The sequence below is a fragment of the Acipenser ruthenus genome, chromosome 27, assembly GCF_902713425.1.
Source record: "Acipenser ruthenus chromosome 27, fAciRut3.2 maternal haplotype, whole genome shotgun sequence".
NCBI lineage: Eukaryota > Metazoa > Chordata > Actinopteri > Acipenseriformes > Acipenseridae > Acipenser > Acipenser ruthenus.
In genome coordinates this window covers 7,893,709-8,037,887 of record NC_081215.1, presented here as the reverse complement: position 1 = coordinate 8,037,887, position 144,179 = coordinate 7,893,709, and the positions used below count along the sequence as shown (strand labels likewise).

Genomic DNA, 144,179 nt, shown 5'->3' with positions numbered 1-144,179 from the left:
TTTAAGCACGAGGATTGCACATCACTTCACGTGCATTTAAAGTAATTAATATGCGAGCACGAGGTTGCACATAATTAATTCGCTTGCTGGGATTCAAGTGAATAATTAATTAGTAATTGAATCCCGGCACAACAGTATATATAGATGCACGTTTTACTCACTCGGGGTTGTGTGTTCGGTGAGTGGAGAACGGGTGTGGAGAGGAGGTAAAATAGACGAGAATAAAAAGAATAATAATAATAATAATAACTGTTTGGACTCACCGTGTTTGTTTGTCTGTCCATCCAATGTTTGTTTAGTGTTAATCCGTTTTGTTTGTCTATTTACTTTGGCCAACGCGCCGTTTTGTTTGTTCAGTCAGTGTTCTCTGTTTTATTCAACCTTTTTATTTGAAATAAACCGGCGCAAGCAAGCGCCTTCATCATTTCACCGTCCTGTGTGTGTTTCCTTTCCTGGGTCTGACGTAATCACTCAGCCAGCCGTGTGACAGTGCTATACAGGATATTTTACAGTAGTCTAGTTAGACGTCTTCAGCCATAACTATTAAACACTCAACAGTGCTAAAATTACAAATACTAAAAGCAAATTAATAAGTTCAATGACAAGCGTTTTGACTAGAAGACATACAACAAAATGTGGTAACCCTTTATTTTAGGGATCAGTTATTATAAACAACATATAAACATGTTATTAATTATGCTATTAACAATTATGGAATATGATTAGAGATAATAAGACTATTATATGCTTTTGCCAGTTTTTATTTCTTTGTTTATAATCGCTTATAACGGATATAGTCTGTCTGTCTGTATTTTTAGGTCTGTTTGTCTATATATGCCTGTCTGCCTGTCTGTTTGTATATGTCTCTCACTTGTTTATAGATTATTTATAATTCTTATAAGAGAGCTCTAAACTAAAGTGTTACCAAAAATGTTGTATTTGTAAAGGTAACATCTCTTAACAAAGCATAGCCAAACATATATGGGGAAATCACGCACGGGTGTATCATGGGATGGTAAAATAAGTAAAAGGAATCATTGCAAAAGCCTGGTAATGCATTGAAAAGCTGACAACTGAAAATGTAGTGCGGTTCGCTGCGTAGAATCCATATGGTAAGAAGATATCTAAGCTAATGCACTGAAATGCAACATCCCGTTTACAGAGCACCTGTATACAGACAACAGACCACAGTTTTATTGATCTGTATTGGGATGTACCTACTGTCCCTTATCTTAGTACAGCAAAGTGTAATAAAGCATAGTGAAAGCATGATAGCATAAGTAACTATTGGAAAGCCCAGTGTATGGTTAAGCATATTACATTTATGGTAAGTGCATAACTATTGAAAAACATGGGAAAACTGCATAATTCCTGCTCAAAATTCCTGTGGTTAACTTTTATAAGGGTTTCACCAGGGTTAACACCCCTTCTGCTATCTCCTAGAGTGGACAAGGTCTCTGTGTCACGTCTCTTCGAAAGACACTAAATGAAATACTGTATGCAGCAGTACAATATAGTACTGAAAGAAACACATAACACTGTTGCTATGGAGACTATTACTGTATTACTACAACAATCAATCAATTATTTCCTGGCAATAAAATGAAGAGGGAGAGAAATCTGGATTACTTTTAGAGGGTCCACATCCAAATGCCCACTGACAACATGTTCGGGCAATGGCTGAGCCCTCACCACCACCCAGCATCACCCTCCAAGTACCGACCAGGGAGCTTCTGAGAGGTCCACCACCACCCAGCATCACCCTCCAAGCACCAACCAGGCAGCTTCTGAGAGGGGATGAGATGAAAGTGAAAGTGCAGTGAAAATGTCATGAATAATTGCAGGTGTCCAGGTAATCTACACTGTGTGAAAATGTAATGAATAATTGCAGGTGTACAGTTAATCTACCCTACATGTCAGTAACAGAAGGCTACCTACCAATAGTTACCTGAAATGTCAAGCCAAGCTCACATCCACTTTAATAAAAAGGGTTCTTTAGAAATGCAGGCTTCTCCTTTTCACCCCCTCAGCCTGGCTTCTGTCCCTTGGAGTAGGATCAGAAGGCGTCAGGGCTTTAGAGAATGCGCATTGAGCATTCCCAGGCAAAGCGCAGAGCTGGACAGGGAGAGGAGCTCCCGGGGTTAGCTTCCTTGCTTCAACAAGGATTTCAATTCATTGTAGCTAGCAAAATAATTCCATAACTATGACCCGTTTTGCACTTTCATTAGCTACACAGCAGATCATCCAAGTGACCCGCAAATTGAGACCTGCAGACCCACGATACTCATTGTACAACCCACAAAATGTAAGATCACTGTTTGGGGGGGCTCCCGAGTGGCACATCTGGTAAAGGCGCTCTGCATGGAGTGCAGGATGCGCCCTATAGCCTGGAGGTCGCCGGTTCAAGTCCAGGCTATTCCACTGCCGACCATGGACGGGAGCTCCCAGGGGGCGGCGCACAATTGGCCAAGCGCCGCCCGGGGGGGTTTAGGTCGGCCAGGGTGTCCTCGGCTCATCGTGCACCAGCGACCTCTGGAGACTGGCCAGGTGCCTGCAGGCTTGCCTGTAAGTTGCCCAGAGCTGCGTTGTCCTCCGACACTATAGCTCTGGGTGGCTGCATGGTGAGTCTGCAGAGTGAAAAGAAGCGGTCGGCTGTTTGGGAGGACAGCGTGTGTTCATCTTCTTTAATTTTAAATGAACCAATGTTGTTGTTTTCTTTTTCTTTTATTGAATTGAAATGTTAATGATTAATCATTATCCAAAATGTTCACAAGGATGAGGCTTGCAAACAGAGCTTTCTTTAACCAGTACCAGTACCGGTTATCAGTACCAGATATTTAAAAATAAAAAGTACATGTTGTCTATAACGCATGCTTCTTTCAAAACTGGACATTTGGAAGTGAAGCATGGAAGTGCACAGGTAACATTTACAGAATGATCTTGTTAGCTACAATCACAATGAATTATTAGGTTCATTTCTCCTGCATGAATTCTATCAGTGTATTATGTAGGATATAAAATTTGCATCTCCCTGTTGTGAGACAGGAAACAGCATGGTTCAGCTGGCAGGTGCTTCCATATCACATCAGTGTTATTTCACCAGTGATGACTCTACGGACGACGCTGCAGACGGTTCCCCCTCTTGTGCTGCAGCTTCCCTGAATCATGCAGGAAGGATCACGTGTCCTTCATAACTTCAACAACTTTCAGCCTCATTCAATCAGTGCTGTTCTGCCCATGATATTGACCATGTTATTGCGGGTGTCTCTGATTTGTCCATTTCGTGTATGGATAGATAGAGGCAAAATATTTTAAATGCTTTCTATTCTGCAATTACATGCCATTAAAAAAATACACCGTAGTCTAAACATTTGTCCCCCAGACTACGATTCTTTCATTTTTATGTCACATACAGAAAGGTGATGGTGGGGTAGATCCAGTACTCTGTAGAATGGGCTAAACTGACTTGACCAGAGTTTCTGCTGTTTAAAATATGTTCACAATCTTGAAATCATTGCTCACTACCCCCCTCTGTTGGTCAGTGGAATTCTGATACAGCTCTTTTCTGTGTCCCATCACTGAATGCTATCCACTCTAAATGCTGGCTGTACAGCTGACGGCATTGAACTATATGTTTATACTTACAGTACTGGAAATAATTATGGAAACACCCTTATTATAAGCAATACAGTGCTCTTGTTATTGATATTCATAAAATATTTCTAGACTGTTGTTCAAAATGGGACTGTATTTTATTCAGTTCGTCCAGATCTATTCATAGCTGACTCAAGAAATATACCAGTACAATACGAGATATACCACACCTGCAATATCTAGCTGTCACTGTATACAAATCTATGTTGTATATTGCAGGCCAGCTGTAGGCCTTGATTGCTAATGTACACTGAGTGTGAGAAAGCAAGCTTAATACACGCTTTATATTAACCCCAATTATACATGTATTTACTGCCACTGGTTACATGTGACTAACAATGCTTATTTAAATAGCATTATTTATAAGCATAACTGTATGTTTATGATGCTAAGTAGTATAATTGATGACGTGGAGAGTGCTGATCTCCATACCTTCACTTTCAATAAATCCTCTTTCAGTATCAATTACATGTAAGCAAAAAACTATATACAAACCTGATTCTGATAGCTCTCCACAGCAACCCTGAGTGCTGATGGCACTAGCATGTTATGAAACCACTTTAAAGAGGAGAGGGTTTTGTCACGTGCACAATACAGGTAAGCATAGAGAACTGTACTGGACTAACAACCCATGCAGATATACAAAATGACAGAGGCAATGCAACAACAGGAGGCCCAAGCTGAATGCAACATATTTTGTATGTATCCTGTAGAACCGAACGACATAACAGGTGATAGATGATACCTGGATGATATCTTGACCCCAACTAGCAGTGAGGTTTATAACATTGAGTTGAATGTATAATCTATCTCAAATAATAACATTCTGACCAAATTTTAAATACACAGTACCTCCAGACTTAAATCACAGAATTAACTACCTAATAAAATCCTTATAAACACCAACAAGATATATACTAGAACTTGTTAGTGATTTTTTTAAAGGTGAAAATATAACATCTGTACCATAATTATACTACCTGTACACTGTATATTTATAGTATACTATTTTGGACAGTGTAGTGTATGACATTGGAGAATATTCTACCAGGCTGGTATGAAAATGTACACATGGAAAGAACAGTGAGCGTTTGAGAGATTTGTGTATGTGTGTGTGTGCTTGTGCGTTTATGTGTGTGTGTGTGTGTGTGTGTGTGTGCGTGTGTGTCTGTCTCTGTGTGTCTGTCTGTGTGTGTGCGTCTCTGTCTCTGTGTGTGTCTGTCTGTGTGTGTGTGTGTGTGTGTATGTGTGTGTGTGTGTGTGTGTGCATGTGTGTGTGTGTGATGCGAGAGAGAGAGTGAGAGAGAGGAGAGGGTGAGAAAGAGAGAGAGAGAGAACCTCTCTGAATCCTGAAATGAGAAGTGCTCGTCTTAAAGACTAAACAAGGCTTAGCAGCAAGCCTTTTAAATGTAAAGTCCATTGTTTCCCTGCAGAAACAGTATTCTATTGCTGAAACAGTGAGGTATTACTGGCCCCTCGGTTTCTTTGGGTCCAATAACAATAGAAAATCATGGAAGGATAGCATTCTTAAAAGAAGCGGTACACCAGTGTAGGATTGATGGTGATCTTTTTGTTGGGAATGTACAATGAATTCTAGATTTTACTCATCTTCGAGTGTAGCGCAGATGATGAAATAAAATGTGTCATATGTTTTGGTATGAGTTGAGGAAAGCCCTTTTTGTCATTGTCATCTCTTCATTGAGATCCTTTTCAGGGAAGTGATTATGTGACTTTAACAGGATTATAAATAAAAGCAGTCAATCTATTGCATACTGTGTGATTCGAAGCTGTTATCAGTTACACTTCAAATAAGAAAATATATCTTTTCATATCAGTTGACATTTCTCAGAGTTTGAGTTTGTTAAATTCTGAAAGCTTTTTTCATCATTAGTGCAATGTTTGTCTAAAAGAAAACAGCACCAATTATAATTTTAAAATGATGAAGAAACAGACTTCTCACAAGCCCCCCTATTCTGGTTATTTCTGGGGTGCATTGTTTCAGAAAGCTTATGATGTTTCAGAGTAAAGAGCTTTGAGAATCTGGAGATTGTGCATGTGGCTCTTGAGTTGACACAGAATACATTTCAAGGTAAAGCTCTCTGTCCCCAGGCTCAAGAAATAAGAATGCCTCCCAAAGTGGAGCCCTGGGCATGTCTATTGACCTGTTATTTACAATAGCAAAGTAAACCAGGGCACCGGGGCAAACTAGAAAACAGTGATTCAGAATACAACTTTGAGATTCCTGAAACATTTCTGAAATGGGTTTGGAGCCCTTTTTTAATAAGAAAAACTTGCTAACTATCCTTAAAAACATTTGAATTGAACAGTATTTAATTCAATATTATCTTTAAGAATGTTAACAAACATTCTTTAAAATCAAGACTTAATATGAGTCCCTAGTTTGGTTACTTCAGACTCACACAGTGGTACATCTCAATCAGTCTCTAGTGTAATAGAAGAGCACAAGAATGGGGCATTCAGACCATCTGGTACTGTCCTTTTTTATGACTTCATTTCACAATCGACTCTTAAATTGGTGTGACCTGATTGAGCTTTTACAACGACACTCCACACATGTATTCTTTAAAGCGGGGTTTCCCAAACGTCCTTGACCCGCGGCCCCCATGACATCAGGCCTCCTGAGTGAGAACCACCCCCCATGAAGGCACGCTGATGGGAAGTTACAATCGCCCCTCTTAATGGTACAGACATAAGGGCATTGGAATTAAAGATTGAAATGCACAACAGAGCTGACATCAAGGTGAGTGCATTTTTAGGTGTCACGGTTATATGGGGGAGAATATTATTGCTATGTCAAGCAGGCCCGCTCCACCCATCTCACCCCAGCCCCCAGTTTTGAACCCCTGGTCTTAAAGGATAAGTAGCTTCAATGTCTTTTCCACATTTTTCTTATTGCTTCATAATGTTTACAGTCATTCTGGCTAGTTCTCATTCTGCTGTAATTTGGAATTTTAGCATTTTCTTTGTATCAGCCCTTATAAGTTTTCCATAGTAAAAGCATAGCAACTGAAATACAGTATAGTCACAGCACAGTAAAGCATAGCTAAGCACTGTAAAGCACAGAAAGGTATTTAAAGCATATAACAGAAACATGGCAAACCATGGTAAACTGGTAAATGCACAGTAAAGCATGGGAAACTACAATATTACCATGCAAATTTACCATGGGAGAGTCCACCTGGCATTATCTGTGTCTGTAACACATTGACGACTCCTGAGCAGAGATGAAAGGTCACCACATCATATGACTTTCTTTGAAAACTAGGATTCTACAGGCACAGTGATAGCCAGGTGGATTTTGACAAGGGGAGCAGTAAGGGAAAGGTGAAAAAATGCTTTCGAATTCCTGGTGTTCTGGGTGTCGAGCTGAACTTGGGCTTCCAATAAGATGTCCTGCCCTGTATTAGCAAAGTCTCTTCATCAAGTCCTCTGGGTCTGCTCTATTAAACACTGGCTTATCTTTATGAATACATTTCTCTTCAATAAAAATATCCTGCTACTAAATTGTGTTATACTGTAAAAAAATGTTTTTATTCCACTGACAAAATGCGCCCTTGTCTGTGCTACAGAATAGAACCCAGAGTCCTAACAGAAAAGCCAAGAGGTTTTGAAGCATTTTGAAGCTTCACCGTACCTTCCTCCAGTAACCCCTGCTTTCCAGGGGCAGATTTATACAGTGGACCTGAGTGAGATAATATCAAGCAGTCATTACAAGTATTGTCCTAACTCTTGGACTACTTGTGATGTACCATGCTTGAGTTACACTGGAGAGGAAGATGACAGGACACCACGTTATTTAACTTGGTAAAGAGTGTATGTAGGATTGAGTGAGTGACGTTTAATACAAATTTGTGAAGATACCTAACATCATCGCTAAATAACGCTTTACCGAAAAACTTAGATGCACATATTCTCAGGGCTTTTAAACTAACATATGAGTTATTTCTAGTTTTTAATTAAACAGCTATGCATTATTCTTAATATTAAAGCATGGTGTAAGATGTGCACTGCAGCCCAGCCTTCCCAGATATGACCCGCGTGTTGAGTAAGAATGAAATCCTAGCCTGTCTCTGCATGACATCCATCTCTACCAGCGATCTCTCCACAGTGATTTCACAGACAAGTGGTATTTAAAGTGCAGAACTGTTGCCAGGCTCTGAAATCAAGGTGAGATGCTGCAGTGTTGCTTGTTTCATTGAGCCCAGAACAGTCATATAGTGTAGCGTGTGATAAGGGGTAAGGGGGGGGGGGGGGGGGGGGGGGGGGGGGGGCTGGACTTCTACAACTTTTGGAGACATTTTCATGTTTATTTGAATTTAAAAAAGATTAAGTACCCTTTTAAAGCTTTTTCATAGTGAAAGCACAGCAAAGTGTAATAAAGAACAGTGACAAAATGGTGAAGCATATTGAAAATAAAGCAAGGCAAAGCATGGTAAACTAGTATGGTAAACACATAGTATAACCATTAGATAATTGTCAAATGACTGCAAATTCACTGTGTTAAAGTTTTATATGGGTAGTTCCATGTACTGTAGGAAAAACATCACTGCATTATTATTAATATTATATATATATATATATATATATATATATATATATATATATATATATATATATTGGGTTTTTTTTGTTTTGTTTTTTCAGTTGTGGTCAATAATAATAATTTAAAAAGCCCTTTGTTTTCCAAAAGCCAGCAAAGTAGTTGCTTTATTAAAAAATAAGTGACGCTGCCAGATAGAGTATGCGATTTTACTTCCTCGGGGTAAACTGCTGGACTATCGTATCCTCTCAAGGGGGTTTTAAAACAGCCGAGCACTCGCTGGGCTTTAAAAAAACTGTGGCAAGCGCCTAACCCTGACCACACCCACTTCAGCAGATGACACACCCACCCCTGAGTGAGAGTCTGTTGCAAACCACACCCACATCACCATACTTGCCCGAAGCCCCGCCTATTCACTTTTCCCCGCCCACACGAATCCAACAGGAGTTTTTTAGCCCTCGATCCAGGCAGCTGGCATTCCGATTCACGCCGACTGAGGAGTCGCATCGACCGGATAGAGCTTCACAGAGCCTCCGCTTAAACTTACACTCTCTCTCAAAAAAAAAAAAAAAAAGTGTATATATGCATATGTATATATTCATATAAAAAATTACAAATAAAAACAACTAAAGAGAAAAATAGAAGGCAAGCAGAGATAACACAAAAAGGAGAGAAACGACCAGAAGACAAAAAAATGATTTAAACCAATGAAGCCGAAGAGTTGCACCCAACAGTGTAGATATCATAATCTGTGAACAGCACCACGAATGACATTAGACTGCAGCGAAGATAAAGGAATACACGCATATTAAAACGCCAGCTACAGTCAGGGGTGGCGTGGAAAACCACCTCATTTATTACAATTCATTCTTAAAAAGTTGCAGATGAGGCAGAAACCGAGAACTCCATGAGTTGTTTGTTTTTTTTACATTCTGAAGTGGATGTGGAACGAATTGATCCTCGAAAGGATGAACTGACCTCCCGTTTCCAGTTCCCGAGGGTTCTGTTAGAAACAGTGCCTGACACCACAAGCCGGCTGTGCGGATTGTACGTCTCATAACTTTGGGGGTTTTACACGTACAAGATGACATCGGAGTACTTGCTCAGGTCACTCCTGCTTCTCATTCTAGCGCTGTTCTCCGCTAATGCCAGCAACTGGTTGTAAGTTTTTTTTTTTTTTTAAGTTATTATTTTATTGCAATACTTATTTTGTTTGTAAAATAAATTGCAATTGTAACACACGCTATGTAACATATTAAAGGCTGTCGGCTGCACTTGTAATAGAGTTCTTGCATAAGCCTAAACCAGAATGATTTGCTAAGGTGTGTATTATTATTATTATTATTATTATTATTATTATTATTATTATTATTATTATTATTATTATTATTATAACATTTGTTAAGCTATGTCTTTAAACTGACACAAGTGACATGCAGTTGAAGCAATTTCCTTAGAAAGTGCATGCTTGTGTAAAACCGCGCAGATTTTGATACAGTAGCCCTCGATAGCCTTTTTAAAGCAGTCAATGTTTTTGAAACTGATTGCATGTTATTCCTGTACATACATTGCCTCTCTTACTGTCTCTGCTCCAACACGGCGCACAAACATGCTGTGGTATAGGGCTGCATTTTTTAAAATTATTGCACAACTTCTATGTTTATGTTCTGCATGGCCGACTTTTCATAGTGTTCAGTGCTGTCTCTCTAGTGTTATATATATATATATATATATATATATATATATATATATATATATATATATAGATAGATAGATAGATAGATAGATAGATAGATAGATAGGTAGATAATACTGAGGTGAATAACCTTGCTGTGAAGTGTATGCAAAGTCGGCTGATAGACATTGGCTTGGCATGGCTTGCGGTAAAAGTTTTGTGACAGGTAGCTAAAACCAGTTAATTAATTTTTATTTTTGTATTTCTTATTTAAAATAATCCTTAAATATGTGGTTTTTAGTGCCTTACCTCGCCTTTATCAGAAACGATTTATTGTTGGAAGCGTAAAGCAAATTACTGTAAAAGTATAACCTAATGTTATTTTAAAACCCAAAAGCTGCCGAGTGATTTTTAAAAAAAAAATATTGTTCAGTCCCATTTGTATGATTATTAAGGTGTGGTAATAGAAGGGGTACGTGTAGAGACCTGCTTCACACTTAAGAAAAAAAAATCTGAATTTAAGTAGCTTTCAAAATATGTTTATTCCCACTCTGCGCGAGGCAAGCGGGCGCGTACTATACTGTGCACGGGCTGTATAACCAACACGAGAACTCAGGGCATACAGTCAACCTTTTCATTTCGTTACCATTGACTTTGGGAGCATTAGCCGGAATATCATTTGACTAAAAGAATGTCTTTATTTCTGAAAAGGGGGATGTTGCGGGTACTTATCTGTAAGATTCAAATATGAATTATAATTGATGCACGAGCAGACGAATATGTTTATTTTAAACTCCTGACACGCTTTTCAAGACCAGCTAGACTACAATCCTGTCAGTGTCAAATGATTTCAAATATGCCGTTGTCTATGAACAAGCAACACGGGGACCGCAGCCCTAAACTGCCAAATTAGGGTCTTTGTACAAACTTTCATTAACGGTTTAGATCGGCTAAGCTGCTGGATAGTGCGCTGCTTGTTTCTTCGGCTATCTGCTGGGCTGCGGTGTCACTTTCTATAAGCAATACCAGTCTTGCGGTGAAGCTGGTCAATTTCGTGTTTTTTTTTTTTTTTTTTTTACCTGAACAGAACGGGCGCTGTTAGGGTTGCTCAGTAAATTCCGCTTTAGAAAAGTGGCACGCATACCAGCTGGGTTTATAGAAGAAAAGTGAATTATTACATTTTAATTTCTTCATTTTTTGTCGTGCACGTTCTTAGCCTATTTTTGGGTGTTCTTGTTCTCAGCCAGGGCGCTAGCGCAAGCTGTTATAATCCGGTGTGAGTTTTAAACAGAGCGGATGTAAAGCTATCTTGATAGCCTACACAGGTTTACAGAGGGACAGACTGCTTGTTTACAATATAACACTGTGTTGCATTTTCCATGTTAAGTCTAGGCTACATATTTGTGCCTAAATACTTTAAAACTTCTTTAAATTAACGCGAAATTGATTAAAAAGCAGAAATGGCCCATACTTAAGTTTGTCTAGAAAAATGAATCGTCATTACTAAAACAGAGCCTGAAATCCAGGTTATGAAATGTCTGAAAGGCTGATTTTGACAATTTCTTTTCAGTTTTCTATTAGGGGTTTACTAAGAGTAGGTTTTGCACCATTTCAACCCAGAGTCACCAACATACTAATGGATACGGGAGCTTCGAAAGGACATTTAAGAAAATTAAGGAAAATGTTCGATGTTAACTTTAATTCGATAGAACCTGTAAATTATATATGTGAACGCCTTGGAGTGCCCGTCAACACGTATGTGTTTTACAACTGATTGTCCAACAGAAATTACCTTTAATTCCTGGTTAGCGATACATTGCACCACCATAATCTGCCAGGCATAGCCACCTTGGAAAATGAGCATATAAATGTACTGTAAATGGACTACTGAACTATAAACATGTTTCCTGATGAGATGTACAATGTTGAACAGCAGCTCAGTGCAGTAAGAAGGGTGAGGACAGTCCTCTGCACACATGTGCACAAGTGCCCTGCTCTGTGCTGTGTGCTATTTATTATAGGACAGAATCAGAAAGCTGCCCAATGTCCTGAAAAGCTGTTCAATGTCCTAAAAACTGTTAGTGGAAGCAGAGCTGAAAGAATATCATTGGAATACCAGCTGTTCTATTTTAAACCACACAGATGTGTGTCTGTAACTCGGGCATGGTATAGCCTCCTTCTCCAGGTTCTTTACCCCAGAACTAGGACCTTGTTCAGTCCTGCTTGTGAAAGAGCTGCCCATTCCTTCTTCATCTTCCATCTTCTCTCCAGGTATGGAATGCTCTTGAGATCTGCCAGTTGATTTTCTGTTTTGCTGATGGATTGATATGGATGAAAGCTGTCAGGTTTGTGTGCAAGAGAAGTCAGTGTTAACAAACACCAGGGCAGATTTATCAAGGCCTCTACTCCAAAGTGCAATCTGCACCAATGTGTATGTGAAAAGTGTCGTTTATCATGAGTTTTGTTACATTTCAATTTTTCTAACCCAAATAGATTCACATTGGCATCAAGATCTTAAGGAAACTGACCAGTGTTTGTCCATTGCTCGTGCTTCCTGGACATGAGGTGTTGGCAACTGTGCTTTGAGAAAGTGTATTTTTTTAATGTTGGTTTGTGTTTAAATGGATTAGGTAATATTTTATATGGTAAGTTTGGCAAAAGTAATAGCTATTAAGCCTAACATAATTTGTGGCAACATGATCAATTCAGCCTGAACGGACTAGATAAGAATAGTGGTTATTAGGTGTTCATTGTGTGATTGGGGTTGGTAATATGGAATTATACTCTATAAACGTCAATATTCCGCAATAATGTTTATTTTAAACCAAACAGGACTACATACTGCTACTGGATACTAGATATTGCTACAGTTTAGCCTTCTTTCTTTGTGTTCTACTTTTTCAGAAAGCAGTCCGTGTTTTTGTTTGTTGCCATATGTAATTTTGAGTACAGACTTTGTTGTCCAGTTTGTTTACATTCTCATAAGGCAGTTTTGGCTGCTTCCCTGCTCCACTTGCTCCTCTGTAACGCTGTGAGCACTTCAAACAAAACAGAAAGGGGATTACCTTCCAAATGAGAGCTGATATATACATGAAAAAGGAACCGAGACAGCACACCGTTTAAATAGTAACAGTGTGTGCGTTAAGAAACTCAGCGGCCCAGAGCGAGAATGTTTCCTCTCGCTCAGATCAGCAATGGAATCTGCTCTGCAGCTATGAGCTACTCAGGGGGAGTGAGACTAAGCATCCTGTTAAGTGGGTTGTTTCACTGAGCGGCTCTGAGCAGCTCACCTAACTTAACACACCCAGTAGTGTAATGCCAGTTATGTAATTAAAGTGCAATTAAAATCATGACAAACATTAGACTCTTTTATGTTGGAACTATGCGCTGTTTCAATTGAAAAACCTTTGGATCTGTGAGTCAAAGGGTATCTGCAGTACAAGACACTGTCGAGTTTAATGCTCTAATGAGTCTAAAGTGTGTGAATTAGCAGTATGAAAAAGTCTATATCAGAAAAATAAATAAACAACCATTGGCACCTGGCTGGCACCTGGCCCTTTACATTATAGTTTATTTTGTTTAATATTTATACAAGCTACCATTTTTGCCTTGCGTTCAAGCAAAGCACTTCTCAGTGTTAAACACATGCACACACACACAAACACACACACACACACACACACATATATACTGTACACTACAGCACCCTACCATTTAAAACAACCAGGCGACAAATGTGTACGTTCCAGACAGACTATTCCATCAGGAACAGGAGAAGTAATCAAACCAATATATATTCACAACAGCCTGAAGTTGTTCAGTTTGAGGCCAGATTGTTTGAAATCTCTCTACTGAGTCCTGAATTCTCTTCTCTTTCATTTACTATGCCAGGCTTAACCAGCAGGGGTCACTAGAGCAGCAGGACATGCTGACCGACTGGCCTCAATATGGTCCTTACTATATTCAGCTCTCCACATAGTTCAGCTACAGTAACAAGCTTATTCTGCACATCAGATTTGAATAGCATCCCCTGCTATTACTGTCTTGGCTAACTTGATATATGATTAAAATACTAGCAGGAGTGTTTATAGTGTTTTATTGCTGGCTTCAGTTCTGCACTGTGGTGCCAGCACAGAGTTTGGCCATTGCTGACCTTTTCAAAAATAAGTCTGTCTGTCTGTCTATCTATCTGTCTATCTATCATTTTGGTGCACTGCCCTGCAACACGTTTTAGGACAGAGCTAGATGGTACATGAGTTGCTTGTTTTAACCCTTGTCTCTTTTTCAAATACACTGTAAACATTTTAATGAGCAAGTCATCTCCCAAGAGCAGTGGTACACCAAATTGTTATCAATTTTCTAACAATGTGGAATGACAGGATGTGGGGCATATATCTCCCCTTTTACCCCATTCAAACTGCTTGCTCACAAAGGACCACCTTTCCCAAGGTTTTTACACCAAAACTGTTTGTGACACATGACGAGTGAAAAACAACAAATGTATAATTCTCAGTCCTTAAATTACCCTTTGTTGCTTGCTTTGTAAGATTCACAGTTATTATATTACTTGAACAAAAGAGGGTGTAAATTGCCTTTTTGTGTAAAGACCTTCTAATATCTTTGTATCCCTGGATATCTAATCGTCTCATTTTCAAACACATGTAAAATATTTGAATGAGCTATCCAGCCCACAAACCCAGTGTCACCTCAGATATAATCCATTTACTACCATTGGAGATCTGAGTGGACTATTTATTTTTCAGTGTCCTGAAAGAGGCATCACAGGCAGTATCATATAGATAATGCTGATTAGGGTGTTCCTTGTTAAATCAGGGGGCCACGCCCTGTTGACTTTCGCACCATACACCAAAATGATCTGTTCCTCTTTGCTTAAAGAAACAGATAAGAGTCACACCTATGATGCCTGATTTATAGGACACAGTGTAAATATAGAGAGATAGATGCACAGTCCCTACTTAATGCTCTCCAGTGGCAGTGCAGTGGTACTGCACTCTGCAAGGGCAATACGAGCTCAAGGGCTGCTACCATGGTATGTGGCTGCCATTGGTAGAATGGAACTACAGACAGATCAGTGGTATAACAATGGCACAGTATGAACCAACACACAGTGGTAATCAATGGCAATACTATAGTACCGTATATAAGTCCCAGTGTGCCACTATATTAGGACACCTACTTTATTTGTTCTAATCCATTTGCATTGCTAGCAATGCTTTACTCTGCTAATGCTGGGGATTCTTCAGGGTGGTCCAGTGGTGTTATAATGGGATCTGTGGTACTTCCCTAATTTGTCTGTATAAGAAATCATGTTGGCGATTTAAACCTTCATAGTAAATAGCCTGTAGACTTTGCAAATTGTAATAGCTGGTAGTGCAAAGACTGCAGCATGGACTTGCCTGACCCCATCCCTGTGTGTATTCACCCGTCATGGTAATTCTCATGCTGTTTAGTAAGGCATGTGGACGTCTCTCTATTTCTACCATGTAGAGCTTTATACGGGTTCCTGCTGGACCCCAGACCTCAATGAGCAACACTCGTATTGTAACCACTAACCAAACTGACATTTTGTTTACAATCCTTCGTAACTAATTGTAATCTCGTTTTAAATCTCGCAAGCATGTACAACCCTCCCTTGTCTGCGAGGTCTCCAATAGAAATGTAGGAACTTGCTGCCACTCAGTAGATGGGGTGGGTTTAAAGTATTCAGAACAAATCAATGCTAGAGTCAGGAAGGAGGGACATTGCATAACTAACTGCACTGGGAAAGGGGTGACGTCAATGTGAATTGAATAACAATTTCCAGTGTTTTTCCTTTTTGTTGGATATACACCGATTTCATTATTTTGTATCGGAGGTGTCTAATCCATGTTTATCGGTAAAAACAGAAAATCTGAAGCCCTAAATATAATACATACAGTAAACTGTCCAAACTCATTCATAAATGTAACAAAGTCTATAAAAGTTGAGTATGTTCTTTTCACTGAAGAAGTAATTGGCTGAAACTTTTCTCTCAATATGCATGCAAATACACAGCTGGCCACATTCTTAAACCTTAGAGTGGGTTTTAGATTTAAAAAAAACTGCACAGGACTCATAAAATGCTTTAGCAACTTGCTATATTTTTAACTTTCGTAGTAAACCCAACCATATAGCAAGAACGTTTCAATGGCTCCTAGTCGATAATACTTCATAAAACTATTTGGAAGCCACCTGTACATTTCATTGCACCTTTAGAAAAGCCAAATTCAATCCCTTCACATAGTTTGAAATTAGAGGCTGCACCATTTATGAAGAAACAAGAAGAAAGCTGACCAAGTGAAACATATAGTGTTCAAAAACAAACTGCAGCTTGAGCAAGGCTCTGAGCTCTTGGTAAATCACTAGCTAGGGCAGGTTAAACTTTGCTCTGGGTCATTTTTGGGGTGAAAATCACTATATGTGCACTGTTCTGCTGTGCTGATTTGTAGCTTTTCCCTTTGGAAGCTCCCCTGCAGAAACACAAGCAGTTCAGAGAGCGTTTATAACGAGGGCGTCTCTCTGCAGCACAAGTTAAAGGGATGTACTGTACGGTTTCCTAATCTGTTTGGATCCATTTTCTGTTTGTTCTATCCTGTTGTATTTTCTGTAGCTGCTTGAGGCCAACCACAGCAAGACAGAAACATACACAGCACTAAACGAGGAGCCTGTTGGAGGAGCTCCTCCTTCAGCCATACTGGTACAGCATTTCCTTAACTGAGCTCCCTCTCCTCACTTTCTTGCTAATATTATAATTCATGTATCAGACATTCATTGATAGGGTTTGTCAGCATTCCAGTTCATTTGTCTTGTGTGTCAATGTCATCCTGTGCAGAGAACTTGTGACACAATTCTAAAGTTAAAAAAAACAACCGTTTATGTTAGCAATTCCAGAGTCCAGTGTTGGTTTTTGTGATTTATAATAAATGATTACGCCGTGTGTAGGGTGTCTCCTATTATAGCAGGAATCATTTTGCTCAGTTTCAGGAGACACAACTGCATGTAATACAGAAAATAAGTGACACTCTACACACAGGCGCGTTCTTAAAGTGGAGGGAAGATCATGGATTTTTCAAGTGAATATTTGTTGTTAAAATGCTGATACAATTTGGTCTATTCCACCTTACAGTAAAGACATTTTTGCTTAAAGAAGTACTTTCTATGAGTGGATTATCTGAATATTTGTAGCTGTGCTACTTTCTCATAGCAGCACCCCCCTCCTCAGTGCTGGCATGCTTTCTCATAGCAGCACCCCCGTTCCTCAGTGCTGGCATGCTTTCTCATAGCAGCACCCCTCTCCTCAGGGCTGGCATGCTTTCTCATAGCAGCACCCCTCTCCTCAGGGCTGGCATGCTTTCTCATAGCAGCACCCCTCTCCTCAGTACTGGCATGCTTTCTCATAGCAGCACCCCTCTCCTCAGTGCTGGCATGCTTTCTCATAGCAGCACCCCTCTCCTCAGGGCTGGCATGCTTTCTCATAGCAGCACCCCCTCTCCTCAGTGCTGGCATGCTTTCTCATAGCAGCACCCCTCTCCTCAGTGCTGGCATGCTTTCTCATAGCAGCACCCCTCTCCTCAGTGCTGGCATGCTTTCTCATAGCAGCACCCCTCTCCTCAGTGCTGGCATGCTTTCTCATAGCAGCACCCCTCTCCTCAGTGCTGGCATGCTTTCTCATAGCAGCACCCCCCTCCTCAGTGCTGGTATGCTTTCTCATAGCAGCACCCCCCTCCTCAGTGCTGGCATGCTTTCTCATAGCAGCCCCCTCTCCTCAGTGCTGGCATGCTTTCTCATAGCAGCTCCCCTCTCCTCAGTGCTGGCATGCTTTCTCATAGCAGCTCCCCTCTCCTCAGTGCTGGCATGCTTTCTCATAGCAGCACCCCTCTCCTCAGTGCTGGCATGCTTTCTCATAGCAGCACCCCTCTCCTCAGTGCTGGCATGCTTTCTCATAGCAGCACCCCTCTCCTCAGTGCTGGCATGCTTTCTCATAGCAGCTCCCCTCTCCTCAGTGCTGGCATGCTTTCTCATAGCAGCTCCCCTCTCCTCAGTGCTGGCATGCTTTCTCATAGCAGCTCCCCTCTCCTCAGTGCTGGCATGCTTTCTCATAGCAGCACCCCTCTCCTCAGTGCTGGCATGCTTTCTCATAGCAGCACCCCTCTCCTCAGTGCTGGCATGCTTTCTCATAGCAGCACCCCTCTCCTCAGTGCTGGCATGCTTTCTCATAGCAGCTCCCCTCTCCTCAGTGCTGGCATGCTTTCTCATAGCAGCACCCCTCTCCTCAGTGCTGGCATGCTTTCTCATAGCAGCACCCCTCTCCTCAGTGCTGGCATGCTTTCTCATAGCAGCCCCCTCTCCTCAGTGCTGGCATGCTTTCTCATAGCAGCACCCCTCTCCTTAATGCTGGCATGCTTTCCCATAGCAGCACCCCTCTCCTCAGTGCTGGCATGCTTTCTCATAGCAGCACCCCTCTCCTTAATGCTGGCATGCTTTCCCATAGTGACACCCCTTGGATAAAGCAGGCCAAAACTGCCTAGGCGAGATGGGGTTTGAACTTCTGACCCCATGCCCGAGGTGTACAGTGCTTCCTATTGAGTCCTGGAGACACTGTGAAGCAGAGAGGAACAGGGAACTCAGAACGTTGCTATCACAATGTGAGTCGATATTGAAGGAGAATGTCAGGGGAACACTACCTCAATTTGAATAAAAGGGCAGGGTCTACTGTATCTGCCCCCCAGGTTTAATTTCTTTAATCATATTAAAATCAAAGGTGAACAGTAGCACCTTAAAGGGACAGGGAGTTCACTAGGAAGTGGTTGAGTTACAGGTTCACTAGACATTCCTGGAGGACAAGCATTCATTAAATCCCTCAATATATATTACCGTGATGAGTTACAGTAAAAATCTGAGGAATATTTGGATCATAAGAATCTACTTGTAATGACATATTGCTCACCCTACAGCATCATTGCACCAGGAAGAAGGCAGTTTGAATTCTTTAGGGGGCATTTAATGCCTGCAACTCCATTCTGGCAACTAAATGTCCTGTTATCATTCAGTGCTCGTTTGGCACTGACTCTCTGTGCATTGCCAGCACTCCTGAACCCTCCACTAGCAGACCACCCAGGCCTACTTAATCCAGGATTTATTCAGCAGTGGGAGGCAGTTGTACTACATTGCTTTGGGATTTTTAAAATTAAATAGTCTATGTAGTGAAAATACAACACTCCTGGCTGTTTATAAGAACGCTACAAAACGTGAATGAAGTAAAGTTAACCCAAAGACCTTTGTCTTTTAAACTACTTCACCTGGAAACTTTTTCTCTAAGTAAAATAGAAAGTGTAGTCTACCTTAGATTGTGAGCTTGCTTTTATTATTCCCACAGGGATGAAATCCCCTGTAGCAGGGATATAATGGAGGCGCGTGTCACACATGACATATTTCCAGATATCGGGAAACTGCTTATTCAATTAAACTTGGTATGAACATTATTTAGTATAAGTTACTGAGAGCTCTGATTTTGAACGTACAGTCGTCTAGTCCTCTAATTTAAGGATTTATTAAATGCCTTTTTTTCTAAATAGAAGAGATTGTTTTTTTGTGTGTTTTAAAAAGAAAATGTCCATGGGATTACTCTCAGTTTCCCTTTTCAAATGCAATCATGTGTTCGTACAGAGGTTACCAGAACTGGACAGAGTGTTCCAAGCAGGGTCTTCTAGAGCATTTCATAATGTTGCCCTCAACCCAGTGTTGCTCTCCACACACACACACACACACACACACACACTGCGGGGCTGATTCACAGCAGGCACAGTGCTGCTCTCCACACACAGACTGCTGGGCTGATTAGGGTTAGGGTTAGTTAGGGTTAATTAGGGTTAGGGTACCGCGGGGGGCATGTTTATCTCTTCCCAGCTCTGTTTGCACGGTGGATTAGAGGGGTTGACAGTGAGTTCCATTGCCTAATGGAACCTTTACACTTGATCTAGAGCAAATATAAAGGCTAGACCAGCATCAGGATTGAACAAGATAGCAGTGTTAGCCTCCGCTGGTCACGTGTTCTGCTGTGTTGAGGTTGGTTCCCACCTCAGCTGGTTCCACCAGCTCTCTGTGGTTAATTATGTGCATGTTTGGAATCTTCATTGTTTCTAGTTCTTTTTTTTATCATTATTATTAGTTCAAACCAGTTTCCTTCACATATTCACTAACTGGTTTTGCCTTATGCCTCAGTATAACTTTTTTTTTTTTAATTAAATGAATTGTAAGACCATGTACAACATATACACAAGCATTACTCAAATTACTCACCAGCCAGTCTCAACACGGATAGATGTTTCGTGGAGTACAGTACACAGGCATATTAAAAGTTATCAAATAAATAAGTTATATATTTGAAAACTGTTGACATAGGAAAATATTAAAAAGTGGTAATACTAGGCCCTATTCACTCAACTTTCAGGAGTGTTTTAGGGATATTTTTCAAAGGACTGTTTTATAAAGCCCATTTGGAATCATTAAATCAAGTTTGCTGATCACGAGACCTGTATTACACTGTTTTAAGAAGGTTTGCACCATTCAGTCTAAAAGAATATTAATAAACTCTTAAAAACCAGTCCTTAAGCAGTCTTCTAATTTGTGTCAAGGTGGATTTCCTAAGGGCTATGAATGTTTTGTAAGACTGTGGGGTGAGCATGGTTTATCATGTTATGATTATTATTAAATATCTGCTAATTGGATTCAGTTTAAATGGCTGCCAAACTCCACTGGGACACTTCTCTGCCAGTCTTGGGTTTGCCTAATTGTTCCAGATGTCAGCTAACAGCTTGGGCCTGTGAAATGCTTGAGCATTGAGCAGGATTGACTTCCAGTCCTGCAGCAGAGATCAGCTGGCTTAACTATTCAATGTCTTTGCAAAAGATGCATGGCACACTATGCATCTATCTAGAGAACATCTTGTCCGATTGAGGTGAAACTGGCTATGTTACTGAGTTACTAATCTGGGGGAATGTGGAGGTTGTCTGTCCAGTTTGTATGTCACACTTATATTTATACATATAGAGAACCGCTTATCTAGTTGTGAATGAATATAGGACTATATGGAGGTGCCTGTCAGTCTGTCTGGATGTCACCTACATGTTCCTAGAGAAGCAAAGCACATCTAAAAACATTCAAGTGTGACTAAACAGCCTTTGAGGCAGTAGTAGAGGTAGACTGAGGGCATGTATTATCTGTACTCCAATTCTATAGTGTCTCCAGAGAGAAATGGACCCTGACACTAGGGCCAGACCCCCTTTGAATTGGCATCTCAGCCCAAACTCTGTAGTAAGTATGAGTCTTATGCTGATAGTTCATTTTATTAACTCATCAGCCACTGTGTGTGTGTGTGTGTACGTGCGTGCGTGCGTGCGCGTGTGTGTGTGTGTGTGTGTGTGGTGTTGGTGGATGGAGCAGGTCAAGGTTATCCTCTGCAGGATTTGAACCTGCGACCCCTGCCCTGGGGGTGAGAGTGCTATCTGCTGAGCGCCGCGGCTGTGCTGTGAGACAGATAGACTGGGGGGATCAGGCTTCCTGCTGGGTGTGATAGGTGACTCCTGTCAGCGCTGGACTGCAGTGAAGGCTCCTAGAGCTATATAGCTACCATAGTAGTTTACAATAGTACAGTAACAGCATAGCAAAGTGTAATAATGCATTGTAAAGCACAGAGAGGTATGTAAAGCAAATTCAAAAACATGGCAATGCATGGTATACTATGGTTAATGCCTAGTATAACCATAGTAAACACATGCGGAAAACTGCAAATTTACTGTGGTAAACCCTTACAAGAGCAAAACCCAAGAAATGTTAGAAATGACACAAGCCTTGTGGAATATGAGTACAGCTCAGTAGCAGCTGCGCTTGTTTCAGAGCAGCACTACAGCTTCACTGCGGTTAATGTTTCATTCACATTGTTACATTGTTTTTGTACATCCTAGTGTACCTTTGGTTTTCCGCTCTGCTCTGGAGATTTGCTTGTTTTTCTCTGCCGAAGGGGTTTGCAAGCTGTCTGCCACTAGGAGGCGTTTATCCTGCATGTGTTCAATAGACAGGATGTCCTTCTAGAGGTGGTCTCTTTCCATTTGATTGGAATTGTATTTAAACAATACAACAAAAAAGACGGTATTATGTTTGGAAAGGCGTAAACAAACAAACAAAACTAACCAGTTCTCTGGGGCAGCGCACAGCACAGCTTTCCCTGCCGTGTCTCTCAGTGTTGAGCTGACAGATGGGCAGGGGGGGGCCAGGATATCTGCTGGCTTTATTCGGCCCTGTCCTCTGGCCTCAAGGTGAGACCCCTTCAACAAGGCCCTATCCAGGCGATACTGCTATCTGCTGTTTGAGCTTCCCCTTCAACTGAGTCCTGACACCCCCAGCCAGCCCTGGGCCTCTGTCTCTCAAGGAGAGATTGGTGATTGTGCTGAATTGTGTGGAGATATTGTCATGTGAACTAGTGCCCACAGGCGATACTGAAGAAGTGCAAACTCTCCTGTGAATGAAACTGGGGTACTCCGTGCAAGCTGTGTCTCTCTGCTTCTCAAGCAGAGCTAGGGCCTGCTGCAGTAGAGGGTGTAGAAACATATGATTCAAATAATTCAAGCACATCTTGAATTATTTGGTATAAATGACTTAGAGAGTCTGTCTCTAGGGTCAAACGTTGCTGTGGCTTCAATACTCCCTTACTTCCCACCCCTCTGTTTTATAAATATTACTTAGTATTACTACTATATTACTTAGTTCAACTTTTCCTTTCCAATACATTTTCATCACATTGAAAAGTCTCCAATGGCTCAACAGAACAGTGCAAGCCTCCTTCAATTTGGTGTCATGTGTATTGTTGTCCCCGATGCTCTCTGTGCTGTACAAAGAGAGTCCCTTTCCTTATTGAAACTGGCCTGCTTCTGAAACGGTGGGACAAGTGAATCAACTTGTGTCGTTTTTCTGCTGGTTTAAAAATACAGTGAAAACTGAATAAACAGGTCACCAGAGGAACATGTGTGGCTGCTTGAGTTAAGTGACTGCTTTTTCTCCTGTGTCTCAGCCGTCAGCTCTCGCTCCTGTGTCTCAGTGGTCAGCTCTCGCTCCTGTGTCTCAGTGGTCAGCTCTCTGCTCCTGTGTCTCAGTGGTCAGCTCTCTGCTCCTGTGTTGCAGTGGTCAGCTTTCTGCTCCTGTGTTTCAGTGGTCAGCTTTCGCTCCTGTGTCTCAGTGGTCAGCTCTCTGCTCCTGTGTCTCAGTGGTCAGCTCTCTGCTCCTGTGTCTCAGCGGTCAGCTCTGTGCTCCTGTGTTTCAGTGGTCAGCTTTCGCTCCTGTGTCTCAGTGGTCAGCTCTCTGCTCCTGTGTCTCAGTGGTCAGCTCTCTGCTCCTGTGTTTCAGTGGTCAGCTCTCTCTCCTGAGTCTCAGTGGTCAGCTCTCTGCTCCTGTGTTTCAGTGGTCAGCTCTCTCTCCTGTGTCTCAGCAGTCAGGTCTGTTTCCTGTGTCTCAGTGGTCAGCTCTCTACTCCTGTGTTTCAGTGGTCAGCTCTCTCTCCTGTGTCTCAGCGGTCAGCTCTTGCTCCTGCGTCTCAGTGGTCAGCTCTCTGCTCCTGTGTCTCAGCGGTCAGCTCTCGCTCCTGTGTCTCAGCGGTCAGGTCTGTTTCCTGTGTCTCAGCGGTCAGCTCTCTGCTCCTGTGTTTCAGTGGTCAGCTCTCAACTCCTGTGTTTAATATGTTGTAGCCAAGTATGGAAAAGGTGTAGGTTTACTGGTGGGCAGCAGGTAGGCTAGAATGATCTACTATACTGCTGTAGGAAATCTTGACTTTAGAAAACAGTTTTATCATGCAATATACAAGTTAAACCAGTTAAACAGCTATCATTCATTTGATATCCCATTACATTTTATAGTGCATTTTGATTTTATAGTTCAGATACATCATATATTTTAATATATGATATCAGTAAAGCTTTTAAAAGGGTTCTTACAATGTTTCCTCGCACGGGGACAGAAGGTGTTGCTCATTGTATCGTTTGTGTTTAATTGTGACATGAATGTGTGGATCTGATTACTACGTGTTTGACTGCTAACCTGCTCTGACCAACCAGCACATGAGAATAATTAGCAATAAGAGAAAGAGAGGCCGCTGTGAAAGCACCTTCCCAGGCAGCTGGGAGGAGACCAATCAGAGTGTCTGGATCAGGTGCCTGCAGGGGTGTCTTCCTGTAGGGAGATTGCAGCTCATGATAGCTGTGTGGGGTTGGGTCTGCAGGGGTGTCTTCCTGTAGGGAGATTGCAGCTCTTGCTAAATGTGTGGGGTTGGTTCTGTGGGTTGGTTCTGTGTATTTGCACACAGCAGATTTGTGAGCCCTCTTCTTGACATACATACACCTCTGAGTGGCTGATTTGCCAATTGTTTGACCCCTCTGTTATGTTGGCTAGCTGTATCTCCAAATCAGTGCCCATTCTCTCAAGGTGTGCAGTATAGCAGCATTTGGTGGACACGGATTCTCCTTTGGAGGGTTCGTCCAGGAGGCACAACAACATTCAAGCTATGCACTTGACTGGTGCTGGAGCCGGCTCTGTGCTCCAGGGTGGATCGCTCCTCTGTTTCTGTTGTGTTGTATTGTGCTGTGCTCCAGGGTGGATCTCTGCTGACACTGTTTCTGTGCGCAGGTACCTGGCCAAGCTGTCGTCGGTGGGCAGCATCTCGGAGGAGGAGACCTGTGAGAAGCTGAAGGGTCTGATCCAGCGGCAGGTTCAGATCTGCAAGCGCAACGTGGAGGTGATGGACTCGGTGCGGCGCGGCGCCCAGCTCGCCATCGACGAGTGCCAGTACCAGTTCCGCAACCGCCGCTGGAACTGCTCCACCCTGGACACGCTGCCCGTCTTCGGGAAGGTTGTCACACAGGGTGAGAGGCGCTTCATCTCTGATACCAATTCATGAACTACCCCTGCCCCAGCTTGGACCACACTGTTTCCTAACAAAAGCACTTTGAAAAGGTTACCTCCCCTTGCTCAGTCTATAGCTCCCTGCAAGGCATGTATAATAAAGGTAGTGACTATACAGCCTTCATACTGTGTGTCTGCCACAGTGGACTGTTATATATAGACTAGGGAGCTGGACGATACAAGCTGATCTCCACCCCACAATTGAGAGGACAGAGCTGCTTACCGGCCGCTCTGACCTGGAGTGTTTGAAACTCGGCTTGGATCTCACACAGCACCCTGTGCTACAGCTATGTTTGTGTCATACAACTTTAGGGCAGAAGTCATAAACTATAGTTGTACAAAAATGTGCATCACCCCTGAAAGCTTTTTGAAGTATTTTTAAGTCATACATGAAAAGGCTGGTCTGAATCAGTACACATTTTTTTGTCTAAAATTAATACTGTACTTTAAATCACTGTCACTAAGGGTGTATTATTGTTCCTAATCATTTAAACACTGTCAAATATAGATATTAGATTTGGTATGGGATTTATTTACTGTAAGTTGTGTTTTTGAACTGATTTTTAATTTATGTTTAATAAAGATATATTAATAAGTTGTGTTTATTATAGTAACGTTGCCTCACAGTCATATTTTATTTTAAAACAAAGCAGTGTTCGCTCGCACTCCAGCAACCTCTCTGAATTGACATAAATAAGACACAGAGAGAGACAGATAGGCAGCTAAACACATAGCTCGATCAAGACTGTTGTAAAATAGCTTGTGAGCCAATGTTCAGGATCTGGGTTATCAGTTCTCCCGCAGGCTAGTCTAGCTGCCAAAGCTCACCCCAAATCCTCTGTCTGTCAAGCTTCAAATAAGAACACCAAGAGCAGGGCAAAGTCATGTCTGGACAGGAGTTGCTTGTTCAACTTGATTTGAAAGGCTTGGGCACCCCCTGGTGGTATATCTGAGAACTACAAGTCTATAATTCGTTGTCTGTGTGCCAGTGCAGCAGGGTCCTGGTATTGAATTCAACTGTGGCAGCACTTCTTCAAGATTTGTTTTTGTTTTCTGTGAGGTTTGAGTAAAACCCAACATAATTCGTCACAAACAAACTATTACCAGACAAACCTTTTTTCTTTTCAGTTTTAACTAGAACAGGCAGCTTTAAAAAAAAAAAAAAAAAAAAAAAAAAAAAAACATTCAATTATAGATAATACATGATAGAATTGTAAAGATTTGCTATAATAATAAGAAACCATAATTAACATTGCTGGTGTCACTAGTTGTCCTGAAAGCCCAAGCCAGCCCTCTCCAGCAGTCCTGGTGTTGAGAACGCTGCCCCAGCCTGGAGTGTGTCTGCCGTGCTTGTGCATGATTGGCTCTGCTGTCCCTCTGACAGGACTGTCTGTTGCAGGCACGCGGGAGGCTGCCTTCGTGTACGCCATCTCCTCGGCAGGCGTGGCGTTCGCTGTGACCAGGGCCTGCAGCAGCGGAGAGCTGGAGAAGTGCGGCTGTGACCGGACTGTGCACGGAGTCAGCCCTGAGGGTAAGCATTGAGAGCGGGGAGGAGAGGAGAGGAGAGAGCAGAGGGGAGAACAGGAAGGGAGGAGAAGAGAGAGCAGAGAGGGGAGAGCAGGGAGGAAAGGGGAGAGCAGAGAGGGAGGAGAGGGGAGAGCAGGAAGGAGAGGAGAGAGCAGGGATGGGAGAGCAGGGAGGAGAGGAGAGAGCAAAGAGGGGAGAGCAGGGAGGAGAGGGGAGAGCAGGGAGTGAGAGAAAATGAGAGCAGAGAAGGAGGTGAGGATAGGAGATGAGAGAACAGAGAGCAGGAAGAGAGGAGAGGGATGAAGCTGGAGAGCAGTGCAGTGGGAAGAGCAGAGAGGGACGAAAGGAGTGAAGCAGGAAATGTGAGGTTGATTCCTGCATCACTGACTCTCCCGTACTGTTTTGATATTCTGCTATTTTTAAAATCGTTATGCAAATATTGTAGAAGATTTTAGGATACCAGTAGAATGTCAGTATAGCACAGTGGTCCTGATAAGATAGCACATAGGTACCACAATGGATTACCAGGGTGTATGACTTCATGTAATTGTAATACCATTGGTTTGTCAAAATATCAAATGTACCAATGAGCTCTAGCATGTAGCTGTGCCACCACTGCACTGTAATTGCAGATCATTTGCTAAGGGTATATCTCACATCTCAATCAGTGTTCCTGTAGCCTCTTGCTGGTTGATCCTCCTCTGTGCAGTGCCCTGCCCAGCTCACAGGGTAACGTCTCTGTGCTGTACCCCTGCAGGTTTCCAGTGGTCAGGCTGCTCTGATAACATCGCCTATGGGGTGGCTTTCTCTCAGTCCTTCGTGGACGTCAGGGAGAGGAGCAAAGGGTCGTCTTCCAGCCGGGCGCTGATGAACCTCCACAACAACGAGGCCGGGAGGAAGGTACCCGAGAACACAGGCCCACACACACACGCATACACACACACACTCACTCGCACACACTCATACACACACACATACACACACACATACACACACATACACACACACACTCATACACACACACACGCATACACACACACACTCACTCGCACACACTCATACACACACACACACTGACACACACACATGCATACACGCACACACACTGACATACACACACCTCACACACACACATACACACTCCCACACTCACTCTCACACACACACAAACACACTGTCTTTACTGTCTTTGTGAGGATATTGCATTGACTCCAGGATACTGCAGTTAAAGCATGTATTGCAATGTAAAATTGTGTTTAGAAACGGAGAGCATCAATCATTACAGTTTTCTATTAGAATTACATACTGCACTTTAAGACATTAGTGAACTGTACTACATTTCTGCCTTAGGTTAATGTACTCTAAAAAAAAAAAAAAAAAAAATGATTAACTAAATCTGACTTGACAAACACGCAAGGGATGCCATGTTTTTGTTGGTCTGGGATTTGCCTAGATCCGGTTCTTCAGGTATCTTCCTGTAATTAACCTGGCTGTTGATGAGTCGTTAATCTGCTTCAACAATCTTGGGGGTTGCTGAGTGACTGTGTGTGAAGAGCATTGCCTCTGTCCCATGGTTACAAAACAGAACACAGAGACGTGGTTGAGGGCCAGGTTCATAAGAGAAGATGCACAGCGATGTTTACAGTTAGAATAAGGTCATTTTCTGCTGCGCAGCATACTTTACATCAGTGTTTTTATTTATTTTAATGACTGTTGTTTACCAGAGGGCTAGTTTCAGTTCTTTCATGAATTGGTGTTGGTGTTGAACATCACACAGCTTCAAGCGCTACATGAATATTGAAGCACAGATCACAACAATATGAAGCTCCTGGTATTCTCCTAACCACCTCTCTTCTTGCTCGATGTTTCAGGCCATCTTAAGCAACATGCGCGTAGAGTGCAAATGCCACGGCGTGTCGGGGTCCTGCGAGGTGAAGACCTGCTGGAAGGCCATGCCTCCCTTCAGGAAGGTGGGGAACGTCCTGAAGGAGAAGTTTGACGGGGCCACCGAGGTGGAGCAGAAGAAGATTGGCTCCACCAAGGTCCTGGTGCCCAAGAACTCGCAGTTCAAGCCACACACTGATGACGACCTGGTCTACCTGGACCCCAGCCCAGACTTCTGTGATCACGACCTGAAGAGCGGGGTGCTGGGCACGGCCGGGAGGCAGTGCAACAAGACCTCCAAGGCCATTGACGGCTGTGAGCTGATGTGCTGCGGCCGGGGCTTCCACACGGAGGAGGTGGAGGTGGTGGACAGGTGCAGCTGCAAGTTCCACTGGTGCTGCTACGTCAAGTGTAAGCAGTGTCGGAAAGTGGTGGAGATGCACACGTGCCGGTGATCGGCGCACACCCACACCGTGGCACTTGGACTCTACAACCTCACCGTAAACAAACAAGAAAAAAGGACAGCTGGACAAAAAAAAAAGGAGCAATGAAGAAAGTTCCAGAGACTCCGTTGTTTTCTAATTTAAAAGCCCCAAAGGAGTTGTATGTGTCTTCATTTTTTTGTTTTGTTTTGTTTTGTTTCGTGGTTGTGATTGTTTAATTTATTGGGGACTCCTGACTGAGGCGGTGGTGGTGACCCTGAGGCCCTGACGCTTCAGGGTAAAGGAACTCATCTTTAACTCATGCTGCTTTTGGGACCGATTTGGAGGACGGCTTTGAGGGGAATTGCAAACGAGCAATGAAGAGACTTTGAGACTAATTAACAAATAAGTAAACATTTAAATAAATAAACGAATAGATACAACTCAGTCCAGGTGTACATTTAATAAAAAGGACAGTCAAGTTCGTAAGAAACAACGCGTGGGTCAGACTGAACAGAGACATGCCCCGTCCGTTCAGAGTGTCTCCGACGTGTGGTGGGAACTCCCTCTTGTTTAATTGAAGCGATACACCTGTGTAAAGGGCTTTGTAGTCTACCCTAGCAGTCATTTCGAAGGCAGGGGCTGTGCTTTGGGATTATGCTGTTGCCACATTAGCATAATTTCATTGGCCACTCAAATGTTCCTTTCCCATTGGTGGGTTATAAAAACACAAAAGAACCAATGGAAACGCCTGCTTATATCTCTGGACTGACCGACGAGGAACCCCTCAATACTGCTTTGTCCACTACTTATCTGATCCCATGTAAACACTGCTCCCAAGCCAAAAACTGTGATAACGGAGAAACTGGCTATGGTCCTCTGTAAAGAATACTGTATGTCTGTAAATCTGATTTCCAGATGGGTTCATTCTTGCTTGTTCTTGGTAACATAGATGGAGATGATACAGGGTGATTTGTACATTATTACAGAAATTTATGTTTCATTTCAGGTTTACAAGTAGACAGTAATGGCAGAGAGGAACACAGAGAGATGAATGTGTGGACTTTGCATACATATACAAGCCCTAGAAAGCGTGCTGGACAATGCCTTAGCTAACTGGAATCAAAGCACACGTTCTATAATAATGTCACCCTGTCTATATGTTGGCTAATCCTGCCAGTCAAAGACATTTGTGGCCAGTTCCACAGTGTTTATCCACAACATCCACCTGCAGCAGTTTGCTGATCTACCACTTGAAATAAACATGTGTGCTAAATGGTTGTTCTACAAACGTCCTCAAACTTGTGCTACAGTTTTTTTTATTTTTTTTTATTTAAATGATACAGCAGAACCCTCTTATGAACAAATTCATTGAATGACCCCTAGAATCTGAAGCAAAATCTGTCCATGAAATGTGTAAATGATTGAACACGATCAGATAAAGAGAAGAGTATACCAGTATGTGTCTATTGTGATACTGTGAAGACGATGTTCATTTGTGTAAACCACTTTGCAATGGGCTCAACACAGCGCAGGGTGATGGAAAGGTTGCACCCGTGTCCCTCTGCCATACATGCACAGAAAAGTAGAAACGATGGCGCAGACCCTGTCGCTTGTGTTGTTCTAGTGTCGGAGTGAATGAACAAGAACCCACTACCTTTCAGGGACTGAATCCGCCCCTTCCAGTCCTCTGTGTGTGTCCTGAACCCTTCCCTTCCAGTCCTCTGTGTGTGTCCTGTCATCGAGTCTCCACACATTACAGCCCTTTGCTTCTGGTCCTAACGGGACACCTGCAGGGTTGTAGTGTAATGTGATAGGATTGTAAGTTTGAAAGAACATTGTTAACCTTCATTCTCTCTAAGAGTTTGCCTAGAATGGGAAAAAAACAGAATTTTGATGTTTCTGGGGGAGTGCTGTAGCTGCAAAACATTTTATGGTAATTTTTTTTTTTTTTTAAACAGTTAAATTGGTCTGTAAGCTAGATATCCACGTGGGAAATGGAAATCACCATGAGAAATTATTCATTTAAGTTATTGAATAAAATAACTTGAAGCTGTTTTGTTTATCAGCCCTTTTTGTTATCACAGGCCTTGAGGAAGCGTTACGCTGAAGAAATGCTTTTTTTTGCCTGATGACATTTAATACTCAAAGCACACTTGGGGGATTCAAGGAATAGGAAATGTACCACAGATAAAAAAATGTTTTAGGGTTGTAGGGTTGACCTTCAAGGAAAAACTTGAAGGGCTACTGGTATACAGCACACTGCTGGACACCTTGTGTCCCTCTTTCCTTGTGTCCCACTCTCCTTGGTGTGCTGCTCTGCTTGTGTCCCTCTCTCCTTGGTGTGCTGCTCTGCTTGTGTCCCTCTCTCCTTGGTGTGCTGCTCTGCTTGTGTCCCTCTCTCCTTGGTGTGCTGCTCTGCTTGTGTCCCTCTCTCCTTGGTGTGCTGCTCTGCTTGTGTCCTTCTCTCCTTGGTGTGCTGCTCTGCTTGTGTCCCTCTCTCCTTGGTGTGCTGCTCTGCTTGTGTCCCTCTCTCCTTGGTGTGCTGCTCTGCTTGTGTCCCTCTCTCCTTGGTGTGCTGCTCTGCTTGTGTCCCTCTCTCCTTGGTGTGCTGCTCTGCTTGTGTCCCTCTCTCCTTGGTGTGCTGCTCTGCTTGTGTCCCTCTCTCCTTGGTGTGCTGCTCTGCTTGTGTCCCTCTCTCCTTGGTGTGCTGCTCTGCTTGTGTCCCTCTCTCCTTGGTGTGCTGCTCCCTTGGTGTGCTGCTGAAATCGGTGGTTCAGGCAGGTAGGTAGTGGGTGATGTAGTCAGTGATTAGAACACTTTGATCAGGAAGAATAAAAAACTGATGGGGGGGAGGGTTCTCACCAGTGTCCCTGTTAACAAGCGTGGCTCTTTCCATTCCATTCTGAATCACTGACGTTAAAGAACAAGGTGCACCTCACAACGTTAAATGAATTCAGCCTGTGATTAACAATTACAGAAAACCACTCCCAAATGAATACATAAAAAATGCTTTGTTACCTTCTCTACTTAGCTTTTGCAAAAGGGCAAACAATTTGACCGACTGCACAGAGCAGTTGATAAAAGGATGCCAGTGTACTCACTGCAATTCTGTAGAACCAGCAAATAAACTCTTGAGAGTGATCAGTACATTATACACTGGTTTAAAAAGGTTAACACTGCTGCAAAAGCCATCTTATTTATTGTTTGTGATTGAGTTTACATGTCATTGTTAGTGTGGGAGTGAGTTTTGTTCTTTGTGTTGAATAATGTCCGTATGATATGTTTTGGATATGAGATGCTTACTAGAACATAGTGTAGGTTCCATTGCTGGAGAACAGGTGGTCCCTGCTTACCTCCTGGTGGATGAACGTCCAGCTCTTCCCCTTTATTGACAACAAGAGCAGCTGCTGTGTGGTGTGGGACTTGTAAAGCTCTTTGAGGTCCTCAGCAGATGACAGGAACTAGAGGAATGCGAGGTCCACTCCATCCCATAAGCTTTCCGACTTGCTGCTGGACTTTCTGAACACGTTCTGAGAACAAAGAGGTAGCACTTGAGATTCCATTCCTTACTGCTATCCAAAGCAAAAGAGAATGATCACAGCAGAGAATACAATAATATTTATACAGAACCCATAATGTGCTGCGAAGTGTGTCAAACAGATTAGCAACAAGAACGCCTTAAACCATGAAGCACCTCTTTGAACTGCAGCTACATGTGCACTACACCAGCACTCAGACGCAATGGACTCTTTTTGTTGTCCTGTTAACAGCTAAACCCAGCGCTGGGGGCTTTATTCATAAATGTTAGTGTTTGTTTAGAAACGTTCACGAGTTTCAGAAAATGCTGAGGATTCCTGAAATGATTTTAGTAACTTGCTGTTTTTTTTAAACATGCTTTGCTAACTGTGAAAGGACAGCAGCCCAGCCAAGGCTGGTGAAACGTCCGGAAGCAGACAGAAGCAGCAGTTTCGGTGCTGTTGCACACTTTTATTTAACAAGCACAAGGGCCAAAACAAAAGGTTTAAACAAAACAAAACCGCACTTGTAGGCTGGGCATTCGCCTTCATTACTCACACAGCACACTCACACACACACTCAAACAGCACTCAAACTCACACTCAAAGAGCACACACACACTCAAACAGCACACTCAAACAGCACACGCACACGCACACGCACACGCACACGCACAAACAAAGGCTTTCTGGCTCCTTATATACAGCTGTGGCTGGAGCTTAATTAATCATCCATTTTCCAATGATTCACTCCAGCCATATCAGACAGACAGACAGATAGACAGATAGATAGATAGATAGATAGATAGATAGATAGATAGATAGATAGATAGATAGATAGATAGATAGATAGATATTATCCCTAACTTCAAACGCATACAAAATTATAAAAAATGAAGTGAAATAGACAGTGGTGTTGGCTAGTGCCTTGGTCAGTGTAATGATAAAGGCATGAGCCAAAACACACACCCTTTAATAAATACCACCCACAGCTTGTTGGAACAGATCGCTAACACCATGCTGGTAAGGAATGGACAAAGCCGACAGAACTGGGAGGGTTTTTCTGCTGTTCTATATCAATGAGGACCAGTCTGGGACATTTACAAACAGTACATGCCACTGTCTTAAAACTATTTTACAATAAAGAAGCAGAGGTCCATGTAACTGTCAAATTCATCATTCAAGTATGAAACTTCATGACAAAATGAAAAAAACAAAAAACAACATTATCATGTTTTAAAATTGCACAACATTATTCTGGATACAGGAGCTGTTTTAAGCACAATGTTTATTGCAAGTGGTTGAATGGGGGTAATTAGGCCACAAATACTAAAATGAGAAGCTGCAGGATGGAACTTGCTGTTGTAATAAATCATTTTTTTTGTTTTCATAAAAGGCCAAACACATAAGCCCAAGGAGTGGGATGAATTATGCACGTTTGGGAGACTAATGGAATGTTGTGAATATATATTTATATTGTTAACAGAAGTGTATAAAATTGCTAAAGAGACCTGAAACTGAAGATTTATTTTTCTAAAATACTGATTATTATGTACATAAGAAAGCAGTCCGAAGGCGAGTAATGTTAGTGTCTCTGAACTGTTGTTTTCAGGAAATTGTTTTAGCTCGAGTGTTTTTCTAACATTCTGGCAATCTGTGTTATTTTTTCCCTAAAATTGATTATTATTTTTCACATCAGCCAAAAACCAGAATTAGGTGCAAAAGTCACAGGGAACTGTTCTGGGGAATGTGTTCAAGTATTAAAGAGCCATAGTGAACATATCCAGGCCCTTTATAAATATCTATCTAATTAAAGATATATTCGTTTAAAAGAAATTCATTTCCACTGAACTACTTCTTCCACTGAACACCTCCCTTTTCAGATCTGTGTTAGACAGTGCAATGAATCTCCTCCGAGCGGCTGATGAGTTCATAACACTGACATCAGCATCAAACCCGTACTTCCCTCTCCACTACAGAGCTTGCTGTTCAGTTGAATGGTAAGGCGTTCGTCTTTGAACAGTGAGGTTAGTGGTTCACACCAAGTCCTTGCCTTTCCATTCAATTCAAAGGGCTGAGGTGCCCATTCATTACAACAAGGTCCCATGGCTCACTTTACATCATGCTGTGCAGCCTCTCTAGTCCTGGCTCTCCCTATCTGTCCTCTTTATCTCAGCTAAATGAAAGTTAAACACACTAATACATCAGCAGTCATTTAACACATCAATGCCTCGACACAATCTTTACCTGTTATCAGCGTGCCTGTTTAAACCATGCCCACAGAAATCACCTGTTTGCGGGATTTAAAAGCATTCTGGTTTTCTGTATTGCTTTTAAGTAGGCATTTTTTCAGAATCCCTGAAACGATTTGCCTTGCGATTTAGAATTTTTCACTTAGCTCTTTTTTTGTTGGCTTTGGTGAACGTTCAGCTTTTTTGATAAGAGCACATTTTCTTTAAAGAAATAGCTCGTTGTGCGGACGTTTAGACATGCCGTTCAACAAACTGCGCAATTCAGAACGCCACCTGCAGAACGTGTGAGTATATACACAACGTCTTGCTTTTGTTTTTTGTTTTTTATACTAGATTTAAACCTAGAAAAGAAAAATGTCATCACCGGGGCCGTAGTGTCAGATTTACATTGATTTTAGGCAGAAGAGATTTTAAAATCATGCCGGATTCCAGAATAGACAGATCGCTGAGGCTTGCAGATTTAACTCTTAACTATAGTCTATTTAACTATTTAACTTTAACTTTAGTCTCTTACATTTAAAGTTAGCTATAACATTTTATAAGTAACTTGAACTCTGCAACTGTTTAAGAGCTGAAAACAATTAAAAAGGTCTAATTAAGCAAATTATCAGTTCAATTAAGGGTCTAGTTAAGTAATTGAGAGCTCAGCTGGAATGAAAACCATCAGACACAGTGAGTCCCCATTGTAAGAGAAGGCTAACGTTCAATATATTGGTGTTTTAGGGTCACTGAAACAATCAATCTAGTCTTTGCTGTATTTGCTTCCTATTGTGATCCCTATCAGCGCCCTCTGCTGGCTATTCATTCCAATGCATTGCCTGCAGTGCGTCTGTGTGTTTGCTCATGCTCTGTCTACTAATGCAGGGTGTACAGAGCAGAGATAGGCAAACCCATTCCTCTGTCCTTACTAATGCAGAGTGTTCAGAGCAGAGATAGGCAAACCCATTCCTCCATTTCTTAATAACAAACTCCTGGCTTTTATTCAGTCCATCCCAAATGAAATGCTGTACTGAAAAATGCTGACAGTCAAAGGAAAGCGCAGAATAATCCAAAACACTGTGTGCCACGGTTTAAACACAAAAAAGGAAGTCAAGCAATCTGATGCCAGAATTAAAGATTCAAACGAAGGAGTGGTTTTGCATACACTGATTCACACTATTCTTGGACTAGCTTTCTTTGGTGCTCACCAGGGTCTGTGAAACTACCATTTCATTCAAAGATAATTAATATCTGAATCTGTGAGGTTGCTGTTTAACATCCATGTAATAAATACATACTACATAATGTGTTGTGGTCACTGATATCAAGTGCAATATACTGTGAAATACAAACTGCATTCCACCCCACTCAAGCCTTGTGTGGAATGTCTATCCTCTGATTAAAGTTTACCACAGTATTTTTGCTGTCTTACCATGCATTTCCTATGCTTTATCATGCTTTCACTGTGTTTTATTGCATTTTGCTGTGCTTTTACTGTGGGAAACTTCTATAAGGGTCTGCTTGTATCGTACAGCAATCTATATGATATCCTATATATATCGCATGGCTGGATACAGCATAACACAATACTCATTCTAACGATATCCCATATGTATCGCATAGCTGGATACAGCACAATACTCATTCTAACGATATCCCATATGTATCGCATGGCTGGATACAGCACAATACTCATTCTAACGATATCCCATATGTATCGCATGGCAGGATACAGCACAATACTCATTCTAACGATATCCCATATGTATCGCATAGCTGGATACAGCACAATACTCATTCTAACGATATCCCATATGTATCGCATAGCTGGATACAGCACAATACTCATTCTAACGATATCCCATATGTATCGCATGGCTGGATACAGCACAATACTCATTCAAATGTGTAGCTCCGATGACTGGAATTCTCAATTAATCAGCCGTTTCTGGTTCAACAAACGAACGCTAAACCAGATGAAAATAAACAAGACTGCTTCCAATAGCAATATTTACATATAAGCTGAAATAAACCACCACAAAATGCTAACAAGACTACATTCTGCACATGCAGCAGATGATTGATCTAGCTTCAACTTCAAATGTATTTTTTTGCATGCATGCTGGTTGACTGGTATGTTAAGGGGAAATACAGAACATTTTTAATCTGTAACATTTGCACTGCAAAAATTTATGAACAGTTTTATCAATCAGGAAGGTCTGATAATCAATGTTGAAACTGTGCCACTTGACAAAACCATAAACCTGCCAATCACATTAATAGCCCTGAGTATCCTCATCCATTTCACATTCTAATACGCACTGAATAGAAAATAGTGACAAGTGACCATTGATTTTGATATTGATTTGACAGTGCTTTATCTTCTTAATACGCATCAATCATATTTAGAATATTTTATGTTAAGAATGAAAATGAATTTATTAAACTTACTGTCTTGATGAAAACACATGACAGAGGATATTCCATGATAGGCTACTATGCAAGAGCATGGATCAATCTATACAAGAGCATGGATCAATCTATACAAGAACACGGATCAATCTATACAAGAGCACGGATCAATCTATGCAAGAGCGTGGATCAATCTATACAAGAGCGTGGATCAATCTATACAAGAGCACGGATCAATCTATGCAAGAGCACAGATCAATCTATACAAGAGCACAGATCAATCTATACAAGAGCACGGATCAATCTATGCAAGAGCGTGGATCAATCTATACAAGAGCGTGGATCAATCTATACAAGAGCACGGATCAATCTATGCAAGAGCACAGATCAATCTATACAAGAGCACGGATCAATCTATACAAGAGCACGGATCAATCTATGCAAGAGCACAGATCAATCTATACAAGAGCACGGATCAATCTATACAAGAGCACGGATCAATCTATACAAGAGCACCTATACAAGAGCACGGATCAATCTATACAAGAGCACGGATCAATCTGTACAAGAGCACGGATCAATCTATACAAGAGCACGGATCAATCTATACAAGAGCACCTATACAAGAGCGTGGATCAATCTATACAAGAGCGTGGATCAATCTATACAAGAGCACGGATCAATCTATACAAGAGCACGGATCAATCTATACACGAGCACGGATCAATCTATACAAGAGCACGGATCAATCTATACAAGAGCGTGGATCAATCTATACAAGAGCGTGGATCAATCTATACAAGAGCGTGGATCAATCTATACAAGAGCACGGATCAATCTATACAAGAGCACGGATCAATCTATACACGAGCACGGATCAATCTATACAAGAGCATGGATCAATCTATACAAGAGCACGGATCAATCTATGCAAGAGCACAGATCAATCTATACAAGAGCACAGATCAATCTATACAAGAGCACGGATCAATCTATACAAGAGCGTGGATCAATCTATACAAGAGCGTGGATCAATCTATACAAGAGCACGGATCAATCTATACAAGAGCACGGATCAATCTATACACGAGCACGGATCAATCTATACAAGAGCATGGATCAATCTATACAAGAGCACGGATCAATCTATGCAAGAGCACAGATCAATCTATACAAGAGCACAGATCAATCTATACAAGAGCACGGATCAATCTATACAAGAGCACCTATACAAGTGCACGGATCAATCTATACAAGAGCACGGATCAATCTATACAAGAGCACGGATCAATCTATACAAGAGCATGGATCAATCTATACAAGAGCATGGATCAATCTATACAAGAGCACCTATACAAGAGCACGGATCAATCTATACAAGAGCACGGATCAATCTATACAAGAGCACGGATCAATCTATACAAGAGCATGGATCAATCTATACAAGAGCACGGATCAATCTATACACGAGCACGGATCAATCTATACACGAGCACGGATCAATCTATACAAGAGCACGGATCAATCTATACAAGAGCACGGATCAATCTATACAAGAGCACGGATCAATCTATACACGAGCACGGATCAATCTATACACGAGCACGGATCAATCTATACAAGAGCACGGATCAATCTATACAATAGCATGGATCAATCTATACAAGAGCACGGATCAATCTATGCAAGAGCACAGATCAATCTATACAAGAGCACCTATACAAGAGCATGGATCAATCTATACAAGAGCATGGATCAATCTATACAAGAGCACGGATCAATCTATACAAGAGCACGGATCAATCTATACAAGAGCACGGATCAATCTATACAAGAGCACGGATCAATCTATACAAGAGCATGGATCTATATGAAACACAGACCAGACCCTGATTCCCTGGACACAGTGTTTTTAATATGTCCATTAGAAATATAAGATGAGGAACTAAGCAGCCACTTTACAAGGGTTTAGTGGTTAACATCAGGGCTGAAGAAAGAGATGTATTGCTTTTAAGTTTAGAGAAAGGGAAAGGGGGAAACGCAGAAGAATGAAACTCATTGTGTAGGGGTCCGGGGTGCGATGCGGTTTCTAGTAAGAATCTGTGTTTCATACCTGGACATATTTCAATGAAACGCCACATCTGGCTTGTGAGTAATCGTGACACACAGAAAACAGCAAGCAGGAGATCATAGACACAGCAACAGCCTGCTTGAAAACCTGCAAAGCTGCCAGATTGTGTAGCTGTCAGCATCCTGTTAGGGTTAAACGCTCCTCCCTGGAATGTGAAGAAGCCCTTCTCAGTGCACTGCAATCTGCTGCTGTTTCAGATCACAGATCTCTAGGAGCATACTTCTCATATTAAAAGAAAACAAGTTGCACAAACCAGACAGATGTTTCTTGTTTGTGATGACATTCGCAGTGTTTTCCTTCAAGGAAACTTCATTGTGAAACACCAGGAGTGTAATCTCAGAGCAGAAGCCCCAGAGAGTTTGAGAGTCTGACAAATACAGATTGCTCCCTGAACCCTGAACCCTCACTTAAAGTAACTGTAGCTAACAAAATAGTTCCATAAAATGTCTCCGCTATTATATGCACATCTATTCATTTTAGAGGTCTCAAATGTGCAGTTTTGAAAGAAACACATGTGTGCTAGAGCATGTCACTTTTAAAACTCCACATTTGAGGCATATGCAGCTAATGGAAGTGCAAAATGGCTAAGATTTATGGAATTATCTTGTTAGCTACAATTCCAGTCCGATTGTCCAGTAGTCTGTCCTGATAATGAATTGGAGGTTGCAGGCAGCCATGTAAGCTGTGACCGAGCCAAGGTACGAGGCGCTGGCCCAGTGAGCGGGAGGATGGGTGTGCAGGCCTGAGCAGCGAGTGTAACTGTGACTCCTAACACAAAGATTCGCCATTGTGAGAGGCACAGTGTGTCATGGGTTTGGAATTCAGCAGGCTATGAATGCAGTATATTGTTTTAGTGAACTTTTCTAAACAGCAGAGGAATTCTTCATCAACATGTAATCCATCAAAAAAGATAGATGCACGCAGTCTCCCTGGACATGGAAACATAGAGTTTTTGAAGGAGGAGAACAGGAGTTCATGCCAGGTTAAGGTGCTTGTCGCTGCAAAGGAGAGTACTGTGGGTAGCAATCTTGTTGAAAACAGGACGTGCCAATTGCATGGTATCAGAATTTCACATAGAGATTATATACCATACTGGAAAAAAGACTTACATTTGCTATGAAACAATTTCTTAAATTAGCCAAGGATTAAACCCTTGCGATGAAAGCTACATTTTCAAAGGAGTCCTAGATATTTTGAAAGTTGTCAACTTCCAAAAAATCATAATACTCAGCTCTTGGCTGAGGAGTCAAACTCAAAGATCTTCATACAAGCAGGGTGCTGAACTCAGCTCCAGAGAGTCAAACCCAAAGATCTTCATACAAGCAGTGTGCTGAACTCAGCTCTGGAGAGTCAAACCCAAAGATCTTCATACAAACAGTGTGCTGAACTCAGACATAGCTGTGTTGTGTGAATGGTGACTCATACAGTCAGGGGAGCGCAGGTTTATCTTCGCTGGGGATTCCACAGAGAGCATTGCATTGACTATGACACCTTGCGAGTTGGCAAGTAAAGTCACCTCACAGCGCTACAGCATCCTCTACTGGCCAGATACCCGATGAGCTCAAAGCAGACACCTGTAAGGCTTCCCTTTGTCTTCCAGGGGCCAGTAACTCAGCTCCTGAGTGTAAAGAGACAATTGACCTTCAGTTCTCCTGAGCTGTTGTGGTGATTACTGCAGTGAAGGAACCTATTAAAGTTTAAAACATTTCTGAAAATTAAATTCAAAAATCGTTATATTGATATGCTAATGTGAGTTTAGGAGCACAGGCGTCTGAATGACAGGAAGTGGACGCCTCAAATAAAAAACAAACCAAGAACAGATGATTTGTGTCCTTATTAGTTTGCCCCAACTAGCATCACAGACAAGCACACATCTAAATAGGTGTCCTTTTGTGTTAGCTGTGCCAGCGCTCTGTGAGGAGGCTCACTGACCCCCCAGCGGAATGCTCTAATATTCCCCTGTGCACAGTAAGTGACTGCACGCAGGCAGTGAGTGATGCACACACCTGTGCTGGGGCCTGCAGTGCTGCTCAGCACACTGTCACCGCGTGCAGCAGGCCGTGTATGAGATACATGTATCCATGTCATAACAATGAGCTGATGGGGTGTCATTGCTTCCATGAAGGTGTCTCCCGCAGAGCTGTCAAACAACCCCCATCTCCCTTACACAGTACACTCCATCTCCACTGCTCAAACACTACCCTATACAGCACACTCCATCTCCACTGCTCAAACACTACCCTATACAGTACACTCCATCTCCACTGCTCAAACACTACCAGACAGTAAAGCCCTCTTTGTCGGGTTCTGTTGCTTAACTACCAAATGGATTAAGTGAGTGAGAGGAGGGATAAGGTTCTGCCACTTCAGTAAGACAGAGGGCACCACAAATACTTTTATAGCTCGAAACAAGAATTTTAAAATCAAGATACATGTTGGAGCAAAGGGCCCATCACAGGTATGTGGATAACAGTGTCGCTCCTGCCACATGGACCCCTATTCTCTCCTGCATCTGGCTGCGAGGTGTGTGATTTATAGCGCCTCACAATATTTCATCTGACATGCCTGCATGATTGAGAGCTGCCTGCCTATCAGCAACTGCCTGTCGGTTCTACCTGGAAAACTCAACATCTAATTATGACTGGCGTGAGACGAGATGTATGAATCCTATCTTCCAGCACAATCACCTTTTAGCCCTATCAAGCCATCAAACAGGAGGTCACTTTTTTCTGGCAAGTGTATAAGCAGCTGCTTGTCAGAGACATTTTCAAGCAAGTTTTTCCAAGTTGCTGAAATGCAGATTGTTTTGACTGTGACCTACTAGCAGAGTCTCCAGCTGAGTTAATAGACTCACAGGCAGTCTAGCTCACTGAATCCAGCAGGAAAGAGTCTCGGGGGATGGCAATAGTGTCCCAGTTTTTGGCAGCAATGCCATAAGGTCTCGTCCCTTACTGTAAAAACAGGTCAATTCAGAGTGCCCAGCTACAGTATTCTACCCAGATTTACTGTCCAATTATGCTCCCTCAACCCCTGCATTCCCCACAACAACTCAGGAGAACTGAAGGTCAGTTTGTGTCCAGGGACGGCCACAGTGAGCCACGGCTGGCAGTGGAAACAGGGTATTAGAGTGTTGAATAAACCACTGGAAATGGTGGTAAAGCACAATACATAACACATAATAAGCATTGGAAGCTGCAAAGTTACAGTGCATATTTACCATGGAAACAGTTACCGGTATCAGAGCATTCCTTGAACTCCCATGTATTTGATGGCACTCCATACCTTCTCATAGCAGGTGGTTGCCGACCAGCACAACGCACCAACAGTTTCTTTTTGGTTGAGAAGTGGCTTTAGGCTTTGTAGACATAACCAGGTTCAATGTTTTGGGTATTGTCATGTCTCAGAGATTTAGCAGGCAGCAACTGTGGTTGTCATGGAAACTGATTTAGCGAGGCCACAGGTAGGCCTGAGGAAGAATGGGAGAGGAAGTCTGTGATTCATTGTTTGCATTCTCCAGATTGTCCCTGGGGCTCGCTGGTAAGAAGCCGTGACCTTTTAAAGATTCTCCCTCAGTCTCACAGTGTAAGATAAAGTGCCGTGCTGTGGCCACTGCAGTTGCATTCCACACACTTCTCTGTTTGTTTAACTTGCACTGAGGCGTATATTTCAATGTTTAAAGGAAATGTGGTTAACTCAAATAAAGAAAGAAAGAAATTAGAAATGTCTCCATTTAAATTTATCCAGATATGCTTCAGCATATTGTAAAATATAGGCACTGCAAAATATCCACAATTATATAACACATACAGCTCTGGAAAAAATTAAGAGACCACTGCAAAATTATCAGTTTCTCTGGTTTTACTATTTATAGGTATGTGTTTGGGTAAAATGAACATTTTTGTTTTATTCTATAAACTACTGACAACATTTCTCCCAAATTCCAAATAAAAATATTGTCATTTAGAGCATTTATTTGCAGAAAATGACAACTGGTCAAAATAACAAAAAAGATGCAGTGTTGTCAGACCTTGAATAATGCAAAGAAAATAAGTTCATATTCATTTTTAAACAACACAATGCTAATGTTTTAACTTAGGAAGAGTTCAGAAATCAATATTTGGTGGAATAACCCTGATTTTCAAGCACAGATTTGATGCGTCTTGGCATGCTCTCCACCAGTCTTTCACATTGATGTTGGGTGACTTTATGCCACTCCTGGCGCAAAAATTCAAGCAGCTCGGCTTTGTTTGATGGCTTGTGACCATCCATCTTCCTCTTGATCACATTCCAGAGGTTTTCAATGGGGTTCAGGTCTGGAGATTGGGCTGGCCATGACAGGGTCTTGATCTGGTGGTCCTCCATCCACACCTTGATTGACCTGGCTGTGTGGCATGGAGCATTGTCCTGCTGGAAAAACCAATCCTCAGAGTTGGGGAACATTGTCAGAGCAGAAGGAAGCAAGTTTTCTTCCAGGACAACCTTGTACTTGGCTTGATTCATGCGTCCTTCACAAAGACAAATCTGCCCGATTCCAGCCTTGCTGAAGCACCCCCAGATGAGTCAAATTTTCAGCTTTGCCCAACACCTGGTCGTCTAATGGTTAGACGGAGACCTGGAGAGGCCTACAAGCCACAGTGTCTCGCACCCACTGTGAAATGTGGTGGAGGATCGGTGATGATCTGGGGGTGCTTCAGCAAGGCTGGAATCGGGCAGCTTTGGCATGAATCAAGCCAAGTACAAGGTTGTCCTAGAAGAAAACTTGCTTGCTTCTGCTCTGACAATGTTCCCCAACTCTGAGGATTGGTTTTTCCAGCAGGACAATGCTCCATGCCACACAGCCAGGTCAATCAAGGTGTGGATGGAGGACCACCAGATCAAGACCCTGTCATGGCCAGCCCAATCTCCAGACCTGAACCCCATTGAAAACCTCTGGAATGTGATCAAGAGGAAGATGGATGGTCACAAGCCATCAAACAAAGCCGAGCTGCTTGAATTTTTGCGCCAGGAGTGGCATAAAGTCACCCAACATCAATGTGAAAGACTGGTGGAGAGCATGCCAAGACGCATCAAATCTGTGCTTGAAAATCAGGGTTATTCCACCAAATATTGATTTCTGAACTCTTCCTAAGTTAAAACATTAGCATTGTGTTGTTTAAAAATGAATATGAACTTATTTTCTTTGCATTATTCAAGGTCTGACAACACTGCATCTTTTTTGTTATTTTGACCAGTTGTCATTTTCTGCAAATAAATGCTCTAAATGACAATATTTTTATTTGGAATTTGGGAGAAATGTTGTCAGTAGTTTATAGAATAAAACAAAATTGTTCATTTTACCCAAACACATACCTATAAATAGTAAAACCAGAGAAACTGATAATTCTGCAGTGGTCTCTTAATTTTTTCCAGAGCTGTATATTCAAGAATATATTTACTGTAAATATATTTTCCTGAATACCTATATATATATATATAAAAATGGGTCTCAGTTAGAAAACGTTTGAGAACTGCTAATCTAATGATATCATTTCTCCAGGATACTCAGAAAAAAAGGCTGCCTGTGTAATAAGCTTATACTTTTGATAAGAACCTTTTAACACCTGGAGCAACACTGGAGCAATGCAAAATAAAAATAGAATTGAATCAGACAGGGGACTGAGCTCATAGTGAGAGCTCATAGTCAAAGCATGTGATCTACCAAATAATAGAATCTAAAAACCAAATGGAATAAAAAATCATCATTTTATTTAAAAACTACTCTGACCTAAAAACTATTCAAATTGAAAGATTTTTATTGCATCTTTTTTTCTATGATTGTTACAAAAAGATTAAATTGAATATCATATCATAGTGGCAGCAGAAAGAAAAAGATCCAAATCCAAATTAAGGTGTGATTGCCTACTATTGCAATCACAAATATACAAGCTCGGACACAGCATATGTTAAAATGTACAAACCCCAAATATGACTCAGACTAAGAACAGTCTTTTACGTGTTTTTATTAGGAGCAAAAAATAATACAAGATGAATAGATGAATTAGATGAAGAAAAACAGAAAATAAAAACAAAAAGGAAAATGTGTTTTACAGAAAGTTTACACCCAACTGTAGATCCTCTTCTTCCTTCATAGGCAGGAGGCTGCCAGTAAACAAGCAATCCTACAAGTGATCCTACAAGTAATCCTACAAGTGAATAGTAATCCTACAAGTGAACAGTAATTTTACAAGTTTATAGTAATCTTACAAGTGAATAGTAATCCTACAAGTGAAACCAGCACAGTCACAAAAACATGACATCAATACCCCAGCTGACCAGACATTAACCCACAGATCTTTCCGCCTTACTGTCCCATAAATTGTTATTTTCACAGAAGAGTTGCTACTTTGTACCATGCTATCCTTTGTATTCTACTGAGAACCCTTGTAATCTCAAGACCATACATCCCCTGGACCCTAACTCCCTAGAAGTTCTCAGATTCCACTTTCAGACACACAGCATAACATATTGTGGGTCAGCTTGTATTACTGACAGGTTCGTTTCATACAGCAATGTCAATTTGTCTTATTTAGGGCCTATGATACTACAACGGCCATTTCTTTTTACATCTAGCTGACTCATCCAGCAAATAGTCTATCACATTCATTGTAATAATCTGTCACTTCAAAGGGTGGCTGATGGAAAACCTTCTCCCACAAGTAATGCGAAGAAACAAACAGAATCTTTATTATCATTTAAAAAATGTAAATGAATCACTCTATAGGCATTTACTACGTCCTTCTGAACCACGCTTCATTCCTTTCACTCTCGTCAGTATTAGCATCCGAGGTCCTCAATGTGGGAGGGCACACGTCCGGTTATTGGCTAAAACAAGCAATGTGGGGGGCGGGGGGGGGCACGCCACATTTGGCTAGTTTTTAGACGGCTTACTCAGAGTTCCATGAAAGCCAGCTGGAGAAATGGAAGAATATGATTGGCTAATAGACGTAACTACAGAGGAGACAAGAGCGCGTCTGCCTCTTCCGAATGTACTGCGGTGATTGAGAGGAAAATTAGGATCATACGGCTTCCTCCGTGTAAACGCTATGTATTTACTGTTGCATATTACATATAAATAAATAAATACATAAAAAGCATGTTTATTTTAAAATTCTCGAGTAGGCTGTGCATCCTCTCCTGAGCCGTCACTGATAGAGCTAAGGAACAGAATATACGTGGAGTGTGTGATTTGCAGATATCAGTTCAAAGGTATGCTGACAGTCATGTACTAGGGGATGAAGAGTTCTGGTGTGGTACTATATGGTAATGCATATTTGTGAATGGTAGTGGGAAATGTTTGTACCAAGGATTATTCTTTGGATAGGAAACACTGTTCTGAAAGTTCTGAAAAAGTTTTTTTGTATCGTTTTTTTGTTTCTTAATTTCTATATGTCTAGTGTTTGAATATATATAAACATATATATATATATCGACAAAATGAATTTTTGTAATCTACACAGCAATTTCAACATAATGGAAATATGGCAATGGCTATATATAAAATACAGTTCATCAAATGTATTAGCTACATACTATATCCCATCAGCCTGTGGTGTGCAAGGTCATGAAGCAGGGAAAGGGCTGCGTCGCCCCACAAGAAGTGGCCTTGCATCCGGTGTGTGACAGGCTGAAGATTGAGCTCCTGCTTCATTACAAAACGCCAGCTGGGGAGGCACCAGGAGTTCATCCAGAGAAACAACCCAGGAGGAGCTCCTGCTTCATTACAAAACGCCAGCTGGGGAGGCACCAGGAGTTCATCCAGAGAAACAACCCAGGAGGAGCTCCTGCTTCATTACAAAACGCCAGCTGGGGAGGCACCAGGAGTTCATCCAGAGAAACAACCCAGGAGGAGCTCCTGCTTCATTACAAAACGCCAGCTGGGGAGGCACCAGGAGTTCATCCAGAGAAACAACCCAGGAGGAGCTCCTGCTTCATTACAAAACGCCAGCTGGGGAGGCACCAGGAGTTCATCCAGAGAAACAACCCAGGAGGAGCTCCTGCTTCATTACAAAACGCCAGCTGGGGAGGCACCAGGAGTTCATCCAGAGAAACAACCCAGGAGGAGCTCCTGCTTCATTACAAAACGCCAGCTGGGGAGGCACCAGGAGTTCATCCAGAGAAACAACCCAGGAGGAGCTCCTGCTTCATTACAAAACACCAGCTGGGGAGGCACCAGGAGTTCATCCAGAGAAACAACCCTGGAGGAGCTCCTGCTTCATTACAAAACACCAGCTGGGGAGGCACCAGGAGTTCATCCAGAGAAACAACCCAGGAGGAGCTCCTGCTTCATTACAAAACACCAGCTGGGGAGGCACCAGGAGTTCATCCAGAGAAACAACCCAGGAGGAGCTCCTGCTTCATTACAAAACGCCAGCTGGGGAGGCACCAGGAGTTCATCCAGAGAAACAACCGTAGAGGAGCTCCTGCTTCATTACAAAACGCCAGCTGGGGAGGCACCAGGAGTTCATCCAGAGAAACAACCCAGGAGGAGCTCCTGCTTCATTACAAAACGCCAGCTGGGGAGGCACCAGGAGTTCATCCAGAGAAACAACCCAGGAGGAGCTCCTGCTTCATTACAAAACACCAGCTGGGGAGGCACCAGGAGTTCATCCAGAGAAACAACCCAGGAGGAGCTCCTGCTTCATTACAAAACACCAGCTGGGGAGGCACCAGGAGTTCATCCAGAGAAACAACCCAGGAGGAGCTCCTGCTTCATTACAAAACACCAGCTGGGGAGGCACCAGGAGTTCATCCAGAGAAACAACCCAGGAGGAGTTCCTGCTTCATTACAAAACGTCAGCTGGGGAGGCACCAGGAGTTCATCCAGAGAAACAACCCTGGAGGAGCTCCTGCTTCATTACAAAACGCCAGCTGGGGAGGCACCAGGAGTTCATCCAGAGAAACAACCCAGGAGGAGCTCCTGCTCTGACATCAGTCTTAACAAACAGGAGACTGCTGTCCAATTAGACAACCTTCTTCCACTCACAAAATAAGCCTTGGTGTAATTGCCCTGTAAGGATCAATGGAAGCTCTCCCCTACCCTTCTTTAACGAGCCCTCTCCACCGCGACGCTCTGCTTTCTAACATGGGCCTATTCTCAGAACCAATAAATCTGGATCTGGAGCCACTGGCCAGGGAGGTGGAGATGCTACACAGGCAACCCATTTAACCTCCCCAATTATTAATTGTTAAGACCTAATTGGGACTCCCCTTGCAGTAATCTGATTCATTAGACTGCTGTTTCGGGGAATATTTATTCTGAAATCTCGCTAGTGAGGAACACGGGCCAAGCACTACAGCGAGTGTCAGTGAGAGTGTTTTCTTTGGACTTGTACAATCAGAAGACTGGAAAAGCATGGAGCAGTGCAGAGATCCAGAGGCCATCAGTACATTCTGCAGACTATTCACAGAAGTACAGATACATGCCTTGTGACACTTCCAGACATGTATAAAACATGCTTTCACTTCAGCACAGTCTTTTCTTTCTTAGCCTTTCCTCACTTTTCACTTGGGAGTCCGTATTCAAAAAGAGTTTTTAAAAGAGGCCCCTCAACAAACAACCTCTGGAATAGATCATGATGCATTGCAGGACATTTAAAAACCAAATGAAAAGTCACATTTCAAAATGCTTTCAAACAGAAGACCAATAGGCAGATCCTGATGCTAAATATGACACTGGCTGCTGTAGTGAGTGTTGCTGGATGCTGCCTGGCCTTGATCACTGCCGGTGGTGACATAAAAAAATATATATATATATATATTTACATATATATATATATGTGCAAGGGAACGCAGACACCAGGAAAGCTGTCTTCAATTTGTTTCATAACATATTTTCAATTGGAGGAAACAAACCATCATTATCACATTACAGCTTGAAAATGAAGGACAGAAAGCAAACATTAATATATTAATGGTTGGTGCTGCTATGATAATATGATTTGCCATAGCCTCATGATCAAAGTGTCCCACTGGACTATTTCCTGTTCAATTCCCTTCCAACAGGCAGGCCAGGAAAAAATGGATAATTGGATTGTCAATTTAACCTGGCCATCTGTTTATAGAGGAATGACTAGATCCCTGGTCAGTTCAACCTGAGAATTAAAGGAGTTGGACAATGATAACTGTCTGCTTATACAGTCTGGGTTGTATTTTCTGAGTAGAAAGAAACAACTTTGTATTATTAAGCAAATATGTGAGCTATAATTGTAATGCAATAGTTCTGCACTAGGGGGCACTGTAGCACAAAGGCAGCTAAAGTGGTATTACCCTTGGTACAATGGTAGCACATGAACATTAGTGGTATCACAATGGCATGGATCGTACACACTAGTAAAACCATTGCAGTACCATTGTGCTAATGCACTATTACTTCCAATCCATTGTGTTATCAACTTACTTCATCACCCAGGTGAATGTATGAGTCTGTGGTTTGCTAATGGTTCTTCGCAGATATATGTGTGACACTTCAATCATATTAAGGGGTTAAATCCTGTGAATATTTTGTTGAAACATAAACATGCAAAGATTCGCTGAAAAAGGGTGATAAGGAAATGTCTGTAGCGAACAAAATCATCATCTGTGCTGCACTGCCAGTCATTATTTAGGACTCAAATGGGCAGTTTTGAAAGAAACATGAGATCAGGTTCGACACAGTATGGCTTTGATGGGCTTCTGCGGGTTACACTGCTTAGTAGAATTGATATAACAACTGTGCGTGAGGGATCCACACTGCTGTTGGTCCCTGGGTCCCTACTGAAGCTACAGCAGGAGACACCCTCCCACTATACTGCATATGGGGAAGGTCTTCAATGTGAGCCAATGGAGAAAATATCAGGGACTTCTGTATAATGTTATCATGATGACAAAAAAAAAAGCCACTCGCTCCCCAGCTCATAACACTCCTGAACCTCTGAGAACCAGCCGACGAAATTCAAATCTGAACGACTGCAGCTGGCGGGCAAAATCTGAAAAAACGAAATACCCCAAAGAGAACAAACTCCATCAAAGATGAAAAGGAAGAATGACTATTGAGTATCGGAGGGTTACAGTAGTTTAGAAATGTACTGTTGAAAAGAAAGTGCTCTTTAAATCTGCATGTGTACATCAAAGCAGTGAGGAGCTGACCCCCAGTCAAATATACCAAACGCTTGCATTTTTGTTGCTTTTCTGTGCTCGATTAGGTATGAAGCTGTCAGCGTATCAGCCTGTGTTGTGACAGCACTGCTGAGAAACTGAACCACTTTTCCAGGTGGCTAACGAAAAAATTAAAGAATCTCAGCAATTTCTCAGCTTGTCATAATTAATAGCTTTCAGCAGCTATTTAGCACAAGTGCCTGCTGACAGACGCTACTCGAGAGAAAAGAATGTGTCGAATCCCAGCTCCACAGCTCAGTGCACTGAGGAAGCCAAACACACAGAGCATGTCATTATCAGGGCAGGGAGTGAGCCTCTGTCCACGGAGATGAGCAGAGTTCACTGTACATTGGGCAGTGCTAACCCACTTTAAATAGAACAAAGGATTTCTGGTTAATAGGCATTTACCTTGATTACACCAAAACTATAACCATAGCTAAGCCCATGTTGTGCTATCAGGGCTATTAAAGTGGTAACAAAATAATGCCATACGTTACGTGTTTTGCACTTTTAATATCAGGACGGTCAGAAAAGCAGCTCTCTGACCATACGAAGCTGGTGCAGTTACCCTGTATCAGCGCTGAAGTTCAGCGTGTTAAACAGACAGATCCATGTTACACCAAAAACCTGTTTTTATTTCTGTAAATGTATCTACCGAATGTAAAGTCATTTCTTTGTGTGAATCAGTATTTTCACAGGCTCGAGGGGTCTATATCTGTATAGCTTTTGCAAAAATTGGTAAAAACTAAGAATAAAGGGCCTTGAATATGGTGCCTGATACTGATGTGTTACAGCCATCTGAAATGTTTTTGTATCAGATATTTGTAGTTGATGAGATGGTACTGTAAGATTCAAGCTCATTTTCCAGTAAGTCCACTAGTGGAGTGGAAATCAGCTTGTATCGTACAGCACCCTACACAATATTCTATAGAAACTGCACGCTTTTTTCACACAGGTAAACTAAGGGTTTAAATATATAGAAATAATTCTGCTTGTATAAAACAGAAACCAGCAAGGACTTCTATGATGTGACACAACATGAAAGCCTGACATGATTCTTGAATAATTATGCTCTTTAATCATTAGAAATAGCTGATCTGCCTTCAGAAAGCCGGCTTCCTTTACAGACACCAAAAACAGTGTCAGAACGCCATGGTGGTGTTAAATATCCTGTAACCACAACTGTTTATACAGTGATACACTGGCTATAGGGGTATCCCACAGGTCTGTGCTTCAAAACAATATACTGCATAAACACACCTTACTGAAATAAATGCCCTCAGGAAAGAATAATTTATAAAAAAAAAATGCAAAACAAACTATTTGCTGTCCTTATGAGGAGCAGCATGTTAAAACTACTCAGTTGAAACTATTTAGCTCCCTCTGGTCTTGCAAGGCGCTCTTATAGCTTGGCACACTGCAAGGCTCTCTTATAGCAGCACACTGTGCGAGGCTCTATTATAGCAGCACGCTGTGCGAGGCGCTCTTATAGCAGCACGCTGTGCGAGGCTCTCTTATAGCAGCACACTGTGCGAGGCTCTCTTATAGCAGCACACTGTGCGAGGCTCTATTATAGCAGCATGCTGTGTGAGGCTCTCTTATAGCAGCACACTGTGCGAGGCTCTCTTATAGCAGCACACCGTGTGAGGCTCTCTTATAGCTCGGCACACTGTGTGAGGCTCTCTTATAGCTCGGCACACTGTTTCAAGTGTGCAGTCCACCTGAGGTTTCTCTGGTATTTGGAGGTAAACAGTCTATTGTTGCCTCCTGGTTTTTCGCTCCACAACGTTCTTTCAAAATAGTCTTCATGCAAGTGTCAGACTGTATTAACTCAACCTTGGTAGCCTTCAAATACACTAATGTCAAGATACGTGCGATATGCAGGTCTCCATACAATGCATCATGATACATGTCAGGGTCCTTATGGCCTACTTGTAAGATCAGACGATCATTTTGTTAAAATACAAAATGAAATGGGTTATCAATTATGTATTCATACCAACTATAAAGAAAAACCTCATTCTTCACTCAGGATCCACTTGGTGAACTACAATGAGCTCTGCTGTGCTTTTGGTCTTGAGTTACGATACAAACGACAAGCGATACGACACGGTATATCATGTAAAGAAAGTGCCCAATGAATTGTTACTATGAGTGCATGGCCCAACTAGAAGGTGTTACTTTTACCAGCAGTGCTTTAACCATTTCTAAGATGCATGTGCTGCAATGGATTCCCATTGAGCTCAAGGATTCATCTTTCATCCAGCACTCTGTCAACAGCAGACACATGTGGCGACCCCTTACTAATACAGTGCACATGCATCTGTGTGAACCAATTCTGAATCCCCACATTGCTAACCAAAGCATGCTAATGCAAAGGGGTCTACCAGTTTACTCAAGGTCAGGGCATCAAAGAGAGTCAGTTTTTAAGTACTCTATTGAAATGCATTTCAAGTTCCTGTCTGTTATGAATGGCCCTCCTTAAAGGGGAAACGTAGCGGGTCAATACTCCACTTGACACGCATTGCCAGTATGCTGTAGGAACAATCGAGTAGTTAAAATCAATCCGAAATACTGTTTAAGCAGAAAGATTGAGGACTTGCTATGAACACCCACACCAGACACAAGGAAAGTGTAGTTAATAGCCCCGGTTTATTGAATACAGAAATACGAAAGAACAGGAAAATCTTTGCATGCCTAGTCTTCTTTGAACATGGTTTACAGCTTAATAAGTCATTTATTCTCCTTCTGTTAGATACTTCAGTCTATATTTTGCCCTATGGGGAAATTCCAGGCAGTTTTCCTTAGCCAAAGTGGAATATTTTTTATCAAACATTTTTGGTTGAAAATACAGGTCAATAGTGCCATCTGCTGGGCAAAGCAACACATTACAGCCGAAATGATCTGCCTCCTCCTAGTTTTCCATAACACAGGTGGTAGAGCATTCAGTTATAAAGGCCCTAAATTATGGAGCGAGCTGCCTAGCCCTGTAAGGAAAGCTCCCACAGTTGCTGTCTTTACAACTAGATACCAAACACATTTTTATAATCTAGCTTCTATATCTTAAAATGTTTTCCTGTGTTGCTTGTTTTACTGCTGTATTTTTTTGTTTTTATTCTGTTCATTTTTACTGCTTATTGTTATTGTTTGTAATATTTTTTAATGTTCGTCTCCTTAGCGCTTTGTGGCGATCTATCATGAAAGGCGCTATATAAAAATAAAGATTGATTGATTGATATACTTTTAAAAATGTGACATTTCGAAATCTAACATGAAATACTGTACTACTGTGGCTTCTGGTAGACTTTTGTTATAGTGTGTAGTTTCTTTGATTACATGTTAAATAAAAAATCTAAATTATGTTCATATTGTTTTTTGTATTTTATTTTATGTATTTATTTTTTATTTTAATTATGTCTCAACCCTACAATTCGGCGATGCAAAACTTTTGGCCATAGTTAATCCCTTCTTTACTGAACTGATATATGGGATTCAGTGTCAGATAAATATATGAAGTGGTCCCTGTACAAAAAGAAAGACGCATTTTTATTACATCAAAGATACTGAAGTACAGATAAACGTCGTGTCTTTTTGTGCACATTTCAAACTGGCGGATCATGCTTTTAAGCCGTAAACGCTGCTGCTGTAGATGCACAGAAACGTTTAATGGCGTGAAATGATAATGGAACATGAGTTAAAGGATATTAGTTAAAGCATATTAACTGAAATTGTACACGATTTAAAAATGCATTTTAAATGTAGGGCCTGTATTGTGCGAGACTTTATTCTCAAGGATCTGACTGCCCGAACGTGACGGACAAAAAGAAATGAACCGAATAAAGTTTCAGATGTGCTTGTCATTTCAGAGGAAAAAAGCAACTGTCTGCAAAAAAATTAAAAAGTAAATTCTTGACGAGCAAGCATACTAAACTAGTCTTACCTCTGGTACACTGCAATCGGGATTAAAAGGTGTACTAAACCTGCTTAGACAGAGCAAGTGGAATAAATTTGGCGCGCTGCAAAAAACCGATTAAAACTAGCTAAATTGGTTTAAACCGCATTGTTATCAGCAAGCGCAAATGGAAGAACTATTTTGACGTTCCTGATGACGTCGTACAGACTACAGCATTTGACATTTTTGTTCTTGTTGTATGCATTTGTATCTTGTTATAAGCATTTATAAAACAAAATAAATAAAGAAATAAAGAAATAAATAAATAAATAAATAAAACACCACCTTAGTTCTAATAGAGATTCCCCTCTGATTTTAGTTGCTTGTTGCACGGGGAACCATTAGAAAGGCGCACCAGGAAACAGGCGAAGACGAGGCCAAACAGAAAACAGCTGTGTGTGAAGCGGAATGTTTTTGTGTTGAATACCGTTGCACGTACCTGATTGTAAGTGTTCCCTGTGAAGTACTAATGTCAATTCTGTCCATTTACTTATGAAAAAGCCTGTATTAAATGTTTTACGTATCATTGTAACCTTATAAATGCGCAATTGCTTGTTTCAAAACGTCAGTTTAACTGGCTGAGTGGAATGTGTAGACTAGTCGTGGTACCGGCAGTGTGGTCATTTCATTCCTAATCTGTTTGCTGTAAATAGCAAATCCAGACGCACAGGCTCCCGTTTCGTAAATTTGAAGACAACACTGTGGGCCCATGAAAAGCAGCAGTTGTGTTGTTTGAAACCCCTTTTAACCCCTTGACTTGCAGTACAAATACAAACGGTAAGGTCTGGGAGTTGTATATATAATGTTCTTTCTTGTGAACAAAGGTCTACATGTTGTAAAGCAGTTCAAACTATACTGTACGTGTGACTAAAATTTTTCGAAGAATATTGCATGTAAACTTACAAAAGATTCAATTTTTCAGAGTTCATGAGAGTGCATTTTGAGAGTCGTCGTCATGGAGCCAGCGTGCCGCAAAGACAAGCAGAAGCAGAAGGAGACCCCGAACAGAGGGGATAACGGCAAGGCCAAGCAGAAATCTGCGCAGCAGGAACTGAAGCAGAGACAGAGAGCAGAGGTAGAAGCCTTTCATGTACCGTATTGATAATATTTCATGTTTTACGCTCTATGACGTAACATCTTTTTCAAAAAGAGTTGGGGGGCAAACCGTCCAGCAGACATCTGATTTTGTTTTAGTACTGCACAGATCAGTGGAGCTCTCCACAGGAATCCAGCGCTGGCAGCAGCAGCTTGGGTTTGTGGGGATTGCTGGTTTTCAGACTGTGTAGAACATCAATCCACACAAATCCAAGCTGCTGCTGCCAGCGCTGGATTCCTGTGGAGAGCTCCAATCAACACCAGTGGCCCTCCTGATTTATCAGCATCTGATTTCTGTGGAGCGCTCGATCCAAATAATCGGTTTGTGCTGCTCTATTAAGCAATAGTAACCGTCAATGAAGGCTCTACTCAGTCTACTGTATGGTAGTTGACCACGACTGGAGTTATGCTTACCGAGCTGAAGGCTAGAAGACGGTTGTTGGCGTTATTTTTGTAAAACAAAACTTTTAAAACCTAGACTCGGCTTGAACTTGTAAAGATTTGTCAGGTACGCTTCCACTGAGAAGTTTTAGGAACATATTCCTGAAAATGGTCATAAAGGGTCACATACATAATGAGATGAAAATAAAAATGCCAAAAAATAACTTATTAAACAAATAACTTTTTATTGAGTTACTTAGTTTGTCTGGAGAGTGCCGGATCAGAATGGAGCAATATTACTGAATTCTCTCTCTCTCGGTTTGTTGAAAGATGCTGTCTGAGCTGCAGTCAAGCTAACAGGCTGTGATTGGCTAACTCTACAGTTGCGGGTACAGTATTGGTTGCTTTCATTGGTGCAAAGTATTGATTGGCTGGTTTTGGTGGATAATAAAATAAATTTGGACCAAATAAATTTGTGTCTGTTTAGTATTTGCTGCCCAATAGAATTTAACTTTAATACAGCAAGTCAAAATGAAGAACCCGGCACTTGCACGGATTGATTTTAAGTTTGATTCACAGTTGATGCTGTGATGTTCCAGCGGCTTCTACTGTCTGATAGTAGCCCACTAAAGATGGAAGCTGATGGTACTGAATCTTTTTATTTTTTTATTGGCGATATACTGCAGGTATATCGTCACAGATTTCTAATTTGTGACTCGCTATTTAAAGACATTTCCCTGATTCTACAAACAAACTTCATGTTCTATAATAGCACCTTTACAGTAAAAACATATTTAATACAATCTGAGTTGTTTCATTTTAGTATGTTTTAAATCGTTATCCAAAAACTTCAAATTTCTTTACCTATTGGGTCGTTTTAGCTTAAGTGAACCAAACTGCTGGTTTAGGACAGAATACCAAACAGTAGGCTTAATTCTTTAAACTTTTAATTACATGTCTTTGGATGCACAGAATAAAGCGTTGGAAACACTAATATTTGCTTTCTATTTGGCAAAGTTATTATAAATAATACAAAGTAGTCTGAACTGTAAATGTTTATCACGTTAAAATTTACTTCCCATCTTAGCATAATTGTGTTCCATAATACCTAACAATGATAAACGTTATTAAAAACCAACATAAAACTTATCCAAAGGGATTCTGTGTAACTTTCTCTCGCTTTGCACTTTCTGTAGACTTTTTCAAGTAAGAAATGTGTCCATTTCAAACATTGAAAACAAATTCAACCAGCTGCTGTTGCTGTTACTAAAATGCAGCTGCGCCTAAGAAATAAAAATAGAACGTCAAAGTATTGTGATTTATTATTTGTTTACTGGAGCATTTAGACTTCTAAAAAAAAGAAAAATGCAGAAAGATTGTGCTTCGCTGATTATTATTGAATTGTACGACAAGTTGAAAACAGCAAAGTTCATGAGCAGCACAGAGCGCTCTCCACAGGCACAATCCCCAGACGCCTGCTTCACCCACTCTAATAATATATATCAGAGTGGAAATCCACTCAATCAAAGTCATGCATGCGTACAGCTGGAAAGTGCAGACGTGATGGATTCTGTGGGGTTGTTTTTTTTGTTTTTTTTCATCTGCGATTCACTTTAAATAAAAAAACCCCGTTAAAAAAAAAAATTGTCTTTTACTTGCATTTTATTTGTGCATTTCTGAGTCGCCCTGCGTACCCACTGTGACCCTTAGAACTCCCAAGGACACGCAAACCCCTGGTTGAAAACCCCTCATCTAGACAAATAAAGTTACCAATTTAAAGAATGTTTCAAGGACTTTCCAACAAAAATGAAATGGTGTAAAGGTATAAGTAAACCCCCACCCCATTGGTCCATCTGGAATGACCCTGTCATTTAGCCTAGCCTCACTGATCTCGCTGGGTAAACAAATCCCCATATCTGGAGAACCTAGCCCAGTTCTGAAGAAGCTTCACATGGACATGCTGTATCAGGCTCCCGACTCCCTAGGGGGGTGGAATCTTAAGTCAAGGTAACCTACTTTTTGTATGAGTTTTGGTCTGTGAACGGCTGCTTTATATCTGTGTTGCTTGTGTGCCTGTGCCCTTCAGATTTACGCCCTGAACAAAGTGATGACCGAACTGGAGCAGCAGCAGTTTGAGGCGTTCTGTAAGCAGATGCAGTCGCAGGGGGAGTGATGTGGAGCTCCAGGGCTTCAGGGGGGACCCTTCCAGGTAAGCTCTGCACAACCACCCCTTCTTCACAGCGAGAGACCAGGCAGCTGGAATGACAAGCAAAGCAGAGGACGCAGTGCTGGAAACACACTGATCATCACCAACACGTTTCAACCAAGAACGCCCCCCTCTAGAGTCACATCACCGCAGGACGTTTAGAACTTCCTGGGCTTAACCTGGAATTGTCAGGTTGATACTTTCATTCGCAGTGATAAGAATTGCTCCCATACTTGCTGCTTTAACGCCACAGTATTAGGGCATGTTGTTGTTGGTAAAATGTTTAGAGGAGGAATACTGCACTCGCATGAGGAACAGTGTAAAAACAAAATTCCAAATCTGTGTTTTCTGTGTTGGCATTGATCTGAAATATTAGTGGATGAAGTAGCATGCTATGATTGACAGCTACCATTAACATTGACTAATTATTGTACAGGTCATTGTGTGTGTGTGTGTGTTTGTATCAGCTCTTTAGTGCTTTCAGAGTAAACAAAAAAAAAAAAAAAAAAAAAAGCAGCAAGCCCCCACGAGGTAGAAACATGTGACAAAACCAAGTCTCACTAATGGCTAAACATATACAGTCAGCACTCGCATATCTGACCCTATGAAATTTTTACTTCAGTGACAGATAAGACTGTGAGTGTTTCATTTTGGCCCGTTCCAAACCTTGTCTTTTTCAGGAAACACAAAAAAGATACGTTGTCAAAAATGCTTAGCTAAAAGGACTGTTTTAAAATAAGTAGGCTTCCATTTAGGTGTACTATAATTGGTTTTGTTGGTACAGTACTATATTTTCAACAACTATTTTTAATTCAGAACGATACGATTCTGAAAATATCACTTGCCAAAAGACAACTGGACACGTGTACTGTAATACAGTACATACTTTTAAATTTGCTACGTATTGTAGCAGTATGTAAAATTCCCCATTAATGACCTAACAGCAAAGTGAAATAAAAATGTTACCCATGCACAGAACTGCGTAAAAAGTAAAAGGCAATGCAATTTAACAAAAGATTAAAACAGTATCCAAAGTCAGTATTCAAAGTTGCAGAATATAGTGCTCGATAAGGCTCTAATCTCACAATTTACTTGCACAAAAACAAGTAAAGATCACAGATTTAATTTTAAAAAAATACATCATAGTATCTGTTTAATGATGAACTGTTTTACATTACGGAAGCTGGTTCGCTTTGTTGCTGCGCTGTGTAACTGCACAGTATAAAAACACTGATTTGTGCATGCAAGGAAGAAAACAACAAAAAAAAGTGGGCTGTGACGAATAATCAAATACATTGTAACATTGAAGAGATGGGCTTTGTATCAGAAAACTGGAGTCGGAAATCACGTGTGACGGGTAAGTGCTATAATTTGTTACATATATATAATGCGGATTGAGTTTATTCTTAATACAAGGACGGTAAAACGCGCCTGACGAGTACCTGAGTGTCGTATATCCGAGTGCTGACTGTATTTAGATTAAAGAAATTAAACATCAGGTATTTACTTTAGCCCCAACTTCCATTATTGTGGTAATCGAGGGGATTGAGGGACATGCCTCTGCAATTTTAGAATAGTTGATCTACACTGTATGAGTGTCTATGCAAAGCCCTCATAAACACTATAAACAAACTTGTGTGTCTTTACAGTACCTGGATGGAAACAGAAGATGCTATTTTGAAGCAAGTTCGAAGTTTGCCCTGAAAAGTTACAAAAAAAAATAATAATTGTGAGTATTATAAGCGTTCAAACTGGTGGTGTCAAAGTCCCAGTTCAAATCGTGTTAGCTCTGCTCTGCTGCCCGTGGATATCAACAGGTTAGCTGCTTCTTGCTAGATTTATAATGTGTGTTTTGTTTTGCGTTCAGAAATGGGGTCAGCTTGGCATTGTCGGGCCCATAGGGTGAGTTGCAACATTCCACTTGAACTGGTTAAACTGAGGTGTAGCCTGAAAATAAGCATGTTGGCTCAAGTTTTAACATAGACCATGCCTTGTGAGGTTTTACTGTGCTTTGCATTTCAATGGTTTTCAAATATTTGAATGATATGAATGAAGTTTTAGTGGTTTTTTTTGTGTAATTTAGGTTCAGATTTTTCTTTTCTTTTTTTTTTTTTTTTTTTTTTAAAGGCTAACATTTAAAACTATGGCGTTTGTTACAAGTGAACTTTGATTTGTGGTTTGCATTGCCCTTTTAAATGCTATTCAAGTGGATCTTGGTGCACTCCACGAGGAACATTGTTTTGCTCAATACTGAGGTTAATTGTTAAAGACTTCTGTGCTTAATATATATATATATATATATATATATATATATATATAATTATATATTTTAAAAAAAGCATGATATCTAAAAGGTTTTAAATGTTTTATATATAAAAGTATACATAATTACAAATGCACACACTAAGGGAAATGTGTCAATTAGGTTTAAAATGGGTCTAAAGTAAGTGGGTCTTGCAAAACCAGTGAAATGGCCCAAGAGGTTGGGTTTAATTTAAACCAGTATTATGTTCTAACTGGAGGATGAACCAGAACTCAGTTTAGTACCAAGGATGTGGACCGTTGCAACTGGCCCTTGACTTATTCATGTGGAAGTGTGCCAGTGATCAAGACCAATGGAGGGCCCAGCAAAACACACTAAAGCAGTCGGCAGCATGATTCAATCAACATGGCTGTGCCTTTAAAACAATGCACAGTAGAACCTCGAAGCTATGAGCAGCACAAACCAGCAAACCACACCACCTGGCACTGGAAACCGGGCTCCGGGCTCCTGCACAGGGGGTGAAGATCAGACCTGGCAGAACTATTAATACCGCACTCCTGCAGCAGAGGTGTTAGTTTCAGAGTGACTGACATTTCAGTAATATGAACTCCCTCCATCCCTATGTGTTCAAAACTTTGGGACCCTACAGTGTTGTGAGAGATGTCTTTTGATCAAAAGTCTGAATATGTAGCCAGTGTAAAACAAGTATAAGAAGCTACGGAAATATACTGGTGCTTATAAGCCCCCTGTGGGTGAACATTGTGTTGCTTTTAATAATATTGTTGGGTTTTTTTTTGTTGCTGTACTGATTTTATGCTTTTTGTATTTATTTTGATTAACCTGTTTTAATAAATTAACTTTATTGAAATGTTTTAGTTTCTATAAACCTGGTTGTGTGTTTGTGTTTTTTTCAAACGGAAGGAGTTTTTTTTAAAAATCTACCACGACATCACTTTTTCACTGTATTTGCCATAAACCATTTCAGATTACAGATTTTTATTGTTATGGCAAAATGTAACAATGGCCTCACTGGCTTCTTACCTTCTGTAATGGGATGGTATGTGACTTTTTCATCACTAAAAGATAAAACACCCCACTCCCCAAATATTACTTTAAAATTAACATCTGAATTCTAATTCTCTAATTCACTCTGTCCCTTTTGATTATGGAAAGTATGCAGTAGGGGCATTTATTTAATGTCAGTCATTTTATTTATATATATAATCAATCAGTCAGTCATATTTTGATGCATAATTTATTTTCCAATGTTTAATACCACAAAGTTCTACCACTAACAATTAAAATAATAATCCCTTCCCAAGTATCATTAGGTCCTTTTAGATTCTACAGACTTTTCAAAAGTAATTTGACATTAATGTACATTCCTCTTGTAAGAATTGGCAGTCCAAATTAAATATTTTCCTGTGCAAACTGCAGTAGTCTGTATTGACACCAGATGGAGATCTAACTCAGTGTGTGTGTGTTTAATGTAATGGTAAACCCTCCTAGTAGGTACAGTTTTACAGTAGTTTTTACATATTTAGGAAGGCTGTTACTCTATATACATGTTACATTAAATAGAGTAAAACGGTTATTTCTGCAACAAGAACATCATTTACAGGGTGTGTATAATGCATTGTCTTACATTTCACAGTTCTTTATAAATGTAAACGTGTGGTTAAAATCAAGGCTCTGGTTTGAGTATGGAGTCATGAACTGGCAGGTTTAGCCATGGAGAGGTTTGGCTGTAGCACCACAGAAGGATCATTTTAACACCGGGTTCCCGTAGCTGTGGTCTAGCTTGGAGCACAGAAGAATCTTGTTAAGATTCACCTAGGAATCCTTACGTGAATGTGGGAGGCAATAGTTTTAAATGGTGAAATACCACTGTAAAGGAACATGTCCTAAATTCTCATGTGAAGAGTATTGCACTGTGTGGGAAAGAAGGTGAGTTTGACATACTTGTTTGTCAGAATTCCTTGAAAAGTAATAAGAACCAAGTTCCTACTGAACGGTGTATTGTTCCAAAATGGATCATCGTTTTCACTCCTGCTTCGAGAAAGGCGTAAACAGAGGATGTAATGCATTGATTGAATTCAAAGCAATAGGATCATTAGAACGTCTTTGATCCTTGAATTCCAGACTCTGACCTGGAATTCAAGGATCAAAGGTTACTACAGTCCTTGTATGTGACAGTCTACCTGTGTCACACAACAGCTTCATTTTAGTTTACTGCAGACAGCAGGGTCATGCCTGGTTAACAGTATTGTTCTAATTGAAAAGATAAAATACAAGGACTGAAGGCACAGTCATCTGAGGTTGTTCCCGACCCACGTCTCAGCGGGCTGTTTTTAAAACATGGCTGCATTGCTTTCCCATATCAAGTGTCCCGTGATAATTGCCTCCTGGGGCTGTAGAATCGATTCCTGTCTTTATTTCACCAGTGAGCTACCAAGTCCTCTGAAATTCCCATCTGAGAAAGCCCTGTTGTGTTGTACAGTAAGGACATACTGATCAAGTTACTATTATTATTATTATTTATTTCTTAGCAGACGCCCTTATCCATGGCGACTTACAATTGTTACAAGATATAACATTGTTTTTACATACAATTACCCATTTATACAGTTGGGTTTTTACTGGAGCAATCTAGGTAAAGTACCTTGCTCAAGGGTACAGCAGCAGTGTCCCCCAGCTGGGATGGAACCCATGACCCTCCGGTCAAGAGTCCAGAGCCCTAACCACTACTCCACACTGCTGTGGTCAAGTCTATGCTTAATATCTTACTGAAATGTGACGGTGACTGTACTGCATTCCCCTATAGTGTACCCCTCTATATGTCATTTGAAACCACACCCGGTTGGTGTCCATTTTGTTTATAGCCCATATAGATTCTGCTCTAAGGACAGGAGTGCAGAGAAAGAAAAAACATTTAAACAAAGGAAAAAGGGGATCTCCATTGTGTCTAAATGATGTTTTTGTAACACTGATGGAAAAATATACAAGAAACTCCAACTGTACGAAGCTAAAAGGGAACGGATAATATTTTTTGAAACCATACAGGTCACTGTACATTTAAAGAGGCAGGACTTCATTTAGCTGTTTTTTTGGAAAACAAGAATGTTATTCACACACAATGTCAACCCTTATGTCAAAAACAAAAACTTCAGCCATGAATGTAGCTATTTAAGATGAAGGACCGAGCTTTCTAATTATGCAGCAGACCATCCTTATAATTCTGTGCATGCATGATTCGGACGCCATCTGTACAAGCAAAACGCTGGGGGCAACAGAAATATGTGCTAAAGATAACAAAATGCACATCTTTGAAGGTCTAGCTCCTAAGCAGTTCTTTCCGTTTGTTCCCTGCATCCCCTTTGAGTTACATTAGTTTTGAATTTATGTGGAGAGGTTCTGTTGCATTTGCCCGAGAGGATAAATATTTTGTGGGCATGGCACAGAATAACTAGACGTGGCCGTTCACTCTCCTGCATATCATGGTGAGAAAGACTTGCACATAGTTTTGTAAAGCAGGGCCTACTGGCAGTATGGCCAGCAATACGAGCAACACTTCAAGTGAAACCTCTCCACTCAATTCACCCAAGACAGTGTTAAAAACAGTCAAAGGATAACCAAGTAATAACCAAGAGAGACATTTTTAAATAAAGGACCTATGAAGTAACAAAAGCAAAGTGACATTTTCAGAAAGGAATACAATAATTTAAAGTATAATATAAAAGTACAGTATGAAACTAGAAAGAAATTGTTCAGAACAATATTTTCAGACAGGTCAACTCTTGTGATTTAAAACAACATTTTTAATTGGGAATAAAAACTGTTGACATGAGCCTTTATTGCAGCATTTGAACTCAAAGCACGGCACAAACTAAAGAGAGATACGTTTACATTCTTACTACAGTGAGCTGCCACTGACTGAAGGTCGAGATACCTGCTTAGTCCCATGTATGCTTGGCGTTTGGTGATGGTTGACATTTTTTTCCTGTCAATAGATTTATGATATTTCAGGTGTGTTTAGAGTTTCCTGCCTGAAACATTGCACATCATTACACTACCTGCTTCAAACAACAACTACATTGTTTCTTTCTAGTTTTACACCATTAAAGCTGTTTCATTCCTTTCAGAAAACTTGCTATAGCCCTCTGCTCTCGTTAGGTAGAACAGCCTGAAATGTTCCCTGGCAGATTGCTGTTTCTCGTGGCCCTTTCTGTTTGGCGCAATCTGCAGGCCGGCTAGATGGCTTCACAAACAGGAGGCCTTTTTCATTACAAAAAGAACTGAAAGTTGCAATCTCCCACAATGTTATCATGTACAATATTGAAATTTAATATTACAGCAGGGTTTCTGTTTACTATACTGTAGTCCTCAAAGTTCCCCAAAGGTACCGTAGTTTCAGCTGTAAAGATGCAAGCTTCCCCCTGCAGTTTTACGATAGGCCTGTAGTAATTAGGAACATTGTGATCTCAGGTAGATTTCTCGAGCCCTCGTTTTACTATTGCAGTCTTGAAAGAGTTAGGAACAATACCTGATAAAAGGGAGCTATTAACAATATTAAAAAGTGGAGTGGGGATAGGATCTAATGCACATGCAGTGGATTTCATCATCTTAACTATATTAGCCACATCCATTTGACTAATGCAAGAAAAATGCTCAGGAATGTGGATTGATGTCGTGACGCATCTAAATTTGGTACGCTGTTGAATATCTGATTCCTAATGTCAGTAACTTTTTTGTTAAAGTGATTCATGAAGTCATTACAACTTACCGATGGTAGAGTGTTTGATTGGATAGACTCTGGAGGAGGATCAGTTAACTGAGCTATAGACTGAAATAGAAATTTTGGATTATTGTTATTTGTTTCAATGAGATTTGAATAATATGCTGATCTTGCTGAGGATAGTGCAGCCCTATATTTCAAAATACTATCTTTCCAAATTAAATAAAAGGACCTGAAGTCTAGCATCCATCTCCGTTCTAGTTTATAACACTTGCGTTTGTTCATACGTGTTGTGTCGTTAAACCATGGGGAGAGTCTTTTTGCAACAACTTTCTTAATTTTATAAGGTGCAATAGTATCTAAGGTGTTTGTTAGAATATCGTTATAATTTTCCACCAGCTCTTCAACCGATCCTGACTGAGTAAAAGATGAAGCGGACAATGCTGTCAAGAACTTGTCAGTGGTTGATGCTGGTTCAAGAAAGGCACTTCAAAGAATACTTCTTCATTGGACCACAAGAAGCAGCGCGTGTCCACACGTGGACATATCAGAGTGATTATCAACAGTACAAATACAGAGAACCCTTATTATTCAAAATCAAGAAAGCCTTCAAATACAACCAAAAGCATGCATGTGCATATTATACACACTGAAAGCTAGTTTACCCCACGTTAGTCAAAATTGTTCCCTGAACTGTGTGTTTGAACTTCTTCCTTTCAGTGGTGAGAGTGGGTTGTTGATGTTTAGAATAATCTTCTGCACCTGAGAAGCTTGGATCTGATACTTGAGTTCAAACACATTTAATAATTCAAGAGCTACTCTGAAACACTCAATGTGCACCCCTCCCCCTCCCCCCTCTCACTGGAGTTTCTATCAAGCTCTTGTCAGACCTGCTGTTTTTGCAGATTATAAAGAGACAGCAATTTCATTTAAGGATGAGATACTACAAATATGTATTAGCTTTATTAACATTATCACTGGTCCTCCCCCCATTAAAGGAGTGCTAACCAAGGTTTAAAAGCAATTATCTTACCTCTTATTTAACATTATCACTGGTCCCACTGTTATTGTACTTAGAATCTTTAAAGAGTAAGTAGCGGGGTTCAGAAATATATAGCATTATACAGTCCCACGTGTTGCTACAATTGTTTAATTTTTATTTTCATTGTTATAATCCTGACAACTTGTTACTCGTATAACTATTTCAAAGCTCTTTTCAAAATGGCTGCTCTAGTGCACTGGGGTTTGAGATCTGTCCTCTAAATCACTGCAGGAAGAGCGATTAAAAAAAAAAAAAACCATAACAAGTGCTCTGGCTTTTAAGTTCCGTATCACACCGTGGATCATTATTGCTGTTTTACCTGTTTGACAATGTGGGCAATAATCCTTACACTATCAATGCACTAGAGCAGACATTTTGAAAAGAGCTTTTAAACAGACTTAAAAGTGTAAAAAGTTGTCAAGATGGCGTGGCTATGGCTTGCTGCTGAAAGGACGCAAAAATCTGCTCTGCTGGTTTAACACTTCTTATCCTTTACAATCCTTCAAGAAAACACGCTGTATTCAACTCATTCTGGTCTCTGTCGATATACAACTTGATTGTCTAACTAAAAATGCCTAAAAATAATAAGTCAAAAAGAGCTGATTTAATAAATGAGAGCGCGATCGAGACGGAGGCCTGTTCTCCACCCTCGCCATCGTCTAGCGATCCCGATGGCGATGCCGATGCTACTCAAGGTCGGGACCACCTTTCTGGGAAAATACTGAACGAAATTCGTTTAATGAAAGAAGACTTCTCCTTGAAATTGAACGGCTTGTTAGCGGCGGTGGACTCTATTAAAGGGGACATAAGAGACATCTCTGGGAGGCTGACACAGGCCGAAACTCGAATCAGCGATGCTGAAGACAACATAACTACTCTACAATCGAAAACAGGCCGCGTGGATAAAGACCTGACGGCTCTCATCCTAAAAGTGGACAAACTGGAAAATCGTAATCGCCGATCTAACTTAAGACTAATTGGTCTCCCCGAGGGTACGGAGGGCAGGGATGCAGCACTCTTTTTGGAGACATGGCTGCCGGAGGTTCTGGGCTCGGCAAACTTTCCGTCACCTCTGATTATCGAAAGAGCGCATAGACTGACAGGACCAAAACCCGCTCCAGATGCTCGCCCAAGAGCTCTCATTATGAAGTTTCTCAACTTCAGAGATAAAGAACGAGTGCTGTACATTGCCAGAAACAAGGGCAGGGTGATGTACGAAAATCATCATGTAATGTTTTTCCCGGACCTGTCGGCAGATCTTCATAAACAGCGAAGACAATTCGACGGAATTAAACAAGAGCTGAGGGCCATGGATATCCGGTACGGACTTATATTCCCTGCGAAGCTACGCGTTACCTTCAAAGGCCAGACTCACATTTTTGAATCTCCTTCGGCAGCTGAGGTGTTCCTTAAGAAGATAAAGCGAATAGACGTTTGAAAAATCCTATCGAACTCAATAACGAGGACTCGATATTAAACAAGATACTTTTCTTTCTAGATAAGTACAGTAGTGAGTTATGCCTTACCCTTTCTCCCCCTTTATTATTTATTTATTATTAGTACTCGTAACATGATGAGTATGTGTTTTTTTTGGTGTATGTGTGTGTGTGTGTATGTATGTATATATGTATATATGTGTGTGTATGTGTATATATATATATATATATATGTATATATATTCTAAAATCTAGAGGAAGCTACTAGCGGGGATGAAGGGGGTTATTAGGCTTTCGCTGCATACTGTATAGGGGACGTGTTTGAATTATTTGCATTTTGTTTAGTTTCTTTACAGTTGGTGCCAGCGGAGCGGGTATTGCGATACTGAGCTGGTGTTTAAGGTTAGACTGCTCCTCAGCAAAGTGGATCAGTTTGCATAGCAGCTTTCCCGTGTTTAGTGGGATGGGGGCGGGTCAGATCTATGTGGAGAACAGAAAAAGATCTGTGTGGGTAAAAAGGTCTCGTTTGGGGAGACCGACCGGGAAATGTAATAATAGACGGGGGTTTCAATACTTGGGTGCTTCGTGCATAGTGATCATTCTTTTATTTACTAGTGGACTCGTTTTCAGAACCGCTCGCTTCTTATTGTGCTTAGTAAACAAAATACAACAGAAACTGAGAACTGTGACTCGATCCCAGTTTGGCAAAATCTTATGCTCCCCATGCATCAACTTCAACGATAAGGTTAATGACTGCTGCATGCAATTTAAAATGCAGTCAGATAGTGTCAGCAAGGTGTGTGCGATCATGGTCATACGAAAGGAGGTATTCAACCATTACAGTTTTTATCTGCTTATGTCTGTGACTTTTAACCTTCAAGATGTAAAATAAGATGATGTCTCTAAATGCAGGTTTTAAAATAACCTCTTGGAACGTGAGGGGCTTAAATAAACTCTCTAAAATAAAACAGGTACTTACCAGGCTTAAACAATTAAACTCTAAGATAGTGTTTCTGCAAGAAACCCATCTAATGCAAGATGAAATAATAAAAATTCGAAAAAGATGGCCAGGACAAGTAATATCGGCTTCATATTCTACGCATGCAAGAGGAGTAGTGATTCTTATACATAAATCCGTTCCATTTAAAATACATCACTCATCACTCGATCCGGCTGGTAGATATATTATTGTTCAAGGGTCATTGCTTTCCCAAAATATTAATTTAGTAAATATATATGGGCCTAATACAGACAACCCCAAATTTTTCAGTAGTTTATTTTGATCTCTCCCATCGCTCCCAGGTCATATCATTATGGGGGGGGACTTTAATTGTACTCTGAATCCACTTCTTGATCGTTCTGTAAATTCAAAGGCATCTTACACGCAAAGTAGGAAAATAATACTGGAATCCATTGCGGATCTTAATTTGTGCGAGGTCTGGAGAAAGATTAATCCAACAAAAAAGGAGTACTCCTGCTATTCAAGCACGCATCAATCTTATTCTCGAATAGATTATTTTTTAATCTCTAGCGCACTTATTCCCAAAATCTTGGATTGTAAATATGACTGTATTGTTATATCTGATCATGCACCAATTTCACTATCTTATTTTGATTCTAAACTGATCGCTGACCCCCCAAAATGGCGTGTGCACCCAGAGTGGTTTAAAGATTCAGACTTTCTAAGATTTGTAGGAGAACAAATTGATTTATATTTTGAAATTAACACAACCCAGACCACGGCCTCAGTTAGATGGGAAGCCTTTAAAGCATTTATCAGAGGACAGATCATTAGTTATACTAGTTCTAAAACTAAAGCTTTTAAACTCAAAATGAGTGAATTAGAAAATAAAATTAAAGCTTTGGAAAGGGAGGTTCTTATGAATAATACTTCAAAAGCTCAAAAAGACCTTGTTTCCTTGAGAGCGCAGTACAACAAACTTTCTATTAATAAAGTAATATCTAGTATGTCGAGGCTAAAACAAACGTATTATGATCAGGGAGAAAAGGCTGGAAAGCTTCTGGCCTGGCGCATTAAAGCTCTTCAGTCTGAAAGAGCAATTAATGCAATAGAATTAAAGAATGGTTCTGTGTCAACGGACCCTAAGGAAATTAATAGTACCTTTAAATCCTATTATGAAACTCTATACAAATCAGAGACTAACAGAGACTCGGTAAACCTGCAAAACTTTCTGGGTAATCTTCAGATTCCATCTATTTCTGAAGATCAAACCACTAATTTAGATAAAGAATTGGAGAATTCTGAAGTAATAAATGCCATATCTAATATGAAGGGTGGTAAAGCTGCTGGTCCTGATGGTCTCCCAATTGACCTATATAAAATATTTAAGGACAAACTAGTGGATCCTCTCTTAGCCATGTATGAGGAATCATTTGAAAATAAACTGCTCCCTGCTTCTTTGAGATGTGCTATGATCACATTAATTCCTAAATCTGGAAAAAATCCATTAATGTGCGGCTCGTATAGACCAATATCGCTCTTGAACTCGGACACTAAGGTCCTTGCAAAGGTGTTGAGTAACAGAATGGAATCTTTACTCCCACAATTAATAGACAATGATCAGAATGGGTTTATTCAGGGCCGACAGGGATTTCACAATATTAGAAGAGTAATTAATGTTGTTTATGAAAACGCAGGGGCGCCAGACAAAGCTGTTTTGTCGCTGGACGCAGAAAAAGCCTTTGACCGGGTTGAATGGAGTTACTTATTCCATGCACTTTCACGATTTGGATTTGGCAATAATTTTCTTCAGTGGATACGGGTTCTCTACTCTGACCCTTTGGCAGAAGTTGTAACAAATAATATAATATCCAGCCCATTTCAACTGTCGAGAGGCACCCGTCAGGGGTGTCCACTTTCACCTTTACTTTTTGTCCTAGCGATTGAACCCTTGGCTATTGCCATACGTAATCATCCGAACATAACAGGTATAAAAATAGGTCACTTAGAACACCGTATAGCACTTTATGCTGATGATGTTATTTTGTTCCTGTCAAATTTATCTGATTCTATTGATGCCCTGTCAGAACTTGTATCTAATTTTGGAAAATTCTCGGGGTATAAAATAAACAATACTAAATCCTCAATACTATTTTTAAATGAGCAGGAGAGACTCCAACCAAAAATAAAAACTCAATATTTAAACTCCCCAGAGGGCTTTACCTATTTGGGTATAAGAATCACTCCTGAAATAAATAAAATTATTCTAGCCAACTATAATCCCCTCATTTCATCAATAACTAATTCACTGGACAAATGGTCTGAAATGCCTATCTCCCTGATTGGTCGCATAAATATAATTAAGATGAGCATCCTTCCCAAATTTCTATACCTTTTCCAATCTATTCCCCTCTCTCCCCCTCCACTCTTTTTCTCCAAAATGAAAAGCCTATTAGTAAATTTTATTTGGAATAAAAAGCGTTCTAGGCTCCGCTTAACTCTATTATACTTGCCATATGACAGGGGGGGGCTACAACTCCCTAATTTACAATGGTATTACTGGGCAGCACAGCTGAGAGCTGCTATGTGCTGGTTTTCACTTAATGAACCTCTGCCCTGGGTATCAATTGAAATGCACTCTGTTTCAGACATGCCTCTATATATGTACCTCTACTCAGCCAATGTTAAGAAACTGAAAAAACAAACCTCAAATCCTTTTGTTAGGACCACAATCAGTGTTTGGCATGAGGTACAGAAATATATGGGTGAAGAGTCACAGCTGTCACGTTTCACTCCAATCTGGAGGAATGATGATTTTACACCCGGAAAATCTGATTCAGGATTTAAACTTTGGGCCAATAGGGGGATTGAAAAAATTGCTGACTTGTTTAAGAATGATATTCTAATGTCCTTTGAAGAGCTAATAGACAAATTTGAAATCCCACGCAAACATTTCTTTAAATATCTACAACTCCGTAGTTTTGTTTACTCTAGACAGAGCCACTCCCTTCTCCGGCCTGCATTGTCAACTTTGGAGACCGCCGCCTCTGGTCAGGGACATGGGAGGGGGCAGGTTTCTAAGCTATATAACATACTGGTTGCTAAATCGGAGGAGTCCTCAGAGTCCAGACGAATTGCTTGGAGTGAGGACTTATCTGTAGACATTTCCATAATGGAGTGGAGTGAGATCTGTTCTAAAGCCCAATCCCTAACAATTAATACTCAATATAAATTGCTGCAATACAATTGGATTATGCGGACATATATTACCCCTTCCAAACTCCATCAATTTAATTCAGATATTCCTGATAGCTGTGTGAAATGCGGGCTGGAGAGGGGCACTTTAGTCCATTGTTTGTGGGCTTGTCCTGATATTCAGAGGTTCTGGTGTGAGGTTATTGATTATTTATCTCAAATGATTTCTAAGAGGCTGCCCTTTACCTCTAAACTCTGTATACTGGGTGCTTACCCTGAGGGCTGTAATCTGGCTCCCAATGAGAGGAAAATGATTGACCTATGTTTACTCCACGCCAGGCGAATGATTGCCTTGCATTGGAGGGATACGAACAGACCAAGAGTGGGCCGATGGTTAAGGGAACTGTCCTTATGTCTTGCAATGGAAAAATTAACATACATAATAAAGGGGAAATCAGGATGCTTTCAAGATATTTGGGAACCTTTTATACAATTTTTGAGTTGCGGAAATTATGCTGATCCTTTGAGTGAGTAAAGACACATATTACTAGCTATATATAGAGATCCTGATGTCTGTGTGTTATATTGTTCATGTATAGCATTACTTGTGTACTAACTTGAAGCCTGCTAATGTCATGATAGTTGGACCTGTATGATCGCGCATAGCAGTTGATTTGGTAAAGAAAGTATACTAAGGAGGGTACTTTGGATTGCCCTTCGATCTAAACGGTCTGAACAGTCTGAATAATGCATGAGTCACTATATAAGAAGTTTTATTCTCATTGTAACCCATTTTTTTTTTTTTTTTTTTTTTTTTCTTTTTCTTTTGGGAGGGTTATATGTTTGTGTGTGTGTGTGTATGTATGTGTGTATGTATGCAAGTGTATATGTATAGGTACGTGTGTATATGTGTATGTGTGTATATATATACATTTTTTTTTTCTTTTTTCTTTTTTATATATATATAATTTTACTAGTTTATTTTTCATCGTGACTGTTATTACAGTGTTGCTATTCTGATATTTAAGTACTATCATTTATAACCTTATGTATCTCACTGTTAATGTTGTGTATATATATATATACTTCGTTCTGTTTGAGTTGTTTAAAAGCAAAAATTTAATAAACACAAGTTTAAAAAAAAAAAAAAAAAAAAAGTTGTCAAGATGTTTTCTGTTAATTCAATACAATGCTTTAGATAAACTGCTGCATTCTGGTTCCTTTGCTGTAGGTCATAGGGTCCAATTGCAGCTAAACCACTAGAGTGAGTGATCAGGTACCAGCAAACAGCAGCAACTTCATAGTGAGGTTTCACTTGTTTTGATATGGTGTGCGTAACAAATCAAAAATACACACAGTTTTTTCTCAGCACTCCTACAGTAAAGTAGTATCTTTTCCCCAGATGTTTCTGGTGTATTCCTCCCTTGAGATCATGCCTGCTTCTATCAGCTGCTCCTGGCGCATGGAGGAGTGGATTCGGCAGCATAGTGACATTGAACATCGCCTGCCAGCTGTCTGGCCCCTAGCGCTGTAGCGGCACAGCCATCACTCAGCCTGGCCGCTAGCTCTGTAGTGGCACAGCCATCACTCAGAGTTCATGTGACTTTTTATAAGTTAGCCACCTAGACTATATACCAGGGTGTAGAGATTCCACAGGTTCCACATACCCCGATTAGAACTAATCTTGGACTAGAGCGACATTCGGCAGTCCAAGACTAGTGCTAGTCTTCATATTTGGTATACAACTGTGTTCTATGATTGCTTCAGGCAAGTTCAATTACTTTGTTTTAATGTAATACGTTCTGTGTTGGGGGCTGCTAGATAGCAATCCTTGAACTGGGCGAATGAAATACACAAGCCCGTATCGCCTCATTGCTACAGCAGACAGACAGACAAGCTGAGAAGCAGCATATGGCAGCAGTGTGGAGTAGTGGTTAGGGCTCTGGACTCGTGACCGGAGGGTCGTGGGTTCAATCCCAGATAGGGGACACTGCTGCTGTACCCCTGAGCAAGGTACTTTACCTAGATTGCTCCAGTAAAAACCCAACTATATAAATGGGTAATTGTATGTAAAAAAAGAATGTAATTGTATGTAAAAATAATGATATCTATTAACAACTGTAAGTCGCCCTGGCAAGGGTGTCTGCTAAGAAATAAATAATAATACAGTGGCATCAGAAATACAGCAATGAGAAAGGTATTACAGTATTGCATTTCTACTGTTGTATACTTGTAACTTTTCAGTGTGCTCATGATGCTGCTAACAGAATACCCGTATAGCAATTGAGAACAGCAGGAGACATCCATGCAAGTACTTGATAAATCTTGCTTTCTTAAAGCCCCGTTCGCACAGCCAATATACTGTAGAGGGGGGCTGAATGAATCATTTAATACATGCACCTTATTTTCTATAATCAGGGCTTCTATTTTTTGGGGTTTTATTCATTTCATTTTTCGAGTTTTAGGTAGATACCCCAAAATGTGTTTTTGCTTTGTTTGTTTGTTTGGTTTTTTCTTGGGGGGGGGGGAGGGGGGGGCTTTTTATATACTGTATGAAATTATTATTTTTGGTTACTCTCCAAAATTCTCGGCCGTTTTTTTGTGTCACAATATGTATCCACTTGCACACCCAACCTCAATGCCCACCTAATAAAACTACCACTCCCTTTTCACACTGGATATGTCGAGAACACCAAAGTCAATTAATATGTCATCTAGATTCAAAGTCAGACCCCCCCCAAAAAAAAAATGCAAGGGGAATTGAACCTGCTGTACCTTGTGTAAATGTATTTCTCTGGTAAAGTAAGATGCAACCCCTCCAGCTGGCTCCCATTGCATGTGATCGTGTCCTGGTTCTCTGGCATCATCATTCAATCTGTGAGGAGCGCCTGCCCAGTCTCATACACACATCTCTCTTTGCAGCGGTGGTGTGTTGGACTGGCTCGTATTACAGAGTGCAATTCATTATCCGAACACCATTCAGCAGCACAAAACAAAGCACACTGCATTTCCAGCAGCTCTCCAGCTATTCATTAAGTGGTGAGATTCCTTTTAAAGAATCAGCCGCAGGCAAAAGGTGCTTGAAACTGCTGGCTCTGAGCAGAGGGGAGGAGGGTGTGGGTTTCTCTTTTATGTAGCAGTATAAAGAAGGGCATGTGTGTGGCAGTGTACAGTGCGATGAACTGTACTGTGGCTGTGGGAAATGGATGGTAACCCACACTTACTGCAGATCTGAGTCCCAGGATCTTTCTGAAGTAAAAAGCAGAATGTAGGGAATAGCTTTACTGCTGTCTGGAGCATGGGGGTGTAAACCAAAGCTTTAAATCAATGTATTTTCTCTTAATAGCCATAGCAGTATTTTCCCTGCCCCTCACTTTACATAATGAACCCAGGAAAAAGCAAGAAGATTCTAGGAACAAAAAAGGAGCAAGGGATAACATGAATTTTCAAGGCAGTGTTTGGCACAGTGATTGAGAAATTAATTAGGTGTTATGAATAAAGCCCTGGATGTATTAAATTAAATTTCAAGGAAGGCTGGTTTGCTGCATCTCGGATGTGGAGCAGGCTGTGAAACACAACCTGAGCCCTCAGGTTAGTGCAGCCCAACCAAACCATTTGACGATATTTTTCATTTATCCAACCGTGGTGTGTTGTACATACTGTACATTTGCATAAATGAAATGTTCTGAAAGAAAAATTCCAGTATTATTAATTTCTTAGCAGACACCCTTACCCAGGGTGACTTACAATTGTTACAAGATATTACATTATTTTTACATACAATTACATTATTATTTACACATTATTTTTACATACAATTACCCATTTATACAGTTGGGTTTTTACTGGAGCAATCTAGGTAAAGTACCTCAAGGGTTCAGCAGCAATGTCCCCCACCTGGGATTGAACCCACGACCCTCCAGTCAAGAGTCCAGAGCACTAACCACTACTCCACACTGCTGCACACTGTTTGCACAATAACTTTTTTACATTATTATGCAAACAATTCAAGCATATTATATAAAGTATGTTCGACTGCTTTTGTAACTTTACCAGATTGATCAGTGGCAGTCCACGCTTGTGATCTTGGTCCTAGCCCATTTTGGAAAGATTAGCTGCTAGGCATTTCCTGTCAAATGGTACCAGTGCCCCAAAGCAGAGCTGACATGGAGCTGGAGAATGGCTGTTTCTTTCCCAGTGGTGACAGGTGGTTTTTATGACTGTAGTTAAAACTACAGTACCTTTGATAATGCATACAAAGTGGAACACCAACAATGTCTGGTTTCTGAGAAAGCCATGCACAGAAACCTTAACTCTGGTAAAAATTCCTCTTTACTATATATCCACTGCAGGACACTGCCACTGTCAGAGACCAAACCACCAGCCGAACTTTTACAGGACTCCACTCAAAATGGATCTTGTTGAATTCAGTTGCGCTTTAATGGTGTATCCAATACATTAAACATGCCTCTTTAAAATTCTCCTTTATTTTTCATGACAATGTTTCCCCTCCACCCAGAAAGTCTGTAAAGCTACCCAAGTGTAAGAGGAGAGTTGCTTTTACAGATTACTATGCCAGCAGCAGAGAGAAATGCTCCCCCTACTGTTTACAAACACTCATCACAATGACTTTACAGGAACATGTCAAGAGAGACCACAAAGAAACTTAGGTGAGGAAACTAGAGCATTCCCCTCCACCACGACCACAACCATGAAGTGCAGGATCCAGGTTTATTACATTACACCAAAAGAGAACCAGACCACTGATCCTTCAGAGGTTAAAACTCACTTTAAAACATGCAATGCCAGGCTGGCTTCCCAGAGTATGCTTTCATTACAGAATTACAATTCAGAATTCTGTTAATGCTGTCCCTTAACAGAAATCAATCAGCACTTTCTTGCTCCCAGCAAAGTGTTGCATTTAAAAAAAATCTGTACTGGCCCCTCCCCAAACAGAATGTACTGTAGAGCACAGGGCAGGTCTGGAATGCATTCAGCACTCCCCAAATCTAACAGTGTAGCTTAAGGGACCGTCCATAGTTATCGTCATTTTCTAAAAGCATACAAAGCGTGCGCCGAGAGGGGAGCAGTTTGTCCTTTTTGATAGCTTTAAATATTCACAGGCCTTCCTGCAAAAGAACTGTAGCCACCAGAGATGTCATTTGGGTCACGGTTTATGATATTTTACTTTTGTTTGAGAAAAAGGATCCTCTATGTCAGCGCGTGAGAGAGTATGTAAGGCATGGGAGAGTCCGCAAGCTATGGATATGTCCGATTTTTAAAACTTGAGTTTGAATGACAAATGGTAGACAGACAGTTCCACACAATTAAAGTGAAATACAATTCATTGCTAAATGGCGGAAAAATAGGTTTTTGTTTCTTAATGTATTCCCCCAGTGTGCAAATACATGCACAATTTGTTCAATTACATACGTCTAAAATCGGTTTCTCAAACAGTACAGCGTACCATAAAAAAAGCTTCTTTTAAACGAATAAATACATAAATAAATGCAGCTAGATTGAAAAATCCTGCCTGCTTGTCACACAGTACTCCGCGGTTTCACTGCGAAATCAGATTAGGAAAACAACCTATTTCTTGCAATGCATTTGAAGTTGCTAAAATACAACCTCTTGAACTAACGACCTACAAGAATGCAATCCCATTTGACACAAATATGTACTTTTCAATATAAACAGTACACATGCCTATGTGCTGGGGGACTTGAAATGAAATATCATTTACCTTAATTACTTGAGCTGCCTCTCTGTTGATGGAAAGCTATGACAAATATGCAAAGCCAAGTACTACCTGCTTTCTGTGCACGTACAGTGATCAATATAGAAAATCCATGAGCCAATTAAGTTTCTGCAATTCCTATGTGTTTGTGTCCAATATAGGATACAGCAAACTAGTCGAGTGTCTATTTTCACTTTCAGTATGATGTCAGCATTTTTATCTACGCCTTTTGGGGGGGGGGGGTGGGGGGTGGTCTTGAAAAACAGCACGCTATGTACGCTTGCTGTAATTGATGATCATTTTGGACGACCCCTAAGGTCAGCCTCATCTTACCCATGCTGCTGTGTTGACTGTGGAGGGACTCGCAGTCCCCTCCCTCTTCAATCCACTGATCCTCACAACACACTGTAGAACACGATGCTTTAGGAAGCCTCAGTAAACAAGACATCTTTGTGATAAATACTGAAGTGCCTGGAAAAGCAAGACCACTCTATCCAGCAACACAGGGCAACTGCAGCAACCACAGAAGTAAAAAGAAGAGCAGCACTGGTATGTATCTCAATCTGGTAACCCGTAAAAGCAGAGCCTGTGAATCATACATTTATTAGAATTGATCTCAAGTCTCTACACACTGCCCACCCCACCCCACCCCACATCCCGCCTATAGTCTGACGGTGTTGATGCGCAGGGGCTGGACGTTCTTGCCGTTGGCGTGGCTCTGCCCAGGACTGAAGTAAGGGTAGAGCTTGCCACTGAACTTCTCCCGGTAGGTGTAGAGCCAGGACATGTCGTCAGCGTTGTAGAAGACCAGCAGGCCCTTGGGGTGGTCCAGGTAGACGCCCACTTTCTCCAGCTTGGTCTTGACGTTGAGGCGGGTCCAGGGCTCCGTGCAGGCGCTGTACTGGTTCCCGTCGTGCATGACGATGCAGTAGAAGCCGCGGGCCGGCTGGATCTGGATGCTGCCCTTGTGGCTCACCGCCTCGTGGGCCAGGCCGATCATCCACTGCGTCTTCTCACACACCGTCACCTCCCAGTAGTGCACGCCCGAGTCGAAGCCCTGGGAGCCCAGCACGGACACCTCCACGTCGAAGCGGCGCGGGGAGTCCTGCAGCGGCTGAGGGTGCAGGTTCCCGTACGCCACGATGGTGCAGTCGTCAGACAGGATGAGGCGCTGGTGAGCCGTGATGGGGTCCAGCGTCAGCCCCGCCGGCACTGGCAAGAGAACAGAGCGGGACGGTCAGGATTTACACGTCCTATCAAGTTAGGTTAAAATTTGAATTTGAGAAAATAAACACTAGATACAAAAAAGTCCATTAAAACACCTTAAATCCATTCAAAATGATGAATGCATGAAATAGTGGTGTACAGCCTGTATTGAAGATCTTATTTTACTGACTGTTTTGGTGTAGGCCATTCCTGTACAGACTTCAGTATCATACAGAACTATGTGATCAATGCTCACATACTCTGTCAAATTGATTAAAAACAACAAAAGAAAGAAATACATGTGTCAGCTTCACAAACACAGGGGTTGGAATTTTGTACTTGATTATTTCTAAATGGCTGCAATTTGTAACATTGTGAGGCTGCCCTCCACTTGCCAGTTCTACAAACAGCATCCCTCAACAGGTTCTGTAATATATAAAGGTTGCATCCCCCTGTTGCATGTTCAGTCTAGCAGATCTGAGATACTTTGACAGTTAAGCGCTGGGTTGGCACATGGTTCCGTATCTACGACAGCACAGATTACTCTTCAGAAACGGTGGTGGATTTTATGGGCCCATGGTGGACGGACGCCCACGTTGTGTCCTCACTGACTTTACCTTCCACTATTTTGCTGCATTCAAAAATAAAAATGACACACTCGTATAAATTCATCAAACTGCAGCTTCAGCGGTTTCAATACATAAGCACAGGCACTATTCATTAGAAATCTCGTGGAATTAAGACTATTCCCATGGCTATAGATTTTGCATACAGAAGTTGCTATGATATTAGAAAAAATATATATATATATATATATTCCCAGACGTACTAGGGGAAAATGTGCCTGCATGCTGAGTAAATCATTTAAAAATCGATAACTGCTCTGAAATTTATAACCCTATGAATCTCAGCAGTATTAGTTTGTTTCATAATAATTTTATCATTAACAACGATGTTAATTCCAGCAGCTTGTTTAAAATTTCAGCTAGAAATTGAACATTTCACCGAAGTGTGTGTCTGAATTTCATTGGCTTTGTTTTGTACCTCTACAAAAACTGGGATTTCTGCATTTTAACAGCTTGGACTCTGGTTTCTAGTCCTCCATTTCTTTTTTCAGAATTATTTGCTGGTTGTTTATAAGGGCTCTTGAATAAATTGTCACACAACCTTTACACCATGACCTGCATAGACAGCATGAACATGCAAAAGTGACTACAGGGATGGACAAGCACCTCCATACTGCCCAAGAACGATGCTTTCAGTAACTAAATTATGCAAGACTGACCACAAGCACATGCAGTACAGCTCTTGAATCTGTGTGTCAATTGTGTGGGGATCCACCTGCACTGTGCGGTTGCTCAGCAGCAGGGCTGCACAACAGCTGTACACACGCACAATGTGCGCTGAAGGATCTGGTCGGGACCTGAAGATTTTTTTCTAGCTGTAATTTGTTTGGAAGCTGACAGGAAATGGGGATTGGCTGAGAGGCTTGCAGCAGGAGGAGATTAAAAGGCAGAGCGCAGGGATTGGCAGAGAGGCTTCCAGCAGGAGATTCATATCATTTACCTGGCGAGATGTCCTGGAAGAGGGATTTCCAGATTGTGTACTGCAGGGGTCCCATGTATTTGGATGTGGGGAAATCTTCATACGTCAGGTTAGTTTCATGGATCTTCCCTTTAATTCTGAAAAAGACCAGAGTTACAATGAGCCCAGCAGGTTTCCAAGCCTCTGCTAATATTGTGTGTAAAGGCTGCTACACACCAGACGCGATGCGACAAGTAAAACTGTGCAGCACTGCGACAAAATGAATAGAACCTATGGCTTTTGATAAGTATCTTTTACACCAGAGGCGACACGACAAGCGATGCAGGGGTGACACCAGGGCGACAGTGGAGCAAAATAAATAGAATGGAATCCTATTTTTCGTGATTTGTCGTGCGACACCTAGGGAATTGACCAATCAGAGAACAGCTTCAATGCACGTTGTCCACCTGGGTGAAGCAGTATCCAAAATGACAGAAAAAAAAATACTTGCCAAGAAAAAATACCCAGAGCTTTATGACAAAGATCATCGCAATTATAAATAGAAAGGTAATATATGGGAGTCCATTTCGAAGGCCCTGGGTAAGCCTGGTATGTATGATTTATTGCCATATATGTTGAAATACCATCAGGAGAAGACACTCATAATTACTACATCATGTTAACGAATATGTACCAGTCTTGATCATAGTTTTACCACTAGCAATTTTTTTTTGTTTTATTTATCTGGCAGTTTTCCAATCTGTCGCATCGCATCTGTGTCGCTTCTGGTACGTAGGGTCATGTCGCTGCATGAAGAATCGCCTCGTGTCTGGCGTCTGGCAGCTTCAACTGTGATTCCGAAGCTCCTGGGGGGCCGCGACACACAGGAACATTCATGAGTACTGCTGTTGCACTTACCTGAACGTCCACCGGTATTATCTTTATTTTATTATAAAACAAAAGGAGCGTATTGGAAGAATAATCTAATTTCTATACATCATCATGGGGGGCCTCAAGCCAAGCCAAGTGTGTGAACCCCTTTTGTAGATAAGCAACATGTTCGTTCTTGATGCACAGGTGTTTCAATAGGTTTGCTAACATTCACAAACTCATGGTTCCCAGCAGGGTTGGTAGAACAGGTACTTTGTTGTTGTTGTTTGGAGCAGTATCTTATTAGAGCAAATCAGACAAAGCATTTGTTAATAAAAGTATGAAGTCCGCAGGACAGCCCATATGACAAATCTGTGCAGTAGGACTTGGATATAAAGAAGGCCCATTTGAACCTTTAACCAAACTGTAAAACAGCGGTCAATTCAGAAAACACAACAACCAACTATTACAGGAAATAAGAAACATAAAATAATGATGTGGGAGAAAATCTCAACACCACACAAACATTTACATTTTCAGAGTTCATAGGTTAGCTAAAGAAAACAATAGGGGGTTATCAGGTTTTTCAAGGACATCCTTGAATTTTACAGAGCTGGTATGCAAGGGCTAATTGTTGCCGTCGGACTTGACCTCGGGAATCCTCTAATTCAGTTGCGTTTAGGTTCTCAAAAACACTAAATCCTTATTAAACCAAATTCACAGGACCCCGCTATGTCATCTTAGGTCACAGGTGAAGGGTAACTATACTGTACATTTTGCCTGAGGAATCAGTATAGGAAATGGTTTTGTGAGATATTACCAGCTGTATTAGCGACAGGAATTGGAGTTTGTAACTTGTTGAAACTGTGATATGAATACTGTATCTCAAAGAACAAATCATGAAATCTCCATAAACCAGAGGAATTAACCACAGGTTAACTGACCAGGAATAACCTCAGCTCCTTCACACCTGCTCCTTATCTACACTACCCAGGTTAATGCTACAGCATGCAGTGCTAGCAATTGTGCAACATGCACTTTTATATTGGTTTCCCTGCATGGAAATGCACACATAGTACAGTCAGTCCCCTCTGTAGGTCATATTGCCTTATTTTATCAATACACACACACATAAGTAATCCAAGTAATTACAAATTCAGGAGACACTGACTAGTCGTATTCAAGGCAATGTATTCAGGAACATACTATTAACTTCACTCTTTTTAAAATGTTGGTGAACTTGACACTAGTTTCTCAGTTTCTGGTTGAGCTGAACTAGCCAATCAGAAACACTCTAGTCTCATTTGTTCCAAAAAAAATAAATTCAATTTTTAAAAAAAGTAACATAGAAGCAAGAGCTTTAGCAACTAAAATGTGTCTTCAAAATGGCTTCCAAGCTGTTCTTGTTGCACCACGGCCTTCAAATTGCTCCTCAGGAGGAAGCCAGTCTTGCTGCCTTAAGTCCTTAGATGCTGACTACACAATGGAAACTTCACACAAGTATTACATAGATTAATGCTTATTAGGGTTACCTAAAACAGAGGTGAGCCATGATAGAAATCTATGCATGCATGTGATTAGATCGTATCCATCAATACATCCATCAGCTTAAAAAGCTGCTCTAGAAATAATGAAGACACTTCTTTTTGTTAATTGGCTTGCATGCAGTACAGTTTGACTGGTCCTGCGGAAGTTGTCAATGGCAGCGGTCCTACCTCTCGGAAGTCAGGGCCACCCCCTGCAGGAAGCCGTGCTGGTCGCTCTCGCTCAGGCGCTCTTGCAGGATCTGGATCCCCTCCTTGACGTCGTGCAGCTGCTGGCTGTAGCGTTGGATCTTGTCCTCTATGTCGCGGAGCGTGCGCGCCGTGTCCGTCTCCAGCTCCTCCAGCATGGACTTCTGCCGCTCGCGCAGGAACCGGTGCAGCCGCTCGAACGCATCGGCCAGCGTGGCGCGCAGGCTGTTCGCAGATGACTGGGGGAGAGCGAGGGCATTCTTACACTCTACACATATACAGGGTTATTCAATTTCACATGGGCAGGGCTAGTGGGAGTTCCTACTCTGTGTATTAAAGGAATTTCAGGAATCCGGCCCCTGCTAAATCTGCTCTTCTCACAGCAGCATGAATGAGTATACAGGGAAGGAACTATTTAAAAAAGGGTCTGATTGCTCAAACTCCTGCATTTGTGAATTAACTTTAAAAACCTGAAGGTTTAAGAACTCTCCTGTAAAAAAGCTATTAATCTTCAGGCTATCCCATTAAAGGGCAGGTCGAGGAGAGAGGCCTTTAATGCTTTACCATCCTAAAGACACACACACACACACACACACACACACACACACACACACACACACACTGTGGCCCTGCTGTTGCGAGGCAGTCCATGCCCGACAAGCCCCACAGTCTCTTCATGAGTTAAATACACTCACCAAGGAGGCTCTGCCGAGGATAAATCACAACAGGGGGACTCATCAGCAGCCAGGCAACTAATAGTACAAAGCTTTAACAAAAATCCAAACTGTTTTAAAAAGAAAACGGTGATGAAGGCATTACCCTAAATGTCTACTTGATGTATGTAGAATAATACATGGGCTGCTGTGAATTACAAGCAAATATAATTGCATTGCAGGAAAGTTCATTTAAGAGATTAAAGGTTATGGGTTCATATTATTGCACATACATTCACTGTTCTCAGTTTAGCCGTCAGCAAAATAATCTCCAGATTGCAGTGCTTTCTAACCAACTCCCTAAAAAGGCATTTAAGATGGCTAGAGGGGGATGTGAAACAACTGCACCACATCTCAGGAAAACACATGGTTAAGAAATGATCAGTGTCCTGATGAAATAGGGTGGAGGAGAACTGTAAAAACAAACAAGCTTAGGTCACAAAGTCACGTAGCGAGAGGGTATACAAGAAGTGAGCTCAGAACAGGTTAGTGAGCAGCAGTAGCCGATCCATCACGTCCAGTGTAACCCACTGTGTTGAGATTAAATAAAAGTGTTTACATTTTACCGACTGGCTGTACTATTTTATTCCCAGGAATTAGAATTATAAAAATTGGGATAATTGGTTTAAAAAAAAAAACCACCACACACACACAACCCCACAAACACACAAGCATCAAGGGGTTCTGTAACATAAACCACAAGAGTGATATGTGAAATGTCTCAGAAGCCCATTTACCTGGGTTTAAAGCGGTTTCAAAAGAACCTTGCACGATATTTTAGAGACGGTTCGAAGTGCACGGTTCAGTGTCAAAAACGTCCAGTAAGACTTTGGGTCAACATGCAGTCACAGGCACTATCCTTGCCATACATTATACTGTATAAAATAAAAACGAAAAAAACCTTGATACAGTGTGCCCATGTCTAACTTCCAACAGGGCTGTAAGGCTGAGGCGATGCATCGATTTTTGTGTAAAGGGTTTAAGCAAAGGAATCTGCATGCAATTGAGCTCACCTTCTCCCCCCTGCCCCGCCCTGCCCCGCCCCCTGTGAGTGTTCACTGATGGGATTGCATCTGTGCAGGAGTCTTCAACAAAGCAAGTTAAGAGCGTTGTGCTAGAATTACAATTACTGTATCTACAGCTACAAATACAATACCTTCCGATGTTTGGGAATTATTTTCTAAAGTAAGACGGCAAGAAAAGTAATGTTTGGGATACTCCGGTAACACAACTAATCTGTGTGACCATTTAATGAGGTGGCACCCTACAAAACTTCAAACAAAACCTGCACCTATTCATCTGAACTACCCCGCAGTAAACATGAAGAAAAACAAACAAGATCATTAAAAAAGTTGTATCTTTGGTCAGAAGTATTAAGCATCCTGGCAACATCAGACCCCAGTGAGCAGGTATTCAGCAATGCTGGGCAGATTGTAGGCCAGTGCCAGTCATCACTTATATTAAAACAAAATGGACACTATCATGTTCCTTAACACAATTCAAATACAAGCCATGGACAACACTCCTGTTACTAAACTGCTGTTACTCTGACCTTGTTATGCATTTAAAACAATTTTTTTCTTAATTTTGCTTTGACCCCAAACTGGTACAAATCAACACAAATAAGGTAAAAAATATATAAAATAATCCAATATATTTTAATTGCTATATGCATAAACAGATGTAAATCAATTTAATATGCACAATAGTTTTTAAAGCGTTGCTAGCAATGGTACACAGTAATCCACAGCTTCACATGTATTACTGCGTCGATAAAATCGATGCATCTGCTTTTTTGGAGAACGATATATCGATAGTGAAAAATTAGGCATCGCCCCAGCCTTAGCAACATTACATGCGATGCGATATGTAGCACCCTATATGGGATGGTCCTGATTAGCTACTTGTAAAACGCAGAATACGATTTTTGGTAAAATGAAAAAGCACCTGCAGTCTCACCACTAAGCCGGTGGCATTTCTGGAAACTCATTGCACACTTTGCTGCATGTAGACGGTCCATATTAACATCCCTTCACTTTAATATGGTAACATACATCAAAATTTATGACAAGACTGATTGCCCTCAATAGTCTGTCTCGTCTGTTCAATTACTCTGGTAGACGCAAGAAAATAATGTAATAATGATGCTAAACTGACTAAAAACAGCCAAATGCAAAAAGAATTTAAAGAAAATAAAATGTTAGCGGCCCCAAACCATTGTGAAACTGGAATAAGCAGTAAACTGGGTGAAGCTGAAAAACAAGCGTGGGATACACTGGAAACTGCTTTAAATGAAATGCTTCTGGTGCGCAGGTCAGTTTAAACATTAAGGGATCTTCCTTTACTGTGTATGTATTGAAAGGAGTTTTGTTTGATTACATTGTTGCACATTCTAAAAATCGACATTGAATTCAAGTGTAAGAGCCTTATATAGATCACATGAGCTGCAGCTCTACTCAGGATGTGATTTACACCCAACCACAGCGAGAACGGGGGTACTAGGGAAATAATTACTATGCAATAACACTGTACTGAGCTTATTTGTCACGGCTAAAAACAACACGTGTGTTATAATGGTATGTCCCATTTCCTTGGCTGCACAAATGCAGTTCAGTTTTTCAGTTAAACTTTCACTTTGGTTTTACCAAAAAACTGATTGGATGTCAAAAACAGCTGAGAGAGAGAACAAAAAACAATCTGATCATACCCGACTTGCATCCCTAATGGAGATGGGACTCCCCTCAAGTGGGCAGGACGGGCTGTTGTACAGAGAGTGTGTTTGTATGGAACTCCCCTCGAATGGGGTGTTGGGATGTTGGGATGCTGCACAGAGTTTGTTTGTATGGGATTCTCCTCGGACAGGCAGGACGGGGTGTTGGGATGTTAGAGAGAGTTTGTACAGCATGCGAGTGGTTTGCTCTGGGCAGTCCGATCTCCAAGAGCATTGCTGAAACGAGGATGTGAGATTTTCCTTGCAATGTGCAGGGATGAGGAGAGATGTCGTACATTATGTGGTTAAACCTTTCTGGTATCACTAAAGGGCTTTCCAAGTAATACAAATCAACCTGCAACGGCAGCTCCAGCAGCTCTCAGAAGCCCGATATTTGTACTGAAGAAGCTGGCTTGACTGTTGCAGCATTTGCAATTAAAACACAATTCTGTGGAAATTATCAATGGCCCTGATCACAGTAGGCCCCAGAGTGTCAAAATATCCGTGTATCTTAATTATTCACTGTCAAAACCAAAACAAAAATCAACAACACGCTGCCACCTCACAGCATTGCAGCTGCTGGCGTAACGACACCCCCACCTCCCCTCCATTAGAGAAGGTGTCCAAATTAAACACTTGCTCAAAACACCAATTTGCATTCTTGAAATTGTCATTAATCAATTTCTAGGCAGGACTGTAGAAAGGTGGAAATTGCCACTTCAACAAATTGTCACAGCCCAGGAGGCAAAACTGCAGCCTAATTCCTTTAGGCTTGATTAGTTGAGAGAAAAACTGTGCATCCATCCATCTGAAACCACACTCTTAACGATTACTTCACAATCCTGTGACGTGCGACTAGTCAACTACCAGTTTTTGGGTTCGCCTGTCACTATTCAGTGCTACTCTTAGTATGTTCAAAGCTCTTGGCTCTTGATTGGGGACAAACATCTTAAGCAATTTTCATTAAACAAATCATTGCCTTTTTCATTGCTCATTCTATACACACTCTTCATATACACCATGTCCTCCACATGGATAGGTTTCATTTGCATGCTTGTTTCACTGTTACAGTTACCCATGCTGTACTGCATGCTAATGCTGGTGTCTGCTTACCTTGGTCTCAGTGAGCTGTCTCTGCTAATGCTAGTGTCTGCTTACCTTGGTCTCAGTGAGCTGTCGCTGCAGCAGCTGCAGGGCCTCCATGTGTCCCCCCTCACTGTCCTGCAGGGCCACCAGCTGCTCCTTCATCTCCCTCTGCATGGACACAGGCATGCAAACAGTCAGGGTAAAGCATGAAGTACAGAATTAATGAGACTCAACTGGCGTAAAAGACACAATCACGGAATGTGAACAGGCAATTAAAAAGTGTGGAATACCAACGTAGGGAACTTATGCCAAGATATACACTGCTTTAAAACCAGACCCCTGTGATCACAATGTGACCTTTTCCATTCACCACACTGCATAAGAGAAGCACAGAGAGGACCACAAGACTTCTACCATAAGCCTAGAGGAGGAATACTGGAAAACAATCTCTTCATTGCAGTGTTACAGATGAAGGTAAGCTCTCATTTCAAACAGAGACATGCTATACAGTACAAAGGGAAGTTGAGAGTTAAGGGTGAAACGATTCCTTGTGTGTCAGTGATTCCTTTAGGCCAAGGTGTGTATCCGGTATACATAAAGGGTTCCTGAGTGCAGACATGTGGAATGCATAGCTGGTAGGAATGTGTCATGCTTGTTTAAGGTATAAACGGTAGTAAACATTAACATGCCACACACCATAACACCCTTGTAACAGGGCGAGGAGCCCTGTACAGCGTTTTGTTTATTTTTAGAACAGGGTTTCCCCCCTCCGCCCCTGTGTTATTTTTTATTTGTTTTGTATTATTATTATTATTATCATCATCGTTACGATTTATTTATAAATGTGATGGCGTAGCCGTGTGTTTTTGTTTTTTATTGTTTAAGTAGCGTGGATGGGTAGCCCCATCCACAGTAATTTAAAAAACCTGTGCAGATTGTGGCCGAGGGGTAATAGAATAATTGCCAGCTAGTTAAACCCCTCGGCCACGGTATAAAAAGCCTGCAGCTCTCCATGTTCCGGGGCGGGGTGTTAGGAGCGAGAGCGGAGAGAGCGAGAGAAACGAAACCTTTTCTTTTCTTTTTGAACTGCAGTACTGCCTGGTGTCAGAGTGTCTCCCTTCCGTGCTTCGGACCTGATGTCACCGCACAGCCACCCTGTCGCAACCCTAATGTAAATAACAGACTGCAGAGGCACTTTGGGTCCCATGTTTCATCAGCTGGACTGCTGGTCCAGACTATTTGCTGCAGATAAGCGGGGGATAGGGGTTCGGGGTATTCCCCTTCCTCGAGAACATTTTGGACAAAGATAAATCTGACCTAAATTATTACAATTACATTTCGTGCTGGATGCATATTATTTTAAAATTCAAACACTTTCATTTTGATACGGCTTGGGAACAAAAATAAATACAATTTGAAAAGAAATAGGCGTGAAATAATGTAAATATATATAAAATTACACATTCTGTGATGGGAACCATCGCCTCTGAATACAAGCTGTGTTTGTTTGAATAATTGTAATGTTTGTGTGTGCATTAGTGGTGACCAGCACATCATTATACACACACCCCATACTGTGCCCTTAGTGCTCAGCTGAACCCTTAGTAAGTACACTGACAGTCAATCACAATTCCAAAAGTAAAATTAAGACTCCAAGTCAAGTTAAAAAGTACGCTGAAGGCTCTAGTCAAAACCTTTCTTTTTTTTTTTTTTTTATATAAATTTAGTCGTTGCCAATTATTTTCTCCCAATTTGGAATGGCCAATTATTTTATTATGCTCAGCTCACCGCTACCACCCCTGCGCTGACTTGGGAGGGCGAAGACGAACACACACTGTCCTCCGAAGCGTGTGCCGTCAGCCGACCACTTTTTTTTTTTTTCACACTGCGGACTCACAATGCAGCCACCCAAGAGCTACAGCGTCGGAGGACAACGCAGCTCTCGGGCAGCTTACAGGCAAGCCCGCAGGCGCCCGGCCAGACTACAGGGGTCGCTGGTGCGCGGTGAGCCGAGGACCCCCTGGCCGACCTAACCCTCCCTCCCCCCGGGCGACGCTCGGCCAATTGAGCGCCGCCCCCTGAGAGATCCCGTCCTCGGTCGACAAAGGAATAGCCTGGACTCAAACTCGCGACGTCCAGACTATAGGGCACATCCGGCACTCTACACAAGTGTTTTTACTGGATGCGCCACTCGGGAGCCCATCAAAACCTTTTCAACTTGAAAGAGTTACTTATAATGTTACATTTGCTGTATAGTAGGGCTCCCTGTTTCTGAAATAAGCATTTCTTTAAGTTTATTCAAGTGATTCAGCCAGTATTCCTAGGTGAGGGCAGCAGTGAATCTTGAATCCTGGCAGCCGCAGCAGTAACAGGTACTCTTCAAACACTATCGATCTGTCTGGACATTTGCTCTCAAGCTTTAAGAGAAGCACAGAGCCGTTATTAATCCAGAGAGACAAGATGGATGAATTATGCATTGTTTGCCAACCTGGCCAGAAAGGGGTTTATTTAGCATTATATAAGATCTCAGCTCGTTAGATTTTAATTAGAATGGTAATTAATCTGCTGGCAGATGCCTGCTCAGCTGGGAGCCCTTGACCCGTTCTTAAAACAGGGAGGCTTAATTAGGTCCTCATTCAGAATAGAGACCCATTATTACACGATTATGAGGACCCCCTGCATGCGTGTGGACTGCTTTTTAAAAGGCCACCTCGGGTACGGAGATGGTCTGTCGTCCGGACAGGATGCAGGTCGCTTGCCTCACTCGCACTCTCAAGTGCCTGTCTTCTATATCCTACCTAGTTGCAGGTGTGTGCAGCTGAACTTTGTGAAGTCTGCTTCCACAGTGCTTACCTAAAGGCACAATGTCGTTCCAGACACAGCACATATGCAAGATCAAAACGTACCCCCAGTTTATGAGCTCCTTGTTCCTGCGCCCAGGCTGCTTGGAGCAGAGGAATGAGTACGATAACCTACTCCCACACACTGCAGCTGGGCTCCACAGTGTTATTATGTAGCCTCTGATGATCTTTACAATCGTGTTCACTATGCAAAGTGTGACAGATGGAGGGAGGGACACTATCAGTTTCTAAGAGCAATAAAAATATGACAGCAAGGTAACTGACAATAGTATTACATTGCTTTCACTATTCCTTTCCAAGGTAAACACATGCATCAAAAGTGCATTCAAAAAGCCCATTTGTTACTTAAACGAATGCATTCCTTTTTTGACGATCATTTTACAGTGTCTAATGCTAATCAAGCTTGTTGAAAAACAGGCCCCAACACATTCAAACTGGTTTTAGTTGAGGCTGTATCGATTTCCCAGCTCTTGCATCATTTCTGACCCGAAGGAACTTTTCCTGAGCTTTTACTGTGGGGTTGTAAGTCAGACCTCGGTTCAACAATAAATCAGAACTCACCGTAAATTAATCCTTGGCAATTGTATTGAAAGCATTCGAAACTCCAATCCATTACTCCCCCAGCTAGAAGGAGTGGAGCGATTCATTGTGTATCCTCCCATACACGAAATCACAATAGAGGGGTGTACCATGATACTTGGCCAAAGGCACTACTGACTGCAGCTACTGGGCTCCAGACTGCAACTAAAATGTTTGCAAATGTGTCAATATATATGAACACGCTATGATGTCTGTCTCTATAGAAAATGAAGAAAAAAAAAACCCACACATATCACATGTTTTAATAAACTGAAGTGCGAGAAGGATGCTAAATGCTTGTAAGTGGGCAGCAGTGTGGAGTAGTGGTTAGGGCTGTGGACTCTTGACCGGTGGGTCGTGGGTTCAATCTCAGGTGAGGGGACACTGCTGCTGTACCCTTGAGCAAGGTACTTTACCTAGATTGCTCCAGTAAAAACCCAACTGTATAACTGGGTAATTGAACGGAAAAATAATGTGATATCTTATAACAATTGTAAGTCGCCCTGGATAAGGGTGTCTGCTAAGAAAGAAATAATAATAATAATAATAATAATAATAATAATAATAATATGCATACATGTGTTGGATTGACACCAGCAAAAAACAGTAACCCCAGTTTCATGCAACAGTTGTGATGGTGACCAAACTTGCGAGTACTGTTGTGTAAAAATGTATCTTTCCATTAACACATTCCATTAACAATATGCCCTGAATCATTTTAATGAAGGGATATAATGCAGCACAAAACTCAATAATTAAACAAAAAAGGAAGCAAAAAGGTTACCGTACCAAGATGAAAAAAGTTCTGTGAATTCCAATTAACCAACATTACTTTTCGCCAGTCAAATCACAGGGTACCTAAATAAAGTTGAGTCAACACAAACAGATTTTTTCATCTGTTGCATTTTCTTTAGCAGCCACAACTATCCCAGATGGAATAGATTTGGTTACATTGCTTACCGTAGACTTTAAGGATGATTTAATTGTGCAGCAGATTCCCTAGTTAGATGATGAGCTGATAATATCTCTTCAGCCGCAGTAATTTAAGACATTACCAGAATGAAAGTAATGTAGCGGGAGTCTTGTATGAAAGCAGGGTCAGCAGTTGCAGCGAAGACAAAGATTATTTATCAAACTGACGGTTTTAAGGAAGGTGAAAGCAGAATGCATAGACATACGTGGGACTGTAATTAGGAAGTGTACTGCCGAGAAAAAAAATAAACATTAGGAGAATTAAATGAAATGTATTGCAGCTTACAAGATTGATTGCATAATACTGTAAATAGCAGAACAAACCCACTGCAATTTGAACTTGTTTTTACTGGAAACAAATGGTAACATGCCAATCATAAGAGCAGTCTGTGTTACATGCTGTCAGATCAGGGCTTGCTGTTTCCCATATTATAACTGTACACAATTAAATGTGTACAGACACATTATTTAATTGGTTTAACTAATAAAACAAAATCAGTCAAACCAACGAAATCATGTTGCTGGGCAAAGTTGGCAGTCTTGGCCCCAGGCTGTTCCTCTGCACCGGAGCAAAGATTGCGGCCAGCCACAAAACACGCACACGCACACACACAGAGCCTCTGCTCTGTCACAACACATACATATACACACAAAATAGCCCGTCATTAATGATCGCTTGATGTTGTGACACATCATTCAAAAGTAGGACTGTAATAGGTATTGTATTGCACATCATATAGAGACCTGCATGCATCATGATGTGTATGATATTGTGCTCCATGTGTATTGTACTAGGTAGTAATATTAGCTACACTTTCAGGATGTGTATGACACTGTGCCACAAACAGTCCCTTACTGTTAAACCAAACTTCAAACTGCATATGGTCTCTTTATACAAACGCCACCTGTGCACAACGCTAATGTGAGCCCTGCTTTGCCCAGTTCTGGCTTTCCTAGATTATAAATTACAGTGCTTGTGAGATCAGAGCTAGGGGGCTGGAAGGTGAAAGAGAAAATCACTTCATCATAAAACAGTCTGTCTCTCACTGCCTGCCCCAGACACGACCTCACATCCACCAGCAATCACAGCCTGTCATTACAGAGACTGGACACAACACACCCACTGTACATACTAACCAACAGCAAGCCTAAATATGAAAACAAATTGATCGATAGAACTGTTATAGATTCCATAACGGACTGCTTCATAAAACTGAAATCCCTATTGGTTATATTAATAACCCTTTGGTTCAGCATTACAGTACAGCAGAGTTACACGTCCACTCAACATGCTGTTAAGACAGGACCTATGAGCACAGGAGCTCTTATTGAGCCACAATGAAGAGAAATCGTCTCCACCCACAGCAAGGTCTGTTAGAAACTGTGCAGCCTTCCACTGACTCTCAGAGATCTGAACATAGCTTAATCATATCCACCCATAACAAGGCCTTTTTAGAAACCTTTGACATGTGCAGCCTTCCACAGACTCTCAGAGATCTCAAATGGAGACCAGATTCCAGAACAGGAAGGTGGAAACGCAGTGTTTTCTCCAGTCTCTAACTCCTATTTTATGAAAGAGGTAAAACACTAAAACAACCAAGTTATATATTACAAATAAATCGAAGTATCATCATCACCTAACACCCAGACGGGGAACAGAACTTCCATCACTACCTCTCTTAGGGAGCAAGCACATGCACTGTACAATCCCTCACCTTTTTACTGTATCAACAGGAAATTAAATCTGCCCCTCCCCAATGCTTTATCGATTATTCACTTCAACAGAATGATACATTTCACTTGGGCAAGACGCTGTTGTAATAATTCACAGTGTCGCAATGCCTGGGGGCATGTTCCTTTCCAGCTCCCCTGCCGTGTGTGCTGTGCATACAGAGTACAGAGAGGCCCACATACAGAGATTCCTCTGCCCACGCTTGTTAGCTATCATTTCCATACATTTACAAACTGGTTTCTCTCTTGTATGTTCTTTAAAGCCTTTTGGAACAGCTTTAAATCTTCTGCTCGGATACAGTCATGCCGACTATGATGTTGCTTTTGTACTTGAACTCCTGTACTTCCTGAATGCCTCCATTAGTCAAACTGAAGCAGTTTTTTCTTGGATGGGTGAGCCTGGAATTAAAACTAATGGCTGCACCAATTTCATGGTAGCTCCAGGTGGAAGTAAGGCATCTAAAACCAAGTAGCATTCCCCCCACTGCTATTCACAATCCCTGTACCAGTTTGCACATAAGCAGGTGTTTGAGCAACAAAAGACTAAAAAATCTGCAGTGTGCTGTACACCCACCTAGAAAACATTTTGGGGTTCCAGCTGTTCTTGTGAGATGGCTTGGCATGTGACTGCAGAGAGGACTTTTATCTGAACCAACATTAGAGATGCAATCAGCAAGCTACATCCTAACTGAATATCCGTGAAGTAATACTGAATGCATTAGATGCACGATTAGTCAAGAAGAGCAAGAAGCAGTTAGAGAAGCACAAACCTTTTAGCAACTGGAAACAGTTCAGCACTGCACAAGAGCCACTGTATCTACCAGGCTCTCACTGGTGATGGCTCAGAAGCTCTAAACAAGAGTCAATACAGTCTGTAATGTCACTTGAGTTGCTACCTAGGTGGTCTTCGGGGGGGGGGGGATGGAACTGAGCGAGTTACCTTGAGTAATTTGCAGTCTTAAACTAATTACTCAGAATACTCATCTTAACTGTTAAAATAAGCCAGTATGACTAGCTGTGCTTCAATTTTGCTTCCTTTTTATTTATTTTTTTGCAAACCCAGCAATTTGTTGCTAGGGAAACAGATTCCCTTGTTTATTCCACACTAGGTCCGTGACTTCTAGCAGAACGTGCCAACATTATTAAATGGGAGCACGTGATTTTCTGACAGGAGGAAGCAGGGTGGGCTCTGCTTTATTAACAGAGCGACACGCTTGGAAGCCAAGCAGCCTGTGCCTTACAAATTGAGGGATTAGAATTGCGTTCAACCTCTTGTTAGCGATCGTGGAGTAGTGAATGCATAGCTATTGTGTTCAGAAGGTGCAACACCACTTGGGCTCCCGAGTGGCGCATCCAGTAAAAGCACTCGCTAGAGTGCAGGATGCGCTCTGTAGCATGGACGTCGCCAGTTCGAGTCCAGGCTATTCCACAGCCGACCGTGGACGGGAGCTCCGAGGGGGCGGCGCTCAATTGGCCGAGCGTCGTCCAGGGGGAGGAAGGGTTAGGTCGGCCAGGGGGTCCTCGGCTCACCGCGCACCAGCGACCCCTGTAGTCTGGCCGGGCGCTTGCGGGCTTGCCTGTAAGCTGCCCAGAGCTGCGTTGTCCTCCGACGCTGTAGATCTGAGGCGGCTGCACGGTGAGTCTGCAGAGTGTAAAGAGGCGGGCGGCTGACGGCACACGCTTCAGAGGACAGCGTGTGTTCATCTTCGTCCCTCCCGAGTCAGCGCAGGGGTGGTAGTGGTGAGCTCAGCCTAAAAATAATTGGGCATTTCAAATTGGGGAGAAAATAATAAAAAAAAACTGATTGGCAACGACTAAATTTAAAAAAAAAAAAAAAAAAAGACAGTGCAACACCAAGACCAACACAGAAGCACAGGAGAGGCAAGGGGCATTTCAAAAGAAGGAGTCAAACTTGTATTAAAAGAATACCTCCGGACTCCAACAAACTCAATAAAAGGACCATTCAAGCCTTTTGACTGGATGCTAGGTTGTGTGCCAGCATAAGCCAGGTGCTTTTCTTTTTTATCCCGTGTGTCTAAGGGGCTTCTTAAAGTGGTTCTAGTTAATGAATCAATCCCACACATCTTCTCTTTCATGCATTTCATTTGATATAAGGCTTGTATTTTGGTTGGTTACGTTGCTTTCAGGTATTCTGTTACTGTTCCCCTTCCTAGGTCATTGCACCTCAGCAGGGTTTTCAGGGTTGAAGCAGCTCACTGGCTAAAAAGCATGTCAGTCAATAGCAGCCTGCTGGTTATGACAGGAAATAGGGGTCTGACCGGTGGGGACAACATCACTGTCCAGGTGAAATGGAGCAAGACTAATCTATTTTTTTATATAACCACGCTTTTGAGAAAAACTGCACATTTCTTTCAAGACCTACATACTGCAGCTAATGGAAGTGTATGCCAGGAATGATTTATGGGATTATTCTGAAACTAACCTATAACTATTTTTAAACTGTGAACAGATGTTGATTTCCAATGAATTGCATGTCTGCTTGGGGAACATCAGGACAGCCTCCTGTGCTGTGCAGCTCCGCATGCACCAGGCAGCTCTGTAGAGCCCCCTAATTAATAGCAGTCTGAAGAGAGATTGTGCAGGATTAGGCCGAGCACGTCTCACGGCGATTGGACTGTCTGGATCAGACCCCTGGCAAAGCTCTTTCCTCACGATCTAGAGGCCCAGTAATCTGCCCCCTAACAGAATTCTCTCACCACAATAGATCCAGCGCTGTGGCTTTAACCCACGACTACCTCTACAGCTCAACAGATGGGTTGTGGTCCTGGGGGCTGCTGACTCACACAACACTACAAGCCCCTTCTGTGCCCCGAGCATGCAGTTCTGAGGGCTGCTCTCACACAACAAGCCCCTTCTGTGCGCCAAACAGACCCTGCGCTGGAAATGCAAGAATCGTGGGAAACACATCTGCCGCAGTGACACCCCCTGCATGTCCTGTTGCCAATAGGAGAATCCTGGCAGATATAGCTTGGCATTGATTTAAAAGGGGTTCCACATTAGGTGCGACCCCGCATTACTATCCAAGCCCAATGACTAGGGGTGTGCAGATTCACACGGTGAACCGTGATACTTTTCTTGACGATACAATTAAAAATCAATACAGTGACCCCTGTATCGATCCACTTTTTTTTTTTTTTTTTTTAAGCAAAATTTTGTCTGCTAACAAACATGAGCATCCATTAATTTGTGTCTACACTGATAATTGAAGAACATTCTTTATTAGCATGCACTCTAGCAGCCTCACCTACCATTCACTGTGTTCAGGGTGCTTCAAGTCCGCTGGCAGCTGAGTGAAACGGAAGCTGAGAGGAGGCAGTTTATTAATGTTGATAATCTCATCAGGGCGATGGTGAAATTCAACCTGATCCGGACGGTTTAAAATCCAGTATGGACTCGCCTCATGTTCTCCATGAGTCATGCTGTGTGTAAAATGTGTAAGGCTCGAATTTGCAGGGCTCCAGACTAGCACTAAAATGGTTGCAAATGCGGCAAAAAACATTGTAAACAGTTTATTCGGGGTTAGGCGCACTGGTGCCTGTAACACAAAAATGCTGCCTCTCCTTTTAAAAGCGTGTCAATATTTTTGAATGCGCTATGATGTCAGTCTGTTAAGGGGGAAAAAAACGCATATCACACGTTTTAATAAACTGAAGTGCGAGGAAGGCGGTAACAAATACACCAATGCTAATAACAATTTCTGTTACTAGCATTGGTGGTATTAATACCAGCAGAATACAGGAACCCCAGTTTCATGCAGCAGTTGTGACAGTGACCAATCGTGTTCGAGAGTCGTGTGAATTTTGTAAAATAGCAGAACCAACTCACTGCAATTTACTGAAAAATAAATAGTGAATAAATAAGAGCTGTCTATGTTGCATGCTGTCAGATTAGGACTACATAGAGAACTGGAGCTGCTGCATGCTGTTTCACATGTTACACTGTACAAAATCAGAGGTGCCGTCACCAATTCCAGACACAACACTTGCAAAACATTTAAAATATAAAACATGCTGAGTTCATTGCAATCATCAGCTGCACAGATTAACCACTCAGCAGAATGTGACAACAAACAAGCGAGTACAGACATGAAGTTACTGTCTTAGCGTCTTAACAAGTTGTTGTATTTTAAGCAGTTGAATATGATAGCAACTAACTTACTCCTGAAGTGGCACCCAGCTATTGAATTTGGCAACCAAAGACAAAAACATTATCTGGAGCCCTGATTTGTAATTTTGTTTTAAAGAAATGGATTTTAAAGAATAAACGTCAAACAAAAGCATAACAGACTGTGCAGCTTATTTGACCAAAAGTGCTTTACCAGTGTTACTGCAAACACTTGCACAAGCAAATGAGACTATTGTGTGATTATGTTTCATGCTTCATTTACTGTATCGTGATACGGATCGTATTGTGACCCTCGTATCACGAAGACACTGCTGATACCCAGCCCTACCAACGACCTAGCATTACAGTACAAGCCAGTACAAGCATTACAGTGACCACACAAGCTGCCTGGCAACACCCGGCAGAGAGCAGAATCCCAATAAGGAGATTAAGGGATCTGCAGTGGTCTTGGCTGATCTTTAAATCTATGAACTCTAGTTGCTTCTTAAAGAGCCTTGTAGAAGTGCCGTCACCTTGAGTGGTTTAAACCGTCTACATTTCTTACACATTTAAAATCCTGTTATGTGTGTTTTGTATAATTCTCCATTGCTGTTTGCACTTGGATTATTCACCAGGTTTACTAACCAATGTCCTTTTTCAAACATGGGGTCTAAATGCTGAATGTCAATACAAAAAACCAAAAAACACAACACACACTTGGAGGGGACAGAAGTTACAGCTGTTGCTGCACATCCCGGGTCACTTTCAATCCACCTCGCTTCAGTGGGTGAAGAGCCAGGCTAGCAAGCATAGTCAATAACTCCATATTAAAACAAAGCAGAGAAACATTACTCTGTACAGTAGAATGTGTTTATTATTTTGGACATCATTTATGCATTGGCTTCCCACGGACAGTCATTTTTGTCACCAAATAACTTTTAAAGCAGACTCAGAGTATTAGTCCCTGCACTATAAATAAAAACCAAAGCAGAAGGCATAGCGAATCCAAGTACAGTACATATAAATAATGCATGGTGTACATTATAACACTTGCAGCACTTTGTGAAGAGCGGTCCTCTTTCACAAGGCAATGTTGCTGATGAGAAGCTTTTGTAATGTGCTTTTTTTTCTGCATGCATATGAAGTGAGTCAGGTCTTGGATTCGGAATACCTGCTAACTGTTAGAACGAGGAATCCCTTTCACCCATTTAGACATACGGGGAGTCCTTGCAGCAGAGAGCTGCTGTTTGTGCAGTGTGGCCCGAGCCACGCCTGACTGACTTGCACTGCCGTGTATTCAGATCAGGTGTCCTTTCAGAGCTCACAGGCAAGCCCCACGTTCTACACTTTCGAAGCTGCACTGTGCTTCAGATCTCTTTCGCTCTGTGCAGCGCATAACTGCTGAAGTGTTCCTTACAGAGCTAGGAGATACTCGCATTACAAAGCAGTTTGAGCCATTCCAGGTTTTACAGCAAGCTCAACATTAAAACTCACCTGAACTTATATAGTCAAACCAGAAGAGAGGAGAAATCCGGCTTGACAACTTTTAAACAAAGCAGTACTGCCTTAACCCTGTCCTGCCAAACGTCATCTGCACTACTGAAGTCTCATAGTATGTAGATATACACTGCTCTTGAACTTCTCAATGAATGAACAGAAGACCAGACTCTTTCTTGCTGTAAGTGGATTACATGATAAATCAAATACTACCACTTACAACTGAAGCACTTCATTAAAATGCTAATATGCCAAGTACAGTACAGAACAAAGATCTTACTTTAGTCTGCTGAAGGAGAATGTACATTAGAATTCTTTCACTGATGCCTTGAAGTTTCTCATTCAAAGTATTCCCCCCCCTCCCCCCCCCCCCCCCAATTCCTGGATCGGATTAATTTCTACAGCCGAAGGCTTTCTCTATATCATAACAGTGAACAACACTTTTACTGTTTGAGACTAGCAGCTTGTAGATCATCAGAAAAAATTGTGCAACTGTAATATCTGTGCATGCTCGGATATAATCAACTCCTTATTTTCATTTGGAATCTCTATGTACAGCAGGGTTAAAGACACTGCCCTATAATGGAAGACGGATTCATAATTCCAGCCCTCAAGGCCTAAAGCCTGCCTGGTCTTTATTAACTCCTTATTCAAATGATAAAACCTGGAAGGACCAAATGTGTTCTGATGAGGCTGTATAATGCACTGGTGAGAGCACACCTGGAATACCGTGTCCAATCCTGGTCATCACAGCACCAAAGGGACACGGTGGCCCCGGAGAGAGACCAAAGAAGAGCAAAAAACTGCACACTTGAGACCTATGCCTGTATAATGAATGAAAGTGCCCAACAGGTAATATTGTTAGCTACAATCACTTTGTATTTTGAAGCCGTACCCAAAGTTGTGAAGGTAAGCTTCCATTGGCTCTGAACAAAAGAAAAGAAAATACTGCAAATCTGAATCTACCCTCACTTTGACACAACTATAAAAAAAATATGCAGCCTTATACAGTAAAAACATGATTAGATTAGGCTGCCTGCATAAGGAAGTAACGGGTTGTATTAAAATAATATTCTGTATTGCTTTGAAAGAAACAAACTGGCAGGGTGCATGGTCACCTATAGAGATTAATGTTATCTTCACCATTCGCATGCTGTTATTAGGCAGCAGATATAAAAGGGTTTACAGAAATGAGGAAGGAACACACTAAATACGTGGAAAAAATAATGTACTGTACCTTTAATTTTTTTCAAGCTTTCAAATGCACATGCGGCTCGATTCCCAGCAGTGTAATAACTCAATTGAACTGAAAAACTTGCCTAATGAGGTTTAGTAGAAATGCAAGACGCAGATTGCAGGAGACAGTGAATTGGAGGGACCGACTCATTTCCACAGCACTTCCAGCAGAGCGGAACTCACCCCTGCACATTACAGTTTCCCTGACAGCCAGCAATGGCTGTGGTTCACGTCAGGGTTGGGGTCAATTCCGAATGGAACTGGAATTTCTTGGTAAATTCCAATTCAATTCAAGAATTGGAATTGGAATTTAAATCTTCAGGACACAGAATTGGAATGAAAGGAAATAGAATTTAATTCCATGAAATTCCACTCATTTTAAAAAGGTTGAATGCCACATTTATTTTATACATCACTATAAACAATACTGATTGCAACAGCATTAATATATACTTTCAAATACTGTCTCTTAAGCATGGCTCAAAGCTTTCAAAACTTAGTTTTTTGCATTTTTGTAATGAGATGTTTAAGAGCTACAGTAGTCCTTAATTATTTCTTTTTCTTTATTCATCAGTTATTTAATCCTTTAGTTTTTCACTCCTATGTTGTTAAATGCCACTCATTTTTAAAAGTACCTGTTGGTAGTTTCAACAACAGTGGAGTCTGAATTTTACAATGGTTTTCCAGCGATCCCCATTATAACCTGCTGGTTAATTTCATCCGCTGCATTTTCAAGATGTAGGCAAACCCTGAAGCACACCCCAGCTGTATTCCTGGGGCAGGGGAAATGCAAGCCTATGGAGGCCCTATATCAACCTGCCTGTCAATGAGGCTGCTTGGAAAGGAATTGACCTGTAGGACAGGTTTAAGATGTGCCACTTGCAAATATAACCTTTTACCGCACTTCAAAACTCCACTTTTCAAAGCCGCAAGGTATGGCTGCAACACACAATAATGAATGTTGACAACCCCCCCCCCCCCCCCCCCCCGCCCCCGCCCCCGCCCCTCTCTGTAGCTGCAGAGCTGAACGTTGGGCCAAAAATCCACTCAGAGCCAATATGGAACCTTTGAAATGTGAACAATTTCAAACAAGAGAGAGAGAGAGAGCGTTTGGAGAAGTCTGCAGTTTTCAGAGCGCAAAGAGGGGATGGAGGACACCCATTAAAACTGTCCTCACAGCTGGGTCATGGCCATGGTCCGAATGCATGAAACCAATATATTGTAGAACTTAAACCAGTGCCCCCATGTACAGTGTGTCCTCACAATAATCACACTGTATCTGAAAGGTTAAATATCTGAAAAAAAGAAAAAAAAAACAAACACACACTTATCTTATTGTTGCCAAATGCAATTAGTCTATAGGAGGGTAGGAGTGAATGATAAAAGTATGGTGAAAATAGCAGTTCTCGTGTTCACCATGTAGCGTGCGACAGACAGAGGGCTGGACAGGCACAATAAGCATAGCACACAGCCAGCCCCTTGATGTTTACCTGAGAATCAGCATCACAATCTGCATTTACAACTCAATCATTACACTGGCTTTTATATTGATAGGTGCCCAGAGTTTGGGGTGCAGCACGTATCTGTTCTGCTTGCAGAACAGCATACTGCTCTGTAGGATTAAACATTAACCCCACCACCACCTGGAGCACGCAGCGGCTAATGCTTCAAATGCAAAGGGAACATCCGAGCAGTCTCTGGGTGGGAGGCTGTGCTTGAAATGGTCTGTTCCCACACCACTGAGCAGCACAATGGCACAGTAGAAATCTCTCTCCTGCTGTGACCCCACTGCCAATGCTGCCAGGGCAGGGCAGGGCTGGTCTCCATGACAGGGAAGCAGCTAATTCAGTCCCCTAATAGGATGTATTTTACTTGTGTACCAGGCAGGGGGCCAGACTGCATAAGAGAGGATTGGTCCTCTGACTCACCAACTGTCTTGGTAGATTGTAAACGGGGCTCTCATCACAGTGGTTCTTGCACTGTACTTTCAGTCCTAATCCAGCCCTGCTAAAGCATACCAGCAGCATGGCAGTGTTAGCAGCTTCTCTACATTACCAACAGGGGATAATTGGCTACAGGAGGGCATCAGGGAAAGCCACTCAATCTGCTGGCAGAGGTAGTGATTGAGACATAGCTCTGTCTGCAAGAGGAGGAGGTTATTAAAGCAAGTCATCGTCTTCAAACTAAATCACAAGCCAGCCTTACGCTCTGGTTGTTCATAAACTGTGGACGCAGCCCAGTCAGATCAGAGAGCCCACAGGTATCCCCAGCACAGCCCAACCAGATCAGGAGAGCCCACAGGGTCCCTAGCACAGCCCAGCCAGATCAGATAGCCCACAGGGTCCCCAGCACAGCCCAACCAGATCAGAGAGCCCACAGGTATCCCCAGCACAGCCCAGCCAGATCAGAGAGCCCACAGGTATCCCCAGCACAGCCCAGCCAGATCAGAGAGCCCACAGGGTCCCCAGCACAGCACAGCCAGATCGGATAGCTCACAGGATCCCCAGCACAGCCCAGCCAGATAGAAGAGGGCAGAGGCTGTCCTCTCAGTGGCGCGGTGAGCTGGAAATCTGTTTACTCTGAAGATACTGGATAGAAACATGTTCAAACTGCAGCCAAGAGACTAAAGCAACGCATCAGAGAAAAGGAAAAGGATCCCACAACCGAGGAAAACCTTAACTTTTCTGACCAAAATAAGTCACTGTAACTGTAGGGCAATTCCAATTTCAGTGATAACTCCTCCATATCAGACCAATGGCAAGTTCAGCATGTGTGTGGTAGTGGGTCTCTCCTACATCAAGTCTTGCGCTTGCAAATGGTCGAACATTGACGACTACTCTAAAGCCATAAATATTTGCAAGCTTAATTATGTGTTTTTCGCATATTAATTTTTGGCAAGAATATCAAATTGTGATAGTGGAGTGCATACAAGGCTATGGCAGAACTGAAGACAGCCATTATATTTATGCTTGCGGGACATTGCAGTTTTAAAACAGACAGTACTGTGCACACAAGCCATTGAGACATGTGTCCCCATACTGGTACAACATCTCACCCCAGCTCAGCCCCTCACCTCCTGTGCTATCCTGGGTACGCCACTTCCATTTCAATTCCCACCAACCTGTCAAGCTACAGTAGCTACCATCTCAATGACCTTGTCCTTGGCAGTCATTTCTAAAATGATTCATCACGGTTATGCTGTAGGTAAATATAGCTCTTCCTTAAAATAAAAAAATACTGCAGTTCCATTTTCATCTTGCAACAATGTAAGAATGCAAAACAAAATGCAAATCCTGAGGTTTACTGCTCTCTGAAAGCAGATCAGTGCTAGCAACCCACCACCTGACAGGCAAAGACGGTTACAATTGAAAATCCAACTGAGTTGCTCCAACAAGACAGGAGCAGTTGGTAAAACTTTCTGTAGTAGAGTAAAAGCATTGTACAATAACAAACAGATGTACAGTGTAAGGAGTGTACCCATGACAATGAATCCCCTTGTTACTACTGCCTGGATCAGTACTGGAACTGGGAAAGGCTTTGTTATAATCGGGTACAAAGCTACAGCTTGACACATGCAAGAACTGTTTCCACAGACTGTATTTGCATTAGTGTTATGAAAAAAATCCGAAACGAATATTTGACATTTATTCGGATACAAAAATCAGATGTTCGTATTCGCTACAAATGACAAAAATACCGTGCACCCATGTTCATCCCAGCAATAATTTGCATGCACATTGAAATACAGGAGAGTTCACGTCCCCTGCTTCAGGTTAAATCAGTCACTTTTTATTTGACTTCAGCAAACAGTCTCACTTCCCACTCTATTAAACTCCAGATCTCAGTCTAGCATCATTCCAGATGGGATTGGAAAAGACCTTCTCCAGAGAACAGTCTCATTCACACAGAGACACAGGCATGCATCTCTGCTTTGTGTGGCCGTTCCTTTGTTGTTAGAGCCAGGATATTTAGTAAAGCTGTCCCCATGTCATGTTAATGCCTCTTAATCCGTGTTGAACTGTAAAACACGGATTAAGAGGTGCTTTCTAGCAGCTGATGCCCTGTATGAACTCCTCTCTGGAAAAACACACACAGCAAGATCCCGCTGGCTTTACTTCCCAAATGCATACAACTAGAGCTGGGGAGAACAAAGGGGGTTTCATGTTACAATATTCCTTCTCAACTGTAATTCTTTCATTTTGAATCGGCTGGTAAAAAATCTTTTTCGGGAGTAAAATAAATCCAGGACCCCATCAAGTGAACTATTAAAAGAAAGGAGAGAAACACTCTTCTGTACAGAATGCTTGTTATTAAAGACCTTATTCATGCATTGGTTTACTTTGATACAGTCCTTTATAACTATATGAATGAAGAACAGGGTAATTTTGCCATCGAAATACATTTCAAGCAGCGCTTGTTTGAAGATTAGAAGATCTGTCCCAGCACAATATTTATTTATAGCATTTATATAGCACTTTTCATACAAAAATATTGCAAAGTACTATACAGTACATTGCAAAAAGCATTTACACAACATATTTGTATAAAGGTCCCCAGGTACACACACACACACACACACACACACACACACACACACTACATATCAAAGCATATTTAGACCGTATATAAAAAATAAATGTTAAAGCAGCAATTTAAAAGTTACATTAAAACCCACTAAGATAAGAAAGCCGTTTTAAATGTAGATTTTGAGTCTTGACTTAACTGTAACAGTGCCAGCTTCCCCTAACGAAAGAAAAGAGGACAATCCATAATTTAGGGGCTCTGCATGAAAAAGCCCTTCCTCCCATGTTAATTTTGTTGCCCCTAGGAATAACCAGTAGCCCTGCATTCTGTTATTGAAGAGTGAGATTTGGATGATACAGGGTCAGTAACTCCTGCAAATAACTTGGTGCTAATTCTACAAAGGGAGCCAGTAGAAGGAGGCTAAAACAGGGATAATGTGTTCACTTTTCCTGATTTTAGTCAGCATTCTAGCAGCGGTATTCTGAACGAGCTGTAAGCGAGACACCACACCTTTTGGGAAGCCAGAGAGAAGTGCATTACAATAATCAATTCTAGATGAAACAAAGGCATGCATTAGTCTCTTGGCATCAGATACATAATATCTGGGAATGAACTCAAAGCAAAATGCATACACTGTAAATATATTTAAAAGTAATCCACAGGGTTTAATAATAACAGTGTCATTTGGAAAGGAGAGTATCAGGTGTCAACCTTAATCTAAATCTATCCAAGGTGTTTTAATAGACAAAGGATCAAAATCACAGGAGAATATTTTAGTTTGGTTAATGAGGAACTGGGATGCTGCAAAAAGAGGGGAACAGTATGTTCATGCAAGGTTTGATGAAACAGGTAAATGGTTCAAGACATTGCTTTCTTTTGCTAAACCAGGAAAAAAAAAAGAAATTACACAATGTGTATCGCCACAAGCTACTTATCCACAATTGGTGAGAAAAGACTGTGTGCACCAAGTACCATCACTAACTGGTTTTGAATAACATTTAACAAAAAATGAATGTATGTCATGCAATCGATGTAGAACATCCTGTTACAAATGTACAGCTATGGCCAAATGTTTTGCATCACCCAAAAGAATTAACTAATTTTGCTTCAAAAAGTCGAACAGAATCTGCTGAATAATGTTACGTTAAGATTAAATTACATACCGTTTTGTAGTTTTCCATATACTGAAAAAAAAAAAAAAAAAAAAAAAAAAAAAAAAATAATAATAATAATAATAATGAAAATGTGACATTTGGAAATCTAACGTGAAAAACTGCACTACTATTATGGCTGGCTTCTGGAAGACTTTTGCAATATAATTTTGTAGTTTGAGTACATATTAAATAAAAGATCTAAAATTATATTCCTAAAATTCTAGGTGATGCAAAACTTTTGGCCACAGCTGCGCATCAAGCCTCATGAATACCTCACCATGCCCCCGAGTCCAGTACTTGAGTCTGCATGCCCATGCCAAGTTTCACCAGTGAAGAGTTCTCATTGCAAACCTACAAAAACGCCCACAGAATCCTAAATGAGGAGTCAGCAAAATGAAAGGGTAGATCACCACAACCTTCTTCTATCACACAAGACTGATCCTCTCAATAACGTGCTAAAGTACAACCTAGACCAGTTTCATTTCAATGTGATAAGCAGTTGTCCAGATCCAGATAAACTCTTAAAGCCTGTGTATGTTGCTGGGGATACAACGGCATACCATAATAACAAAGGGTAAACGGATCTCCGGAAGTTTGGAATACAGCTCGGAACGGACCTTCAAACCTCTGGTAATAATTTAGGGCAGCAGTGTGGAGTAGTGGTTAGGGCTCTGGACTCTTGACCGGAGGGTTGTGGGTTCAATCCCCAGTGGGGGACACTGCTGTTGTACCCTTGAGCAAGGTACTTTATCTAGATTGCTCCAGTAAAAACCCAACTGTATAAATGGGTAATTGTTTGTAAAAATAATGTGATATCTGTATAATGTGAAATAATGTATAATGTGATATGTTGTAACAATTGTAAGTCGCCCTGGATAAGGGCGTCTGCTAAGAAATAAATAATAATAATAATAATAATAATAATATCCTGATCAAGTGCCTCAGAGAGCAGCCAATTACCAGTAAAATCCCTCCGTTTCCTATTAATTATTAGTCTGACTGAAAGATGAAGAACAGTTCTCGTTCTCCTTCACAGCCCAGCATGGAAATGATCAAAGGGCCTAGTCTGTATAACAAACTTCAAATGAATGTGAAATAAGCCTGTCAGCTCCCAACAGCACCAAGAGCTCACTTTTAGTAGAGCAAGCTTCTTATTACAAATACACAGAAGTGGGGTTTACAAACCAGGATAGATAAAAAAAAGAGAGAGAGAGAGAGAGAGAGAGAGAGAGAGAGAGAGAGAGAGAGAGAGAGAGAGAGAGAGAGAGAGAGAGAGAGAGAGAGAGAGAGAGAGAGAGAGAGAGAGAGAGAGAGAGAATTCAGGTAGAGAGCGATCAAGCAAGAGCAATTTCACAGCTCAGCTAGTTCACAGGTCGCTGATTCTCATCCTTCATCTGATTTCGCTTTCCTTTCATGTCCCATTGCATCCCGTGGAGAAAGCCAAAATGATCAACGTAGGTTCAGCACTGCTCCCAGTAGACCCCCTGGTGAAGCTTCTGCCCTGTCGCTTTCTGCTGTGATCTAATATCAAGCAGAAATAAGCACTAACCCAAGTCTACTGCAAGAACGGGGCATTCTTCAAATTACAAATGAGCGTGTTCCAAGTGGACATGTGGCAACTTCCATAACATCAAGAGGCTGTTCTCTCTTTCACGTGATCTCCATCATCCACGTGAGAAGGAGCCCAAGCAGCAGTGTTCACAGCTACAATAGGCTGTATCCAGACCAACCTGGATTCAAATCCCCAGGTTTCCACCGACACAGGCCCGTGCAGAACATTTCCAGTGGGGGAAAAAAAACTGCAGCTATGAGGCCGAAACACTGGTTGTCAAATTACTGATAATTTTTTTCTTTACGACATTCTAAACAATAAAAAAAAAAAAGCTTCCGCTGGAGAATAGAGCGGTACATTGCCATGTCTCCTCGCGAGAGATTAGCAAAATGTAAATATAGCTGTCAGGCAAGGACAGCAGGACATGCAACGGACTCACAGGAACAGAAAAATAATTGGATCAAATGCCTGAACATGTCACACTTTCTTCAGGAAAGGTACAGCTATCCGTCTTGGGTACCAAAATCCAAAATGGAGACGACAAAGATAATAGGACCATGCCAAATTAACGATGCTAAATCAATCCAATATGCGGCTACACTCCAGGCAGCCGGACAAATAGCATCAGAATGAAGCCAGTCAAACAGTACTGTAATGCTAACCATAGTCCGAACAAACCTGCGTATGGCAGAGGCTCTGGGGTCCATTTAAACAGGTCTAGTGATGTGCAAACCAGTTCATAGGAAAGAGAGCAACGTAGAGAATATACAACTGCAGAAACACAGTCACAGGACTTCAGAACGGCATCCATATTGAAGGTCAATGCCCTGGTTACACATTCAGCATGCAGGGGTTAAAGGGTTAAGATCTCATTGTGCCCGCCATCTTGGATTACAGGACAAAGTGAAGGGTGCCGTTAGATTTTCTTAACACTGAAAAAACGTTGTCTGCATCTGAAATGATAAAGCCATGGAGGCGATTTCTAAACTCATAAGCGTAATGGCTCAGGTTTACTCTGGATAATGCTCCACACATCACTGAATCACAGCTTGCATAGCTGGTCTCCTAACATTCCCTACAGTAGGTGTTGCTGTCTGGCAAAATTATTCACGAATTTACAGGGCAAGCAACAAGGATTTTCTTCAGAAGCAGGTACAAAACACCAGTCAAGCACATTCTCAATAATGATGTTAGGCAGAGCATGGCTGTTTTATTCCTTTTATTTTCTCCAGTTCACTGCTGAAGCATCCATCTCGGCAGGCCTCTGCATGCTCCCACTGGCTTGGGCAGCATTTCAGGCAGCTGGGTACGATGTTTGTATTTCTTTTCAAATCTTTTGGAGATGACTCGATTTCTGGCGAAATGCACAATTTAAACACCACTTGCACACGTGTTGTCTACCCTGCAGTTAAAAGGGGGGGCACTGTACCTCTAAACATTTAAACTATATTTGGATACAGTATCTGCCGCACAGTATATTTTACAAAATTCTCTTTTGCTGCTACAATAACAGTACCTTCATCACAATTGAGTTGTTCTCTAGTCTAGTGGTTCTCAAACCGGTGTCCGTAGAGACTGCCCAGGGGGTCTGCGAAATATTGTGGGGAAAAAATAAATAAAATTGGAGTAAAAACAGACAAATCTACTCTGTTTACACAGCATGGTATTCCTGACCGTGCGTGTGTAAAGGTGCTGGTTGAATGCCCACTGGTGACGTCACTTTAAAAGTTGCAATCGAAGGAAAATCTATTATAGGGTGCAAGCAAATTACGTTACGAAAATGGATAAGTATTTGAAACGTCCTCATACTAGTACTACTAGTAGTTGTGCTGAAGCCATGCACAGTGCAGTAGTAAGAAGAAAAAAAAACAGAAAGCATGACGAAAGTTATATCGACTGAAATGAGAAGCAGACACATCCACCTCAGTGATATCTGCAAGTAAATCTTTTTCTTAAAAGCATTACATCTTTATATGCAGTACACTTATAAGCATGAGTATTATATACTATTATTATTTAGTTTGGGGGGTCTGTGACTATTATTCCATTTGAAAAGGGGTCCGTCAACCAAAACATTGAAGTTTGAGAAAAACTGCTCTAGAAGTATGCTTGGAAAATCCACTCTAACTTCACTAAGGGATTCCATTTCTTAGCGTTCTCCTCAGTTCTGTAATTAAAATAAGCTATATATTTCAAGCGGGATATTATCTTACAGAATAAACCCCTGCTGAAAATATCAGCTTCACAGGCATCTCCTGTAAAACGTTAATAGGTAAAGCAGAAGAAACAGGATGTTAATTTCAGGTATACCTCCCTGTGCTGTAACAGGTTGGGATATTAAATCAAATCACTCATTTGTGAATTCTTTAATAGATCAAATCCCTCTGGACACACCCCTTTAACACAGGAAGACCTTCACAGTCAAAGCAGGAGTAAGAATCTCTCAGAGCACTTTCCACAGGGTACAGAATCATGCAGAAATCTAGGGCAAAGAATTAGAAACCCTGACAAAGGTGGTCTGCATTTCAGAGATGAGCGATTCCTTCAAGACCAGAGAAAAGAACAGAAATGGTTCTGGGACAGAGTGGAGCACAGGGAGTCCATGCTGAGCACGCTTCAACTTTGAATCGATCTCTTGGCAGCCAAACTGATACATGTTTTATTAAAAGCATCAATGGTAAAATCCCCTTGTGGGTCTGTGACAGAGAGCGAATTAATCCTAGTCAACAATCTCCCTCCCGACCTGTGAGGGCGCTGTATAACAGGAACAGTGTCCCCCTTCCTGGATGGTTTGGCAGGTCATTCCAGAAGCCAGCCATCCAGGAAGGGGGCAGTGTCGCAATGCCAGAAGTTATCGCCCTAATGCGGTACGCGATGTGTCAGTCATGGACTGGAGGATAAATGACTGAACTAGCTATCGCAGGGTATTTCAGGGGATGTGACGATGCAATCTGTTCCTTTTGTTTCGGTTACAAGTGAACGGACCGAAAAAGTATAACCATCAGTGCTGTATTTTGTTGTGTGTCTGATCTGTTTATTTAGAATTATTAGACGGCTAAATACCTGGGAGCTGTCGCTGTCAAGCCAGCATTAACCCTGCACCAGCCACTATTCACTGTCTATTCACCACCAGCACGGGAGCATCGCGAAAGGATGTGGAGCCATGCCTGGACATTGCCTTTGTTTATTATTATTTCAGGACGGAAACCCAGTATTATTTCACCGAGCAAACTACACATTGGTGTGTAGTTGCCAGTGCTATTATTGAACGGTGCCAAACCGCGAAACAGATAATCAAAGAACTGTTTGCACCTGAATTCTGCCTGTGTGTTATTATTAGAGCACTGCATCACCTCTACACCTGCACACTACTAACCACTTTGCCACACGGCAGTATGCTTTGAAAGTCTGTTAGTTTTATGGATCAATAGAGGGATATAGGAGAAGGGATGCCTTGGGGTAGAAACAGGGAGATCTGACAAACAGAGAGGTCAATTTTTAATTTGATATAATTAGTTAAGTGTGTTTATAGTTACATATCTAAAATCTGATCTGAATCCATTGCTTTGCACTTCACAATAAACTGCTTTCATAAACAAATGTGTTTACTGTACCCTTATTCTACATTCTAAATTGCTTTTTTACACTCTGTCAACCACTCCACCTGTACCCCCTGGATGTTTTAGGCCTAGATAAAGTCAAGGATCACCTATACGTATTGCATTTTTAATTAATTGCTACTCAGAAATTAATTCACCAACCTCCACTATTTCCCAGACAGTAGAATACACTATTTTACATATTTTTTTCTGCATTCAGAGAATTAAAACCCACCGCTTGCATCCTTCTTATTGGAAGAGTCCCAGTTCAACTGGATTTGATGTCGAGCAGCTGCAGATGGAAAGGAATGAGATTTGAAACCCCTTTCAAGTCAGTCCCAGTGGCAGAAAGAAACTAAGTTCAAACACGTATTATTCCTTTAATTAAAAGTAGCAGAGCAAGACATGGTTTCAGACTTCTGAAAACCCTCCATTCTGGAGGTGTTACTATGATGATCTATCTATTACAATTTTCTAATTGCTAAACATCTCTTTTTTTATAACGTGCACTCATATGATTTATACGGAACATGTTGCTTCACAATCTTTAAACGTTCTGTTTTAAATCACGTTGAAAGCGAAACAGACGCGATGGCTTCTCTCTTCGCCTCACATGAGCAACTTCATAAATATTTCTGTGTCATGACTGATTGCCAAGAAACCACCGAAATACAGTTTAATTCCTGAATGTAAACAACTGCATTGCAAACATAACTCTCAACATAACTGAGTTTTAAATCAAGGATCTATTTTTAGCAGCATGACAGTTTGTGTGGCAACAGTCCAACCGCATGGGCTTTGCATACGACTAAACTGAGTCACACAAACTGCAGCATGACTGAGACAGGACAGCACAAGACATCACAGACAGTAGATAAAATGATCACTGTGTAACAGGGAAGAGGCTGGGCGCTAACCAGCGACCTTACACTCCACAAGACAGCATTTTAACCACTGTGCATAAGAGCCAGGCTCGTCTACATTCAGTTATAGAGCTTTCAACCTCATCTCATCAGGAATGGCTGTGCTCCCGTTACACCAGAAGGACTGGCATCAACTTGTGTATCGACGTGAATATACACAGTAACATCATTACAGTCATCCACCTACATGCAAGCAAAAGAGAAATCAGTTTGAATTAGCCACAGATATACATTGCCTGTGGAGATGTGTTCAAGTTTCACGGTTATCCCTACAAGAAAAAAAAAACACCACACATTTTGCTGTAAAGGCCCACAAGAAGGGGAACTACTGTAGCCAGAACATTCAATGCATCTGTCTGTTATATATGGTTTGGGAATTTGTGTAAAAACAAGTCATTCATTTCAGAAATGGCATCACAATGTTATTGTACAGTAACTATGAGGCAGGTCTTGTCATGTTCCCATATTTCAGCTATTAAGGAATGTTAATATGAACCGTCTCCATGCAGCAAAGTGTGTGATGAGCTCCTGAAAATGAATATCACTGCTTTTACAGTAAAAATTCCAACAGACACAATGAACGTCCCTGCTTTTACAGTAAGAATTCGAACACCGAGACCCAATGAGTGTTTTGACATCAGTATTTCTCATTCTCGTGTCTTGTTGTTAGACTCAGTTATGACAGGTACTGTATGTCTGCTCCCTGCTTTTGAGATGAGGGTCTGTGGCAATCCACAAACAGCAACGTGGACCAAATCGGTTATGGTACAGACAGACCAGCCCGCTAAACCCACACCCAAGAGGGACCAAGGATCTAATTGGATTTAAATTCCAGGCATTACAATGATTTTATTTCTGTGCCGTCAACATTGAAACAGTTACTTCAGATACCTGCACAATGAAATACTCCTGATGTCCAGAGACAACTCAATGCAAGAGACATGTGGATTGTTTCAGTGGGAAGACAGTCACATTCCTTGTGCAAACATGCCCCGTCATCTTACTTGGTATCACATTGCACTACCATCAGGTCTGCTGTGGCTTTGGAGATCACAACATTGCATTAATAAAGGAGAAGCAGACCATCTACTTCAAGGTTAAGACACCTCTCTTTGAAACAGGACAGGCATGCCAGGTTTACAAATCAATAGCAGCACGATTGCCTTTAGGTGAACAACCACCAAATACTTTCAAAATAAGTTTGAACGCTACATGTCTGCCAGAACACATCCACATTCACTGAGCAGCAGCCAGCAGGGTTTAAACCTTCCACTCCCGAGATGCTTTTATTGACATAGACAAATCCACTGTGACACCCAGCTAGCCTTGAACACAAACAGAAGCCAGCTTTATCTTTCCTTTCTTTTAAAGAAGAAGTTTCAGTACCATGCATGTCCCCCACCATGACCCAATATACAAAACTAGAGCCATCCTCAGTATCATGGAAAAGTACCATCATCCACAGTACATGTAAATATGCAAGTGTGTCAGGGTCCTGCATAGAGTGCTGGACTGACCACACACATGGAGAATTGTGTGGATAGCGCTGGAAAGTCATCTAGGTACTGTAGCCCTTCTGTAATGGAGAATGCCTCACCTCTTCTCCATTCTTCATAAAGCCAATTTGATAACCTCCCTCGAGTAGTGATTTTTTACCACCACCTGGCCACTTTATTAAGGCATGTCTACCAGACTGGACTTGGCATTGCCCTGGTGTGGGGAATGTTCTCCTGGTGTACCCTGGGTCCCTGAATTACTCTGGAAGGCCAAAGGAATACTAATAGTTCAGAAATTTAAAACTTCAGGACAATGATTGTTTGTGCTAGAAAAAAAAACTATGGAAAAATGCAGAGAAACATTGGAACTGTTAATAATGGCTCAGAGAGAGAAAATATTATATTTCCCTTTAAGAGGTTATTGTTTCCCTTGGATTCCAAGGTTTTAGTTGTAACCGCTCCATTAGAAAATGGGATAAATTGCTCTTAAAAGATCCAAAATGTTCTGCCACCTCGTAAGTTGCTTATTTTGCTGCGTCAAACCATGTAGATAAAGTATATGGAACTGAAAATAGTGCTTTGTTCTTTTTGCTGCAAAGCCATAAACGCTTTGCATGACAGCTGGTTACTTGCCCAGGGTGCTTGCTCCCAATTACAGTTTACTTTAGTGCTACAACAAAAGAATGATTTGCAGTCAGGTCTGGAGCCTGCAAACCCAGGGACTGTGCTTCACTGAGGAATCGGTCACCTGGGCTCTTTATCCAATACATTTCTACAAATAGAAACTTAGATACTCAGACTGCACTCATTGTCAGTCTTCATTGCATTTGCAGATTCATATTGTAATCTGGCACAAGTTGTGGAAAGTGGTCTTATCTGAATCAGTTTTAAAGTGATTTGTGCAAACCAAACAATTCCTGAAATCTGGCATTCGTTACACATCTCAAATGTGCCGCTTTGAAAGAAACACTTGCAAAAAACAGGCAAGTATGAATTATTTTTGTTAGCTACAGCCACTTTAATGATCTTGTTAAACCATTAAAGGCTTAGGGCAAGGGGAAACACAAAACAAGGAACTGCTTAAGGGCCATATTGACAATGCATTCCCTGCACCACTGCGATTAGACAAACTGCTACAGAAACAACTGGTGTGCCCGAGTTCTTTATCAGAGCGTTTTAACATCATGGGCTTTTCTTTTTAGAAAATTGTGTTGACTTAAATACATTGTGAATATGGCCCAAGTGATACATTCTGGAATTGGTATAGGGAGCTAGTTTACAGAACAGTACAATTGCCGATGCACAGCAAGTGTGCTGCTGTACTGTAGCGTGGCACCTCAATCATAGCCAGACAGCAGTCAGTCAGGACTCCCACATGCCTCCCCTTTTTGAAGAATTGATTTGACAATACAGTACATCTGCTCCAGCCTCACTCTGCTCTCCGCGCAGTGCTGAACTCACACACAGAATCCCCTAGTGCCAATGGAAACAGCAAGCCAAGTAAATTGGTCCTGTCTGGAGATGGGTTTTCTTGTTCAGAAAATGAACAGCAAGTAAACTCAAAACATACTTTACAAGCCCCAGGGAGTCAGTGTACAGAAGCCAATGTAAATTGAGCAACAGAGGCAGAGTGCTGTACTAATTAGTTCAACACCCAGATTAAAGAGCCATTGTGAATACAGTTTTGACTTCTGACACGCATTTGCTCTTGTGATGCGTCAGTCAAAATGTGGTTCTCCAAGAGGAGCTGGCCACCCTAATCTTACTGTGCATGTGGGTGTGACACAAACAGCATTCAAAGCACCTGAACTGTCACTGGTACATACAGACTTTAAATCACAATGGTTTTTAAAAAATTAAATATTTTAGCAAGACACAGTGAATCACTGTCAGTGTGTGGAAATGTCCCAGCAAGGTTTCTTCAAATAATCTAATAATAATAATAATAATAATAATAATAATAACTTTATTTTTATACAGCACCTTTCATAGTGGACCACCATCACAAAGCGCTTTACAGAGGTAGGCTGTGAACTGTGCATTACATGCAGAGTCACTTACAATAGGACAAATCTGGCAACGTGGTTCTTAAGATCTAAGCCTACATTTTTCCCTGGGAAAAATCACAGGCAATCTCCTCCTCATTGTAAATGTATTACACTGGCAAAATTGCCCACAGTGAAAAATCAACCCCAAGTATCAATTAGTCCAACCAATTGGAAGCCAGAACTCGTGCAATAGAAGGTCACCTTGACCTATATTTGCATTCCCCCTTGAATGTGCTAAGTGTTACAACAACTGGGCGAGCGATTCCCTGTATAACCAAAAGTGTGAGTGTGCGTACAGTATGCTACATGCCCATTGCCAGGGTTGCACTGCACTGTATACAAATCCACAGGACACCTGTGAGACAAAAGACAATGACAGCAGACTGTTTCAAGTAGAAAACTCACTAGGAGAGACTCCTTTAGCTAAAATATGAAGTGATGCTCTGAAGTGTGTGCCGTCAGCCGACCGCTTCTTTTCACACTGCAGACTCACCATACAGCCACCTCAGAGCTAGTGTCGGAGGACAATGCAGCTCTGGGAAGCTTACAGGCAAGCCCGCAGGAGCCCGGCCAGACTACAGCAGAGAGATCTTCAGGCAAGAAATTGATTTTAAAACTCATTTAACAAATGCACTGGTATTGAACTCAACCTGAGCTACAGTACCAATTCAGCATGACTGCTGCATGTAGGAACCATTCTCCCTTTGGTATAGATTCTTTATTCAGCAAGGATTGGGGAAGAACTTAATCTGCATAGGCACCCACCCTCACAGACACTCCCCATCTACAAACAATGGGGATCTGTGTGTTAAACCTCTAACAGATGGAACAGCCCTGGCTTGTGCAGCAGGTATTAGAATCACAGAATGGGAGGGTGGGAGTCTCTGATGGGGTAGAGAGCTCTGAGCTAAAAGGAGAAGCAGTGAGTTTCTATGATCACTACTGCATCTCCGCTCTCCAGCATGCTGAACTTATATGAAACACACAGTCTTAAGCTGAGGGAACACAGAGCCACTTTGTGGCTTGGAACTTGGTTTCAGGGGACTGTTTCAGGCCATACAGCAAAGTTGCCTCAAACTAGGTCTCCTGAGCCAGGTTTCAAACCACTGTTCCTGAAAAAGCAGCTTCATGTTCCCTCAGCTTTATTAACAATGTGGCGCAGAAACAGTGATGCAAAATTACTCAATTGAGTTTATATAGGGTATCAGAGTCGGACAGTTAACAGGGTTCGCTTGCGCTTCCCCTCTGGGTGATGTGCGTTTCTTCTTCTGCCTTAACTGTGACTTCCATTTAAAGGTCTTACTTTTTTCTGTTCTTGGTCTTTGAATTTGGGATTGACTTGGATTCAGGGATTTTTTTTTTTTTTTTTATGTATGAAAACCGAACAATTAAAATGCTTTAGCCATGTTATACATTGAAAAAGACATGACGGCCGACATTGTATCGCTTCCAACAAGAAACAGATCCACTGGACAGTGCTTCTACCACTGAGGATGGCCCCCCGGACCTCACCCTCTCACCTGCATCTGAGGTGTGAACACCCAAACATTTTGGCCACCAGCCACCACTGTAGGGTATATGTATAGTTTACATGTGTAAACATGTGTTGATGTACATATGCTAAAATGAAGTTGCTGCAGATATTTCCTGTTTTACAGTGCACAGTTGTAACTTGCTTCAAGGCTTTACTGTGGTTTCTCTCTCTAGGGTTGCCCAATGCTTCAACATCGATGCTGTGCCAATCTAGTTTTGCCTATGCCAATTGTTTGGGCGAGTCTAGTTTTGCATTTCTACACTCTCCTCTGCCAGCTTCCAAGTGCGTGCCAGGGTACCTGCGTCGCCTCCACTTCTGACAACAATGTAGCGACTGTGTGCTGGGTTTCCAGTGGCGGTGCAGAAAAGGCAGGACACCAGGGCTGCTTTTAATAGAGATTAAAACGACTATTAGCTCTCTCCCAAAAAGAGAAGTAAAAAAGTCTCGCTCTTCCATATGCGCAGGCAAACACGAGAGAGAGTGAGACAGAGACAGAAAAGTGTAGACACACACACACACACCAGAGAGAAATAATATGTTAATTGTTCATGTTCAAATCTTCTTTTGTTTCATCTTCATTAAAAGATAGTTAAGATTGTAAGAAGATCAATAATGCCCCTGTTATATTTCACGTATTTGTCACTTTTATGTTTAATTTTTAGAATTGTACACTTTGATTTGATTAATGCACGGTTTTTATATATTGTCGACTAGCACTTTGTAATTGATTTATCACTTTCTAGTAGCTTCTCCACTCAGTCCCCTTGTAAAGCCTTATTAGGCACAGAGTAATTGAGTTATTGATAGTTTTACCCACCTGTGTGTGGCGAGTTTGCCTGCGCGTATGGAGGAGCAAGACTTTTTGACTTCTCTTTTTGAGAGAGAGCTAATCAAGAGTCGTTTTAATCTCTATTAAAAGCAGCCCTGGTGTCCTGCCTTTTCTGCACTGCCACTGGAAACCCAGCACACAGTCGCTACATCGTTGTCAGAAGTGGAGGCGACGCAGGTACCCTGGCACTCACTTGGAAGCTGGCAGAGGAAAGTGTAGAAATGCAAAACTAGACTCGCCCAAATTAAAGGCATGGGCGAACCAGATTCGCCCAGTATCGATGTTGAAGCATTGGGCAAAACTAGACTCGCCTGGGTTAGCCCCGAAACTCAGTGTAATCTGTTGAAAAAAAAGGTTTCATCCAGTTGTCTTTTTCAAGTTCTGGGCCAATCTAGAGTCGCCCGATTGGACGTGGGCGAGTGCCGGAAACAGTGTTAACTTCGGGATTCTCCCAAAAACCCTTGGCGAAACACACACACACACACACACACACACACACACACATATATATATATATATATATATATATATATATATATATATATATATATTACTGTGTTCAGTTTGTTGGACCAACTGGATAAATTAATGTTTTTTGAGTAACTGAAAAATTATTGCCGTTTTGGATACCATGCGGATGATTCTCATAGCTTTTTTTTACTCCAATGTGTAAAAAAATGTAATAAAAAAAGTCAAACTGATCAAATCAATACCTGCTGTGTGTATTTCTAATTTTGTAATTTTAACAGGTGTTTTTCTCCTTTTGAAAAGTAATCCAGTTAACTCTTTGGACGGGTTACCGTTCCACCAGACCGTGCTGTCTGTCTTACCTGGATTTCCTCGAACGCCTCGTCGATGCTGGTCACGTGGTGCTGTTCATGCAGCGCTGGCTCATCGCAGAAGAAGCAAACCAGGTTCTTGTCGCTGAGGCAGAAGAGCTTGACCTTCTCATGGTCCTTACACGGATACGAGTTCCGCTGGGCGTTGAGGATGGCGTCCAGCGGAAAGGCAGAATACCTCTCCACGATGTTGGAGAGCTTGAGGCTTGGGGAGAGCTGCGGGTCCGCAAAGGTCCTGCGGCACTCCGGACAGTCTCTGGCACTGTGCTGCTGTTGTCGGCTCCAATGCTCCGTGATGCACTTCCTGCAGAAGTAATGCTCGCAGCCGAAACTCACGGGGTCCTGGTAGATGCTCAAGCAGATAGAACACAGCAACTCATCCTTCAGACAACAAGCCATTTGCAAATGAAGGGGCCCCGAAGCATCCAGCGGTTCTCCTAGCACCCGAGTCTTCCACTCCAGCTAAACCAAACTCAAAGTCCACTAGCCGTATCGGATAAAAGTAAATACACCGCTTCAAAAAACAAAGTGCCCGGCTTACTTTCAGATACGTTTACAGACTGGTTTTCAAATCAGGTTTTCATCAGGTTAACAGACTTAATCCACAGGTTCTAGAATTGCATTTTCCTATTACGCACACACTGACCTGGTACACAATCAGGAATGAAAGTAGAATGAATCGAAACTCCGTGGAATACTGTGATTGACTAGTTTCTGCGCTTAGTTGCATAAAGCTCTTTTCAATTACAGTTACAGCTGTCCTGCTCTTATCGCACTCTATATAATTAAGATTTATAATTGAATGCTTTTGTAGTTGACTATAGTAGTAACAACAATGCGCTATCAACAACGTGACAATCTGAAACTAATCCTAGCACAAACTTATCTGTAGCAAAGCTCCCGAGAATGATACTCGCTCGCTACAACAACGCGTTTAGAATTACAACACCTAATTTTCTTGAACTTAATCTGTTGTCGCATCTAATTACAAAGAAACTCCCGCGGATGACTTCTCTTTCTCTGCGCTTTATAAACTACACCGCTGCCCTAATTATAAAAAAAGAGCCGTTTTTTAGAGATATGCTAGTTTATGTCCTGGGTGCTAACACTTTGTTCTCTGCCTAGCTTTTGCTATTCAGCGTTTAGCAGTTCTGTTTCCAATGTCGTCTCTATATACTATCCTCCCCTTACGAGCTCTCCGGCTTTGTAATGGTGCTTTTGTCCATACAGGAAGGAGCAGGACAGAGCAATGGAATAAACCAAATGATCACCTGCGTGTAAACCGAGGGGGGAGATAAGTACACATACACAATTTAAAATGCAATTTCATTTTACATGTTGTTGTTTTTTTAAAGCACGGTAAGTTCTGTAACATTAAAATATAGGTTAATTGTGCACATGTATTTCATAACCGTTTCAAATCAAGAGATATTTGCGTTTAAAAGCGGCACTGTTTGTATGCACCTCTCTCCGTGTCTGAATTCGCGTGGATTCCCTCATTGTTCTGTGAGCAGGTTCGATGGCTTTTGCAGCTCTAAAACAAATATCTGGTCCTGTGTTTTAGGTGAGGGGCATGGTGGTAAGGACAGTACTCCTGCCTGTAGCAAAACAGGTAGTTATAATTTAGTCTGACGTTAAGGCACTTTTGCCTTAAATAGTTGTATATTACTTTGACATATTGATACTTGGATTTTGGATTCGTGTACAATGCATGTGTCAGTATTTCGAATGTTACATAGCTTGCAGTTCATTTATTCGTACATGAATGAAATATAGGTGCGTTTTTTGCGCAGTTTTGTGGATATAACCCGAATTTGGGTTTTTTGTTCTAATTAATAAATATTTGGAACTGCAGTAATAGGCATCACGCGACAAGCTATTTACACCGCAGCTGTGCAAGGAGCTAAATTATTACACGCCACTACAATGTCTCCGTTTCCCAGTAATACCAGTTGGCAACGAGAGGGCTGAGGTGGTACAATGAAATAATATGAGAGGGCGTTGGCCATATCAGAGTCGCGCCACAGAAGGGGTGTAAATATTACATGAGCCCTCTCTGGTGTAAACCAGATACTGCCGCTGTCACTGTGCAGAGACACGCAGGTAACACATGCACTTCATTACTGGGCTTATGGCGTAAGCTTTAAAAATAAATGACTATTACAAGAACCCCTGAAAAATAAACGTTGAAAATATGCAAGCCTATATGTGACATTTATGCACCAGCTACTGGTGGTCTACATGAGGTCTTTATAAGATAAATGTTTAAACTGCCTTCAAAGAGTTAATCAAGAAGAGATGGCACATACTCTGTAAGTATATGTAAGAATGCTTTTTAATAACTCTGTCTGTCTGCCTGCCAAATATCACTCTGCTCCAGCCAGCACACCCAGTTTTCATTAAAGATATTCCTGTTTTTTTTACTATTCTCTCCTGTTTTCAGGTATTGTCTGTGCACAGAACTGTTTAAACAAGCTAAGCGTGCAGCCAAATGATAGAAATCAACCCACTAGGCGCTGGAACTGCCCTACTGGCAGCCATCCAAGAGCTGCCACGCACCAGTGCCTGTTTGAAAAACACCTGCAAGTAAATTGCAGTAAACCAATCCAGACAATATAACTATATTAGCAGAACCACAGCTGAATTCCAATCCCAGTGTTCAAATTGTTCAGAAGGAAAACGTTACCATCCCTCACTGATTACAGCCTCTAATTCATCAGGGAAACCCTGTGAACAGAAGCACCTGCCAACCGAGCACCACTGTCTGTTTGCTGTTAAGTCTAAGATCTCGTCTTCAGAAGGGAAAGATCAGATTTCATTTATTATTATTTGTTTATTTAGCAGATGCCTTTATCCAAGGTGACTTACAGAGACTAGGGTGTGTGAGCTATGCATCAGCTGCAGAGTCACTTACAACTACATCTCACCCGAAAGACAGAACACAAGGAGGTTAAGTGACTTGCTCAGGGTCACACAACGAGTCAGTGGCTTAGGTGGGATTTGAACCGAGGACCTCCTGGTTACAAGCCCTTTTCTTTAACCACTGGACCACACAGCCTCATTGGTTTAGATACTGTAAAGGTATCCCAAGTCATCACTTCAGATTAAGCAGAGAGCAGGACGAGACCAGGGCATATAATGGATACGGAGTAAAAGTTTAGAACAGAAGGTAGGAAGCACTTTTTACACAGAGTGTATATGCATGGAATAGCCCACCGGGTTAAACGCAGCTTAATTTTCTGTGGACTGTTGTTATCGATTTGTTTTATGATTATCGTGAACTGCACATTGCGTGGAATTTCCTTGTTCTCTTAAACAGGATAATTATTTTTTTCCGTTGCTTTTCATTGACCAAGTTCACATCAAAACCAGAAAGGGGACACTTCTTTCTTGTTGACCACTTCTGACGTTGGGTCTAATAAATACCAGGACAACTTGCACTGACACGAGAGGTCCTCTGCTCTTATTTACTGATCAGTCTTGTCCCTCAATCTCTTTTGTACACGTTGGAAAGGAAATATGTTGAGTGTTTCTGTTAAAGAGTGACAAGCGTGCCACCAAACTGTGCCATTCCAATGTAATGTGCAATAGTTTCTAATGAAGTACTGTAGTTAAAATGCACCTAGATCGGCAGGTTGTGCTGGTTTGTGGTATGTTTTCATTGTCAGCTTCACTGAAAGTATCACAAGGTGACAAACGTCTCTTCATCAGGTGTGTTTTAAACAGACCAGGAATAGCATGTAAGGTACAGGGCTTACGGGAAACACCTGCAATCCCTTCAAATGAAAACATATCTGACACATATGTTATAATATATAGACGTTTCATCCCCAGGTTTAGTAATGACGGGCAGAGCAGAAGATGTGACAGGTTTAACAGGTGGGGTTGACAGTAAGTAAGTGGTCGCTTGGTAGGTGCTTCCATACACAAGACTACACACATTACTGATGTTTGGAGAAGAGAATGTGTTTGCTGCACAGTCATTCTGCAGACTTCTACCCCTAACTTCTCTGAAGGATTGGCAATTATAAACAGGGCCTGTTGTTTTTTTTTTACAGATTTTTGTGTTTTATCTTGATTACAGTCAGATCTTTTTTTTTGTGAGTTTTAAAAGTACAATGGGATAACTTGTACCCTGATTTAGTTTGGGTAATCTCATTGCATTTCTGGTTAGGGTTATGCATTACAGTTAGGTTCTTTTAAAATTTCAAAATCAGGAAATCTTCTATCCAAAATACCAGGATCAATTTCCCCTACTTTGAGAGTAAAGTAACTTAGGGTTGTGAATGGAGGTTGTTCGTAACTCTGAAAATGAGTTTTCAATGGTTTTAATAAAAGTGTACACCTTCTATCTACGCTCTGTCTGGCGAATAATACAAGGATACAGCACAGTAATGCAATGCTCATATTGTTATGGTTTGAAAGGCTTTACAATTGTACTATACATGGGAAAATGCAAAATGTAGTTACTATTCAGATTGTAGCAAAAACACAGATTTAAACGTCGAGGGTTAACGTTAACATTCAGACTCCTTTGGCTTGAAAAAAAACCTTTGCTTGGTGTAAATTTGCCCGTACTTGCTTTGAAATGTGCCTCATTGCTGTCTGGTACAGGCATATTGCCTTCTTCATGACCAGTACGCCACTCATCATCATCCTCAGCTTTGCGTACGATACATCTGTTCTTACGACTCTGCTGTCTTTCACACGTTTGCGTTTCCTAGTTCTTACCATTTCAGAAGGTTAACGTTGTGCTTTTTTTAACTGGATTCTGGTTGCATTGTAGGCATGGGTGAGTGAACGCATTCTTCCAGCTAAAAGTGGGTGTTCAGTTGACAGCTCAGTTTGTACGTTTTGCATTTGTAACTACCAGGTTCTACTATTGATAGATAGATATGACAAACATTTCAACTTGAAGACATTAAGAAAGTCTTCCAGTCGAAACGTTTGGCATTGAATTTGTTACGTTTCTTTAAAAATGTCTACATTTAAATGCGTTGCGTGTTCAACAGGTACAGATAGATAGATGGCTGCATCACAATTTTAACCCAAACATTTTACACAATCCTAACCTTAAAATCACTGTCAGATTGCTACATTGCTATTCATACTTTTGGCAGGACAATTAAAATAATATTCTCCACAGAACAGATGCAATTCAAAGTGTGGATGCTCCTGGAACGGTTAGTATGACCTGCGCCCCCCAGGAATGACCAGATACTGCAGCGTTTAGTATTGGACGAATCGATGACCTGCAGCCCCCCAGGAATGACCAATTCTTAATGTTAGGGCAGAAAGTAGATAAAATGTGTGAAATAACACAGTGATATCTTCACTACACACACTTTGGGAGAGGGAAGGGGTATGTGTGGTCATACTTGCAAATGGTAAAGTCTAATTGATATATATATAAGAAACATTCCCACAATTATAACAGTAAAACCCTCCGAAGCTGATCACTCCTATTTTATAAGCTGATCGTTATCAATGAGAACCATGGTTCACCGATCAACACTTCAAATGATTCCATCAGCATGCATCGGTAAGCTTTAGAATGGAAACAAAAAACTAACCAAATCTTGAACTTTTTTTAACGGTTATGATGCGATTTTCGCAGACCGTTTGGTGTCCACTGATTCATGGACACCCGTTTGTGAAACAGCCACAAAAAACAAACTGGACAATCAACATGATCTGCTTTCTTGATAAATCAGTGCATCAGTGCAAGGAAGGTTAAACTATGGAAGACTGTACCAGATCAAACCACAACAATGAATGCAATTTTGGAGCGCATTTGATCAAGTTAGTGGCACACTGCAACTTTAAAAGAAAAGAAAAAAAATTCAGCATTTTGTTTGCTGACGCATCACTGAGTCACAGTAAAGCTTGTTTCATAAAAAGAGATTAGTAAGTGTGTTTTCCTAATTAAAAAGAAAAGCTGTGACAGGCTGAGAGCCGTAAATGTAGGGGTGTGTGTGGTGTAAATATAGGGCTGGTAAGCAGGATTTTAACCCCCTCCCTGCTAACCCTATAGTTACACCACACACATCATTTCATAAATTATACAGTGCATTAAATATAGCGATTGTGTTTAGGATTCCTCTGAAGAACGTTTTACATGCAAGTCTTTTAATTATAACAAAAATAGGTTATTAGCATGCAGAGCCAGTATCTTGCAGGTTATAATATCATATAGTATTATTACACAGGCAAGTTGCTAAACATTAATCCTTATTCAGACAGCGCAAATGAAGTATTTGCACATCTCAAACAGAAGTACAAATACATTAATATAATAGACACTTTTACTATTTAAATATTGGCTATTTTAGGCACTGTAGAAGGCCTTTCTGTGACTGAAGGGATGTTTAGCCTATCTCTCTGTCACTAATCTCTGTGGTCTCTTGAGTTTGTGCAGGCCCACCTGATCACTAAGAAGTAAGAAACATTGCACAGACATGTTTGACACGGATATTTTGTTGAAAATTTCTGAGCAGAGATGCTTACAATAATTTCTGTGATAAAATTGCATATACAAACCTATAGAAATCGAACAGGAATATTGAACAGAAAATATTTTGTGTTAAACTTCCACACTGTGACAGGGTAGCGTCACGGCCCAGGCTGGTTACGGGCAGGAAAGAGACCAGACAGAAAGCTGACGTTTTGAAGCACTCATTGCACACTTTATTAAACAAAACAAACAGGGCACAAGGGCAAAAATAAAAGGTTCAAACAAAAGAACAAATCCCTTGTAGGCTGGGCATTACCCTTCACTACAATGTTACAAAACTGTATGAAAATAAAAAGTCACCCCCAAACTCCTACAGGAGATTTTGCTCTCCTTTATACGGGTGGCTACTCCCCAGTTAGCACTCAGTTACCTAATTGTGAAATGGCCCCATCCTTGCCAACCTTACATTCCCACACACACTATTTACATTTTAGGGCATTCACCCTGCCACACAAACCTATGCATATTAGCAAAGGTATAGGAATATTACACCAAGACTTTAAGCTCTGTTTTGTCAAAACTCCACACCTATACATATTCACTTTAAGTTTCTAAATAACTTAAAGCTGCTAATTAATATCTAAATGTTTACATTTATTTATTCGTTAGCAACCATAGATGATTATAGTTTCTCATTGGGTTTGGACTACTCACGTGAATCATCCACATACACAGGAGAGAAGGTATGTGGATAACTTTTACACAGTTATCAATTAAATCTTTGTTCAGCATGTCAAAAAGGTATGTGGGTGGTGCAGGGCGAAAGCCCTAAATGTAAATTGTGTGTGTTGGAAATATAGGGTTGGCAGGGAGGGGGTTAAAATCCTCCCTGCCAGAAAACGTGAGAATGTGGCTGGAGACTTAATTGAATGATTAATGAGGCTCCAGCCATGTGGTATTTAAGGAGGAGAAAATCCTTTGTTTAGTGGTTGGGGTGGAGGTGAATATAACCAGTTTTGAACCGAACCGAGGATACTCTGTGTACTGTGAAGGCGAATGCCCAGCCTGACATCAGTGTTTGTACAGTAGTGTTTTGTTTAATCCTTTTATTTTGGCCACCGTGCCTGGTTGTTCTTTCCTGTTGGTGTATTTCTGGTGATTAAACATGTGCACCCAGTGCTTAAACTGCATCTTCCAAGAGTCTCATTCCTGACACTATCCTGTCACAGCGGGCAATAGTAGACTTCACAGGTAACAATACATTCATAAAAAAGAACGTTTCCTGTTCGCAAGCAGTTTCTAAGAAATTGCCAAGGTTGCAAAGACAGGACAATTGCTCAACTACAAGAAGAAGCTTGCTTTTTGTTCTTCCAGTGTGGCTTCTCGCTCCAAGTGGAAATCTGTATTAAAAGGGGCTGTGCCGGTATATAAGAATAAATACAGAAGCCTTTCATTTAGCCTTGCTGTATTAAAAGGGGCTGTGCAGGTGTATAAGAATAAATACAGAAGCCTTTAATTTAGCCTTGCTGATTTAGAAGGGAGGCAGTGCAGGTGTATAAGAATACAGGTGCCCTTCATTTAGCCTCCAAGGACACAGCTCACAATGGGATTTGATTTCAGGTTAGATGAAATGTCTCAGTGGCTCTGATAAAGACTCGCTGACACTGCAGTAGAAACATTAGGGGTGACTAATGCAGCTCATTCCACTGTCTCCTTGGAGAGCTATCCTACATATTCCCAGCAGGGAATTCAAATATGTTAGTCTGTTACACTCGGGTAGTATTGAATTTTTAAATCTTAAAAGTGGGAAACTCTCCTGGAGGCAAAATCCTGGACCTTGAAATGTATCATTCAATAAACTTGTCTGTCAATATGGAAAGCAGGTCGTGCTGACAATAAAAGAACATACAGAAAAGTAAGTGACACATTAAACTGAAACAATAAAGTGAACTAAGAGACACACAGTCAGTTTATGAAGCTTTTACACACGCTTTAATAAAAAGAGAGTGCAGAATGACTGTGTTAATGAGTTTGTCAGACTGCTGTGCTTTGCTGGACAGCCACGGTTTATTGCAGACTGCAGAGAGGCATGTCAGCACAGCGATTGCTCAGATGTTCGCAACATGGGAAAATGTGGCCTCGACTTGCACAGATTCTGCTTCAGCATACATGCCAGGGACATTAAACTTAATCAGAAACCAGAACTGCTACACATCATATTCCACGTGTAAAGTGTTTTTTCCCACCTGATTTTAACAGATGTTTCAATTAAAAACTATTTAATACCGATTTTATGCCTATTTTAATATATGTAAAATAAACTTAATAAAATTCCCGGATTTTTTTTTTTTTTTTTTTTTTTTAAATAGAAAAACCGAAAATGTGGAACACTAAAAATGTGGAACACTAAAAATAATGCATTAATAGCATTAGAAATGCATTACAATACATTATTGTTATATAAATACCTTTATATATACCTTTATTATGACTAAATAATAAATGATTCTAGCTGCTTATTCCACAGAAATGGTGCTGATTATATGCATGCACTATTAATGAGAAAAATAAGACAACTAGAAAAAAAATTATATATATATATATATATATATATATATATATATATATATTTTGTGACTGGGCATAGACCCTGAGTGTTTTGCAGCTGGAGGTGTAGAGGAATGGCCTGGGGTCAAGAAGGTAGTAGCTCAGCCTGAATGAGAGCGTGTAGGAGAGTTGTTGTGTAAGGGAGTAGACTCAGGAAAAGGACGTATGGTGAACAGAAACTTAGACAAAAGAAAGGTATTTGCAAGATATGTATTTGGTTTTACAGGGTAAAAAGAGTTAGCCTTCCCTGCCTTAGGGTTAGGTTTGTTTAAAGAAAAACTGTGTTAGTTAGTGCTGCAAGAGAGCTAGGATTGTGTTTGTTGTTTTTATTTCATTGTAAATAATAAAAGTGCGCAGACCGCTTCCTTTTAACAATGAAATACCAGCAGACCTCCATCATCTCTTTCAGATAAAGTTCATTCCTGACCTGTCAGCTGGGATCTACGCACCAATTGGCATGTGTCTGTTAGGAATGCCCTTGATGCTGCATCTATTCTCTTCACCTTGGTGGGATTAGTGGTACCTTTGACTTTTATTATATCATTTGTCTGGTGTGAATGCTGCAAAGAAAACCATTCTGCAGGCATGGGGTGCTCTAAACCCCACGGAGACCATATTGGGCTCTATTCACAAATGGGAGACTGACCAATTTAGCTTGACCACAATCTCACATGTTTTAAGTTCCCCTCCAATCAGGTCAGATTAAATCTGTCCAGCCACATTCTCACATGGCTGGTCTGTCTGCCTGCTGGAGGGGAACGACACAATGACTTGCGGTCGCTACGACTGAAGGGCTGTAACACTAAAGGGAATCAGTCTGGGGGAATCCATCGAAGGGAATCCTCACAGAAATACACCTCACAAAAAGAAAGAAAACATATAACCAATACTGATGCAATGCATTGTTTCCAAATGTGGATCCTCCCGAACGAGCCCCCAGAAAGAGAATACATGTGCACCAAATGCTGCCATATGTTACACCTCAGGAGCCAGGCCACTGCTTTGGAGGAACAACTTGCCAACATACCGGAAGTTGAGCAGTTGGCAAATCAACCACTCAAAGAGATATTACACCATTGGCAGACAGACGCTATGTTCAACTACACAGAGGAAGAAGCAAAGGAAGACCCAACCCAACAAGTATGCACTGTACAACACTGCCTAGCAGAGCGGAGTGCACCATCAAGAGGGACAAGCGAAGTGGCAGCACACCTGGGCACACAAATGCAACACAGCACAACACGAAACGCATCCCCTACAGTGAACAGTGAAGGGACATCCGACAAACACAAGGAAACACAACTACCTAGCACTGCCACTCGAGAGAACCAGAAAAGAGACGTGGCAACTACCTAGCACTGCCACTCGAGTGAACCAGAAAAGAGACGTGGCAACTACCTAGCACTGCCACTCAAGAACCAGAAAAGAGACGTGGCAACTACCTAGCACTGCCACTCAAGAACCAGAAGAGAGACGTGGCAACTACCTAGCACTGCCACTCAAGAACCAGAAAAGAGACGTGGCAGCTACCTAGCACTGCCACTCAAGAACCAGAAAAGAGACGTGGCAACTACCTAGCACTGCCACTCGAGAGAACCAGAAAAGAGACGTGGCAACTACCTAGCACTGCCACTCAAGAGAACCAGAAAAGAGACGTGGCAACTACCTAGCACTGCCACTCAAGAGAACCAGAAAAGAGACGTGGCAGCTACCTAGCACTGCCACTCAAGAACCAGAAAAGAGACGTGGCAACTACCTAGCACTGCCACTCAAGAACCAGAAGAGAGACGTGGCAACTACCTAGCACTGCCACTCAAGAACCAGAAAAGAGACGTGGCAGCTACCTAGCACTGCCACTCAAGAACCAGAAAAGAGACGTGGCAACTACCTAGCACTGCCACTCGAGAGAACCAGAAAAGAGACGTGGCAACTACCTAGCACTGCCACTCAAGAGAACCAGAAAAGAGACGTGGCAACTACCTAGCACTGCCACTCAAGAGAACCAGAAAAGAGACGTGGCAGCTACCTAGCACTGCCACTCAAGAACCAGAAAAGAGACGTGGCAACTACCTAGCACTGCCACTCAAGTGAACCAGAAAAGAGACGTGGCAGCTACCTAGCACTGCCACTCGAGAGAACCAGAAAAGAGACGTGGCAGCTACCTAGCACTGCCACTCAAGAACCAGAAAAGAGACATGGCAACTACCTAGCACTGCCACTCAAGAACCAGAAGAGAGACGTGGCAACTACCTAGCACTGCCACTCGAGAGAACCAGAAAAGAGACGTGGCAGCTACCTAGCACTGCCACTCAAGAACCAGAAAAGAGACGTGGCAACTACCTAGCACTGCCACTCAAGAACCAGAAGAGAGACGTGGCAACTACCTAGCACTGCCACTCGAGAGAACCAGAAAAGAGACGTGGCAGCTACCTAGCACTGCCACTCAAGAACCAGAAAAGAGACGTGGCAACTACCTAGCACTGCCACTCAAGAACCAGAAGAGAGACGTGGCAGCTACCTAGCACTGCCACTCAAGAACCAGAAAAGAGACGTGGCAACTACCTAGCACTGCCACTCAAGAACCAGAAAAGAGACGTGGCAGCTACCTAGCACTGCCACTCAAGAACCAGAAAAGAGACGTGGCAGCTACCTAGCACTGCCACTCGAGAGAACCAGAAAAGAGACGTGGTGGTAGTAGGAGAGTTCTTCCATAGTCATTGTAATTTCGAGGTTATTTGCCCGTCTGTGTTGAGAATGGAATAGGACATTGTAATTTCAAAGCTATTCTCCCATCTCGCCTGTTTGAGAATGGAATAGGACACTTTAATTTTGAAGCTATTCTCCCGTCTGTGTTGTTAATGGAACAGGACATTGTAATTACAAAGCTATTCTCCCATCTCGCCTGTTTGAGAATGGAATAGGACACTTTAATTTTGAAGCTATTCTCCTGTATCTGCTTGAGAATGGAATATGACATTGTAATTTTGAAGGTATGCTCCTGTCTCTGTTTGCTAATAGAGCCCATTGTAAGAATGGAGCTGGCCTTGGCGAGGTCGTGAAGATCCTCCAGCTACATTGCTGAAGCGCCTGCCCAGCTCACAAATGATTCTTCTGCAGACTGAGCCCTTCACTTTATTTTCTTTTGTATTGTATGTATTACATATGTGTTTACTATATTTTACTGAAACAACATGTATCTCTGATTGCTACACTAATAAGAATGTAATCACTAATAATGCAGCAGGTTTGAAGTAAAGACCCTAATGTACTGTATCACTGTGTGTCAGTCTGCTGAAGCCTGCAGCTTCCACCTGCTAGGCAATTAGATTATTTAGTTCAATTTGATTGATTTTTTTAAATTTTGCCTCCCCGCAGAGCGTAATTGAGATGCAGCCAGGCTGATGCACAGAGTATGTTTCTCAGTTCAGGTGTGTTGTAGAGAGTAAATGTTGGAAATATATTTTCTACACACACTGCCTCCCTTGTCATTGTCTAGTTCTGCTTTTCATTTCTTACAGGTTTTCTTAACTTTGCAACATTCTGAAAATATTTTTTGAAGGACCAAAGACAAATGTTTAGTCTTTTTCGTTGTTGAACTGAGATTCATACACTGATGAGTGGGTGATGTGGTCTCCAATAATAAACAAAAACGAAGAGAGAGAAAGCAAACGCTCGTGCCAAACGTCCTTATGTGTTGGCGCTAGACTAGAGAATGCATGTTTAAATGTTATATTGCAGTTCTAAAATGAATATTATATTTACATATCTTACGCCTCGTCATGAGCAGGTACTGTAATACCTTTCAAAATAAATACAGTGCATTTGTCATACACAAAGCTCTCAAAAGTGTCTTCTTTTCAGATCAGATTGAAATCTTGAAAGGAAGAGCTTGTCAAAAGAATCATTACAAAAATGTGTCTATGTAAAATCAGGGCAGCTATCATATTTTACTTCATCATTTTATTTAATGTGTAATACATACAGTATAAACAGAAATAATGGAATTAAAGTTAGTGTGACGGGATACTGCCCCGTCTTTATGATCATGGTTAGGACTGGCAGGGAGGGGGTTAAAATTCCTCCCTGCCAGAAAAACATGTGAGAATGTGGCTGATGGACTAATTAGCAATTATTGAATAATTGGGCTCCAGCCACAGGGGATAAAAGCCAGGGGAGAGGCCCTGGCTAGAGGGAGTTGGAGAGTGGTAGAGAGAGTTCTGGAAGGAGAAGGTGTGTTTTGTTTGTGCTGTGTTTTTCTGTTCCAGTGAAGGTAACGCCCAGCCTGGAAACCTTTATTTTTGTAAGTTTTGTTTTTTTGCTTTGTGTTTGTTTGATGTTTAAACCTTTTTGCTTGGCCCTTGTGCTGGTTTATTTTGTATTTTTGTTTATTAAAAACTTTATTTTTGAACTTTAAAACTGTCTCTGAGTCTCAACCCTCGGTCCATCCTGTCACAGTTACATTCAAAGTTAATACACTATAGATCTACAGTACAATACATATTACACAGAACCTGTGCAGGCTCTGCAATGTTCTATCCCTTGTTCTTGTGTATTTTGCTGCCATCAAGAGATAGCCTAACAACTACTGTATTGCACAGCAATGCTAGTATTTAAAATGTCTTGGTCACAAACTTGTCATGTATTACATGGAAGTGTCTTGCGGCTCTCGACCATGTGTACATTTTTTGTTCCAATTACTGTCCATTATCATTAATGAATACTGATATTAAAATAATAAGTACAAAGTTAGAAAATGTCCGCTCTAGTGCACTGTGTTTTGATATCTGTCCTCTAAATCACTGCAGAAAGACCCATTAAAAAAAAGAAACCAAAAAAAACATAACAATAAGTGCTCTGGCTTTTCTGTTCCGTACAACATCATGGATCGCTACTGCTATGTTATGTGGGCAATAATCCTTACACTATCAGTGCACTAGAGCGGACATTTTGAAAAGAGCTTTGAAACAGACTTTAAAGTTATAAGTGTAAAAAGCTGTAAGCATGTTAACAATAAAAATAAAAATTGCAGTATGTTATTTAAACAGTTGTAGCAGCACGTGGGGACTTGTATCGCTGTATTTTTCAAAACCCTGCTACTTACTCTTTAAGCTCAAGCTGTACCCATCTCAGTGCTTTCCCATTTGGCACAATCCTGATTTTCTGATGGCAGGTAAACAGTTTGAGTTTATTTCCTGGAGGCAAAAGGGTATTTCCCATCGAAACCCTCTTTTTGAGCTTGGGAAGTTTTTATCTTTTGAGAGGCTGCAAGAAAAAATGTCCTTCAAAAACATATACCTTCAACATCTTCAAATGAGACAGCCCTAAAAACGAAACTATCCACCAAACTAATACTGCCCCCTCCACTTGGGATCCAATGAAAGGGAGATTGTTGCCCCCATTCTATTTTCTGGGGTAAAATGCAGCAATACTCTTTCAGTTTCGAGGAATGCTAAAGTGAACCTTATCCAGTATAAGGTTCTTCACAGAGCACACCTTTCCAGCAGAAAGAAGGTTGTTTCTGATGGGTCTCTCAGACACCCAAACATGCCAGTGCTGTTCAGGAGATGAGATAGACAGCTTTGTGCATGCACTGTGGTACTGTCCAGTAATAGAAACATTTTGGAGGAAGGTACCGAGCACTCTATTTTGTACCCTTGGCTGTACATCCCTGCTTCACCTGCACTATGTTTACTAGGTACCTTTCAAGCTCTGACCTTCCTTTGAAAAACAAATGCTTTATTACTATCCCTTACAACTGCAAAAAAAGTAATTTTACAAAACTGGAAAAACAGAACTAATACATCAATCCCCCCAGAGCAGGGTTGCCTACCTTGCAATATTGTTTTTACTGACATGTAGACTTAGTGTCCTTTTTTGTTTTACTGACACTGTATTTTTTTACTGACATAATTTTTAAAAAAATTATGTGCGGCTATGGCCAAAAGTTTTTCATCACCCTATAGAATTAACTCATTTTGCATCATAAAGTGGAATGAAACATGCTGAATAATGCTACTTTAACATATTGAATTACATACTGCTTTGTAGTTTTCCATATACAGTCACGAAAAACTGAGAAATTTTACATTTTGAAATCTAACATGAAAAATTGTACTACTATTATGGCTTCTAGTAGACTTTTGCAGTACCATTTTGTATTTTCTTTGATTACCTGATGTTAAATAAAATATCTAAATTATGTTGAAAGTATTTTTTTTTCTTCTAAATTATGTCCAAATCCTAAAATTCTAGGTGATGCAAAACTTTTGGCCATAGCTGTACTTACATTTCTCTAGGTCATTTTTACTTCTTATAGTCAAACATGGACACATCTCCAGACTGGATTGTTGGTCTGAAGCTGGTGCTGTTTTTAACAGCAGTTTTGATGATCAGAATTCCATTCAGAATGTCTGGAGACAATTGATTTCTTATGTCTGTTTTTACAAGGTTCATCTAAGAAAAAAAATGTACTAATTCTGCAGTACTGTGTGGCACAGCCAACATATTAAAGGAAACTTGGCAAGCGTAGGAAAGCGTGGCTCTCTGCTATGTGTAGACAAGAGCACAATTGTGTACCAGTATGGTGACTTTTTTTTGCTGACTAGCCGTACATTTACAGGCTGTTGGCAACCTTGCCTCAGGGGTTAAATAAAATGCTTGGTCATGCATCTATTGAGAGACACAGCAAGGTTACAGGATAAATACAATAAATTGAATGAAATATGGGCGCCCTTTTTTCCCCAGGCCTGCATTTGCTAGTCCATTTTTACATGCATATGTTTGTGTTTATTTATGTATGCATGTGTAAACAGTATATGTATAAATGTATATACATATATAATGAAGTGTACAACTTGGGTTTGGGAGGATGAACAAACCCCCACACATTATCACTTCATCTAATTGAAGCCTAATGAATCCAAATTGAATTACTGCTAGCACAAATAACCTGTTTACTCGCCCTTCCTTTTCGCATTTGCTCTTTCGTAACCCACCACCCGCCCCCATCTCCTACTTTAAATTTCTAAGTAGAGTTCTATGGGGTCTCCTGCCTTGTCCAAATAAGTAGGTGTTATGCCAAATTGTTTGTTCTATGTTCATTTGCTTCGCATATCTCATCAATAAAGTTTGTTCATCATTGTGTCGTGGGGTTTGTTCTGAACTACTGAAATAGTTCAGAACTACTTTTAGGCCTCTTCTCAGGACTTAGCCTTAACACAGACACTTAAACATTTAGACCTGCTATATATACACCTGCTTCTTAATATTACTCGCAAGCAAACAAAAACCAATACAATAAGTGTCACTTGTCTGAAAATTGATGGATAGGGGAGTGTGACAGGATGGACCGAGGTTTGAGACTCAGAGACAGTTAAAAGTTCAAAATAAAGATTTTAATAAACAAAAATACAAAATAAACCAGCACAAGGGCCAAACAAAGAGATTTAAACACAAAATACAAACAAAACAAAAACTTACAAAATAAAGTTTCCAGGCTGGGCCTTGCCTTCACTGGAACAGAAAAACACCACATACAAACACACTCTTGCTTCTGGAAATCTCTTTCTCCTACTCTCTTCCCTAGCCAGGGCCTCTCCCCTGGCTTTTATCCCCTGTGGCTGGAGCCCAATTATTCAATAATTACTGATTAGTCAATTAGGGCTCCAGCCACATTCTCACATGTTTTTCTGGCAGGGAGGAATTTTAACCCCCTCCCTGCCAGTCCCAACATTTATCATAAAGACGGGGCAGTGCCCCGTCACATATCCCCCCCCTTGTGCCAAGCACAACATGGCCTAAATGGCCACCTCCCCCCTCAGTCTCAGTCCCGGAAGAGGGGGAGGCACAGTGTCCATGGGGGTGGCCATGGTGGGACGTCCGGCACCACCCAATTCTTCGTGGCCGGCAGCTCCCTCTTCCGGGGCTCCGGCCACACACCATCTTGCCGCGAAAGTGCCGCTGGGGGAGCTGGTCTCCTGACCTCCCTCCCCCTCTTCATGGCCAGCAACTCCCCTCCGTGGGGCTCCGGCCATAGTGTAGCGACCCCAGGCGAAGCAGGATCCCCGAAGACCCCAAGCGACGGCAGCAGCAGCGGACCCTCGGGAGGCGACGGCAGCAGCAGCGGACCCTCGGGAGGCGACGGCAGCAGCAGCGGACCCTCGGGAGGCGGAGGCGGGAACGGCGGCCCGGCTCCCTCTGGTGGCGGAGGCGGGAACGGCGGCCCGGCTCCCTCTGGTGGCGGAGGCGGGAACGGCAGCCCGGCTCCCTCTGGTGGCGGAGGCGGGAACGGCGGCCCGGCTCCCTCTGGTGGCGGAGGCGGGAACGGCGGCCCGGCTCCCTCTGGTGGCGGAGGCGGGAACGGCGGCCCGGCTCCCTCTGGTGGCGGAGGCGGGAACGGCGGCCCACCCCTCTCTGGCTCTTGGGACAACAGCTCACCCCTCTCTGGCTCTCGGGACAACAGCTCACCCCTCTCTGGCTCTCGGGACAACAGCTCACCCCTCTCTGGCTCTCGGGACAACAGCTCACCCCTCTCTGGCTCTCGGGACGATGGCTCACCCCTCTCTGGCTCTCGGGACGACGGCTCCACCTTCTTTGTTGGAATGATTGGGGCGTCTCCCATATCTACCGCCAGGTAATTAATGACCATCAGGGCCAGCTCTGCGAAGGACGCCGGGTGATGCTGTTCCTCCCACTTTTCCCACCTCCCCCCATCTCGACGCCACAGCGTGTTGATAACTATGGGGAGGTCGTGGGAGAGGTCTGCCTCAGGGTGCATCAACCAGTCCCATATTTCCTGGGATGGTGGTGAAGGCGGTGATGTAGGAAGTGGTGGGGTGGCTGCCGAGGACGGGGTTTGCAGCTGCTCCTGGTCCCGATTGTGGGGGCATCCTGCCCAGTTGTGGCCATCCACCTCACAGTAACCACACTAGTCAGCTGGTAGCCCATCTGGACAGGACCTCCACTGATGATCCTCCTTCCCGCACCAGGAGCACCAGGGGAAAAGACTGGCTGGGTCCTCCAGCTGGGGTGGCTGTTGTTGCAGCAGCCTACATTTCTTCGGCTGCTGCTTCTCCTGCCTTTGCCGCTGTCTGCTCTTCCCCATTTTCCCAAAAAAAAAATTACTGCTCTGAGCCTCCAGGTGGCGCTCTCCCGTTTCTGACACCAAATGTGACAGGATGGACCGAGGTTTGAGACTCAGAGACAGTTAAAAGTTCAAAATAAAGATTTTAATAAACAAAAATACAAAATAAACCAGCACAAGGGCCAAACAAAGAGATTTAAACACAAAATACAAACAAAACAAAAACTTACAAAATAAAGTTTCCAGGCTGGGCCTTGCCTTCACTGGAACAGAAAAACACCACATACAAACACACTCTTGCTTCTGGAACTCTCTTTCTCCTACTCTCTTCCCTAGCCAGGGCCTCTCCCCTGGCTTTTATCCCCTGTGGCTGGAGCCCAATTATTCAATAATTACTGATTAGTCAATTAGGGCTCCAGCCACATTCTCACATGTTTTTCTGGCAGGGAGGAATTTTAACCCCCTCCCTGCCAGTCCCAACATTTATCATAAAGACGGGGCAGTGCCCCGTCACAGGGAGCTCTGCTGATTCAGCGTGTTCCTACCCAGCGCTAGTGCAGATTATTCCACAGCCACAATGGAATGGCCAAACAGATGGAGAGAACAGCGCTCTGCTGGAGTGGCAGTTTTCCATATATCTGCAAAACTACTTATTCAGCTGTGATGAACCATGTTATGAACAGCATGTAACATATTGGAAGTATTAGAATCTGGGCTTATATGGGCACGTCTGTCCGTCTGTACACGTGTCTATCTGTATGTCACATTTTCTTACTTAATGACATCAAGGTCTTAAAAAAACTGTTTAAAATAAAAATGAAACTGTATGAGGCACTGCCATGTAAATGGAAGGAAAAACCTGAATTTGAATCTTGAGTTCCTACCTTAGGTCCCCAGACCTTTTCTTGTTAAAGTCACCCTTTGAACCCCCTATTGAAAAAAAGTGTACATTTGTATTGTATTAACTGCAATAAATCAAAAAAGAAATGTTGATAATGACAAACAGTTTTTACACCCAAAACAGTTTCATCCACTTTCTACATTCATATGCTTATCCAAACTCGAGTCTTGTGCAGCGGTGAGCCGGGTTGAAATAAACAATAATTGGGCTTACCAAATTGGGGAGAAAATAAGAAAAATAATTGCCGATTCTGTCAGAGCTCAAGTGCATCAGTGGTCTCAAAGTTTAGGCTAACAACAAAAAAAAGTTTAGTATAAAAGAAACAAGCTGTACACGAAACGATGAACTTGCATTTCACATACAAGTTTTTAATCCCTTAAAAGGATTCAGTGTCTTCCATGTTAGCCTTTGGGGAATAATTTATATTCATCATTGTGGCAGCAGTGTGGAGTAGTGATTAGGGCTCTGGACTCTTGACCGGAGGGTCGTGGGTTCAATCCCTGGTAGGGGACACTGCTGCTGTACCCTTGAGCAAGGTACTTTACCTAGATTGCTCCAGTAAAAACCCAACTGTATAAATGGGTAATTGTATGTAAAAATAATGTGACATCTTGTAACAATTGTAAGTCGCCCTGGATAAGGGCGTCTGCTAAGAAATAAATAATAATAATCATTGCAGATAGAAAAGAAACTGATGTGTGGGAGGCAGGGCTCTAGTGTTTCTTAATGAGTGGATCGGGGGATGCCGTAGATACATTATCCATCACTATTAAACACTCAGCAGAGAAATACTGGAAGAAATGGCAGACCTTTCAACCCAAAGACTTCTAGAAGTTATGTTTGTCACTGAACTTATTAGGTTTCTTTTAGTAAAAAAATAAAATGTTTATGGTGATGTTATTGTCTACTGTCCTTAATGAGCCATAGTTATGGATGTATAATAATAATTCAAAAATAGTTTCACACGCAGGGTTTAGTGTGCTTTATTATATATTCATGCACTGTAAATCCCTTCAAATCAGCAGCCTTTCTGATGAAGATCAGCCAGTATACGTGTTGTATTCCAGAGTATACAGTGGCTTGTCTCTAAAGCCCACTAGAGGATTCATGTATGTGCTGGATTATTATAGGTATCATTGCTATTGTAATGGCTGCTGTGTGTATGGGGTTGGATTTGAACCCTGTGGCCAGGCCCCCTAGGAATATGCGGGGGATAGTCCAAATAGTGGGTAGCTCAAAACTGACATGCATATGCAATTACATCAAACCCTTTTAATATAGCTCCAAAAGGAATTGAGCACAAATGATGCCAAGAAGCAGAGCTGAGTTCATCTATAACCTGGCATTAAAAAACAGAAAAAGTGTTGATAGAATCCAGTAGGCCTGTTTAGCTGTGGAAGTACCAGCTATTGCATTGATTCTAACAGTGTTCATAGTATACGGTCTATTACACTGCACAGGTACAGCATAAGAAAGGTGCAAACAGGCACATTGCAGGCTTCTGTGGGCTATATTTTGCTACTGGACTTTGTATTCACAACCTTCAAATACTGTACAGCAACTTCTTTTAATGGAAACCTTCTTATATGAAGCTTGCATTTCCCATAGGATATTAAGATGGTTAGAAATCATTTGCATGACTGCTATTTGAGAGTGATATTAGGCAGGCTGTGATAATCACCCAAGTGTATTCAGGAGCAGTCTCCATTGACTCCTGTTATATTCTGGTCATTCCATTGTGATAATAAGTAGAGGTTGGCATTAACAGGAATGAGATCAAGTGATAATTTTGGAACTTCCTCCAACACTTTAAATATGCTGCGAGCCTGAACCATTTTGAGATGGAAACTGGAGCAGAGGAGTGGGTCGCTGACACAAAAGTACCTCCATTGTGCTGTACCGTAAATATACAGCTACCGATCCCCCTGCAAAGCACATAGAGTAACGGCAGCTGTACCTATGTCACACCCTCCACTTTCAGTACACCTGGAGAACCAAATGTCATTAAACTTGGTATTGACATTATCTAGCACAACTTATTGAGAGTGTTCTGGGGATATACGGAGGCGTAAGTCCACCTGTATGTCACTCTTACATTTTTGCACATATGTGGTTCTTCTCTGCATGTTGTCCCTCTACACCCTCGCACCAGCAGTCATTTAAATTAGAGTATACATTGTGAAAAAGCTTGTATTAATATCCCTTGAGGGAAAGTGTTTTGCTGCATATTTAAAATAAATCTAGTTTGATGGAAATCCTAGAAATATTAATTCTTAATGTGGAACAAGCAACTCAAACTCAAATGATACTTCTGCATTCATTATTAAGAAACACCCCCAGGGCTACACTCTCAGTTACATCCCATTGATTTCAAAGGTTAAATCAATGAATATCTAATGTGTGTTTTATTGTTGTTTCAGTAGAACAACCCACAGGTTCGGTGAGAGATGAGTGTAGAACTGAACATGCATACAGTAATACATGCACACTCCAAAGGGCTCAAACTTGATAGAAGGGACACGTCTGCCAAATTTCAAGGGTCTATAATTGAGAACCTCCCCTTTTGATTTGGAAGAAAGACGGCACTGTACGCAACTAAGTTATATTTATTTGTTGTTGTAACGGGTGTTCTGTTACTGTGCGAGACGAGAGAGACACAGAGGTTGACGTTGAAACGCTGCTCATCTGTACATTGACAGATACATTGGTAGGTGGAACCCAGGGTTCATTGATAATCAATTAGTCAACACCTGGCCACAAGCTTCAGATGAATTACAATTAGATAGGGAGGGAATTCTAAACTCCCAGCCCTGCCATATCTAGCACAAACATATCCTACTATTACCCTTTCACTCGCTGGCATTGTTTCTGCCGTACCACCGTATAGAGCTTGTAAACTGTAACCGACTCGTCACATACATTCCCTTAGGCCTACCCTCAGAGCTCCTGCTCTGCAAACTGGCATACGTACTACTTTGTTGAGTTTAAGCAGAGGTTACATCGGGAGCAGGACTACAGTCCCACAGTCCCCTGCAGAGACGACACATTTCTACAGTCCCACAGTCCCCTGCAGAGACGACACATTTCTAAGGAATCGAGCGACGTGTATCAATGATTTATATCAAATGTAGAAGAAAGGTAAGATAGGTAATCACATATAAAATATGAATGGCTTTGGGTTCTACATTAATTGCACTGGTATTGGTATGGATTTGTACTCAATAATTGAAAAAAAACAAGGGATTGTTTTGTGTTGAGTAATCAACACTCCCCCCCCCCCCCCCCCCCCCCATTTAATTAATACCTAACCACTTCAAACATCTTAAAGGGAATTGTCTAGAGTATCTGTGTACCCACATGAAAAACCATGCAGATGGCATTTCCATTCTCTTGCAGGGCTGGATTTACTATGAGACAATACAGTACCACTGTGTGCAACTGTGTCTAAGTATCTGCCATGCTTGGAAAATGTGATCTAAACAATCAGTCTGAGCCAAAAACTCCCACGTCCTTTGAGATGAGGGACCCTTCGACTGGCTGCACCCTGTCCATCATCAGCTGCCTGTCAGTCAGCCCGTTGCCATTGGGTGATGGTGATTGATATCAGCTAAGGTATGAAGCCCAAATGTGGTTTACAAAACACCAAGCATGAAACAGATGGATGCCCTTGATGCAGGAACTACAGCTCAGCAGGTTTTGATCCATTTTTGTATTAACCCTTTGTCAGTTGAAATACCAAAAACATTGTAAGCACAGCCGATATAAAACAATGAAAAAAACAATGTGCATTTAGTAAAAAAATAAATAAAAAACCTTCTACATTTTAAAAACACATCAATTGGCATAAAATACAGATTACACACACCCGAACTTGCCCTACCAAATATCCAATACAATAATAAATAAAAACATTTCAACTCGCTAAACAATGCAACCAGCTTACCTTGTGAAAGGCAGGGATAGATTGCACAACACAGGACCCAGGCAGAGCAGGTCTGAGGCAGACTCTCTCTCACTGCCCAGGCTGATCAGGTTTTTACAGTTGGCAACTGATTTCTAATTGAAACAAATGAGCCCCTGCCTGGGTCCAATTATCCCACTTCTTACAATTAGCTTGGAAGTCACACCCGTTGTACAATTAACCCATTTCAAGCTGTTTCATAAAGAACTTGAGTCGGCTCAAAAATAAATACATGACTCTAAAAGGTGAGTGATTCATTAGAATATTTTGTGAACCCCTTAAAGATAAAGCACTCGACAGCACACACATTTCTTTACCAGTGGTGCCATGGTAGAGCCAAAAAACCCTGCCTACACTTCCACACAACTCTGCTCAACTACGAGTGATGTCCATTTGGCAGCAGGTTCTATGGCAGGGGTCTCCAATCCTGGCCCTGGAGAGCGACTGTGGCTGCTGGTTTTCATTTCAACCAAACTCTCAGTTACTTAATTGAACCAATTATTGGCTTAATTAGTCAAGATTAACGGGTGTTCCAGATCTTTAGCCACTGATGATGTAAAGAGACCTATAAAACCTGCTGGAGAGGGGCTCTCCAGGACCAGGGTTGGAGACCCCTGTTCTATGGAGACACTCTTTGCCATCAAATTGATCGGTCAAGGATTCGGCCTACAGGAAAGCCTGCACATCTGAGTCGGAAAGGAAAGGAAGAGGAGAAAGACGTGAATAATGTGCTCTGTATTTAGCTGAAGAGATTATGAAAAAATATAAAATTATATTTGGATGTCAAGGAACAAAACATGGCCAGCCAAGGAGAGACACACCATTTGAGAATAAATATGAAAATAAATGCTGTACATCAAACAAAAATTACTGTGAGTAAAATAAAAATAAAAAGACTGACTTAAAGCAAAGAACTATAGAAAAATTTGCATTGGCAAAAAATCAGATTGGGTGGAGGCCTGCCTGTGGATACTCATTTCCCCCCTCTGGAAATAAAAATCCAATCTACTATGAACATGGAAAGATACAGCTTTGTGTCCTCAGACAGTGACTGATGGCATGGTACTGTATCTCCTGACTTCTTTAAATAGGCTACATAATACAACACACACTTTAGCTTTTTTTGTGTGTGTGTGTATAACCTAAATTAATATTTATACACTGTGTGGGAATGTCATAGGATTATAATACGTAACCCTATGTTGCATGTCAACTACATGCAATCCTAATTGTTCACAAAGCGCTATTAAGAAAACGTGTTAATAGCACTAATTCAAGCACACACAGTGACACGTCGGTCACTGTCTTTTGGGTGAGACATAGTTGTAAGTGACTCTGCAGCTGATGCATAGTTCACACACCCTAGTCTCTGTAAGTCGCCTTGGATAAAGGCATCTGCTAAATAAACTAATAATATATTATTAGTTTATTTAGCAGATGCCTTTATCCAAGGGACAGAACAGTCTAAGCTTAAAGCAATCAGCTATCTGATCACCAAATACAAATATAAAAAAGTGTACACTAGCTACAATTTGGTAGATTTAGATTTAGTTAGATTTGGTATTAACAAACAACGAAGCAAGGATACACAATTTACAGGTAATAGAACCACTAGGAATAAGTGACCAGAATATGGTAGAGTTTGTGGCAAATAAATCAAGGGCAGTACACAAATCAAAGACAATGGTTTACAATTCCAGGAGAGCAGATTACAAAGGAATGCAACAAGAGCTTGTAAACATAGACTGGTATAGAATACTAATAGATAATGAAGCTGAAAACAACTGGATTACATTTAGAGATATAATGTTAGAAATGCAGGATACATTTACCCTAAAAATGAAAAAAGGTAAACTTAAGAAAAAGAGCCCACGGTGGGTAAATCGATCCATTAAGCTGAGTATTAAAAACAAAAGAAAATGATATCTTCTGTAACACCATTGACCTTATTTTCAGGTTGGTGCCCTCTTATAAAAACCCAGAAACTAAAAGTTGAATTTTGATTATACAAAAACAAAAGAAACAAACAAAACCTAGCTCTTCCGAGCACTTACTAAACATTTATGACAGCAGGACAGCTAAGCTGTTTTTTCAGGAATACGACATACAGTCGGACTCTTCACTCAGCAGCAGCAGCCCTGAATGAATTAACTCTGGGGTTTATATGCACCAGAGAAACAGGTATAGGCAGCTTCTCTAATTTACAACAAGGCCATCTGCCAAAACAACAAAACAATTAAACAATTACCACATAATTAAACCATTAAATAATAATACAATTAAACAATAATATAATTTAGGCTGGCAGGGAGGCTTTTAACCCTGTGCCTGCCACTAAACACACATATATACACTTGCAGGGCCCCTGCCCTGCTACACTTCCATTAAATCAAAGGGAGCAGCCTCACAGAGTACAAAAAACAGACTAGGAGAGCGAAAAGGGAATTAGAGAGACAAGTAGCGGCAGATTGTAAACTTAATCCAAAAGGGTTTTTTCAATATGTTAATGCTAAAGGAAACTAAAAGACAGCAGTGACAGCAGTGGTAATTTAGTGACAAAAGACAACCAAAATCACAGAGGTACTTAATCAATATTTCGTACAGGTATTTACAAAGGAAGATTTATACAATATACCAAAGTTAACAGAATGTACACAG

At 41.5% G+C, this 144,179-nt stretch overlaps 3 protein-coding genes across 6 annotated transcripts; 2 read left to right on the top strand and 1 right to left on the bottom strand.

Annotated features, from left to right (window-relative positions):
• Positions 1 to 8,708: 8,708 nt before the first annotated feature.
• On the top strand, positions 8,709 to 30,169 carry LOC131701855 (protein Wnt-4). Of its 2 annotated transcripts, none has more exons than XM_059002360.1 (5): positions 8,709 to 9,376; positions 24,600 to 24,835; positions 26,275 to 26,406; positions 27,160 to 27,302; positions 28,274 to 30,169. In XM_059002360.1, exons 1-5 carry the CDS (start codon positions 9,300 to 9,302, stop codon positions 28,739 to 28,741), a joined length of 1,056 nt encoding a protein of 351 aa, XP_058858343.1. In that variant the 5' UTR covers positions 8,709 to 9,299; the 3' UTR covers positions 28,742 to 30,169. The 2 variants fall into 2 exon arrangements, with proteins under 2 accessions (XP_058858343.1, XP_058858342.1); XM_059002359.1 differs by having other exon boundaries at positions 26,260 to 26,406.
• A 24,258-nt stretch (positions 30,170 to 54,427) lies between these two features.
• Positions 54,428 to 60,955, top strand: LOC131696459 (small vasohibin-binding protein-like). 2 transcript variants are annotated; one of them, XM_059002212.1, is made up of 4 exons: positions 54,428 to 54,569; positions 55,047 to 55,199; positions 57,687 to 57,809; positions 59,456 to 60,955. In XM_059002212.1, the coding sequence occupies exons 2-3, from the start codon at positions 55,080 to 55,082 to the stop codon at positions 57,771 to 57,773; spliced, it is 207 nt and encodes a 68-aa protein (XP_058858195.1). In that variant the 5' UTR covers positions 54,428 to 54,569; positions 55,047 to 55,079; the 3' UTR covers positions 57,774 to 57,809; positions 59,456 to 60,955. The 2 variants fall into 2 exon arrangements, with proteins under 2 accessions (XP_058858195.1, XP_033898115.3); XM_034042224.3 differs by lacking the exon at positions 54,428 to 54,569 and adding an exon at positions 54,629 to 54,901.
• A 14,637-nt stretch (positions 60,956 to 75,592) lies between these two features.
• On the bottom strand, positions 75,593 to 141,558 carry LOC117425403 (E3 ubiquitin-protein ligase TRIM62-like). 2 transcript variants are annotated; one of them, XM_059001948.1, is made up of 5 exons: positions 141,504 to 141,558; positions 87,090 to 87,185; positions 82,491 to 82,747; positions 79,948 to 80,063; positions 75,593 to 78,387 (listed from the first exon to the last, which is right to left on the bottom strand). In XM_059001948.1, exons 2-5 carry the CDS (start codon positions 87,177 to 87,179, stop codon positions 77,837 to 77,839), a joined length of 1,014 nt encoding a protein of 337 aa, XP_058857931.1. In that variant the 5' UTR covers positions 87,180 to 87,185; positions 141,504 to 141,558; the 3' UTR covers positions 75,593 to 77,836. The 2 variants fall into 2 exon arrangements, with proteins under 2 accessions (XP_058857931.1, XP_058857930.1); XM_059001947.1 differs by lacking the exon at positions 141,504 to 141,558 and adding an exon at positions 118,508 to 119,973.
• Between the last annotated feature and the right edge of the window lie 2,621 nt (positions 141,559 to 144,179).

Coding starts and splice junctions, on each gene's coding strand:
- LOC131701855 (XM_059002359.1), top strand. CDS start 9,300: ATGACATCGGAGTACTTGCTCAGGTCACTCCTGCTTCTCATTCTAGCG. Junction 9,377..24,599: donor GCTAATGCCAGCAACTGGTT/GTAAGTTTTTTT, acceptor TTCTGTGCGCAG/GTACCTGGCCAAGCTGTCGT. Junction 27,303..28,273: donor ACAACGAGGCCGGGAGGAAG/GTACCCGAGAAC, acceptor TCGATGTTTCAG/GCCATCTTAAGCAACATGCG.
- LOC131696459 (XM_059002212.1), top strand. CDS start 55,080: ATGGAGCCAGCGTGCCGCAAAGACAAGCAGAAGCAGAAGGAGACCCCG. Junction 55,200..57,686: donor AGCAGAGACAGAGAGCAGAG/GTAGAAGCCTTT, acceptor TGTGCCCTTCAG/ATTTACGCCCTGAACAAAGT.
- LOC117425403 (XM_059001947.1), bottom strand. CDS start 118,915: ATGGCTTGTTGTCTGAAGGATGAGTTGCTGTGTTCTATCTGCTTGAGC. Junction 82,748..87,089: donor GACAGCTCACTGAGACCAAG/GTAAGCAGACAC, acceptor GCTCTCCCCCAG/TCATCTGCGAACAGCCTGCG. Junction 80,064..82,490: donor GTGGCCCTGACTTCCGAGAG/GTAGGACCGCTG, acceptor GGTCTTTTTCAG/AATTAAAGGGAAGATCCATG.